At 40.3% G+C, this 142,433-nt stretch overlaps 1 protein-coding gene across 3 annotated transcripts; it reads right to left on the reverse strand.

Moving 5' to 3' along the window:
• Positions 1-1,890: 1,890 nt before the first annotated feature.
• On the reverse strand, positions 1,891-100,506 carry gra (granulito). 3 transcript variants are annotated; one of them, XM_043688109.2, is made up of 7 exons: positions 100,397-100,506; positions 99,757-99,935; positions 77,860-77,957; positions 54,772-54,845; positions 38,803-38,938; positions 18,227-18,339; positions 4,464-4,685 (listed from the first exon to the last, which is right to left on the reverse strand). In XM_043688109.2, the coding sequence occupies exons 2-7, from the start codon at positions 99,786-99,788 to the stop codon at positions 4,602-4,604; spliced, it is 537 nt and encodes a 178-aa protein (XP_043544044.1). In that variant the 5' UTR covers positions 99,789-99,935; positions 100,397-100,506; the 3' UTR covers positions 4,464-4,601. The 3 variants fall into 3 exon arrangements, with proteins under 3 accessions (XP_087842651.1, XP_043544044.1, XP_087842652.1); XM_087986525.1 differs by lacking the exon at positions 18,227-18,339 and having other exon boundaries at positions 1,891-4,685; XM_087986526.1 differs by lacking the exons at positions 4,464-4,685; positions 18,227-18,339 and adding an exon at positions 37,635-37,907.
• Positions 100,507-142,433: the final 41,927 nt, after the last annotated feature.

Below are 142,433 nucleotides of genomic sequence, written 5' to 3' on the forward strand. Positions count from 1 at the left end.
TTAATGGAAGAAAACCAATTTTCTCTTGTTGCAAATTATCTGAAGTACTTGTTTCAAAGGGTAGCTCCTGTTAACACAAGCTTTACATCATGGCTGATACATTTGGAGATTAGTTTCCCCCCTTTAAGTGCTACAATAATGGCAGATTGAGTCCTCAACAGCAGTCTGCACTGCAGTTACCCTCTTACTTTGTTGCATTGCCAGCATGGCATGTGAGCTGTATACTGTCGGGGAAGGGCCATTGTACTCAAAGTCATGGAGTCATAGTCATACAGATGTACAGCTTGGAAACAGATCCTTCAGTCCAACTCAGTCTTGCTGTCCAGATATCCTGGATAAATCTTTCCCATTTGCCAGCATTTGGCCCCATTTCTCCAAATCATTCCTATTCACATTCCCATCCTGCCTTTTAAATGTTGTAATTGTATCAGCCTCTACCACTTCCTCTGGTAGCTCATTGCATAGATACACAACCCTCTGTGTAAAAATGTTGCCTCTTAGATCCCTTTTATATCTTTCCCCTCTCACTTTAAACCTATGCCCTCTAGTTTTGGACTCCCCCATCCCAGGGAAAAGACCTTCTCTATTTACTCTATCCCTCATGATTTTATAAAACTCTATGAGATCACTATTTTAACTGGGGGATTGTCTCATCCATGTGGGTTCATGACATGATTAGGAACCTACTTCTGAGAAATCTGAAGGGAGGCATATTTCGAGAACTGTTGCCTTCAATAACCTGGGAAAATTTCTCCTGAAATGTGTCTGACATGATTGATATGAACCATCCTCTGAAGTGGCATGGATGCGTAGTAGAAATTCTGTGGATAAATTTTGAGGCAGGTTTGAAAATCACAGGTTAATATCATATACAGACTAAGTGAATTAAATAACTAGAAATAAATTTCAATGACCATTGAAGATTAAAATAAATGGAAATATTCTAAACAGCTCCTGTAACACTATTCAGTCGATATTAAGAATGAAAGGGTAAAGTACTTGTGGACCAGTTGAAGTTACAGAGATTGAGGGCAATAAGGAAACATCACAAACAAGAGAAACCTCCACTCAAGCAAGGAAAAGGTAGAACATACCATTAGTGCTAATTTAGATTTAGCACCAGGATAGTATCAGTGTCTGCTGGGTTACCTCCAAGCATAGTACAAGAATGTTGTATGGCAGTCACCTGCAGAACATCATGCATTCAGGTTACCTTCAATAGCATGCACTGAATATGTCAAAATACATTTCAGCAGAATGACCACAATATGAGGAAATAGCTTGAAAATTTGAACCTTGGAGGGCAATCATAAGAATATAATAAGTAGTGGCAAGAATAGGCCATTTGGCCTTGCAGATTTGCTCTGTCATTCAATGCAATTATGGTTTATTTATCCCAACTCCTCCCACACTATCTCCATGCCCCTTAATTTGAACAGAATCCAAAACTATATCAATCCCTGTCTTTAAGTATACTAAATGAATAAATGAGCATCTATACATCTCTTAGGTAAAGATTTCCAGAGACTTCCAGTCTTTTGAATGAAAGGAATTTTTTTCATTTTGGTCCTAAATAGTCAAAGCCTTATTCCAACATTGCAACATATCGTTCTATATTTTGCATTACACTACATAATGTCTTGTCAAGGCTCTCTATATTTGTAACAAGATTTCTCTTGTATTTGCATCTCTTTGTAATAAAGGTTAACATGTCAAATGTTTTTCTAATTGTTTGCTGTAGTTGTATTTTAAATTCCTGTAAATTATGCATCAGATCACATTGATGTTTTTCAATCCTGCACTAAAATGGGTAACTTCACGTTTTCTCACATTGTATAACATGTTATCACTCATTCAACCTGTTCATATAATTTTATAGTTTATTTTCATCCTCTTCACATTTTACACCCCCACCTAACTTTGTATCATTGGCAAACATTATAAGTACACATTACACTCAGTCTCTTTACCAATTTAATTGCTAGAAATTGTAAATAACTGAGGGCCAAGAACTAAACCTTTAATTATGTAACCAAAACAATAGAATCCATGTCAAAAGAATTCAATCAAATAGTATTGTGCACTGAGCGGACCATGCCTTGAATATTCTGTGCAGTTCTGGCCATTGAGAAATGAAGGAGGCATTCAAATGATTGAATAATTTTTGTGATGCAGTGGTAAGCCAGATGGACATGGTGGTCTGACTGCCACAGAGATATATCATAACATGTCCACACAGGTTCATCATTTTTTTTTCCAAAAAGCTGGAAGCACTGCAGAAAAGTCAAAAGGTTAATTCTTAGTCTCAGAATCTGAGATAAATGGAGAACATTGAATTGTAAGCTTGATGAGATGTATTATGAGATCTTACGGAAGGAAAATAAGATGTCAAATAGTATGAAAATGTAAATATAGAAAATTAATTAAAGTAAAATATGAAAGGAAGAGAAAGAGCACACGGTCAAACTAGTTAAAGATAAATTTAGAACTATTTTTTACAAAAATTACAGAAGGTATTGGTCAAAACATGTACTTACACTATTGGATAGAATAATGAAAGTGAGACCTTAAATTCATAGTAACCTAAAGAATGCCACAATGAGGAAACTTAAACCACCTGGATGTTTGAAATAATTATTCTGGGAAAGCAGTTGTGACATATGTGGTAAACATCTGTAATTCAGAGGTATTATTAGTGTTCCTAACAATTTTAGGGGGTGAGATGGGTTACAGAAGTGTAATGAATTTAATCATTATCCACTGTTAGTGGATGCATATTGGATCAATTACTGGTGCAGGAAGCAGACTGAAGAAAATCAAAGGTACATATCAGGATTTATTCAACAGGCCAAAATATAACCAAATGAGTGAACCCTTCATCAAAAGTTTTAAAGTTTTTGCTCCAGTTCCAAAGGCACACTGATGGATCTTAAGCCAATTTCGACAATAGGATTCTACAAAGAACTTATGGAAAACACAGAACGCACAAAACAATTAATTTACCATTCAATTAAGGTCCCACCAGAGAGCATCACAGATTTGTCATCAACCCCTTTTCAGTCCTTTGTTCTATGCAGTGACTGAAGTTTAAAGTTTAAACCTATACTTGCTTTGGTAGCTGGGCTACTAGCTATGATAATTTTGTAGGCAGTTTAATTCTCAATCAAGATTGTTTACACATATGTTTAATACCACATACCTTAAGATCTTAGCCTACATGAGGGATTTTAAGCTGAGTTTAAAATGTAAACTTCTTGAAGCAAAAAATGACCACTTTTCTGCTGCCAGCCAGAAGATTTAAAGAATTCAAAGCTTGTGAATAATACCATCTGACTTGATAATAAAGCTGTAAGCAGTCTGAGTTACCACTGGCTATTATCAACACATTTTCATTCTCCATATGCTCATGAAGTAGAGCACAAAATTAACACTGAATAATAAGAAAATCATAACTTTCTATATGGATATTTTGTACAATAAACTAAAGTACTAAAGTATAACTTACTATTTCTAAATTTGGAAAATTATTTTCGTGGTTCTTAATGCACTTCTGCTAGTTGGCAGTGTGTGGTTCAAATCTTTTAAGCTCAGGGCCACAAGGCAAATTCTAAAGAGACTACGTTGTAAAACATGTACATGTAGTAGCTCTCATTGATATTTACACCTATTATGACCTGCTGTTTAGTCTAATGTTACATATGGGTTGACAGTTGAGATAAGCAGGTCCAATTTCTGGTTACATGCTCATTTACACATAAAAGATGTAGAATGATCTTCCAACTTGGAAGTGTAAAATCCATCCTGTCTCACCTACTCTTAATCCCAATAATGCCAGAAGAGTGGTTGCTGGAAACAACAGTTCGGCAAAAATGATTTTTCTAAAAGCTGAACTGCTCAGAAATCAAAATCTCTATAGCACAGGAAGGATAACATAATATGATTCCGTACTTTCTTAAAAGGAATGTATCTTTGATATCACTCATTGATAACTGGGATAGTCCCAGCCTTGTACATATAAGAGAACATCAAAGAGGAAAATGACTTTGTCAGAGCTATGTAATCTAATCTAGTCGCTTCACTTGTAGGTAATACACATTGCAGGTGAAAAACACAGAACTGAAGACTTTGTTTCGGACAAGGTGTCTAGATTAAAATGTTAAACATAATGATTTTTTAAAAATCTGTCTTTTTATGCTTGGCCTCTGGATATCATGTTGCCTCCAGAATGTGAAATGGTCTCTGTGGTAACTGATCCAATAACTATCCCTCAAAAGAGAGAGCCAGAGTTACAATATTGTCCTTTCTATGTATTTCATTTGCTACATAAAAAAAATTTGTTAACCCATTTTCAATTTATTTCAAGTGCACAAACTCTACCAAAAGTGCTGTTTTACAAATGTGGTACTTCATCTTGATTAATTAGAATCAAAAGAAATTAATCATGAACCTCATCACTGAAAAAAGAAAATCTTCCAGTTGTTGAGTAAAGTTGGATGAGTTCTTCCCATAAAGATCCAAAAGTCCAGTAGATATGTTTAGAAATATTAAACAGAATATAAGCACCTTCCAAGTGAGTTCAGGACTTGATTTGCAACTGTCTATCAGCCAGCAATTCCATGATGATTGGTAGCCATCTTTTGGTAAGCAAAACATAAACCCCGTCCACTTCCATACAACCTCTCTCTCTAGGTGAAAAGACATAGGATTAATCAAATATGTGAGATTACAACATATTAAAATAATCTATGTACGCTGTAATATCTCTTTAATTCATCGTCATGACTTTTTTTTTAATAGCCAAAACATTCTAAATGAACACATTGTTATATTTAGCTGAAAAGGATTAAATATTTCATCACATTTGTGAGAAAATGTATTTCCACAAAGTTTCTCCTAGCAAAGCTATGACAGCACAGCAGGAGCGACCTGAAGGGAATTCAGTTATCTCATGCTTTTATGTCTCATTAAATATTGTAAGTAACATTTAGTGGCCCAGTTTATTATTCCAATTTTATAAATACCGCAAAATGAACTTGTTATTCAAGCATTAAATTAAAAGAATCCTCTGTCATGCGTGAAGCAATATAAATGGCTATTCAGCTGCCAATGCCAACAGTAGATATTTTAAGTGCATGAAGGTAGAAAAGATATTTTGTATTTCATGGTAGCAATATATCTCCCACAGCTTCCATACAAAAATGAATGCAAATTTTCAAACTATCATGTGAGTTTCTGCAGCTCTGACATGCCTCTCAGGCAAGTCTAAAATACCAGTTTCTGCTTTTTGTAACATTTGGAACACATGGGGCTTTTAATCTATTTAATTTAACCATTGCCGAACAGGAAGGGATACCAAAGTTATCATGCCAGCTATAAAACCAAAGAATTTAAAATACTAAGTAAATTTCAGGTATGTAAAATATTTACTTGCATTTGGAAGGGGAGAACTTTGAATGAAATTACTAACCCTAATCTAGCTGCTTCATAAATTGCCTGTGTTATTATATTATATTGTAGCATCCTTCAGTCCAAGGTTACCGAAACTGGAATAGTGATAAACTCCACACTGATGATCTTATTCTGCTGGCCATCTGGCCAAGTGAGCTAATCCAATAAGGTATCTTGTCTAACTTATATGCTATTTATAAAAATGCACTTCACAATCTCAACAAACCTTCCACAATATTACCTCACAAAGCAGTATAGAAAAGAACTGTCAATAGATATTTTAGGTTTGATAATTCTGTCTTCCCATAATCATGTTTAAATAGACTAACATTTTTGCTCACCCTTTGTAAATTGTGCAAATATTCAAAAGCTGGCATTATACTTCTCAGCATCTGAAATTACTTCCCTGATTCCAAGTTGAGTTCAATATATTCTTGAATTTTAGAAGATTTCTGTTTCACTGAGTGCACATTTCCTTTGAGTACAGGGTCTAATTTAAATATTGTTAACATAAAGAATGCTTCAAACATAGATGTACATACAAAACAGTCAGTGGGAAGGGGGGTGTGAGACAAAAGAATAACTAGTAGGGTGAAGAGAAGAATGTAAGGATGAAGGATTGAATGGAAAGAGTGAGCCAAGAAAAAGAATGGATAAAAAATTAAGCATGAGCCCAAAGTGTTTAGAAATGAATCAATGGTGATCAGTAAAAGCATGATAGGGTGTAAGTTTATGGCGTTTTGGAAGGCAGAAGAGCATGCAAAATAAAGCAGGTTGCCAGGCCACTATATTTCCATCTAATTCCAGCCTGTACTCTATACTATGGAGGAGGAAGAGGAGGGAGCATGATCAACACCCCAACAAGTTTCATTATATGGGCTACTGCTTTCTGGTTTTGCTGGGAATATAATTACCTAGGGTGAGACATCCTGCCCTGAGGGGTGCAAGTCTCTCTTTGATCCAGTTAACTGCATATTATTTCTTTGATTTTAATCACTCATGGGAATGTGGGCGCATCTGGCTTAACTAGCATTTATTGGCTATCACTTGGAGCCCTTGAGAAGGTGGTGCTGAACTGCCTTCTTGAATCACTTTAGCCCATTTGGTATAGATACTCCCTAATGGCATTGTAGGCAGTAACTATTTTGACAGAGATTCTGAAGGATCAGCAACAACATATTTCCAAGTGGTGGTGGTTCCATTTACTGTGCTTGTCCTTCAAGATGGTAGCAGTCATGGGTTGATCAGTGCTGTCGAAGGATTAGATTCCCTACAGTATGGAAACAGGCCATTTGGCCAACAAGTCCACACTGACCCTCTGAGGGGCAACCCCCCAGACCCATTCCCCTACACTATATTTACTCCTGACTAATGCAGCTAACACTATAGGAAATTTAGCATGGCCAATTCACCTGATCTGCACATCTTTGGATTGTGGGAGTCTTGTGGAATTTCTAAAGTTCATTTTATGCATGGCACACATCGCTGCTTTTGAGTGCCATGGTAGACGGAGTTTGTGGATACGATGTCAACCAAAAAGGCTGCTTTGTCCTAGATGGTGTTAAGCTTCTTCAGTGTTATTGGAGTTGCACTCATCCAAGCAACTGTAGAGACTCCTATTATTGTCTTGACCTTTGCATTACAGATGGCATATAGGCTTTGGGGAGTCAGGAGGTAAGCTATTTACTGCAGGATTTCTAGTCTCTGACTTGCTCTTGTAGCTACAGTATTGATAGCGTGGTCCAGTTCAGATTGTGGTCGATGACAACATCGATATGTTGACAGAGTGGGATTCAGCAACAGTAATGCCATCGAATGCCAAGGGCAAAAGGTTGCATTATTTCTTGTTGAAGATGGCCATTCCTTGGTACTTACGTGTTCAATAGGTACTTGCCAATTGTCAGCTCAAACCTGGATATTGATCAGGTCTTGCTATTTATGGACATAGACTGCTTTACTATCTGAGGAATCATAAATGACACTGTGCATTGTACAATTTTTAGTAAACATCCCTGTATCTCTCCTTACGATGGAGGATTTGAAGATGTTTGGGCCTAGGACACTATCCCGAGGAACTCCCACAGTGTTGTTCCATGATGGAAGTGATTGACCTCCATCATCTACAACTATCTTCCTTTGTTCTAGGTATTCTACAATCAGTGGACAGCTTTCCCCCTATTTGCCATTTACTTTATTTTTGGTCAGGCTCATTAGTGCCATACTCACTCAAGTACAAACTTGATGTCAAGGGCAGTCACTCTCCTTTCATCGTTGGCATGCAGTCATTTTTTGTTTTCTGTATTTTAACCAAATCTTTAATAAGGTCAGCAGCAGATTGGTGCTGGCAAAACCCAAACTAAACATCAGTGCATAGGTTATTGTTAAGTATTACTGGGTTGGATGTTCTGAGAAGTGGCAATCTCAGGCAGCATGTCACTCCACCTCATTTCTTTTTATGAAATGAGAGGGTTCTGCATTTCTGACAGGCAATAGCTGTCAGGGCTCCTTCAGAAATGTAGGGCCTTACTTCTGTTCTCAGTTCTTCAATGCAGCAGAATTGTCCACAGACAGCAAATCACAATCCCTTTTCACAGCAATCAGGTGCCACATTCTGAAATTTAAAGGTTTAGAATCACAGACATCTACTTTGACAGATAATGTCAAATGGTAAGTACATAAACTATGGGTACTGGGAGGGGAGGGTGCCAGTAAAGTAGGTTACCATGTGGGATAGATTGCCAAATGGGTACAGGGGTTTATGGCAGAGGGTAGTGTGCCAGACGATAGGGTGTCATGTGGATAGAATGACATTGGTAAGTGCCAGGGAAATGGATCCAAGTGGATAGGGCTCAAAGTTGAAAAGGGGCTAGTAAGTCTTTAGGGTAAAGCAGTGTGCATTGGTGATATTGGGTCATACATGGGGCAGGGGAAGGTGAGTGCTCAGTTCCAGGTGGGTGTCAGGTCCCAGGAAGGCAGCAGATCCAGGCCTGGAGTAAGTAGGTGGCAGGATTCCAGTTGAGCAGGGAAGGTGGTCAAGAGTGGAGGAGCGGGTGCTGGGTCTGAAACAAGGGCGGTGATGGCTGGACCTTGGAGTAGTGGGGGTACAGGGCCAGATCACAGCAGCAGGAGAGGGCTGCAGTACAGAGAAAGGGGCTATCAGGTCCTCAGTGGGAAGTTGGATCCAGAGGGAGATATGAAGAAGATGTCAGATCAGCATCTGGGGTTGATGCAGTTGGCATGGGTTAAGTATGGGGTCAGTTGAATAGCTACTCAGGAGTTAGATTATGTATTTAATAGTCTACCTATTTCTGAGCAACTGTTTACTAAATTTCATCAGAATTCTCCAAATTCTTCGATTTAGATGAATACTTCTGGAGGGTTCCAAACATACAGGATTTTGTCCAATGTCATCTTCAATGTTAGAAAGAAGTCATGAAAAATATTTTAACTAAGTTGAAGTTTATAGAGAATAACGATAGAAGTCTTGTCAGAAGAGTTCTAAAACAGTTTATTACCACTTTGTTTTGGATAATGCCAAGTTTCTTCAACATTGTTGAAGACTCCATTGCACTCCTAGATATTTTTAAATCAAAAAACCTGTTCAAACAAGTTATGAAATATCTCTAGAACAAGTGAGACTTGAACTCCGGTCTTCTAGCCCAGAAGTAGGGACACTATCAGTATGTCACAAGACCCCTCCCCAACTATTTATTTTTCCTCCCAGGCTTCTAAAGTTTGTCAAATGATAGTGGACAGATCTTGGGAAGTTAATTGTTGCAGTACTCCCAGATTTTTACTTGTTGTCACAGCTGCATTATTTATATGGATTGTCCAATTAAATCTTCGGTCAATAGCAATCCAATAACACCGATTCAACATCAACAGGTGAATTCACCACGGCAACCCCTCTTTCAATCAGAATGCTCCTGTCATACAGTATTAAAAGTTATTTTCCCCTTAAATTGTTATTCTTTTGAATTGTCCTGATGAGAACATGATGAAAATCTTTGACAAAATACGTCATTTTTCAACAATAATCAAAATGCCATAGCTGGAAGATACAGTTGATACTTTTTAAATCAACTTGTTCAGATGTGTTATTGACAGACCTCTGAAGCAGCTAAGCTTGAAACCAGGCCTTCTGGTTCAGAGGCAGGATCATTATCACTGTGCCACAAGAGCCCATGAAAGAGTTAGCTTTTAATTTAAGCATGCTTAATATTTTTTCCAGAGGTATTTATAGAGGAGGTTGTGCGTAGTTAGTATATCATTGGCCTAGTAATCCAGAGGCCTATGATAGCTAGTGGAATTTAAATTCAATTAGTAAGATTAAAATTGAGATCTAACCTCAGTAATGATTATCATGATACTATCATTGATAGTTGTTGAAACTCATCTGGGTCATTTGTGTCCTTTAGGGAAAACAAAATTCTGCCACACTTACCTATTCTGGCCTCCAGATCCACAGTAATGTGGTTGACTCTTAACCGCCTTCTGAATGGCCTAACAAGCCATTGATGGGTAACAAATGCTGTCCTTGTCAGCGACGGCTACATCCTTTGAAACAATTTTTTAAAATGTCAGAACATGAGGTTGACTGAAGTGCACAACAGCCTGGTTCACCAGCTAGATAAGGATAAGAATAACAGAATGGAATGGTGATTGTGAATGCTTGTTAACAGGCCTCATGTACAGGCCAAATTAAGTTAATGTAGTACTTAAATGGAATGAATGGAAGTATAAGACTAGTTTGGGATCAAAAGCTGGTGTGATGATGAGGAAATACTGAGGCAAGAATATGTACAAGGGTTCAAAAGAAGAATGGCAGCTTGACAACAAAAGGTAGGATATTTAACTCAAAATTTTAGCAAAGAATTAAACATCATATGGAGCATTTTGCAATAAAGTAAATCTTCATAGATCCAAAAGACCTTGTCACCCAGGTAGTCCTCCTTGATAAAGATAATAAAAGTAAGAGACTGTAGGAAGATTCAACATTTAGATTTGGTTATGGAAAAGGACTCTGAAGACTGTAGTCAAACACATCTGAGGGTTCCAGGAAGTTGAGCAGCTTTAAGAACCAAGAAGCAAAGAGAGAAAGGGTGGTCTGAGCAATATCCTGCCTGATCTGGATTACTATTTGTACTCATTACAGTTTTAAGTATTTGCACGATAATGTATATTCCATCTTAAATCTGTTCAGAGATGTTATGACACATCTCTGGAGCAGGTGGGACTTGAACCCAGGGTCTTCTGACCCAAAGATAGGAATACTACCACTATACATCAATCATGTACCACATGAATCCCCTAAATTACTTAAAATACTTATTTTAATCAATCTATTCAGACATGTTGTGACACACATGTTATATGTGTGACTTGAATTCAAGTTCCCTGAATTACTACCACTGCACCACAAAAACCCTCATCTTTAAACTCTTAATTTTGTTTAAACAGAAGCATTATTAAACACTTTTTTAGAGATGTTAGCATACAGCTCTGGAACAGATTGGACTTGAACCCAGGCTCTTGGCTTAGAGGAAGGGATACCATCACCATACTATAAGAGTCCCACATCTTAATCTCTTATTAAAGCTCAAGATATTTATTGCATGTAAATTCCAATTGACTGGTTAATTTTCCATTGATTTTAAACTTAACTCTGACTACCTTCCACGTTTTCAAAGTTCTCAAGTATGCCATCTGCCACTTTGATTTCCAATTGCTTAAACTGTATGTTTTTGTTTTGGATAAGCTATGAGGAATGTGAGCATGTGGGGCAAGTTGAATTGCCCTTCCAAAGAGTTGACATGGAAATCACTTTTCTCTTGTGCTGCAATCATAGGGTAATTCTTTGTTATTTCTTTGCAGTCATGGGGGATTCCTTTAGATTCATTTCATCAAATTCTGCAATCATCCTGATGATTCACTCATCTCTTTATCCTAGCATTGAAAATATGGCACAAGAATTTAAGATGTTATTGTCCTGCCATTTTTGACTTTACCACCAGATAGGTGAAGAATTTTCATTTGATTTGAAATGTCAAAGGAATTTTTATATACTACATATGTCAAGAAATGAAGACTCAGGTGTCACAGGGTCTGTTTCTGAAAACGGAACTAGTCCAGATTGAAACATGCTCCTAGGTTCACTCCCTGGATGTGTATCCTGGTTAGTAATCTAAATAAAGAAGAGATTCATCCTTTTCTAATACAATAGGAGGGTGATCATAATGCTGATCAAACTCTTGGAAAAGCTGAGAACATTCTTCAAAAAATATCATTCAATCTTCTTGATATGGCACTTCAGTCATGGAGAAAGCTGTTGGAAAATTTCACAAAATGTCATTCAATCTTCACACAAATGCTTATGTTCCTGGATAGGCTAAAGCCATCATCCATTTGGAAATCATCTGACAGAAAAGCCTTGTGTCAATTGTAGAAGATATAATTGCACATAAGTCTGCTTATTTAAAAGGGCTTTGGCTGATTCCTTAATACATAAATAACCTCTCTCAAATTTTTATCCATGCAGATAAGTGATACTTCAAACCAACCTTGAGCTGAAAGTTATTGACTCTAGGAGTCTGGATCTTGAAATGCGGTGATCAAATGTGCTGTGTGTAAAGCCTCTTCATTGTAGGTGGCAGGACAATAATGATGATCCCCAATCAAGGAAAAGTCTCTTAAAATTGTTGACATTTAAAATTAATGACAAAAAAAATCATGATTCCAATTGTCAAGTACTCCTCAAGGATGACCTCAATGGATGATAGAAGTGCATAGTTTCCATTACTACTAATTTTTCTACTTGCAGGATTCTCCATCGTTGTCAAGGTGATCTATTTAATTTACTTTGAAAAATAATTTTGCATTGCAACCCAGCTGAAAGAAGCCAAATCTGCCATGCTGAAAGAACTGGACGCCTGATGCTGGGCATTCTTGTAGCTTATGTTGCCTCTTTGAACACCATGTCAATATTTCTTTTTCATCCATTCATCAGATGTGGACACTGCTGGCTAGGCCAGCATTTATCACCCAGACCCCTACGGGCAGCACAGTTGCTCAGTAGTTAGCACTGCTGCCAGATGGCACTAGGAACCCGGGTTCGATTCCCGCCTCGGGTGACCGTCCATCTGTGTCGAGTTTGCACATTCTCCCAGTGTCTGCATGGGTTTCCTCCGTGTGCTCCGGTTTTCTCCCACAATCCAAAAATGTACAGGTTAAGTGACTTGGCCATGCTAAATTGTCCATAGTGTTAGGTGCGTAGTCAAAGTTGAATGGGTTTGGGTGGGTTACTCTTCAGAGGGTCCGTGTGGACTTGTTGTTCGAAGAGCCTGTTTCCATACGGTAGGAAATCTAATCTAATCTAATCCCTGATTGCCTTTGAGGAAGTATGGTGAGTTGCCCTCTTGAATTACTGCAGTCCTTGGAACGTATGGTCACCCATTGTACTATTCACAAGGGAACACCAGGATTTTGGCCTGGCAACGGAAAAACGGTGATACTTCTGAATCAGGATGGTGATTAATTAAGGAGGCCAAAGCTGAAAGTTTAATTAAGGAGATTAAAGCTGAAAGCAATATGTTTTACCAATGATTTATATAATTGCAGGATTTTGACTGGCAACAACAAAGGAACAGTTTTGGATATAGTTCCAGATGAGGATGGCATGTGGCTTGGAAGGGGACTTGCAACTGGTGGTATTCTCTCAAGTATCTGCTGCCCTTATGCTTTTAGGTAGTAAAGTTTGAGTTTGGAAGATGCTGTTGTAAAAGGCTTGGCGAGTTATTGTGACGCAGCTCACAGAGGGTACAGTGTTGAACCTGTGTCAATGGTGAAAGAAGTGTTTGTTAAAAGTGGTAGATGGGGTGCTGGGCAGGCACATTGCCTTGTCCAGGATGATGCCATTTTTCGAGTTATTGAAACATCACACTTAGCTTATGCTTTGTAGATGGTGGAATTTAAATGGCCTTTCCAGATTTTTCTTCAACTGTGGTGCAATTCTTGTTGGACATTTTTGTGTCTGGTGAAGCTACAAGATTGGACTGAACTTCAGATTTGCACTGAAACATATTCTGGTTATGCACTCTTTGCTTGGTCTGCTAGAATGCTGGACCACTTGCTATAATGATAAGTCGTCCTTAGACTGCAAAACCAGAAAGCTTAGTGTTGAGGACTCCAATTACTATTATATCCCATTAACTTATGAATTGGTCAATCAACATAAATTAGTCATAAGAGTCTGCCAATCCCCTGATTGTTGAGATAACTGGTTGAAGTGGACACATTTGACATCGAGGTTGACAAAGTCTGCTAAGATTTCACCTACGGCTTGTCAGATAAGGATGTCATCAGTAATGGGAGAGTCACTGTGTACAAGTACTAACCTGGAGCTGTTGCTGCTTCTAATCGAAACCAGGGATGAATGTATACGTGTGAAACTGTATCTTTCACAACTCTCATTTAAGTGCCTGCATTGGCCTTTCAATGGCATTAAGGGGCTTCAGAAGAGCTAGAGTCTGCGTAGGTGTGAGAAACATACTGCCACTTTGAAACATACCTCACTTTGGATCAGTTTTCAACTGGTTCAACTCACTTAAAAGAACCAGGCAATTCGCTATATTCAGGAAATCTTGTTGATCATTCTTGCCTTGTGATTACTCAGATTCATTTGAGAAAGTGTACTGTTTACCTTAGATTGATATCTCCACACTGCTACTATGTTTCAGTGTGTTCCAGCATGGTCCCTTAGGACTTGATTCAGGCTCAGATGAGACTTCTCAGTAACTCTTAAACTAAGTTTATTGTTGCACTGTACATGTTAAGGCTGTGGAGCAGCATGCTTTGACTTCTTGATATAACAATAACACACACTGAAGCCAGAATGAGATCACCGCTTGCCCCAGAAGCTTATCTATATATTCTTTAAACCGATTTCCACATCTAAGATAGTACCACTATTCATGTCATGAAACTTTATCTTGACCGTCAGACAGATGCATAGTAAACTTGAGTAATACCATGGAAAATATTACTTTATATTTCTCAAATAGACTTACTGAGACAACATCTTGACTATTGTTTCTCTTCTATTTTATCAAGGCATAGATAAGTGAGAGTATCATTATCAACAGATCTGATAAGCATTGATTACATCTAAATTAATCCTGGAAGATGGTGGATGAAGCATAGGTGTCACAGTGTAAATCAGGAGCATGTTTGAAGAAAAGCAAGGGATACTGAATTCAGAAAAGTACTCAACTTCCCATGAAAAGTTGGTGCTGATTTTAAGGTGTATTTTTTAAGATATAAATTATCAAGCTAGAATTCTATTTGTTTACCTGTAGCTAGAACTGATTTATTTACAATAAATAGTTTTTAAGTACAGGAAACCATTCAGTATTTTCTGTTAAATTAAGTTCATCTGACAAGAAAATTGAGGACATGGAGTAATTTTATTGATTCTTTGACTTTTGTGATGACTCTGGGAATAGTGGGGTTTGAAAATTAGTGCACTTTCCTAAGCTATCTAGTGTCAGCAAATCTCTCGCCATGACGAGCTATGGTGAGGATCCATTATGCAATATGGTGCCAGCAGTGGACATTGATTCATCTACCAACTAGATGACAAGTACTGCAGGTCTGAAGAATCTTCAGATAAATCTTCATGCTGCTCACATGATAAATAACAGCCAAAAGAGCTGAACTTTTAAGAACCCTGCAATCATGAAAAAATGGTTTTGATCTGGTAAAAGACATGCTGCAGTGGAAGAGTTAGGAAGTTTTAGAACTGTAGTACTAGTTACTCCAAAGCAGAAGGAGGATGGTTGTCTGTGAGCAGTCCCAAGGTAGAGTTCAGCTGAACTAGGCAAGGGGCAAATGTGTTGTTTTTCATATGCAGTTACAACTGAAAAAATTAGAAGTAATTAATGACCTGAGCAGGACGGGTGTAAGGAAAATTACAATCTTAATATGAAATAAGGCATAAGCTGACAAGATCTAATGAAAGAAAAAAAATGTCAAGAGACTATTGAATTCACAGAAAAGCACAAGATTCATTGATTAATTAAAACCACTTGGTTCAGGAGATAAACCACTGAAGATTAAAAGGTATACTATAACATACTCTTCAACACAGAGGGTGTCAGATAGTAGAGGACATGTATATACTTCACAACCAAGAATTCTCACTTGAGCATCAATTTGCACATTAATCTCAAACATTTTTAAATAAGAGTTAAACTAGTTGAAACCCAGAAGTAGCCAGTAAAGCTGGAAATAATTAATTGAAGCTCACGTTGGAGAAAACAACTCTTAAAATACAGAATTGATACTAAACAAGATACAATAACAAAAGATGAATCAGGAAATGCATTTTTTATATTTGCACCTGATAATGTTATAGCTTGCTGACATGTAAAAGAAAGCAAAAGTTGCTTTTGTCAATTGCTTCAACATCAGAACAAATACAACGCTATTAAATTTTTCTCTTAAGAAGAATTTAGATTAATGACCTCGACAGACTTATGGAATAGTACGACAATGAGGCTTTAAAGTTAGAATTAATAAGATCTTCTGTGGCTTCAGCACCCTTACCTTTATCCCTAATGGGCTAATATGGAGGTAAAGATAATGGGGTATGCAGAAGGTACAATAATTAATTATGAGAACACAGGGTTCAGCAGTAAGTTATCAATTAATTGAAGCATCTGAAGTAATTTTTCTAGATCTTGTTGGTATGGTTAAGTAATGAAATTGTTGGCACTACTGAATAATCTGAGTTGGAAACTGGCAAATATTGTATATGTTCACCGAGTTTGGAAATAAGCACTACACCAAACAATTGAAGACCGTGAAAACTTTATCTGTCAAGTATGTTGTACACACATTGGTTCTTGTCTCAATGTCTTTATTGAGGATATGACACAGTTGCATCACATTCTCATATGGTTGTATGGTATGTACAACATTACTAACACCATGGCAGATTTTTCCTGCTGTCATTATTCTTGCTCAACCATTAGGTGAAGCTCTAAATTAAATATAAATTGTAGATTAATTCTAGTGGTTCAAAGCTTAGTAATAGCAGATTATTGCAAACAACCTGCTGTTTCTACATTTTGTTTGAGAAACTCCACATATTTGATGTGGGAAACTTGATGGGGGGGGAGGGGGGGGTGAAAAACAACTCAGGAATTTCAAATTCTGCTTCAGTACTCATGCCAGCAATAATTCATTAAAAAGCATAAGTAAATCTTCAGTACTTCAGTATTTTATCCAAACATTTACAATCTTGTTAATTTGAATAGATTATTAATTGCTAAGTTATTTCTAGATTGTTACAAAAAGTATTCAGAATTAAACTCCACCACTAATGTAGTAGTGGTGTTCCTATGTAACCGCTGCACTTGGCCTTCCAAATGGAAGTGGTTATGGGTTTAGAAGGTGCTGTCTAAGATGTTTCAGTGAATTTCTGCAGTTCATCTTGTGGATGGTCAAGTCCAAAGAAATCTAGGTAGGTGGATCGGCTATGCTAAAAATTGCCCCATAGTGTCCAGGGAGGTGTAGGTGAGGTGGATTAGCCATGGTAAATGCAGGGCTACAGGGGTAGGGTGGAATGCCCTTTCAGAGGGTTGGTGTAGCCTGAATGAGCTAAATGGCCTCTATCAGTGGATTCACACTGCTGTTTCTGAACATTGGTGGTGTAAGGAGTGGTCGTTTGTAGATATGGTGCCAGTCAAGTGGCTTGCTTTGTCCTCTATGGTGTCAAGCTACTTGAGTGTTTGAACTGTACTCCTCCAGGCAAGCAGGGAATATTCCATCACATTGCTGACTTGTGCCTTTTAGGTACTGGACAGGCTTTGGTGAATTACTCCCTGTCGTATTCACAACCTCTGACCTGCCTTGTAGCCATTATGTTTATACGGCTAATTCAGTTCAGTTCCTTGTCAATGATAAATAACCCTCAGGATGTTAATAATGGAGGATTCCGTAATGGTAACACCACTGAATGTCAAGGTGAGGTGGTTAGATTGTTTGTTTCTTACTGGAAATAATCATTTCTTAGCATTTGTGCGGCATGAATGTTACTTGCTATGTTCCAGCCCCAAATTTTGTCCAGGTCTTGCTGCATTTGGATATGGACTGCTTCAGTATGTGACAAGTCACAAACAATGCTGAATATTGTGCAGACATCAATGAACTTCTGCTTTATGATAGAGGATGATTTGAAGCAGTTGAAGATAGTCGGACTGAGAAACTCACGTAAAGATGTTCTGGCGCTGAGATGACTGACATCGAACAACTGCAAGCACTTCCTTTGTGCCAGGATGACTACAACCAGTTTTCTCACTATTCCCATTTACTCCAGCTTTGCTACATTTCCTTGATACCGCACTCGCTTAAATGCAGTCATGATGTCAAAGGTAGTCACTCTCATCTCGCCTCTGAAAATTAGCTATTTTGGCCATGTTTGAACCAAGGCAGTAATAAACTCAGGAACTGAATGGCCCTGGCAGAACCCAGATGTCAGTGAGCAGGTTATTACCAAGCTGGTGCTGCTTGATAGCACCTTCCATCTCTTTATAATCAAGAATAGACTGGAGCAAAAATTAGATTAGTTGACTTTTTGTTTACAGTAACTGAGCACAGACATTCTTTTAACATTTCTTAGTCTCTTATTTATAAAAAAATCAATTGTGATTATTATTTCAGCACAACTGCAAAGATGCAATTTACCAACAATAATCACAATCTAAAATGTACAACTTACTGGCCTCTCTAATACAACAGGAAGAGATGGCAAAAACTCTGGTTTCTCTTTTGAAATAGGCAGGCTAGCAATTTTCATCAGGAATTCTCTGCTGTAAGTAATCCTCTCTGCATCTGGAATGTAAATGAAAATGGGTAAACCAAATTGGACATTTTATTAATGCAGCAACAGTTTTTTGTTGTTTAGTCCAACTACTCTCTAGAATTATGGGAGTATCAAAGAATCATGTTAACACTGTACACATGTCACTGCATCTTGCTTTTTCTCTACTGTTATTGCCTTAAATTAAGACTTTTTTTGGTTGAACACCTGTGGGAGTTAGTGATCGACTGAGGGTTCTTCTTCACAGACCATTTACGACTAGTGGGTGGACTTTAATTTGAACTTGCAGAATACCAAATATGATATGAGTGGCAGGAAATATTTTGGCATTGAAAATAAAGAATGCTACTACATAATCATCTCATTCCTAGACTTAACATTTTTGATGCACCAATCAAGTTCATTTATAATTTCAGCCTGATAATAGGAATGCTGCAGGAGTACACTCAAATATTTATTAATTCACGAAATGTCCATGTCTTTTGTTGCCTATTTCCTGTGCTCTGGAATTCACTTACTAATGCCTCGTGAAAATCTTACCTCCCATTGTCTATTTAAAGTCTATCTCTTTGACTCTTAACACCTTCAGTAGCTGGAATCCACTTTTTCTTCACTTATAACAATGTATAGGAGCAGGAAAAAACCCAAAGAGCACCATTCAAAACAATCTACAGTACTCCAGGTGTGGTCTCTCAAAACTCCCATATGATCACAGCACATGTTCCTTATTCTTGTATCTCAATTCCTTTACAATAAAGGGGAAACGCAATATTCCTTTCTAATTGTTTACCATGCTTGAATGCTAGCTCTGTGTCTCTTGTACAAGAATACCAAAGTCCACCTGAAAAAGCAACATTTCTAAATTCATGCCTTAAAACTAAATCAGCTTTTCTACTCTTACAGCAAATGCAAATAACTTCAGACTTCTCCACGCTAATCTTGACTGACACTGCAACCCAATCACCTAACTAGAATAATTGTCTATGCAGCCCCTTTCTATCTTTCTCAAAGTTTATGAACCCCTTCAACCGCGGATACATCATTTTTAGTATATTCACTTAATGAATAGATATGGATTGTTAATAGTTGAAACCCCTATACTCATCCTTACAGGATTCGCTAGACCTAGCCTGACAACTTAAATGGTCCTATTTTCCCACTCTTTGTTTCTTGTCTGTTAACCATAAGTCAGTACATTCCTTTACTCCAAGAGCATTATCTTTTCATAAACTTTGTTTGCAGCACCTTTATCAAATTCCATCTTACTCGACTTGTTACTTCCTCAAGACTCTAGATTTGTCAAACACAACTTTGCTTTCATAAAACCATGTTGACTTTGACCACATGATGGTTTCCTCAGTTTATTAGCAATTTTTAATATTGAATTCCAGCATTTCCGTAATGTCAGGGTAAATGGTTTTCATTCCCTGTTTTCCCTCCATTCTGTTGAACTATAACCCAGTGTTGTGATTTTTTAACTTTCTGAATAAAGGTGCTCCATCACCAAATCATAGGGGACCATTTAGTCTGTGATGTCTACACTGGCTCTCTGGATTAGCAATCCAAATAGTACTATTCCTCTTTTTCTTAATGCAATTTATATTCTTTTCAAATAATAACCTAATTCCCTCTTGAATGCGTCAATTGAACCTGCCTCTACAATACTAAGAGGCAGTACATTCCAGATCTTAACCACTCACTGCAGGAAAATATTTATCCATGTCTAGTTTCACTTCTTTTCACAATTATATTTGCTAACATTCAATTGCTTGTATTATGCTAGAATCTATAATTTTGGAAAGTCATAACCAACACATCTACTATCACTGCAATTAAGTCTTTAGAACCCTAGTAATATAGGCTATCATGCCATGGGGATCTGTCAGATTTTATCCCCTTAAACTTTCTCAATACTTTTTCTCTGATGGTAATTACCTTTAAATTTCTCACTCTTGTAAGCTGCTTGGTCACTTCCATCACCCTATCTCCCATTCCCTCAATTTCTGCATGTAATTTCTATCTTTTTACTGTGAAGACAAGAATAAATATTTATTCAACATCTCAGCTATTTTCTTATTCCCAGTGATAATTTGTTGTATCTGCTTCCAAAAAAATGATTCTTTACTTTAGAAATCTCCTTTACTATATACTGGTAAAAGCTCTTGCAATCAATTCCTAAGTTTACTCATAATATTTTTCTCCCATTTTTGACTTCTTAGTGACATTTTTGATAGTTTTTTAAATGCTTCCAATTCTCAGGCTTACTCTTACACTTGGACATATTAAAAGTCTCTTCTTTTAACTTCATACTTCCCTTAGGTTCTCAAGGAAGCCAGAGGTTTTTTTTTTGTTTTGGTGGGTTTTTGCATTTTCATAGATGTATTTTGTGGAGCATTCTGAATAGTTTTATTTTTATGTTTCCAACTTTATTTATCACCAAATCCTTTAATTTATTTACTCAAACAACATTAGTATCGTTTTTGGGACTGGAGTATGTCACTCTCAAACTTAAAATGAAACTGAAATCATCTTATCTTCAATAGCAATTTAGCTGAAATTACTAAAATCATTGCCGAATTTGACAATGAACATCTAAAAATAACTTCACCCCAAGTTGGTTTAACAATATATTGACCCAGGATACTTCTCAAAAGCATTCTCCAAATCAATTTTCTTGATCACCTTTCTCAATTTGATAGATTTGGACGATATGAAGATTGAAATATTCCTACATTATTACATTACCTTGGTAATGATGTTGTAACAAATTATTTTTTGTTTGATACTCTTCCCAAGAGCGTTAGTACACCTGTGCCAGGAATACAAGTTATCCACCTGCATTTTCTCACCACTTGCTGATCTTCTGTGGCAAAATACTTTTAAATTCTTATTCCTAATATGATATCGTCTTTAATTATCAGAGTTACACCTCCTCCATTTCCATTCCTTTTTTTTTGTATCTTTATTTCCCTTAGTCACCTTGTAATTATGTCTCTAATACTGACTAGATCTAAACCATTTACTTTTTATTTCTGCCACTAGTACACTTATCTTATTGGAAATTCTAAGTGTAGAGAAACAGCTTTTAATTTTACTTTTAAACTTTATTTGCATGGATCTTATTCAATGATGTACTATGACAGTTAACCTCTCTATTCTTCCTTGTCCAACCCTGCTGTTAGTTGCTGCACTGTTATATTGTTCCCTTCATCTAAACTCTTGGCCCTGACATTTCTTAGTTTCTCTCTCCACGAAGCAGTCAAAGACCATTTTTGCTGTGATGGCTGTTGCTAGACTTGTCTCAGAATCGGCCCTGGGCAAATAAGGCTTTCCTCTGGATAAAGGGATCATGGTATCTTTGCAAAGTTTCAGGACACTATTGAGCATAGGTAACAATGATTAGTTTTGATCATGCAGAATAACCTTTTTGAGCACTGAATTACAGAAACACCAATTAACAATGTAGCTGCAACAATTCTGAAATTAACCTACAGAATGTCTGGAGAGTTGTTGCATTCTTCTGAATTTCACAGCAACATTATGGAGGTCCTGGAGGACCTCCGATGCTTTTTTTTTTAAAAATCTGAAGACAATCCTGCAAATCAGAACTTGACCTCAATTATAAGCAATCTGTAAAATTATAAATTCAAGATATGTTAGGAAACACCCTGACACACAAGGAGAAAATCAATCAGAAAACTGTGGAAAATTTATCAATTCAGGATCCCACTAGGCACTGAGAGAAGCTGTAATTCCATAGTTTGTCAGTGCTACTATTAATTAGTTCCCTACCTGGAGGTCCAGTCTGATGGACAGGCTGAACCTTGAATTGGGCATAGAACCTCTTAGCGAAGGCTGTAGCAGCAGATAAATTAGAGGAACTTGGGTCATAAGAGCATGGGATTAGGGTTAAGAGTATGTCATATAGCCTTTTCAGCCTACTACACCTTTCTTGACTCCACTTGTTTTCTCTCCAAAAGCTTCAACTTCCTGGCCTGCCAAAATACGAAATTAGTATGGGCAGCATGCTTTATGGGATGAAAGGAATTAATAATTGTGTATGGGGAACAAAGAGGTGGGTAACTAATTAGGTTATTTGGCTTTGCTGCACTTTCCAAGAGGCTACATGGCTGTGGGGCAACTCACAGCTTGAGAGAGAGAGATCAGAGGTCTTTAATTTTGGAGGAGAGACAATTGGACTTTAGAGGCTTTGTGTTGGCTGTGGGAAATGGGGCCTGGAAATGGAAAGGGATCAGAGGCCTTATTCAGAAACTTAGGTGGTATGGCACACTAAAATGTGGCTGTTTGGATACAGAATTGGCTATCCAAATGACGAGAGCAAATGGTAGTGGATGGAAAATATTCCACCTGGAGGTTGGTGACTAGTGGATGTCCCACAGGGATCTGCTCTTGGGCCTCTGCACTTTATAGTTTTTAATAAATGACTTGGATGAAGAAGTGGAAGTTTGGGTTAGTAAGTTTGTCATCAGCAAAGGTCAATGGTGTTGTAGATAATATTGAGGGCTCCTGCAGGCTACAATATGACATTGACAGGATGCAGAGCTGGGCTGAGAAGTGGCAGATGAAGTTTGACCTGGACAAATGCGAAGTGATTCATTTTAGAAGGTCGAATTTGAATGCTGAATACAGGGTTAAAGACAGGAACAGGGAGATCTTGAGGTCCATGTCCATAGGTCCCTCAAAATTGCTACCTAAGTTGATAGGATTGTTAAGAGGGCATATCGTGTTTTGGCTTTCATTAACAGGGTGGGGTTGGTGGTGGTGGGGGTTTTGAGTTTGAGAGCTGCCAGGTTTTGCTGCAGCTCTATAAAACCCTGGTTAGACTACACTTGGAATATTATGTCCAGTTCTGGTAGTCTCATTATAGGATGTAGATGCTTTAGACAGTGCAGAGGAGATTTACCAGGCTGCTGCCTGGATTGGAGGGCTTATCTTATGAAGAGAGGTTGAGTGGGTTTGGCTTTACACACTGGAGAGAAGGAGGAAGAGATGTGACTTGATAGACATGTACAAAGTAATGAAAGGCATAGATAGAATAGATAGCCAGAGACATTTCCCCAGGGCAGAAATGGCTGTCATGAGGGGGGGGGGGGGGGGGGGTCATAATTTTAAGGTGATTGGAGGAAGGTTTAGGGGAGATGTCAGAAGTAGGTTCTTTACGCAGAGAGTGGTGAGTCCATAGAATGAACTGCCAGTGGTAGTAGTAGAGTCAGAGACATTAAGGACATTTAAGCGACTGGTGGACAAGCACATGGATGGCAATAAATTGAGGGGTATGTAGATTAGGTTGATCTTCAATTAAGATAAATGCTCGGCACAGCATAGTGGGCTGAAGAACAGTACAGCACAATGCAGGTGCTCTGTTCCAGAATGGCAGCAAGTAATTTGGTGGGGTTGTCCAATCATAGGGTTTTCTAAGATAAGAACTTGGATGCAGGAGGTAGGTGCAAAGCTATGAGGTGCAATGAGGCTATGAACTTCATTGCTCTTCAGATTTTCAAGTTGAAATCTGGCATCAGGAAACCTGGCAGCTTTAATAGAGGTGAGGACTTTGTGGATTCAGGAGGAGGTAGGTGCAAAGCACCTACCTCCTGAATCCACAAAGTCCTCACCTCTATTAAAGCTGCCAGGTTTCCTGATGCCAGATTTCAACTTGAAAATCTGAAGAGCAATGAAGTTCATAGCCTCATTATTCAAAGTTCCAATCTGCCTCCTTCAGGCAGGTTAGTTGTCCAGTTAATTTCTGACCTCGCGTAAAGCTGTAAATTGCTAAGTTGGAGGCAGGTTTGGACCTGGAAAAAGATTTTTGTAGATTTCAATTGAATATCTGATCCAAACGAACACCCATCCTTTTCTTCTAATGCTAAAATTCTGCCCTTTTTCCTTACTTCTCCAACAATTAATATGGCACTCATGTCCATATCTCCATATGGAAACATCAATGTGCATATAACTTAAATTTTGCAGGTGACTCAAATATAACATTCACACCATTTGCTGTAAGATATTAAGTAATCTTTTACAAGAGTTGTCTTGCATACTAATTCAGTACAATCAAATTCTTAGGCCTAAATTTTCATGGAGTTGTGGAATTCCTACAGCTAGAAAACTAGATTCAAAACTCTAGCCCCATTTCCAACAGATCCAATTTTACTGCTGACAGAATGACTCTCTCATGCAAGAAACCCAAATCCAGCTAAGTCATTTGAATTCAGTACTGAATCCCTTATAGAATATGGCCCTTGCTTCAGTGAAATTGGTGTCCATTTGAGTATTTGAATTTAGTACTAGGCTTCACAGTGCTGGGCTCTAAGTGCAAGGTTTGGCAATTCCAAAAGATTTTTAAAAAGTTTAGCTACCTTGGAAGTAGAATTCTTAATACAATTGTTTCTTTTAGGAGATTTTAATGTTTTGCATGGGCTTTTATGACAGTGCTTTGGTTTGTACAGTGAAGTGCATAATAAGTAGGACTGAGATGAAAAATTGCTTCACCCAAGCAGTGGTGAGCATATGGAATTTTCTGCCACAGAAAATTATTGGGGTCAGAATATTTAATGTTTTCAAGGAATTAGATATTTCTTATGAATAAAGGGTTCAAAGACATGAGTAGAATGACTGGGAACAGTATAACGAGTTGAATGATCAGCCATGAACATATTGAATGGCAGAGCAGTTGTTAAGGGCCAAATTGACTAAACCTGCTCATATTTTTGTTTCAATCATTTCACCATGGCTCCCAAACTTGCCCACTTTGGATAAAGCTTGGGTTAATATTGTGGCTGGTAAGAGCTGAGGATGATGAGCAGAGGCAATGATTGGCAAGGATTGCACTAAATTTGACAAAGGGGCATGACAGCTCTTGGGAATAAGTGGGGTACACAGGTTAACACGGCGGATATAAAGGGAACATTTGAGCTTGTGGAGGGGCATAGATTCACACTAGTTGATGTGGATAGGATGCGAAGAGTGGTTGCAAAGGTGACAGCAAAGAGTGTCCTCTCTCTCTCTCCTTCTAACTTCAACCTGTAAGTGTCTGTTCCATTTTTTGACTTTTTAAGGGGGTTTGCTTATTGGGACTGTGTATATTCGGAACACCATAATTAAGTCTAGTTTGGATAAATTGAGTTCTGTAGAGTCCTTTATTCTGTTCTTTATGTTTCATTGTGTAATTTTGTGAATAAATTTTGTCTGTTTTAAAACTTGGTAGTCAACTTAACTAAGTTACTCCTGGTAATTTTCATTGTACGCTTACCAAAACAAAATTGCAAAGTTATGATCTGGGTTATCTGCTTAAAAATGTTTTGAGTGGTCTGGCCGAATCTATAACAAAACTGTGACAAAGTCCAGACAATGAGGTGAGCTTTTAACCACCCTGCTTTGGAACTCTGTAGCTGGTGTGGCTGCCTCCACTTTGCTCTGGCATCCCCCACCAAGATGAATGCTGGAAAAGTTGGAAAATTTCCCAACTGAGTTTTTTGGGATCCTGACAACCCTTTTTCCCTGTCAGTTAAGCCCAAAATCAACCCGTTTCATACTGCAACACGGGCTGAACGATTGGTCTGTCTGCTTACTAGTATCCATGCAGGCATTATGGCAGGCTGGTCGGAGGGTCTAGACATTAGAGACTACTCCACCTGAGCTAACATCAACAATATACTCTTTGCATATTTTCTAATGCCTTCATCAATGCTTAATGTTCAAAAAGCTGTATGTAATGTGCTGTGCTGTATCTTAATCAGTGCACTACACTTGAACTGTTCCTCTAAATACCTCAGTAAGAATGCTTCTGAGCTGGTACTTGAAATGGGGTTTGTGGGGAGTAGGTGCAGGGGGATTTGATAAGTGTGTAATGCTACGTGCACGCATGACCAAAATATAGTACAGCCTGAAGTACCCTTTCTGGCATATGCGTATAGAAATGGAAATAAAGTTACAATAATGCACTGCTGGGTAACTTTCATACATGGCAAAATACTCAAGTGTTTGCTTTTCTGAGAGTTCATGAATTAGAATAGAAACATTTATTACTAATAGTGAGCTAACAGCAAAACCAACTTTTCCACTTCCAGCACAAGCATTTTTCTAAGATGTTAAGATCTTCGTCCTCATATGGGCTTGAAACTGAGTAGAATGCTTATGCAAGGTTTTCTTAAGTTTTCTTATTTTTTTTTTAAGATCCAGTGTACTCGTGGTCAAAGATGCTTCCGTATTTACTGGTCTTCACACAGCTGCTATTTTTCTTGCAGTAATATTTGCTGCTCGGGTGTTGGTAAAAGGTTGACACAAAAGGCATGTAACATGATAGAATGAGATTAACATAAATCATAATGTAACTTTCACATCAGAAGAGGTGGCACCAATCTACAAAAAAAAAACTGTTTGATTCTCAAATACAGCTCATTACTATAGTGCCTATGTACAGTTTTAAAAAAGAAAATTCAGATTTCTTCGCTGGCTGGACTAGTAAGTATTGCCCATAGCCAGTTGGCCTGAAAGTAGTGGCGAGGAGATATAAGTATGTTATAGTATATAAGGAATTGAAAAACTGTGCTTAGAGCTAAGGAACAAGCAGCATCAGGAACACTGTATGCACAAACGCCCACAGCATGAAATACTCAAGACTGGTATCTCAATGTACAGGTAGAAATAATGGATTGAAGTACAATATAAGGAATAGTGGAAACTGGGGCGGGGAGCCAGTGTCTGAAGTTTAAAAAAAAATTCCAAGGGACAAAGCTCCAATGAGAAAATTCTGAAGGCAGGGCAAAGACATTGGAAGACTTCTATTAATGGGCTGCACATGGAAAGACTAAGGTGTGGGAAATGGAGCTCAAAACATTTCAAAGCTTAGCTACAAACCATCAATGCTCTAGAAAGGAAAAACAGAATTGGAACACTTAAACAGATAAAGTGGAAAGATTATTCTCCCTCCCATAGCCACAGTGATTAAATGAGACTTGAGTTCCTTTGTTCACTGGTGTTATTCAAGTATATGTAAAGGGAACCCCACACTTCCAAAGATACTCCATGGATCAAATTGAATAAGGTTATGGATATACCATTTCCAGGTTTTCCAGGTCTGATATAGTTATCCAGTTACCAGTTTGATTCTACACACTACCTTGTTGTTTTACCAATCACAATTCATTTTATCAATTATCATAACAACATTTCTTTATCCTTATAAAAGTACTAGCTACATTCTGGCAGTATTTCTTAACCCACTTTGTACCAGCTAGACATTTTGTTCCTAACCAGTTTGAGCAGCTTGTATTTGAATGTTTCAAGTTAACAGCACTTTCATCACCTCAACAACAAAAAAAAATCCTGAGAAAAGGAAATTAAATTCAGAGAAATTGAAACCATGTAGCAATAGAAAAGTTCAAGCAGTTGAAATAAAATACAAAAAAGTGAAAACATTCCTAGGTGAGATTAAGGGGAATCCCAGCATGGCCTATCTCAATGTTAGCAGGACTCAAACCAAAATTTATACAAACAGGATGTTGAGTCTTACTTGGAACAGTGGTGAGTTGCCAATTAAGGAGGATTATTACTTGTTTAAAACCCCTGTTCATGGCCTAACTCAATTAACTTTTCAGCTTTCTATCCGTTAGGTACGGAGAAAATGTGACATGGAAATTATAGAGGGTACCTGGTGGATTCAGCTCACCACTTGCTCCAAATAACATCTGTGTGAGACATTGGTCACCAACATTTCAGGCATGCTCCATGAGCATCGGTCACATACACCCCATGTCCATTGTCACTGCTAACCTCTAATAATCCTCATAGCACATCTCAAATCCAAGTAAAGGATGCTTTTGCACATCAATGCTGCAACAGCATAATTATTGTAATGCTGTAGCAAGGATTCTACATGCAGGCACATACTCAGCTCATGAAGTCGATTGAGCTGCATCTCTGGGATTTCCGTTCACTGTTATAACGCACACCCACACAGAGCTTATCCCGATGCTCAGAGTCCCTGTCTTGCCTTTTTGCATTTGCTCTTTCAGCAGATAAAGGTGACTCATTATTTCAGACTTGCCTTGTTGTATAGCTGAAACACAATGGAAGGAAGCTGGTCTAGGCTGTTAGCAGGCCTCCTTCAAATCAAGGGGGATAGCCTGCACTCATGCTGTCCTAGCACCTCTGATACCAATCCAGGGCTTGTAAACAATCCATCAGCTACTTGAGATGTTGAGAGAGTTAGGCTGCACTACATGTAGGGGGCAAGGAGCTGAAAAACAGGCAGCCCAACACATGCCTCAATTCTTTCTGCCTTTTTTCTTTGTGGGTTAGAATGAGAGGAAGGTATTTAGTGAGGGGAATTGAGAGGCACGGCTGTTAATTTTGGTGTAGGTGGAGGTATTCTGAGTGAGTGATTAGGCAGTGCTGAGGGCATGCAGAGTTAGTAGTGTTGGGGGTTTGGATGCATGACAACAAGTGATTATAGAGTCAGAGATGTACAGCATGGAAACTGACCCTTCTGTCCAACCCGTCCATGCCGACCAGATATCCCAACCCAATCTAGTCCCACCTGCCAGTACCTGGCCCATATCCCTCCAAACTCTTCCTATTCATATACCCATCCAAGTGCCTCTTAAATGTTGCAATTGTACCAGCCTCCACCACATCCTCTGGCAGCTCATTCCATACACGTACCACCCTCTGGGTGAAAATGTTGCCCCTTAGGTCTCTTTTATATCTTTCCCCTCTCACCCTAAACCTATGCCCTCTAGTTCTGGACTCCCCCACCCTAAACTTTGTCTATTATTCCTATCCACACCCCTCAATTTTGTAAACCTCTATAAGGTCACCCCTCAGCCTCCAACGCTCCAGGGAAAACAGTCCCAGCCTGTTCAGCCTCTTCCTGTAGCTCAGATCCTCCAACCCTGGCAACATCCTTGTAAATCTTTTCTGAACCCTTTCAAGTTTCACAACATCTTTCCGATAGGAAGGAGACCAGAATTGCACGCAATATTCCAACAGTGGCCTAACCAATGTCCTGTACAGCCGCAACATGACCTCCCAACTCCTGTACTCAATACTCTGACCAATAATGGAAAGCATACCAAACGCCTTCTTCACTATCCTATCTACCTGCGACTCCACTTTCAAGGAGCTATTAACCTGCACTCCAAGGTCTCTTTGTTCAGCAATACTCCCTAGGACCTTACCATTAAGTGTATAAGTCCTGCTAAGATTTGCTTTCCCAAAATGAGGCACCTCACGTTTATCTGAATTAAACTCCATCTGCCACTTCTCAGCCCTTTGGCCTATCTGGTCCAGATCCTGTTGTAATAGGAGGTAACCCTCTTCGCTGTCCACTACACCTCCAATTTTGGTGTTATCTGCAAACTTACAAGCTGTACCTCTTATGTTTGCATCCAAATCATTTATGTAAATGACAAAAAGTAGAGGGCCCAGCACTGATCCTTGTGGCACTCCACTGGTCGCAGGTCTCCAGTTTGAAAAACAACCCTCCGGCACCACCCTCTGTCTTCTACCTTTGAGCCAGTTCTGTATCCAAATGGCTAGTTCTCCTTGTATTCCATGAGATCTAACCTTGCTAATCAGTCTCCCATTGGGAACCTTTGAACATGTTCCAAGCATTAATCAGTTGTAAAGCCTTGGTGGGAGGTGGGTACAATTAGAGATAGAAAGAATGAATGTGAGCTCTCAAGCGTGAGATTGCACTTATGCTGGTGAAGTCAAGAAGATCTTTGAGCTTCATTGTGCAGTGCCAAGCATTCCTCCAGATGGCTGACTGTTCTGACTGTTCTAACCCAGTTGCCAATTAGGCTGGCAAGGTCAGGCATTGTAACCTCCAATCATGGTCATGAGAGAGAACACCATCCCCACCGACTCCCCACAGTACCCATCCAGCTGGAAATTCAGGGTGGTAATTTCCACATTTCCATGCCCAGGTCAAATGTCAGGGACCATATAGGGCAGCTTTAGACTTTAGTGCTTGTCCAGTTACACAATGGGCTTTTAAAACACAAAGCGTTGAGTGCAAAGGTATGCTTGTGAAAAATGGGATAGCCATCGAGTGGCAAGTTGTTCTGGGAACAGCACTCGGCAAGATAGGGGTAGAATCAGGTAGATAATTAATTCAGTGAGTTTGGTACAATGAGAGAAGTTGCTAGACTTCACAGTGAAAACCTTCCAAAATGTTCTATGGAACTCGGACATTGCCAATGTTGAATGTTTTTGGCTATGGACCAAATGAAACACAGGACTGGGTCTCTTAGAAAACAACTGAGTTACAGAATTGCTTCAAAATTAAATAGCCTAAAACTGAACAAGTTCATATGCTTGTGCTAAGTACTTCCTGCAGCAGATAATGTTATAAATCATAAAAATATTAACAAATTTGAAATACTTCTTACTCAAGCCAAGAAATGAATTATAATTAATGAATATGGGATGGTGGCATCTTTTCTGCATCAGATAGTGTTCAGAATAGTGGAACTATTCCAGACATGCAACAAGACAATCACCCTCAGTGCTGAATTCAAGCCAACCAAATCAAGATGTGGAGAAGCCAACATTTCAGATATAACTCTTCAGCCCTGATGCTGCCTGACTTGCTGTCTTCTTCCAGCCTCTTGTTTATCTACTGTGGATTCCACCATTTGCAGTTTTTTGTCTCTAACCAAATCATGATGTCCAGTCAGAACTCCAGGCCATCTCAACCTGAGATTTAGATTTTCAGAGGTGGGAGTAAAGAAATAAGGATAATGGTGATAATAGTGGTACTGAATAGGGAAGGTTTAGAGGGATATGGGCCAAGTGCTGGCAAATGGGACTGGATTAGGTTAGGATATCTGGTTGGAATGGACAAGTTGGACCAGAGGGGTCTGTTTCCTTGCTATTCATATTTCCATCCAGATGCCTTTTTAAATGCTGTAATTGTACCAGCCTCCACTTCCTCTGGGAGCTCATTCCACACACTCACCACCTGCTGCGTGAAAAAGTTGCCCCTTAGGTCCCTTTTATCTTTCCCCTCTTGCCCTAAACCTTTGCCCTCTAGTTCTGGACTTCCCCATCCCAGGGAAAATATTTATTGTCTATTTATCATATCCATGTCCCTCATGATTTTACAAACCTCTATAAAAGATCACTCTCAACTTCTGACACTCCAGGGAAAACAGTCCCAGCCTATTCGGCCTCTCCCTACAACTCAAATCCACCCTGTTGCCAAATCTTGGCAACATCACTGTAAATCTTTCTTTTCTGAACCTTTTCAAGTTTCACAACATCCTTCCAAATTGCATGCAATATTCCCAACCAATGTCCTGTACAGTTGCAACATGACCTCCCAAATCTTATGCTGACCAATAAAGGAAAGCATACCAAATGCCTTCTCTATCCTATCTACCTGCGACTCTACTTTCAAGGAACTATGAACCTGCACTCCAAGGACCCATTGTTCAGCAACTCTCCCCAGGACCTTGCCATTAAGTGTACGTGAGAGTGAGGAGCCGAGGACTGCTAGGAAGGTGAGTAAAACAGTTTAAAAAAAAAAGTACCTCAGGCATCAGGGCCTCCATCTGTCAAGAGGTGAGGGTAAGGAGCAAAGGACTGCTGGTTATATATTTGGGTAGCAGCTGAATCCTGAGACACTACACTTGTAGCGTCTCCCACCCTTCCTTCCTTCCTCTAACCAAAAAAAAAAGGGGACTCTCACGTGTTACTAAGGTAAGGCATTTCAATTTATATTTCTTGTGTATCATGTGATAGATTAAGTGTTTACTATTATTTGCTTAGTTGAATAAGACCATAAAATAAACTAGAAATTTATATAAATTTGAGTTAAATAATTAAGTAGAGATGGCTGGACAGGTGATGTGCTGTAGCTGTATAATGTAGGAGCTGGCTGATCCCATTGTGAACTGCAGTGACCACATCTGCAGCAAGTGTTGGTTGCTGGATGAACTCCGGACCAGAATTGATGATCTGGAATGTGATCTTCAAACACTGCAGCACATTCGGGAGGGGGAAGAGTTACCTGTTTCAGGAGGCAGTCACACCTGGTAGCTTAAGTAATTCAAACTCTGTTAATGATCAGGGACAAGTGTGTGACTGAATGAGGCAGGTAGGGGGATTTTGAGTTCAGGAGTGGAGGAGCCCTTGACTTGTCCAACAGGTATGAGATTTTTGCTCCCTGTATGGATGAGGAAAAGGGCTGTGGATAGTATAGGCTAGCTGGCCACGGCACCATGGTGCAGAAGGCCATTCAAGAGGGAGGAGAAAAAAGACCAGTAGCTGTTATAGGGGAATTCTATAACTAGAGGGACAGATAGTATCCTTTACGAGCTGGATCGGGAGTACCGCATGGTGTGTTTCTGCCTGGTGCCAGGGTGTAGGACATCTCTGACTGGTTTAAAAGGATATTGGAGCGGGAGGGGGAGGATCCAGTTGTTGTGGTCCACATTGGCACTAAACAACATAGGTAAGGCTAGGAAGGAGGACCTGTTTGGGGATTATCGAGCACTAGGAAGGAAATTAAAGAACAGATCCTCGAAGGTCATGATCTCCGGATTACTGCCCGAGCCACTGCTAATTGGCATAGGGATAGGAAAATTAGGGACGTCAACACATGGCTAAGAGATTGGTGTGGGAAAGAGTTATTCCATTTCATGGGACAGTTTTGGAACTGGAGGGATCTGTATCTTGGGATTGTCTTTACCTGAACCGATCTGTTACCAGTGTTCTGGTGAAAAGATAAATAGGGTGGTCACTAGGACTTTAAACTTGAGTTGGGGGGGGGGGGGCAGGGAAAGGGAAAGCAACAGGGAGTATGGAGTCAAGTAGAAAGAAAGTCTCTCAGGTTAGTGTGTGTGCAGGGTTTAAGTTCAAGGCAGGCTAGGAATGAAGCAAATAGGAATGATAACTTAGGACGTATTACTAGAGATGTTGGAAATGATAAGAAAATTAGCTTTAAGGCGCTTTATCTAAATGCTCATAGTATTCGTAACAAAGCAGATGAATTAACAGCATAAATCATCATGAATGATTATGATGTGATAGGCATCACAGAGACGTGGTTTCAGGAGGTTCAAGTCTGGCAGTTAAATATTCAAGGATTTACAATTTATCGAAACGACAGGGAGACTGGCAGAGGGGGCCTTGTTAGTTAAGAATGAGATTAAATGTATGGCACTGAATGACATAGGGTCAGATAATGTGGAGTCTGTGTGGGTGGAGTTGAGGAACCACAAAGGCAAAAAACCATAATGGGAGTTATGTACAGACCTCCCAGCAGTGGTCAGGACCAGGGACGCAAGATGTACCAGAAAATAAATAGGGCATGTCAGAAAGACAAGGTCACAGTGATCATGAGGGACTTCAATATGCAGGTGGACTGGGTGAATAATGCTGCCAGTGAACAATAAATCCAAAGAAAGGGAATTCACTGAATGCTTATAGGATGGCTTTTTGGAACAGCTTGTGATGGTGCCCACAAGGAAACAGGCTATTCTGGACTTAGTGCTATGAAACGAACCAGACTTTATAAAAGATTTTAAAGTAAGGGAACACTTAGGAGGCAGGGACCATAATATGGTGGAGTTCAGTCTGCTGTTTGAAAGAGAGATGGCAAAATCGGATGTAATGGTGTTACACTTAAATAAAGATAATTACAGGGGCATGAGGGGGAAACTGACGAAAATTGACTGGAAGCAGAGCCTATTGGGGAAGACAGTAGAGCAACAATGGCAGGAGTTTCTGGGTGTAATTGAGGACACAGTACAGAAGTTCATCCCAAAGAAAACAAAGATTATCTGGGGAGGGGTTAGACAGACATGGCTGACAGAGGAAGTCAGGAAATGTATCAAACTAAAAGAGAGAGTCTATACAGTGGTCAAGAGCACCGGGAAATTAGAAGATTGGGAAGACTACAAAAACAAACAGAGGATAACAAAGAAAGAAATAAGGAAGGAGAGGATCATATATGAAGGTAAGCTAGCCAGTAATATTAGAAACGATAGTAAAAGTTTATTTCAATACATAAGAAACAAATGAGAGGCAAAGTAGAAATTGGGCCACTCCAAATTAATGCTGGAAGGCTAATGCTGGGAGATAAGGAAATAGCTGAAGAACTTAAGTACTTTGTGTCTGTCTTCACAGTGGAAGACAGGAGTATTATACCAACAATTAAGGAGAGTCGGGGGCAGAGTTGAGTGTGGTAGTCATTATAAAAGAGAAAGTGCTAGAAAAGCTAAAAGTTCTAAAAATTGATAAATCTCCTGGCCCTGATGGGCTACATCCTAGAGTTCTGAGGGACGTGGCTAAGGAAAGAGCTGAGGCACTGACTATGATATTTCAAAAAATCACTGGAGTCAGGAAAAGTCCCACATGATTGGAAAATCGTTGTTGTAACACCCTTGTTCAAGAAAGGATCAAGACAAAAGATGGAAAATTATCGGCCGATTAGCCTAACCTCAGTTGTAGTTAACATTCTAGAATCCATCATTAAGGATGAGATTTCTAAATTCTTAGAAGTGCAGGGTCAGATTAGAACAAGGCAGCATGGATTTAATAAGGGGAGGTCGTGCCTGACAAACCTGTTAGAATTCTTTGAAGAGATTGTTATACCAGGGAAACCCAGTGGATGTTGTCTATCTAGAGTTCCAAACGTCCTTTGATAAAGTGCCTCACAGGAGGCTGCTGAGTAAGGTGAGGGCCCATGGTGTTTGAGGTGAGCTCCTGGCATGGATTGGGGATTGGCTGTCTGACAGATGGCAGAGAGTTGGGATAAAAAGGTTCTTTTTTTTTGGAATGGTAGCTAGTGACAAGTGGGATCCCGCAGGGTTCAATGTTGGGGCCGCAGCTATTCACCTTTATATATTAATGATCTGGATGAAGGGACAGGGGGCATTCTGGCGAAGGTTGCCGATGATACGAAGTTAGGCGGACAGGCAGATAGTACTGAGGAAGTGGGCAGGCTGCAGAAAGATTTAGACAGTTTAGGAGAGTGGTCCAGGAAATGGCTGATGAAATTCAATGTGAGCAAGTGTGAGGTCTTGCACTTTGGAAAAAAAAATACAGGCACGGACTATATTATTTTTTAAACGGTAAGAAAATTCATAAAGCCAAAGTACAAAGGGATCTGGGAGTGCTAGTCCAGGATTCTCTAAAGGTTGATTTGCAGGTTGAGTCCATGATTAAGAAAGCAAATGTAATCTTGTCACTTATCTCAAGAGGGTTGGAGTATAAAAGCAGCGACATGCTTCTTCTGAGACTTTATAAGGCTCTAGTTAGGCCCCATTTAGAATACTGTGCCCAACTTTGGGCCCCATATCTCAGGACAGACATTCACACGGATGATTCCTGGAATGATAGGCCTAACATGATGAACGGCTGAGGATCCTGGGATTGTATTCATTAGAGTTGAGAAGGTTGAGGGGAGATCTAATAACAACTTACAAGAGAATGCATGACTTAGAAAGGTTGGACGCTGGGAAGTTGTTTCTGTTAGGTGAGGAGACTAGGACCCGTGGGCGTCAATTTAGAATGGAAATGAGGAGACATCTTCTTTAGCCAGAGAGTGGTGGGCCTATGGAATTCATTGCCGTGGAGAGCAGTGGAGGCCAGGATGTTGGGTGTCTTCAAGGCAGACATTGATAATTCCTTGGGAGATCAAGAATTTAAGGGCTACAGGGAGTGCGGGTAAGTGGAATTGAAATGCCCATCAACCATGATTAAATGGTCGAGTGGACTAGATGGGCTGAATGGCCTTACTTCCATTCCTGTCTTATGGTCCAAGTCCTACTCTGATTTGCTTTTCCAAAATGCAGCATCTCACATTTATCTAAATTAAACTCCATCTGCCACTCCTCAGCCTATTGGCCCATCGGATCAAGATCCCATTGTACGGAGGTAATCTTCTTCATTGTCCACTACACCTCCAAACTTGGTGTCATCTCCAAACTTACCAACTATATCTCCTATGTTCACATCCAAATCACTTATATAAATGAAGAAAAGTAGTGGACCAAGCACCAATCCTTGTGGCACTGCACTGGTCACAGGCCTCCAGTCTGAAAAACAACCCTCCACCACCCACCCTCTGTCTTCTAACTTTAAACCAGTTCTGTATCCAAATGGCTAGTTCTCCCTGTATTCTATGAGTTCTAACCTTGCTAACTAGTCTCCCATGGGAAACCCTGTTGAACGCCTTACTGAAGTCCACATAGGTCACATCCACTGCTCTGCCTTTATCAATCCTCTTTGTTGCTACTTCAAAAAACTCTATCAAGTTCATGAGACATGATTTCCCATGCACAAAGCCATGTTGATGATCCTTAATCAGGCCTTGCCTTTCCAAATACATGTAAAGTCTGTCTCTGAGGACCCCCCCCCCCCACCCCCCCCCCAAACAATCTGCCCACCACCGATGTCAGGATCACCGGTCTATAGTTCCCTGGTTTTTCCTCACCACCTTTCTTAAAGAGTGGCACCACGTTAGCCAGCCTTCAAGTCTTCCAACACCCCACCTGTGAGTATCGATGATACATATATCCCAACAAAGGGGCCCAGCAATCACTTCCTTAGCTTTCCATAAATTCTAGGGTACACCTGATCAGGTCCTGGGGATTTATCCACTTCTTTGCATTTAGTATCATCTCCTCTATAATATAGACATTTTTTCACAGATGCAAAATACTCATTTAGTATCTCTCCCATCTCCTGCGGCTGCATACAGGCTGCCTTGCTGATCTTTTGAGGGGCCCTATTCTCTCGCTAGTTACTCTTTTGTCCTTAATATATTTATAAAATCTTTTTGGATTATTCTGAGCCCTTTTTGCCAAAGCTATTTCATGTCTTTTTTTTTGCCCACCTGATTTCCCTCTTAATTATACTCCTACTGCCTTTACACTCTTCTAAAGGATTCACTTGATCACTCCTGTCTACACTTGACATATGCTTCCTTCTTTTTCTTAACCAGAACCAGAACCTCTAGTCATCCAGCATTCCCTACACTTACCAGCCTTTCCTTTCACCCTAACAGGAATATACTGTCTCTGGACTCTCGTTATCTTATTTTTGAAGGCTTCCTATTTTCCAGCCATCCTTTACCTGTGAACATCTGCCCCCAGTCAAACTAAGTTGATTATATCTACTTTAAAAAAGCAAAATAAAAAGTCCTATTATATCACTTGATACAATAATTCAAAATGTAATTCATTCATATGTCAATAAATGATTATGGTTCAGGAGCAGGTTACTTTTTGACTTACTGAGAAGACTGAATTAAGCATTCACATATTTTAGAGTAAATGATTTAATAAAACTCAGTTAATTAAACTTAAAGTTTAAATTAGATAAAGTTTAAAGTAAAAAGACTGAGTTACAAAGAATGAGAAAATATTCCAGACAGAGGATGACATGAATGGTACAAAGATCATTAACAGACAGTGGCACCGAATCTTCCAAGGAATGGAAATTCCCCCTTTTTGCGTTTGGAACCAAGCTCTGCATTTCTCACCAGCACTTTCCATCCTGACTCCTTTTTGGAGGAGTGAACCTGAAATCCAACTGGTCCCTTCTGGTGAAGGATACAGGAGGAATCAAATCATGAAGCCTTTTTATTAAAAATAGTAATAGACACAACTGTGTTACTTTTAAATGATCCAAGGCTGTATTAGTATTCATTATCCCATTGCTGATATTTCTTGGTTTAGATGAATATCTACACTTCACCCTGAGAGTGATCAACTAACACTCCCAGTCAAACACCAACAGTAAGCATTCCCTCCAAAACTCATGAAGATGCTCTCTGACCTCCCAGCCCTCTAATCTCCCTTCCCACACTGCCCTTCTTCCCTACCCCTCACATCCCCAAAACAAAACCCTTTCAATGACTTGGCATGCAGGAAGGAGTGAGCTCTTTCTGTGATCTAGAAATTGGTTGGGGAAGGAGTACACAGGTCATGAGGACATGGTACTATCGAGTTGGAGCTCGGTGGTGAGCACTGCGTACTAGATGGAACAGGGTGGCAAATATTGCCATTGGGAACTGAGTGTTACTGGGGATGATGGAGTTAAGTTGATCAGCAGGATTTGAGCAGTTATGAAAACCTGAAGTAAAACCCCATGTAGAAAAATGGATAAGCATAGGGCAAACAGCTTATATCCATACAGTTCTCGCCCGTCACAGAGCAATCTGGGGAAGAGTAAATCCTGCAATTGAAAGCTTATACTTTTCACATAAGTCTGTACCTATGTTTGGATTTCCTCAAAGACCCAAGGCACATCAGAATGGAAGTTGAGGCAAAGGGATCTTTCCATATTGGAAGGTTTGAGGAAATGTGCCTTAGTTTCTTCTCTTTCAGCAGGGATCTGTTCTACTTGAATGCAGATAATTCAGTTTATAATAGATGTTCCTTAACATTATACCTGTATAGATCGCTTCAGTTGTACTATATAAATCATCTATTTACCCTTCTTTGTGCCATCTCCCTGACCAGAATGACGTCTTTCTATTGGTCGTTCCTGTCCTTTAAGATCTTGCTTGCTTCTAAAGGTTGGAACATCACTCCACTTGGTTTCCCGTTGTGCATATCCACTTGAAATGGTCTGCAAAGTTTTTAAACAATGGTTATACATAATATTATTTTCTATCATCTATTTATTTATAGAACAGCTGGAAGAAAAACAAATTTGGAAGGCAGTAAAAAATGAGAGTTATCACACAGAATTTTGTTTTATCTATTTCATTCACTCAGCAACAGGTCCAATTCTTTAGACCCACTCATCTTTGTTAGTTCAAATTTCTTCTCTGCCCCAATATCTAATATTCTTGACCTATTGTTGTATTTGTACTTTTTAACCATAATAAAGTTGGCAAATTGTAGAGTGTGTGCAGCTGTGTGGCTGCATGACTGGTTTAGGAGGGAGGGCTTCAGATATGTGGATCATTGGGATACCTTCTGGGGAAGGTGGGACCTGTACAAGAAGGACACCAATATCTTGGGTGTGAGGTTTACAAGTTCTTTGTGAGGGTTTAAACTAGATTGGCAGGGGAGTAGGAACCTGAGCTACAGATCAGATGATGGAGTAGGTAGTGAACATACAGATACAACGTGCAGAGAGTCTATGCGGAGGGATAGGCACTTGATAGAGAAGAGGTGCAGTCAGTATGATGGGCTGAAGTGTGTCTATTTAAATACAAGTAGTATCAGGAATAAGGATGACTAACTCAGAGCATGGATCAGTACTTGGTACTATGTTCCTGTGGCTATTACAGGAAACCTGGATATCATGGGCAGGAATGACTGTTTAATGTTCCAGGGTTTAGATGTTTCAAAAGGAATGGTGGGGGAGGTGGATGGAAAGAGGTGGAGTGGCGTTGCTAATGTGAGATAGTATTAGAACTGCAGAAAGGGAGATCGTTGAAGAGGGTTTATGTACAGAGTCAGTATGGGTGGAAGTCAGAAATCAGAAAAGAGGAGTCATTTTATTGGGAGTTTTCTGCACCCCCCCCCCCCCCCCCCCAAACAAAGGAGCAAATTGGGAGGCAGATTTTGGAAATGTGTAGAATTAACAAGGTTGTTGTCATGGGTGACTTTAACTTTCCTAATATTGATTAGAACCTAATTAGTTCAAATAGTATGGATGGAGCTGTTTTTGTCAGGTATCCAGGAAGGGTTCCCGATGCAATAGGCCGATAAGAGAGGAGGCCATTGTGGACTTGGTGCTCATCATGCCAGGTTCAGATCTCTTGGTGGGAGAGCATTTTGGTGATTGTAATCACAACTCCATGACATTTACTATAATCACAGAGGGATGGGGCAGACGGTATGGGAAAGTATTTAATTGGGGGAGGGGGAATTACAATGCTCATAGGCAGGAACTGGGGAGCCTAGATGGAGAACAAACATTCTTGGGAAATACACAATAGAAAGGTGGAGGTTGTTTAGGAAGCACCTGCTGGTAGTGCTGGACAGGTTTGTCCCACTGAGGCAAGGAAGGGATGGCTGGTTGAAAGAACCTTGGGTGACAAGGGATGTGAAACACCTAGTTAAGAGGAAGGAAGCTTGCTTAAGGTTGAGAAGGCAAGGATTATACAGAGCTTTAGATGGTTACAAGGTAGCCAGGAATTAACTGAAGATTGGACTTGGGAGAGCTAGAAGGTGCCATGAAAAAGCTATAGCGGGTAGGATTACGGAAAGCCTTAAGGCATTCTACACTTGAGGAACAAGAGGAAAGCCTTAAGGCATTCTACACTTGAGGAACAAGAGGATGGCCAGGATTGGGCTGATTCAGGGACAGTTGAGGGAACTTGTGCCTGGAGTCAGAGGAAGTAGGGGATGTCCTAAATGAATACTTAGGGTCAGCATTCACTACTGAAGGGGACCTTGGTGTTTCTGAGGATAGTGTTTCACACTGACTGACAGATATGCTAGAATGGATTGATGTTAGGAGGAGGATGCACTGAAGATTTTGAAAAACAAGGAAAGAGAAATCACCTGGGCTGGATAGGACATACCCTAGGTTAGTACAAAGTTAAAAATCTCACACAATACCAGGTTATAGTCCAACAGGTTTAATTGGAAGCACACTAGCTTTCGGAGCGACGCTCCTTCACCAGGCGATAGTGGAGGGCTCGATCGTAACACAGAATTTATAGCAAAAATTTACAGTGTGATGTAACTGAAATTATACATTGAAAAATTGATTGTCTGTTAAGCTTTTCATCTGTTAGAATACAGTGATAGTTTCACTTCTTTCATGTGTAAATCACAAAACCTTTTTATTTTAAAGTTGCATTCTCGGGTTAGCTGTTAACAATGGTGATAACTAGACAATATGTTGAAGGCGTTGGCCCCCTGTGTTCTCTGTTTATGCCATGATGTTTAGATTGTTATCTCACTTTTTAGATTAGAATCAGAGTTCTACATGAATGCATGCAGTTTTTGAGCAAGTACAATGTAACTCTGCAAGTACAAATTCCTCCCACAAAATATATGTGTGCATGTGGGTCTTTGTCTGTCTGTGTGTGTGTCTGTCTGTCTGTCTGGGGCAGGGGTTGAGAGTGTGAGAAAGTGTGTGTGCGTGTGTGTGAGAAAGAGTGAGTGAGTGAGTGTGTGTATAGTGAGTGCAGAGTGTCTTAAGTCTGTGATGGTCATCTGATGAAGGAGCGTCGCTCCGAAAGCTAGTGTGCTTCCAATGAAACTTGTTGGACTATAACCTGGTGTTGTGTGATTTTTAACTTTAAGTCTGTAAGGGTGTGTGAGGTTAGTACAGGAAGTGAAGGAAGAGATTGCTGCGCCTTTGGCAATGATCTTTGCATCCTCATAGTCCACTGGAGTAGTGCCAGATGATTGGAGAGTGGAAAATGTTATTCCCATGTTCAAGAAAGGGAATAGGGATAATCCTGGGAATTACTGATCAGTCGGTCTAACGTCAGTGGTCAGCAAAGTTTCGGAAAGGATTCTGAGAGGCATGATTTATGATTAATCAAACTATGGTTTTCCAAGTAGAGATCATCAGTATGGCTTTGTGAGGGGCAGGCCATGCCTCACAAACCTTATTGAATTCATTTGAGGATGTGACAAAACATGTTGATGACGGTAGAGCAATGGATATGGTGTACATGGATACTAGCAAGGCATCTGATAAGATTCACCATGGTAGGCTCATTAAAAGTAGGGAGGCATGGAATACAGGGAATCCTGTGTCTGTCTGGATACAGAATTGGCTGTCCTATAGATGATAGGGTAGTGGTAGATGTAAGGTATTCAGCCTGGAGCTCTGTGACCAATGGTATTCCACAGGGATTGGTTCTGGGACCACTGCTCTTTGGTTTTTATAAATGACTTTGAGGAAGTGGAAGGGTGAATTATTAAGTTTGCTGATAACACCAAGGTTGGTGGAGTTGTGGATAGTGTGGAGGGCTGTTGTAGGTTGCAACGAGACATTGACAGGATGCAAAACTGGGTTGATAAGTGGCAGATGTAGTTCAATCTAGAAAAGTGTAAAGTTATTCATCTTTGGAAGGTCGACTTTGAATGCAGAATACAGGGTTAAAGGTAGGATTCTTGGCAGTGTGGAGGAACAGAAGGATCTTGGGGTCTATGTCCATAGATCCCTCAAGGTTGCCACCCAGGTTGACAGGGTTGTTAAGAAGGCATATGATGAGTTGGCTTTCATTAGCAGGGGGATTGAGTTTAAGAGCTGCCAGGTTTTGCTACACTCTTATAAAACTCTGGTTCGACCACACTTGGAATAGTGTGTTCAGTTCTGGTCACATCATAAGAAAGATGTGGGAGCTTTACTGGGTGCAGAGATTTATCAGGATGCTGCCTGGATTGGAGTGCTTATCTTATGAAGAGAGGTTGAGTGAGCTTGGCCTTTCCACACTGGAGAGAAGGAGGAAGAGATGTGACTTGACAGAGGTGTACAAGATCATGTATTGATACAGTAGATAGCCAGAGACTTTCCCCAAGGCAGAAATGACCGTCACCTTATAATTTTAAGGTGACTGGAGGAAGGTTTAGGGGAGATGTCAGAAGTAGATTCTTTACTACCACTGCTGGCGGTACATTCTATGTATCCACCGCACTGAGTAAAGTCAGATACATTAGGGACCCTTGGGAAGGCACATGGACGTTAGTACAATGAAGGGGAATAGGTTAGTCTGATCTTAGTAGGATAGAAGGCTAGCACAACATAGAGGACCAAAGGGCCTGTGCACTTTTCTATGTTGGGAGATGCTGAAATTACAGGATCAGCCACAATCCTATTAAATGGTGGTGCAGGCTACTGCACCTATTTTCTATGTTTCTATCAGGAACTATATGCATCAATCTGATATAGTTTAGCAATTTCCATGGCTCCAGCATCCTGTTGAAAACTACCTACAATATCTGAAGCCCCAAGATGACTCTGGATGGCTGCTGAATGGTCAAAGATGTGTACTATAACTATGGATCATTATTAAATATACATGTAAAGGAGAGGGACAAGCCAATCCATGCTTTCACCAGTCATCTTTAGCTTCCTCAAATGTGATTATCAAGAAATAATAGATTACTGTAAATTGCAGAACAGTGCTTTACAAACTGAATCTAAACATATAGTTGACAGGTCAAAGAAGAGCAGGGATGAACAAGGGGAGGCGATGGCCTCGTGGTGTTGTTGTTGCTGAATTAATAACCTAGAGATCCAGGTAATGTTCTGGGGACCTGGGTTTGAATTGTACATGGTGAAATTTTGAATCTAATAAAGAATGTGAAAATAAATGTCTAATCAACATCAAAAAGAAAAAAATCTTTAGTGCTGGGAAATGTCATCCTTACCTGGTCTGGCCCATATCAGACTTCAGACCCATAGCAATCTGGTTGAGTCAATTAAATCCACTCAATTAAATTCTTAAAAATTACAAATGTGTTCAGCATTCTTCTGTTTTGTGAAAATGTATGGTGCAAACAGCTTTCTTCTATTCAATTCTACGCTGCAACTAAGTCCTGTTCATATTCATGCATACAAGTCTCTCGTATTCTTTCACAGAATGTGGCAGCACTGACAACAGTTGTCTGTCCCCAAATGCCTTGAAGTGAAGGTTTTGCTCTGCCATTTCAGAGGGCAGTTGAGATCAACCACATTTCTGGGGCCCTGGAATTGTCCAAGACCAGATCTGGTAAGGACAGCAGACTGCCTTCCTTTGAGTATTAGTGGAGCTGAAGGGTTTTTATAATGTGATAATTTCATGATTACCATTACTGAGATTTGTTTCTAATTCCAGGTTTACTTAGTTTAATTTAAATTCCATCCACTGCTGCAGTGGAATTTGACCTCAAGTTTCCAGAGAATTAGCCTGCATTCTGGATTACTAGTCTAGTAACACTACCACAACAATATCACTTTCACCATTTTTGCAATCTTATCAAATTACTTCACAGAATCACAACCATTATGGTGCAGAAGTGAGCTATTCAGCCTAGCATTACTACATTAATTGTATTACCTATTGCCAATCCCTGTCTTTTCTCCATATTCCTGCACATCAATTTTTAAAAATCTGATTTATTTTCATGTACCTAGTTTTGTTTTGTGCTCATTAGACAGATCATATCATACAATGTGCATTAGGGTAATAGAACAGAGCAAAGAATACAATTTTACAACTGCAAAAACAGTGCACAAAGAGCAAGATCAAAATTAAATTTAAAATTTCAGAGCTTCATTTAGAAGTCTTAACAGCAGAGAAGAAGCTGTTCTTGAATCTGTTTGTACATGTGTTCAAGCCTGATGGAAGAGGTTGAAAGAGATTATAACTGGGGTGGGAGGGGTCCTTGATTACATTGACTGCCTCCCTGAGGCAGCAAGTACAGATTGAATCAATGGATGGAATCAATGGCTTGCATAATGGACTGGCTGTATTCACAACTCTTTAGTTTCTTATGGTCCTGGGAAGTGCAGTTGCTAAATATTGAGAGCCTGTATTTAAGAAAGAATGTTCTGCTATTACAGGGGGTCCAGAGGAGATTTATAGGAATTAACCTCAGGATGAGGGGCTTGTTATCTGAGGAGCATTTGAGGTTTCTGCCTATACTTAATGGATTTAGAAGGGTGGCGGGGGGTGGGGGGGGGAGAGAATCTGACTGAAACTTACAGAATACTGACAGGCCTGGATAGAGTGGACGTGGAGAAGACGTGTCCATTAGGAAGCGAGACTAGGATGCAAGGGTACAACCTCAGTGTGAAGTGTTGACACTTTAGAACTGAGGTGAGGAGAAATTTGGAAAATGCATTGATTTCCTTTGGATGTTCTAGTTTCCTCTCAGTTCAAAGATGTGCAGATTAGGAGGACTGGTTGCTCTTTGTTCCAGGGATGTGCAGGCTAGTTGTTCTAGCCATTGAAATGCAGGGTTACAGGGATAGGGTAGGGAGGGTTAGAACATAGAAAAATACAGCGCAGTACAGGCCCTTTGGCCCTCAATGTTGCGCCGATCCAAGCCCACCTAACCTACACTAGCCCACTATCCTCCATATGCCTATCCAATGCCCGTTTAAATGCCCCTAAAGAGGGAGAGTCCACCACTGCTACTGGCAGGGCATTCCATGAACTCACGACTCACAGAGTAAAGAATCTACCCCGAATATCTGTCCTATACCTACCACCCCTTAATTTAAAGCTATGCCCCCTCGTAATAGCTGACTCCATATGTGGAAAAAGGTTCTCATGGTCAACCCTATCTAAACCCCTAATCATCTTGTACACCTCTATCAAGTCACCCCTAAACCTTCTTTTCTCCAATGAAAACAGCCCCATGTGCCTCAGCCTTTCCTCATACGATCTTCCTACCATACCAGGCAACATCCTGGTAAACCTCTTCTGCACCCGTTCCAGTGCCTCCACATCCTTCCTATAGTATGGCGACCAAAACTGCACACAATACTCCAGATGCGGCTGCACCAGAGTCTTATACAACTGCAACATGACCTCAGGGCTCCAGAACTCAATTCCTCTACCAATAAAAGCCAGTATGCCATATGCCTTCTTCACCGCACTATTTACCTGGGTGGCAACTTTCAGAGATCTGTGTACATGGACACCAAGATCCCTCTGCTCATCCACACTACCAAGTATCCGACCATTAGCCCAGTACCCCATCTTTTTGTTACTCTTACCAAAGTGAATCACCTCACACTTACCTACATTGAACTCCATTTGCCACCTTTCTGCCCAGCTCTGCAACTTATCTATATCCCGCTGTAACCTGACACATCCTTCCTCACTGTCAACAATTCCACTGACTGTCGTATCATCCGCAAACTTGCTCACCCAACCTTCTAGCCCCTCCTCCAGGTCATTTATAAAAATGACAAACAGCAATGGTCCCAAAACAGATCCTTGCGGAACACCGCTAGTAACTGCACTCCAAGGTTGGTCATAGTGAAATGTTCTTAGGAGGATCAATGTGGTCTCAATGGGCCAAATGGCCTACTTCCACATTGTAGGGATTCTGTGAATTTCTTCAGCCAGACGGTAATGAATCTGTGGAACGCATTGCTGTAGAGGGCTAAGGAGGCTAAATTATTCTCTGTATTTAAGACAGAGACAGATTGATTCTTGATTAGTAAGGGATCAAGGGTTACAGAGAGAAGGGGATCAAGAAACTTATCAGCCATGATCAAGTGGCAGAACAATGAACTGACTGGCCTAATTCTGCTCCTATATCTTTGTCTTACGGTCTAAATCAAAGTCAAACCTGCATGTTTTGAAACTTAAGCAAAGCTTGGTAATTCTTTCAGTCATCAGTAGCTGATGCACTCTGTGGTAGTGTTTTTAACAATTGCAGTCCCTTTGCCAATTAATCAGCTTCTTCCACCAGACACTGTAAATGCTGTTTGCTTTTGGTAATTAATTAAATGGTAATTTATGCAATTATTCTGGTGAGTGCAAGATGGCAAGTTTCAACTAAACGTGTTGCTTTTCTTAAAATATTGACTTCACAGATTCCTGATGTTGTGAAACTTGAAAGGGTTCAGAAAAGATTTACAAGGATGTTGCCAGCATTGAAGGATTTGAGGGAGAGGTTGAATAGGCTAGGGCTGTTTTTCCTGGAGCGTCAGAGGCTGAGGGGTGACCTTACGGAGGTTTATAAAATCATGAGGAGCATGGATAAGATAAATAGACAAAGTCTTTTCCTAGGGGTGGTGGAACTAGAGGGCACAGCTTTAGGATGAGAGGGGAAAGCTATAAAAGATACCAAAGGGGCAACTTTTTCACTCAGAGGGTGATATGTGTATAGAATGAGCTGCCAGAGGAAGTGGTGGAGGCTAGAAGGCATCTGTATGGGTACATGAATAGGAAAGGTTTGGGGGGATTATGGGCCAGGTGCTGGCAGGTGGGACTAGCTTGGGTTGGGATATCTGGTCGGCATGGATGAGTTAGATTGAAGGGTCTGTTTCCGTGCTGTACTTCTCTATGACTCTGACTCTAAGTGCTTAAGCTCGAAACATCGACTCTCTTGGTCCTTGGATGCTGCCTGACTGGCTGTGCTTTACCAGCACCACACTTTGACTTCACAGATTAGTCCTTCAAATGTGAAAGTGGTCCCAAAATAAACCATGACCAAAGTTTCAGTCATAATCTTAAACTTCACACCCTGGCTCAGAATTTGTCTTCCTTAGCAAAACAGATCTCAATAGCACATTTGGGTGAAGCAAATGCTACGGATAGCCCACGTCTGCAAGTAGTGTTTGGCTTTCAAGGTTTTATTTTGTTCATTCACTCAAGGATGTGGTGTTTCTGGCTGGCCAGCATTTATTGCCCTTGCTGAGCTGCCCTTGAAACGATGATGGTGAGTGGCCTTCCTGAACCAACATGCTGTCGGTTGAACCACAGTGCCCTTAGAGAGGGAATTCCAAGATTTTGATACAGCAAGAGAGTGAAAGAATGGCAATATATTTCCAAGTTAGGATGCTGACTGGTTTGGAGGGGAATGTGTGGATGGTGGTGGTTCCATGTATCTTCTGCCCTTGCCCTTCTAGATGGTTGTGCGTTTGGAAAGTGTTGTCTAAGGATCTTTGAATTTTTGCAGTACATCTTTTGCAGTACATACTGCTGCTACTAAGCATCAGTGGTAGAGAAAATGGATGTAAATGTGGTGCCAATCAAGTGGGCTGCTTTGTCCTGGATGGTGTCAAGTGTCTGGAGTGTTGTTGGAGCTGTACCCATCCAGGTAAGTGTGTGAAATGAGAAAGTTTTAGAAATATTCAGAACAACTTATACTTAACCTAATACTTTGCAGGACCATTTGCAAAGCAAGATTATGCACTGAGCTGTACAATGTGATATTAGAAAGATGACCAAAAGCTTGGACAGAGAGGCATGGCTTTATGGAACACTTTTTTAAAAAAAATAAAAAGTGAAAGGGTTGGAGCACTTTTGGTAGGGAGTTCAATAGTTGAAAATATGGCAACTGATGTTGGAACAATTAAAATCAGGATGGTCAATTAGTCTGGATGAGATGAACATTAAAAACCCTCTAGGATTTCTAGTTCAGTGGAGATTATAGAGATGTGAAAGATGAAGACATTTAAAAACAAGAATTTGAATTTTTCAACTTTGTATTGCTTAGAAAGGAACAAATGTAGGTCACTGAAGAAGTCATAGAGGAAGAGGACTAAGTGCGAGCATGGACATGGGCAACATTTGGATTACGTCAAGTTTATGGAGGATATATTGCAGGAGCCTAGAGTTAACAAACACTTGAGGATTTCAGCAGCAGATGAGCTGACATGTGGGCAATAATAAGTAATTTTACAGGAGGAAACATATGGTCATAAAGAGAGTACAAAATGAACTGTATTTATCTAAATCAAATATAATACTAATATCCTGAACAACCTGGCTTAGAGAATGGAAAGGAAAATGACAGTAGGGGTTTACTATCTAATGGTAGCCAGGATAAGAATGAAACAAAGTACATTCCCGCCCATCTGGAAGATGGTGCAGAGTTGTTGAGGGTTGTCATTACCACAATTTGATTAGGCCCAATTTGGTACTGTGGCAAGACAGGCAGACTTGCATTTAAATTGCACTTTCACAGCTATCAAACATCTCAGTACTATACAAACAATGAAATATTCTTGAACTACAATCACAGATGTAACATAGAAAGAGAAGGACAGCTAATTTATGTACAAGCACTCACAGCATCAATGTGATCCGCAAATAAATTTTGTGATTCTAAAGAATAAATGTTGGTCTGGACGACAAGAATAATTTCCCTATTCATCTTTTGAAATAGTACAATGGGACCTTTTACGTACACACAGAAGGGCAGACAATGCCCCAAAAAAAAAAAAAAAAAAAAATCCAGATTTGCAGCACTAGATTGGAGTATCAGCCTCAACTTTTGTGCTCCGGTCCTGTACAGGAATGTGAACCTGGAATCTTTTGAGCTTCAGCAGCAGCTGGCATCACTGCAGTGCATCCGTGAGGTTGGCAGTTCTTTTTGAGCCCAAATAGAGCATTTATAGTAGAGTGTGGTGCTGGAAAAGCACAGCACGTCAGGCAGCATCTGAGCAGCAGGAGCATTGACATTAGCCCTTAATCAAGAATGAGGCTTGTGGGCCGGGAGGCTAAGAGATAAATGGGGCTGGCGATGGAGGCGGCCCAGGGCCTACGTTTCCTTTTGGGAGGGGGAGTTAATGTTCAGCCACTGGGTGGGGGGTATGGTTAGTGCAGATGTCCCAGAGAGGTCCTCTGAAACAATCTGCAAATTGGTGTCCTGCCTCCCTGATGTAGAGGAGACCGCTTTGGGTGCAACGGACACAGTAGACGACATTTTCTATGGAAGTATAGGTAAATTCCAGTCTGATGTGGAAGGATCCTTTTGAGGCCTTGGATGAAGGTGAGGGGGGGGGGGGGGGGGGGGAGGTGGAGGAGGAGGAGGGAGAGGAGCGGGCGTTGGTTTTGCACTTCTTGTGGTGCAGGGGGAGGTGCCAGGAGTGGAGTGTATGCTGGTCAGGGGGTGCAAATCTGACAAGGGGGTCACGGAAGGAATGGTTTCTCTAAAATGCTGATGGGGTGGGGAGGGAAATATGTCTCTAGTATTGGGGTCTGTTTGTATGCGGCAGAAGTGGCGAAGGATGATGCGATGTATACAGAGGTTGGTGGGGTGGAAGGTGAGGACCGGGGGTTTATGTCCCCATCACATTGGGAGGGATGGGATTTGAGGGGGGAGGTCTGGGAAGTGGAGGAGATACACTGGAGGGAAACTGCAGTCTTTGAAGGAGGCCATCCACACCCCACTCCCGGCACCTTCCCCTGCCAACACAAGAAGTGCAAAAACTGCCCCTCACCTGCCCCCCCCACCCTCCTCACCTCCATCCAAGGCCCCAAAGGATCCTTCCAAATCAGACAGAAATTTACCTATACTTCCACAGGTGTCATCTACTGTATCAGTTGCACCCGAAGTAGTCTCTTCTACATCAGAGAGACAGGACACCAACTTGCAGATCATTTCAGAGAACATTTCTGGGACACCCCCATCAAGCAACCCCACCACTCTATAGCTGAACACTAACTCCCTCTCCCACTCCACCAAGGACATGCAGGACCTGGGCCTCCTCCATTGCCAAAACCTAACCAGCTGGCATCTGGAGGAAGAACGCCTCTCCTCTTCTACCTTGGGACACTGCAACCACATGGGATTGAATGTGTATTTCACCAGTTTCCCTCCCCCACCTTTATCCTAATCCCAACCTTTCAACTCTGTACCACCCTCTTGACCTGTCCTTCTCATCAATCTTCTCCAACCTCTTCTCTGACCTATCCTCTTCCCCCACCTTCACCTACCTATCGCATTCTCAGCTACCTTCACCACCCCACAGCCCCATCCCCTCCCATTTATCTCTCAGCCACCCAGCCCACAAGCCTTATTCCTGATGAAGGGCTTATGCCTGAAACATCGTGGCTCCTGCTCCTCGGATGCTGCCTGACCTGCTGTGCTTTTCCAGCACCACACACTACTCTGATCTCCAGCATCTGCAGTCTTCACTTTTTTTCTTCTTCTCCCTAATCTTGCCCACCAGTGCTTTTTTTATGTCTGCTCTTTGTTCTCTTAATTATTTCCTTAAAATGTATGGGCGGGACAGAGTCCTATGTTCCATTAGGGCCTCAGTTGATTGGCTCCCTCTGACCTGTTATATGCCCCTCTGTTCCTTTTCATACAGTTCTGAATATTCTTTGACATCCCTGGTCTTGTTGCTCCTACATTTCACCCTAAAAGGGAAGACGTTGAGCTTGTACTTTTCCCCAATTCCTTTTAGTATACCTCCCATTTGCTGTGGATTTACCCTCAAGCAGCTGTTCCCAGACTAGGAATCCTGTGACATTCTGCCTTATTTTAATAAAAACTGTCTTCTCTCAATTCAAAACCTTTTTGTTGCTTTGGAAAGGCCATTCCTTTTTCTTCCTTTTCAGAACAAACCCAACTTACTATGTGTAGTCACGATCACTGAAATGCTCTCCCACTGGCACCACAAAATACCTGAACAGGCTTCACTCCCCAGACTCAGGTCTAGCACTACACAGTCCCTTGCAGGTGCATCTATATGTTGACATAAAAAGCTCTCCTAAATACATGTCAAGAAATCTACGATAAGATTTGGCCCAAGTAGACAGAATTAAATACGGTTTCAGAACCATGACGGGCATTCGAGGAGGAAAATAGCAAGCATACCGGGTAAATATCTTCCTGTGAAGACAAACTGTAGGACAAAGACTGGAGAATCCTATGTGTACGAGACATCAAGGTTGGAATTAGGAATAAGAGAGATCGTGGCACATACTGAGGGCTCAAAATGGCAGAGATCCTAAAGGACTTAAAAAAAATGCAGGGGAGAAGTTAAAAAGAAAATTTGGAAAACTAAGACAGCAAGAGGAAATATTGACAGGGAGGAAAAATGAAAACTGTTTTCCTTTTGCTATCTATATATTTTTAAATAGTTAAAGTGTAGAGCCCATTAAGGACCATAGAGGCAAGCTGTGTGTGGACCCAAAAGAAGTGCACACAGTTTTCAATGAATACGTTGCATCAGCCTTCACAATAGAAAAGGATGTCACTGATACAGACATCAAGATGGGGGACTATGGAATGTTAGGAATAATTAATAGAGAGAGAGGGAAGTACTGGCATGTCAACAGAAGTAAAAATGGATAAATCTGTTATGAGAAGTATCCCACATTGTTGAGGGAGGCAAGGGAGGAGATATCAGGGGACTTTTCAAACCCTCTGTGGCCATAGGTGAGGTGACAGAGGACTGGAGGTCTGCAAACAGTGTCCCATTATTTTTTTAAAAAGGGAAAGAAACAGACCAAGAGAAAGTCACAGGCAAGTCTAGATGCAAAAAATCCATGCTGATTATCCCTGATTATTCTAAGGGAAGATTGTGTTTGATAAATTAGATCAATTCTTTGGAGGAGGTAGCCAGGGGCGTTAATGAAGGTAATGCAGTTAATGTGGTCTGCATAGACTTGGCCAAGTTTTTTTCCTAAGCATCGGGTCACGTCATGACGGACAGGTTAAGGAAGTCTGATCCCATGGAATCTAAGGCATGCTAGATTCAAAAGAGGTAGAGGGTGGTGATGGAGAGATGCTTCTATCACTGGAAGTCAGTTTTCAGCAGGATTCTGCATGACTTAGTATTGAGAGGCCATGCTGCTTTTTGGTGTACATTAATGATTTGTACTTAAATGTAGAGGGTTAAAAAATCAAGAAATTTGGAGGAGATGGCACAAAAATAGTGAGGAGAATAGCTTTAAACTGCAGGACGATATCAACTCACTGGTCAGGTGTCTAGAGCAGCAGCTAATGGAATTTAGCCCAAAAAAGTGTGAAGGAATGCTTTTGCAGACAGCTAACAAGGCATGGGATGAAAATATGGATAGTAGAATAAAGAAAAATTGTGAAGATCAAAAGACTTTATTGTGGGTACCAAATGGTTTTGATGTGAGCAAGGTAGGTGGATAAGGTGTTAAGATAACACGTGGAATAGATGAACTTTATTAGTCAAGACACAGGAAGCATTAGCACAGAGATTATACTGGACCTATGTAAAATGCTGGTTCGGCCACAACTGAAATACTAAATGTAGCGATGGTCATGTCATTGGGAAGATTTTGCTCATTAAAGGAGATTTACCAAGATGCTGCCTGAGCTGAATGAGGAATGATTGGATAGGCTGTGATTGAGAACAGACTTTATGGAGGTGTATAAGATTGAGGGATATAGGTAGGCTGGATCAGGAGGCACCTTTCCATAAGAACAGGTGTTAATAATCAGGGAGCATAGATTTAACAGGCAGAAGATAAAGGGGAAGAGAATGTTTGTTTTATTCAGAGGATGATAGCAGTTTGGAACTCGTTGTGTTAAGGGGTGGTTAAAAGGAGATTTAGGTATAGAGGCAAGGTACAGAGCTGAAGTCTTAAATGAATATTTTAGATCTGTCTTTGCCAAGAGAGGATCTGGTTCAAGAGAAGCTCATTCAGATACATGAAGAATTTTAAATGAATCCGGTAAAGGCATTTGATAGGGTGTCTGAATTTGAAGTCTTTAGAGATCAGCTCAAAATGAAATGCATTCAGGATGATCAGGGAAGTGAGAAAGAATGAAATTTGCAGAAGGACTAATCACAATCTTTCAGTCTTCGTTAGACTTAAGAGGTGCAAGAAGCTGAAGAATTAGAAATTTTACCTTTATTTGATGAAGTTGTAAAGATAAGCCCAGCAACTACACATCTGTCAGGTTAACTTTGGCAACCTCTAGGAATAATTGGGGACGAAGTTCTAGTTACCTCAGCAAATGTGTATTAATTAAGCAAAGATACATGCTGTCTAAGACCAGTAAGTTATAAATTGTGTTTAATTAACCTGGAGCTTTTTGGTGAAGAGTGAAAGTTGAAGAGTATAACGTTATTGACATGATACACAATTAATTCTTAAATGTATTTAATACAGTGTCACACAGACTTGTGAGCAAATTTACAACTCAGAAGAAACGAAAGACTCCAAACATTGAGGAGCGGGTGATTATGACAGAATTTTAAAAAGAGGAGATAATCTTTGGAGGAAGAGAAATGTTAACAATGGAACTGGAACAGGAAGTTTTACATTGGGGAGAATAGCATCAGGCAAGCTGTTTGATGGATTTCATAAACAAAGAGAGTGCAGCAGAGTATGAAGGAGCACAGGAGGGATGCTGGAGCAAGACTGAGTCCACGCTGGGCCTGAGAAACCTTAGAAAATTGTAAGGTGAGACAGAACAAAAAAAGCAAGGTGTAAAATAGGATGGAGGACCGGAGAGAATAAGCAATAAACATGTTACCAAGTTATTGGTAAAAAAAACACAAATTTTGGACTTTTGTTAAACTCATCACCACATACCTGAGTTATTTAATCTTTTCTTCCCTCTACCTGATCACAGACCTTTGCTTTTGCTCTTCATCTGTGCTTGCAGTACGATTTTATATTGTCTAGCCACATGTGGTGGCAAATTACTAAACTACTAAACTAATGCCTGCTATATCCTTTTAAGCCCACATATCTTTCTTTTGTGGGATTAGAAATGAGGGCTCTACCAGAGGGAATGGCCGCTGTGAGAGATATTTGATTTTATCGGGGACAACAGCATCAAATGTTGGGAGAGAGGTTTTTTTTGAGGAATCAGTAACAACATAAATGTTGTGGTGACAATCAATTAGTTGAAAATAATAGAACTTGTTATGGTAGAGAAATTAAAGTACGGTCATTCAGTCTCCTTTTCAATAACCCACAAAAGCGCAACACTTCCATCACTTCTCAGTTCTAAAAAGTTAAGCAGACATTAATTAAACTCTTGAGCAAGAAATGGGATCAAAGAAAAGCATCTTACAAATGAAATAGATCATACCCAGTTCTCTTCACTCCATGAAACTTCATTTTGATGTAAAACTGGTGGTAGGTAATCAATACAGACAGCAGAATCTGATGGAAAAGTAAAAATTAACAGGTTACGAATATAAAATTTTCTACACTTTTAATGAATTATCTTATTTCCATGCAAAGTATTAGTTGGAGAATGCAATTACTAAAGAACTGGAAATTAATAGATTTTATTACTTATGGATATGGGCATTGCTGGCTAAGCCACCATTTATTGCTCCTCCCAAATTGTCCTGGAGAGCAGCCTTCTTAAACCGCTATAGTTTTTGGGTGTATGAAAATCCAATGCTGTTTGTTTGGAAGGCAATTTTGAGTTTTTGACCCACCAACTATGAAGGACTGGTCACATAGTTTCAAGTCAGGATCACGTGCGGCTTGAAAGTGGTGGGTTTCCATACATCTGCCTTTGTCCTAAAGAGGTGTTAAAGGTCGCTGGTTTGGAAGACATTGTCAAAGGAGCCTTGGTGAGTTATTGCATTGCATGTTGTAGATGGTGCCCACTGCTACCACTGTGCATCAGTGAAGGGAATGAACCTTAAAACCGGTGGAGGTGATGTCAATTAAATGGGCTGCTTTGTCTTGCATGGCGTTAAGTTTATCAAGTGTTGTTGGAGCTGCACTCCAAGGTGGATGAGAATATTCCAACACACTCCTGATTCATGCCTTGTAGATTATGGACAGGATTTGGGTTGTCAGGTGGTGAATTACTTGCCACAAATTTCCTAGCCTCTGACCTGCTATTACAGACACAGTATTTATGTGGCTCAGTTCCTGGTTAACAGTACCCCCAGATGCTGATAGTGGGAAATTCAATGATGGTAATGTCATTAAATGTCAAGAGATCAAATGGTAAGATTATCTCTTGTTGGAGATGGTCATTGCTTGGCATTTGTGTGGCATGAATGTTACTGGACACTTATCTGGATGTTATCCATATCTCTTACATTTGGACATGCAACACTTCAGATTCTGAAGTAGTGTAAATTGTGCTGAACATTGCACAATCATCAGTGATATCCTGAACTTACGATGGAGGGAAGGTCATTGATGAAGCAGCTGAAGATGGTTGGTCCAAAGACACTACCTTAAGGAGCTCCTGCACTGATGTCCTGGGGCTGCAATGATTGATCTTCAACAACCACAGCCACCTTCTCTTGTGCTAGGAATGAATCCAAACAGCAAAGAGCATTTTCCCAGATTTGCATTTACACTAGTTTTGCTAGGGTTTCTTGATCCCATAGTCAGACTCTGACTTGATGTCCTGCGCAATCACTCTCAAATGTTCTTCTTACTAGAATCGGATTTAACTTCTTTAGCAATCATGCAAGGAATGTCACAAATTTAACAACAGCATAATTAAATATATACATATAATTATAAAGCAATTTGAGTAGGCAGAGGATTTTCAGCAAATTTATAATTTCTTTCAACTGGTTTAGTACTTTCAATTATTGGAAAGAGTAGGCAAGAGCCCAGGCAGTTATGACTCCAGAGGGAAGTCGAAGAGGCCTTACCTTAGATGATAAATAGGTAACCAGCAGTTGAAAGTTCCCAAATATCATTCAGAATTTTTTTAGCTAAAACAGTGCTTATGAAAGCATCAAAGGTCAAGACTATTGCCACATCTCCATATGACAACTGATGAGCTTTGCAAAAGATGCACTGATATGCCTTGTAATGATTACAGTGGAAATGGCTACAAGAGTAGCATGTATATGAGTGTATAACTGTGTAATTGATACATAAAGATTTGCTTGGTAAAGAATAAATTCACAGTGGATGCAAAAATGATACAAGTATCACATACAACTGTATTATATAAACACAGATGAGTGGGTGATCAAATCTAACATTAATCATCAGTTATCATTATCTAAACATAAACTCGGATGTGCTAGTCAAGACAACATTGAAGTATATGTGAAATATTTTACTGAAATGAATTGCAAGAAAATATTAACCTTGGAGAATCAGTATATAATTTGCAAATAGTTTGTGACAAATGAGGTTTTTTTACATTTTGCTTAAAAAATAAAGAGGGCACATATTACTTAAAGTAACAGTCTAAATGGGATAGAAGAGCAATAGGATTGTAAGCACACACAAATCAAAAGTATTGTGAAACTGTGAAATTGTGGTGATTAAAATTCGGATGACCTGAAATACCAGTTGTCAACCACTCCCACTGGCAGAATAGGAAATCTAGCAGTAAAATGCCCGATAAGCTGAAGTTCTGGACTGGCAACTGGAATGAAATGAAATAACGCGTGTTTGCCATGTGGCAGTGACAACCAAATAGAGCAGAATTAGGCTAGTGAGAGTGTAAAAACATGGTAAGCCTTCAGTGAAAGCTGTATAATAGTCTCACCCAAATCCTAATTAAAAAGAACCTCTTGGTTCATACTCAAACAACAGATGAAACCAGACTATCTTAAATTTTGCAGCTGAAATACGTAATGCTGGAAAGCAAAACAAAGAATGTCACTGCTCTTGATTTCATCAGCATGGATGGCACTGAAAAACTGCTGCTTCTTGTGATTTAAAAAGTCCAAGAACCACATTGATTTGCAAATGTCAAGACACTATCCATGCAGTATGAGGCTAATAAGACCCCCTGGGTGACTTCTAGCACTTTTGAGGCATGGATCACGAAAGTGGGCAAAGCGTAGCAATAAGAGAAATAAGACATCTTTCATATAGTTACAGCATCACTTTTTTTTTCTTTAGGCAGTGTGTACTGGCAAATTATGTTACATAGTTGGTTAATCAGCTACCTCAAAGCTCCATTTAACACTTTTGTAAATGATTCTACTTATCACAAACGTACTGTACCATGAAGATTACTAAGCTCCTGAACAATACGGATGCCCACCAACAATTGTGAAGAATTGCCCATGTTATGACCACAAAAAGCAGAAATAAATTAATCTGACCCCATTATCAATCCCATAAAACTACTCTCAATTACTAACAAAAAAATGTAAAGTAACTTTGGCAATGCTTAATACTTAAGCTGCACTAACCAAGAACCTGTTCACCGATACCACTCAGTTCCAAACCTCATTAAATAAAATAAGAACAAAGGCTCATACAATTTTTGTTGTGAGCATTGAGTATTTCATTACAATTTTACAACCCTATTAATTTGAGCAATTATTTGGGAAGAGTTCATGTGAGATGTTCCTGGATTTCCTTGTTCATAAGTCAATATAACCTAATATGCAGCTGCAGAAAGCAATTACGAAGGTAAATAGTATGTTAAATGCAAATACTGCAGGATACATGTGAAAAGAATGTTTCTTCTCATGGAAGAATCTGGAACTATGGGTTTTATTTTTGAAATAAAAGGGTTGCCCATTTGAGAGGTAAAGAGAATTTTTTTTTCTCAGAGGGCTGTAACTCTATGGAATTCACTGCCTCAAAAGCTAAAACGCCAGAGCAGCATTGAATATTTTTAAGACATAAAGATAATCAAAGGAGTAAGTAAAAATAAGGAATAAGTGGAAGTCAGATCAGCCACAGTAATCTACTCTTGCTCCTAATTTGTGTTCACATGCTAGCCTTTGTCATAAGAGGATTTGAGTAAAGGAGCCAGTAAGTCTTGTTTTACATGTATGTAACCAGATCAAATTATAACTGGAGTATGGTGCATTGTCTTAGTCTATTATCTAAGGATATATTTTCCATAATGAGACTGTAGCATATGCTCATCAGATTAATTCCTGGAAAGCTGACACTGTCCTATGAGGAAACTAAGTCTGTAATCTCACTGAAACTCTCTTATTAGAAGGGATAACAGAGTAGATGCAGGAAGAAAGGAGTCCAGAGTCAATGTTGACGACAACCTGGCAAAAGCAGGAAGGAGGCTCCCGATGACCAGGGAGTCCAGAATCAAGAGTCACTGTCTTAGAACTGGCCATTTAGGACTGAGACTAGGAGAAATCTCTTCACTGAGAATGATTTAGCTTATGGAATTCTCCTCCATAGAAAGGGGTTAAGGCCAAAACTTTGAATATTTTTAAAATGACATTAGATACAGTTCTTGGGTCAAAGGGGATCAATGAGAGAAAGCAGGAACAGTCTCCTAATTTGGATGATCAGCCATCATCATACCAAAAGTTGCAGCAGCCTCAGAATACAAAATAACTTGTCATGGCATCTTTAGGAAAGTAAAGGAATAGGTTGATAGAGCAGTTAACAAAACACAGTATCCTAGACTTTACTAACAGGGGGAAAAAAAGCATTAAAGCAGTGAAGTTTTAATCTTATACAGAACACTGATTCAGCTTCAACTAGAGTATTACATCCAGTTCTGGATGTCACACATTCGGAAATGTGTGATGGCAGCGTGCAGAAAATCATTAGAATGTTTCCAGAAATGAGAAACTTAATTATGTGGATATATTGGAGAAGACTGATTTGTATTCCTGGGTTAAGAGAAGGTTGAAAGAGATTTCAAAGGTATTAAAAATCATGAGGGGTCTCAGCAGACCAGAAAGGGAAGAAATGTTCCCTTGAAGGATTGAGAACAAAGTGTCATAAATCTAAGGAAATTGGCAAAAATTAAGGAATTGGGAATGCATTGCCTGAGAGCAAGGTAGAGGCATGTTCAATTGAAGCACATGAGGATATTCATTATCTAAAAGTGCAATGGGTACGTGGGCAAATGACATAAGACAAATAGCTCCTATGGAGAGCTGGCAGACAATAGTTTTGTTTTTGCATTAACAATCTTGGGTGGAGATTAGGTTAGATCTAGTATTGTGCAAGAGTCACAGTTAGTTATAGCAAAAAAAAATCAACTGGGAAATAATGATCATAATACAGAAATTCCACACAATCTGCAAAAGGCAAACTTCAATCACAATTAAAATCATTTATCTAGTTGAGTGTTGAGCTGGCTAGGGTTAATTGGGTGTACAGATAAGAAGGTAGGATGGAAAATAAAGAGTAACATGTTATAAACATTGAAATAATTCAACAAAAAAATACATTGTTGAAAAATAAAAACTCAATGAGAAAGCTACATCCATGGTTTTGTGATCCTCCTGTATTGCTCGCAAGACAAAGCTTTTCACTATGCCTCAGTACACATGACAACAAATTCAATTCAATTGCGAAGGAGATTAAATATGGTGCAGTATTAGATTAAAAGTAGAGGTTTAAATATTCTAAGTAGTAGGTTTGAAGAATGGACGTGTTTTAGATACCAGCAAAATCCACCAGGACACTGAGAAGGGAAAATCCTTTAAAAATCAGGTATGAGGTGAGGGATGCCATCGGCGTCCCTGCCGATTACACTTGCAGGAAGTGCACCCATCTCCAGCTCCTCCAAGACCGTGTTAGGGAACTGGAGCTGGAGTTGGATGAACTTCGGATCATTCGGGAGGCAGAGGGGGTCATAGATCAGAGTTATAGGGAAGTAGTAACTCCAAAGATGGCAGATAGATGGGTGACAGTGAGGGGGACTGGGAGGAAGCAGCCAGTGCAGGGACCTCCTGCGGCCATTCCCCTCAAGAACAAGTATACCGTTTTGGATACTTGTGGGGGGGATGACTTACCAGGGGTAAGTAACGGGGCTCAGGTCTCTGGCACGGAGCCTGTCCCCGTTACTCAGAAGGGAAGGGTGAAGAAGAGCAGAGCAGTAGTAATTGGGGACTCGATAGTTCGTGGCACAGATAGGCGGTTTTGTGGGAACGAGAGAGACTCACGTTTGGTATGTTGCCTCCCAGGTGCAAGGGTACGTGATGTCTCTGATCGTGTTTTCCGGGTCCTGGAGGGGGAGGGGGAGCAACCCGAAGTCGTGGTCCACATTGGCACCAACGACATAGGTAGGAGGAGTGCTGAGGATGTTAGACAGGCTTTCAGGGAGCTAGGTTGGAAGCTTGGAGTTAGAACAAACAGAGTTGTTGTCTCTGATTTGTTACCCGTGCCACGTGATAGAGATTCGAGGAATAGGGAGAGAGAACAATTAAATGCGTGGCTTCAGGGATGGTGCAGGAGGGAGGGGTTCCAGTTTTTGGATAACTGGGGTTCTTTCTGGGGACGGTGGGACCTCTATAAACAGGATGGTCTACACCTGAACCTGAGGGGAACCAGTATCCTTGGGGGGAGGTTTGCTAGTGCTCTTGGGGGGGGTTTAAACTAACTCGGCAGGGGCATGGGAACCCAGATTGTAGCTTCAGGGTGCAGGGCCTGGAGTGTAGGGAGGTGAGGAACATGGCATCAATTTCCAAGGAGGGTGCCTGTAAACAGGGAAGTGGCTTGAAGTGTGTATACTTCAATGCAAGAAGTATACGAAATAAGGTAGGTGAACTTGCAGCGTTGGTTGGTACCTGGGACTTCGATGTTGTGGCTATTACGGAGACATGGCTAGAACAGGGACAGGATTGGCTGTTGCAGGTTCCGGGATTTAAATGTTTTAGTAGGGTCAGAGGTGGGGGTAAAAGAGGGGGAGGTGTGGCATTGCTTGTCAAAGATAGTATTACAGCGGTGGAAAGGACGATGGATGAGGACTTGCCATCTGAGGTAGTTTGGGCTGAGGTTAGGAACAGGAAAGGTGAGGTCACCCTGTTAGGAGTCTTTTACAGGCCTCCTAATAGTCCTAGAATCATTGAAGAAAGGATTGGGAAGGTGATTCAGGAGATGAGTGACAGTAATAGGGTGGTTGTTATGGGGGACTTTAACTTTCCTGATATTGATTGGGAAAGCTATAGCTCAAGTTCGTTAGATGGGTCAGTGTTTGTTCAATGTGTGCAGGAGAGTTTCCTGACACAATATGTAGACAGGCCAACAAGAGGTGAGGCCATACTGGATTTGGTTCTGGGTAACGAACCAGGCCAGGTGTTAGAATTAGAGGTAGGTGAGCACTTTGGGGATAGTGACCATAATTCGGTGATTTTTACACTCGTGATGGAGAGGGATAAGTGTGTACTACAGGGCAAGAATTATAGCTGGGGTAAGGGAAATTATGATGCGGTGAGGCATGACTTAGGATGTGTGGCTTGGAAAAGTAGACTCCAAGGCAAGAGTGTAAATGATATGTGGAACTTGTTCAAGGGGCAACTATTGAGTGTCCTTGATAATTATGTACCTGTCAGGCAGGAAGGAAAGGGTCGTGCGAGGGAGCCGTGGTTTAATAAGGAATTGGAATCCCTTGTTAAATGGAAGAGGGCAGCCTATCTCAAGATGAGACGTGAAGGTTCAATTGGGGCGATTGAGAGTTATAGGGTAGCCAGGAAGGACCTGAAGAGAGAGCTAAAAGCAGCAAGGAGGGGACATGAAAGGTCCTTAGTAGATAGGATTAGGGAAAACCCTAAGGCTTTCTATAGGTATGTTAGGAATAAAAGAATGACTAGGGTAGGAATAGGTCCAGTCAAGGATAGTAGGGGGAAGTTGCGTGTGGAGGCGGAAGAGATTGGGGAGACACTGAATGAATACTTTTCTTCAGTATTCACTCAGGAACAGGGCATTGTTGTCGATGAGAATACTGAGGCACAAATAAGTAGAATGGATGGCTTTGAGGTATGTAGAGAAGAGGTGTTGGAAATCCTGGAAAAGGTGAAAATAGATAAGTCCCCTGGGCCTGATGGCATTTATCCTAGGATTCTCTGGGAAGCAAGGGAGGAGATTGCAGAGCCATTGGCCTTGATTTTTATGTCCTCTTTGTCTACAGGAGTAGTCCCAGAAGACTGGAGGATAGCAAATGTGGTTCCCTTGTTCAAAAAGGGGAGTAGGGATAGCCCTAGTAACTATAGGCCGGTGAGTCTCACTTCTGTTGTGGGCAAAGTCTTAGAGAGAATTGTAAGGGATAGGATTTATGCACATCTAGATAGGAATAATGTGATCAAGGATAGTCAGCATGGTTTTGTGAAGGGCAAGTCGTGCCTCACAAACCTTATTGAATTCTTTGAAAAGGTGACGAAGGAGGTTGATGAGGGGAAAGCGGTAGATGTGGTATATATGGATTTTAGTAAGGCGTTTGATAAGGTTCCCCATGGTAGGCTACTGCAGAAAATACGGAGATATGGCATTGAGGGTGAGTTGGAGGTTTGGATTAGGAATTGGCTGGATGGAAGAAGACAGAGGGTAGTAGTTGATGGCAAAGTTTCTTCATGGAGTGCCGTCACTAGCGGTGTTCCGCAAGGATCTGTTTTGGGACCATTGCTGTTTGTCATTTTTATAAATGACCTGGAAGAGGGGTTAGAAGGTTGGGTGAGCAAGTTTGCGGATGATACGAAAGTCGGAGGAGTTGTTGACAGTGAGGAAGCATGTGGCAGGTTACAGCAGGATATAGAGAAGCTGCAGAGCTGGGCAGAAAGGTGGCAGATGGAATTCAATGTAGCTAAGTGCGAGGTGATTCACTTTGGGAAGAATAACAAAAAGATGGGGTACTGGGCTAATGGTCGGATACTTGGTAGTGTGGATGAGCAGAGGGATCTTGGTGTCCATGTACACAGATCTCTGAAAGTTGCCACCCAGGTAAATAGTGCGGTGAGGAAGGCATATGGCGTACTGGCTTTTATTGGTAGAGGAATTGAGTTCCGGAGTCCTGAGGTCATGATGCAGTTGTATAAGACTCTGGTACGGCCGCATCTGGAATATTGTGTGCAGTTTTGGTCGCCATACTATAGGAAGGATGTGGAGGCATTGGAACGGGTGCAGAGGAGGTTTACCAGGATGTTGCCTGGTATGGAAGGAAAATCGTATGAGGAAAGACTGAGGCACTTGGGGCTGTTTTCACTAGAGAAAAGAAGGTTTAGGGGTGACTTGATTGAGGTGTACAAGATGATTAGGGGGTTAGATAGGGTCGACAGTATGAACCTTTTCCCGCGTATTGAGTCGGGTATTACAAGGGGGCATAGCTTTAAATTAAGGGGGCGTAGATATAGGACTGATGTTAGGGGTAGGTTCTTCACTCAGCGAGTCGTTAGTTCATGGAATGCCCTGCCAGTAACAGTGGTGGACTCTCCCTCTTTATGGGCATTTAAGAGGGCATTGGATAGGTATATGGAGGATAGTGGGTTAGTGTAGTTTAGGTGGGCTTGGATCGGCGCAACATCGAGGGCCCAAGGGCCTGTACTGCGCTGTATTCTTCTATGTTCTATGTTCTATAATACTATCATTCTCAGTCCTACAGGCAGGGGGAAAATCCACCACAGGTGTTGGGAAAAAAAAGTCAGGAAATTTTCCCTGGAGTTCTCAACAAAGAGTCTGCATCCCATGAAGTCTCATAAATTCAGGTCAAACATGGGTGAAGAAACTTCCTACTATTACCTACTACCATCCTCAGCTTACAAACCAGTAATCCTCCATATTGAGCACCAAATGGAAAAAGAAAAGAGGGTGGGAAGAGCATAAGCTTCCTCTAATTGAGGGACTTGAATGGCCATCACCTAGAGTGGCTTGATAACAGCACTGCTGATAGAGTTGGCAGAATTTGAAAGGGGAAAACTACTCAACTGACTCTACAGTAGGTGGTGACAGAACTGGAAAAGGGAAAAACCTACCTGATCCTCAGGCAGATAGATGATCCATCTTGGCCTCCAGCATCATAGATGCCGTTCTTTACTTAAGGGATAAATTGAATTAATTGAGCGAGATGTTTGAAGGTACTAAACACTGTCAATACTACTGAAGACTTGTGTGCCAAAATTAGCCCAAACCAACCTACCTGAATACGTCTACAATATGATAATTTATTCAGCAATATGGAAAACTATCTAGGCTTATCCTGAATGTGATACCGTCAATTCCAATCTGGCTAAACAGCCTGTCTACTCTCTATCAAAGTGATATATGGGTCATTGACAGCGCTCTCAAGTGGCATGATTCCTAGCCTATATCTTGCTCTTACTGCCAATATTTATATTAGCTAGTCCAGTTCAGTTGCCCCCAGAATGTTGATAGCTGGGATTCAATGATAGAACATAAATATTCACAAAGTTCCAACGTCCACTGCACAGACAAAAGACCACCTGAGTTTGACACTGCTGTCAGCAGAATTACCTAAGTCAGAACCTCCTTATCCAATAGGAGATTTCAATGCAAAAGCAGTCATGGACCATAAGCCATAGTCTTTCTGCATTAACCATCAAGGCTAGGGAATGGCAAATGACAATGGATAGACTAAAACTTTATTAATTACACAAAACTTGTGGTACCAGTAATTACTTTCAGAACAAACTATACCACAAGGTGACATTATGGGGAGATTGTGGCAATGTGGTAATTTCCCTAGACTGCTAATACATAGGTAAAAACAATAACTGCAGATGCTGGAAACCAGATTCTGGATTAGTGGTGCTGAAAAAGCACAGCAGTTCAGGCAGCATCCGAGGAGCAGTAAAATCGATGTTTCGGGCAAAAGCCCTTCTTCAGGAATAGAGGCAGAGTGCCTGAAGGGTGGAGAGATAAATGATAGGAGGGTGGGGGTGGGGGTGGGGAGAAAGTAGCATACAGTATAATAGGTGAGTGGGGGTGGGGATGGGGATGAAGGTGATAGGTCAGGGAGGAGGGTGGGGGAAGGTGGCAAAGAGTACAATGGGTGGATGGGGGTGGGATGAAGATCATAGGTCAGAGAGGAGGGTGGAGTGGATAGGTGGAAAAGAAGATAGGCAGGTAGGACTGCTAATACATCCTTACATTAGTGTTCTGGGTATATGGGTTTGAATCCCTCCTTGGTGGATTCAGTAAAAGAATCTAGAACTAAATGCCAACTCAATAGAGGCCATGATTTTGAATAAAAACCCACCAATCCTTACCTATGTTTGACTCATGCCAGTGATTTAGGTTTGATTCCTGCCTCGGGCAACTATCTGTGTGGCGTTTGCACATTTATTCTCCCCACATCCGCGTGGGTTTCCTCCCAGTGCTCCGGTTTCCTTCCACAGTCCAAAGATGTGCAGGTCAGGTGAAATGGCCATGCTAAATTGCCCATAGTGTTACATACATTAGTCAGGGGTAAATGTGAGGAAATGGGTGAGTTACTCTTCAGAGGGTTGATGTGGACTTGTTGGGCCAAATGGCCTGTTTCCACACTGTAGGGAATCTAATCTAATCTAATCTAATCTGTCTGCTGGGCAATAAAAGCTGGGCTAGCCAGTGACAGTCAAAGTCCTGTAAACAAATGGATATTTTCTAATAACCTGTTCAGAGATGTTTTGACACACCTATGGAGCAGGTGGGACTTGAACTCAGACCTCCTGGTTCAGTTATGGATGCTACTGCTATGGCATTACCCCTCTTCTGTGAACAAGCAGCTATGTGTAAGTTCTTTGTTCACAATATACAGTAGCCCTGTGTATAGATGTTTTTAATCAACCTGTTTTCTAACCCAGAGGTAGAAACAGTACCACAATGTCACAAAGGGACCTTCCACGAACAAACAGATATGTTCTAATAAAATTACTCAATGTTATTATACACCTCTTGAGTAAAAGTGGGATTTGAACCCAGGCTTTCTGATTCAGAGGTAGAGACACTACTACTGTGCCACAAGAGCCGTCATAAAGAAATTTGCATTAAATCCATATATTCAGGATTATATTACACACCTCTGGAGTTGCTGCAACTTGACCCTGGGTCTCCTGGCACAGGGGTAAGGAAAATACCTCTGCATCAGAAGTGCCCCAGTGTAGAAATACATAATTTCTAATCAACCATAAATGCCCTACAGTGCAGAAGCAGGCCATTCTGAGGGTCTGCACCGACACTCCAAAGAGCATCCCACCCAGACCCACTTCCCCAACTTATCTTCCTAACCCTGCATTTCCCATGGTTAATCCATCTAGATTGGACACTATGGGCAATTTAGCATGGCCAATCCACCTAACCATTGGACTATGGGAAGAAACTGAAAAAAGTTTAAGCCAACGTGGGGACAAACTCCACACAGTCAGTCATCCAAATAACTGAGCCACTGTGCCACTCCAAAGATTCAAAGATGTTGTGAGACATCTCAAAAGTGGGTGGGACTTGAACCCAGGATTTGAGATCACAGATAGGGACACTATGACTGACTGCATCACATGAGCCTCAACACATTATAAGATAGCCTGGATATCTTCTAATCAACCTGCTCAGATTAGTTATTATACATTTATGGCACAGGTAGGACTCTAATCTGGGTCTGCTGGCTCAGAAATAAGTACTCTACCAAGGGAACAAAGATTGTTTCTCATCAACCTATTCAGAGATGTTATGACACACATCTGGTAGAGGTGGGACTTCAGGTTTCCTGGCTCAGAGGTAACGATGTACCACTATGCTACAAGAGACCACCCCCTGTGAACAAATATATATTTTGCAATCAGCCTGACCAGTAATGCTATTGCACACCTCTGAAAAAGGTGGGACTTGAACCTAGGTCTCTTGGCCCAGAGGTAGGAATACTTGAACCATACCATGAAGCCCTGTTCCATGTGAGAAAATATAGGTGTTTTCTAACCAACCTGTTCAGTGATGCTATTGCATACCTCTGGTGCAGGTAGGACTTCAACCCAAGTATTCTGGCTCAGAGGTACAGATGCACCACTGCACCGCAAGCATCCCCAAATGAAAAAAATATTTTCAAACAACCTGACCAGATGTTATGACAGACCTCTGAAGCATGTAGAACTTCAACCCAGACTTTCTGGCTCAGAGGTAGGGAAACTACCACTGTGCCACAAGCTCTTCTGTGAATGAAGTTTTTTTTTACTTCCAGCCTGTGGTGGAAGAACATATTGGAGATGTGTCAGTGGGTTACAGGTTTTGGGTGTTCAGATATGTTTCAAATCGACCTGTTCAGGACATTATTACGTCCCTCGGGAACAAGTAGGACTTGAACTTGGGCCTCCTGGTGTAGAGATATAGAGACTACTACTGAACCACAAGAGCCCTGCCTGTGAACAAATAAGCATGTTCTAATCAACTTGTCCATGAATATTACTACATACTTCTGGACAAGTTGGTACTTGAACCTGGACCTTCTAGTTCAGAGGTAGGGAGACTAGCACTTCATCATAAGAACCCCTTCTGTGAACAAATAAAAAGAAAGTTAATTAGCAGGATGTGGGTTTGATCATCACCAGCAATAGTTCTGAATAGGCCTCCTTCACTGCCCCCTCATTTTTGATGGTTTGCATTGTCCTTAACAGGCTTTGCACATTAACTAATCAACTGGAAAACACAGGTGATTTATTGCCAGTAGTTAACACTGTTTTGGATGTTCAGATATGTTTCTGGTGTCATTGAAGACATGTAGTCTACTCTAATTAATTACAAGACAGATCTAAGTGAGGAGATTCAATGTACTAAGCAACATTCAAAATCAAGTCCAACAAACTGTTCGGTGGTACACCAATGGCTATAACTTTGCCATAATATCTAGTTGTCCTTTCACAAAGGGAATGCTGGAGACTCATATGAAAGAATTAAAAAATACAACAGGTCTATTTAAAATGTTGTTTTCTTACCTGATAAAGATAGGGGAAAATTCACTAAAAGTAATAGACAGTTGGAAAAATGAACTACTATTTTGTTGAGGTGCCTCCAACTGTGCCTTAGTGGGGACACTGAATGACAGAATCCTTGATAAAGTACAGAGAATTGGAGTTTTTTTTTCTTGGAGAAAGAATATTTAGTAGCATTGCACAAAGTTATGACAGGCTTGAATAAGGTAGACAAACAAAAGCAGTTCCCATTACTAGATCACACAAGGACTGGGCAGACAAGTTTTATAAGTTTCAGGCAAGAGATGCAAGGTAGATTGAGAGAGACTGTTTTTGCAACAATTCGTAATAACGTGGATCTCATTGCCTATGAAGGTTAAGGGGCAGCTGACTAAAAGAAAACTGAATGGTCAGTTATATGGGTCTGCAGCACAGGAAAAGGCTCTTCAGTCCATCGAGTCTGAGCTGGTAAAAACAACCACCTAACAAATTCTAATCCCATTTTCCAGCACTTGTCTCAAAACCTTGTATGCTATAGCTTTGCAAGTACACATCTAAATGTTACTTAAATGTTGAGGATTTCTGCCTCTACCACCTTGCAGTGAGTTCCAGACTCTCACTATCCTCCCTGTGAAGGATTTTATTTTCCCCTCAATCCCCTCTAAACATCCTGCCCCTCACCTTAAATCTACGGCCACTGGTCATTGATCCCTCCATCTGGGGAAAGGTTCCTTCTTGTCTATCCTGTTAATGCCATTTATAGTTTTATACATCTTAATCATGTTTCCCCCCCCCCCACCCCTTGGTCTTCTTTGCTCCAAGGAAGTCTACCCAATCTCTTCATTAGACAATAAGAAACTAGAAGAGGAGTACAGGAGGGACAAGGCTGTTTAAGTCACTCAAGCCTGCTCAGCCATTTAATAAGAGCATGGCTAATCTGACATTCCTCATGTTCATTTCTTATGCCCTTCCTGTAACCCTGGATTCTCCAACTGATCAAGAACGTACCAGCCCCGCAGTTCTCTGTTGCAAGGAGTTTCAAAGACACTCGACTCTGAGAAGAAATTCCTCCTCATCTCAGTCTTAAATTGGTGCCTCTATATTCCGAGACTATGCTCTCTGGTTACAGACTCTCCCTTGAGGGGAAACATCCTGTCAGCATTTACCCTGTCAAGACCCTTAAGAATCCCATATGTCCCAATGAGATCACCTCTCATTCTTCTAAACTGTAGTGAGTAGAGTCCTAAACTGTTTAGCCTTTGCTCAAAAACAATCCCTCCATTTCAGGGATTATCCTCCACTATGAACCTTCTTTGAACTACCTTCAATGAAATATTGTTCCTTAAATAAAAGGGACTAAAATTGTTTTTAATACTCCAGATTATCATAGAACCAGATTAACATAGGATGCAGAGCTGGGCTGAGAGGTGGCAAATGGAGTTTAATGTGGACAAGTGTGAGGTGATACACTTTGGCTGGAGTAATCGGAATGCAAGGTACTGGGCTAATGGTAGGATTCTTGGGAGTCCAGATGAGCAGAGAGATCTCGGTGTCCATGTACACCGATCCCTGAAAGTTGCCACCCAGATTGACAGGGTTGTTAAGAAGGCATACAGTGTTTTGGCCTTTATTAATAGAGGGATTGAGTTCCGGAACCAGGAGGTTATGCTGCAGCTGTACAAAGCTCTGGTACGGCCACACTTGGAGTATTGTGTACAGTTCTGGTCACTGCATTAATAGAAGGATGTGGAAGCTTTGGAAAGAGTGCAGAGGAGATTTACTAGGATGTTGCCTGGTATGGAAGGAATGGCTGAGGGCCTTACGAGGAAAGGCTGAGGGCCTTGAGGCTGTTCTCGTTAGAGAGAAGGTCGAGAGGTGACTTAATAGAGACATATAAGATAATCAGAGGGTTAGATAGGGTGGACAGGGAGAGCCTTTTTCCAAGTATTGGGATGGCAAACGTGAGGGGACACAACTTTAAAGTGAGGGGACATAGGTATAAGACAAATGTCAGACGTAGTTTCTTAACTCAGAGAGTAGTAAGGGTATGGAATGCTTTGCCTGCATCGGTAGTAGATTCACCAAGTTTAAGTGCATTTAAGTCGTCATTGGACAGGCAAATGGACGTACGTGGAATAGTGTAGGTGGGATGGGCTTCAGATTAGTATGACAGGGCGGCGCAACATCGAGGGCCGAAGAGCCTGTACTGCGCTGTAATGTTCTATGTTCTATAACCCCTACAGTGTGAAAACAGACCATTTTGGCCTGACAAATCCACACCAACCCTCCAAAGAGTAACCCACCCAAACCCATTCCCCAACCCAATTACTCTACATTTCTCCTGACTAATGCATCTAACCTGTACATCCCTGAACACTATGGGACAATTTAGCAGAGCCAATTCACCTAACCTGCATATCTTTGGACTGTAGGAGGAAACCGGAGTACCAGAGGAAACCCACGCAGACACTGGGAGAATGTGCCAACTCCACACAGACAGTCGCCCGAGGCTGAAATTGAACCTAGGTCCCAGGCACTTTGAGGCAACAGTGCTAACCACTGAGCCACCATGTTGTGGACTATGTTTTTTTGAATGGGTGTTTTTAATTTTACTCTTTTGCTCTCCCTTCCAAAATGAACTTCATATTTTCTTAAATGTATAGTAAATAGTTGCAGTCCCAGCACTGATCCCTGTGGAACCCCATTGGTCACAGATCGCTAACCCAAAAAAAAAGCATCCCTTATCCACACTCACTGTTTCCTGCCTACTAGCTAATTCTCTATACACGCCATTACCTCAAATACTGAGGGCTTTTATCTGAAAACTGAAATCATTAGTGAGGTACTTTGAGAATGCCTTCTGAAAGTCCAAATACAACACAACTACTGATTCCACTCAATCCACTCTGGTTGAGATATCCTTAAAAACCTCTAATGAATTTGTTAGACATGATTTCCTTTTCATGATGCCATGCTGACTCTGCTTGATTACATTACTCGATCAGATAGCAGTTTAAAAAATCAAAAAGATGGGCTAAAAAAGCTGCCTTAGCCAATGACACTGAATGAATAAAAACAAATACCAGCTACTCAGTAGGACAACCACTCAGCAGGTCATAGTGTTTTAAAGATGTTCTACCAGTGTTTCACTACTCAGATGATACCGTCCTGCAAAGATCGCTGTCCTTGTGCTCATCTCCTGTATTCCTCTACAACTTGCAACTCCAAAGATGTGTGACACTTGAGGACAGTGAAGGTTTTAAGGAAATAGAAAATTGAACAGAAAATTGGTCCTTTTTCACGGTGTCTGTGGGAATAGAATCTTTCTCTTCTCCCTGATAAGCCACCACTATTGGATCCAGGTAAGCATTAATAAAGCAAGCGGGAAGTGGAGGGGGGAAAACCATGCCTCTGACTCCTGTGGCATTTTTTTTCTCTCTGGTATTGTGGAAAGTTTTGATACAATCAATCAATCAATCAATCAATCAGGAGACTTCTCGTTTAGGATAAAACAGCAGCTTCAGGATCACCAAGTTGTGGAATCAAAATCAATCCCACACTTCATCCAGCATGCCTCTATTCCCATTCCCACTGTCTGTAAATGGGCAGGAAACCTATCAATTAAAGACTCACCTCCAAACATTAAAGTTTAACTAATTTCCCAGTCACACCCATCTGCCTATGAGTAATGACTAAATCAATATCACTGCTATAACCTAGGAGGTACATCTGCCTCCTGAATCAAATTGTTCAAACAAGTGATGCTACACAATGTCTCCACCTCAACAGTGTGAGAAGTCCCTTGAGAGAGAAGCATTTACTGCAAATGCGGTAATTTGGAATGGTGATACTCTCCCTAACCCCTCACATACACTTTTGTAACCCTGTTTTCTTGAGCCCATCCACACAATGAACATATTGTCTTGTTACCATTTGACTAACTTTCTAGTAAATCGCTTTCCAATATCTCAGTATACTTCCCAAAGCATGGTCAAACATTAACCACATTTAAAATATTGCGGTCAAACTACTGTCGAAAACTAGTTTGTTATGCTAAACTATTTTTTGTTCTCTATAACTTTAATAATAAAATCAAGAATCCCTCATGTCTCAACAGCTTTCTTTTACAAGATATGGCAGTCCTTTTTGGAATACCTGGACACAGATTTATCTGCCACACTAACAAGGGCTTTTATATAGCCATAACGATTGTGTTTCATGAGTCCAATATCCAGGGAGGAGGAACTGTGAACATGTGAGCATTTTGTTTGGCTGGGCTGAGTTATTACTATTTATTTGTTTGTTGTTGGTTTTTGTTAAATAGCTAGTTCGGGTTTTAAAATTCTATATTTTTCTATATATGTTTATACATTTATACATGAGGGTGGGTTGGGGATTTTTTTAATTATTTGGGTTTTGTTGTACTGTTTTGAATTGCATTGTTTAGTACTTGTTGTAATATTAAGAAATCTCTTTTTTCCTCAATAAAAATATTATAAAAAAGTGTGTCTCTTCCTACGTCAATTTTAAAATGTGCGTCATTTGCATTGTTTTGCTTCTCCACATTCTTCCTATAAAAGTGAATGATTTAACCATGTACTACTTTAAAGCTCATTTGCCATCATTACCAGAGCATTAATTAGATTTGTCATTGCATTTGACTTGTTTGTCTATGAGGGGAAGACGGGAAAATGAAAATGAAATTGAGACCACTGTGTACTAGTGGTTTTAATGGATAAAAATCTAAGAATTTAAGCACCACCTAGGATGATGACAGCATGTGAACTTGAGGGTAGTACAGCTCAGGATCTCAAAAGGAATAACATCCAAGTCTTCCTCGTCTATGCAACAATGTCTATCATATTAATCATGATTTGGAGATGCCGGTTTGTGATTTTTTAAAAACTTTGTACACTCCAGTCCAACAACACCAGGTTATAGTCCAACAGGTGCAATTGGAAGCACTAGCTTTCGGAGCGCCGCTCCTTCATCAGGTGGTTGAGGACACAATTGTAAGACACAGAACTTATAGCAAAAGTTTACAGTGTGACGTAACTGAAATTATACATTGAAAAATACCTTGATTGTTTGTTGAGTCTTTCATCTACTCGAATACCATGATATTTCAATTCTTTCATGTTTAAATCACAAAACCTTCTCAGGTAAACTGTAACAACTGGTGTTAGCCAGATAATGTGTTAGCACCCTGTGTTCTCTGTCTGGGGGCTAGCACAGGAGGCTAACACATTATCTGGCTAACACCAATTGTTACAGTTTACCTGAGAATGTAACGTTTTTTAAAAAAAGGTTTTGTGATTTAAACATGAAAGAAGTGAAACTATCATGGTATTCGAACTGATGAAAGACTCAACAATCAATGTATTTTCCAATGAATAATTTCAGTTATGTCACACTGTAAATTTTTGCCATAAATTCTGTGCCTTACAATTGTGTCCTCCACAACCACCTGATGAAGGAGCGGCACTCCGAAAGCTAGTGCTTCCAATTACACCTGTTGGACTATAACTGGTGTTATGTGATTTTTAACTATCATATCAATGTAACCTCTCGCTCGTTGTTTGTGTATTTAACAGTAAGTAGTTTATTACAAGACTATCACCCACTTACTAGTCTAAGTAGTTGTCCTCTACCACACAAGACCAAGCAGGCCTTTAGGTCCCCATTATTCAAGAGAATGGTGACAGCAAACTGACCAGACAATGAGATAAAGACTGAATTTAGCTGCAGATTCATGTTAAACAGTGGTTCAGATTTGATTTGACTGGTCATATGAAATGGAGAGCAGTGTGGATTTCTACTGCCCTGCACATCCTAGCCGCAATGGAGATCTGAGTGTTTTTTGAGCATCTTCGAACACAGCTTCAAGTTGCCAGTTCATGCAGGAATCTGCAGCATGGAAGAGCTGAACATTTAAGAACATCCCAGAAAAACCCTCAAGGCAAGGTTCAACACAGAAGAAGCTACAGTTCAATAGTAAAATCATTTCACATCTACTAAACTCCTTGGAAAATGAGAATTAGTTTCTCCAAAGCAGACACAAATTCAAATCTCATGGTGGTGGTCTGTAGGAGCAGCACAAAGTACATTTCAACCAGACAGCAAACAGACATCAAAAGCTCCACAAGTTAAAATTCCTGATGGGCAAGGCAGCATATTACAGACTGGTAAAAAGTGACAAGTGAAAACGTATAGTTCAGACCAAGCATCACCACCATACTACATGTACACACAGAAATTCCCATAAGAGAAATTAAGGACAACAAATCAATCTAAACTGAAGTCTCAGACACAGATGTCACAAAACTGGAACTAAAGAGACAAAGGGTCAAACTAGAAGCCTAAGCAGCCTGGTCTGTTGGAAGGAACTAGAGGGGACACAGTCTACAAAGGCCACAGGAAAGGCAGGAGATTATTCAGTTAAAATAACTTAAAAGGTAGGACACATTTACTTAACTTCAAGGAGTAGGAATTGGTGTGATTTCGCCTCCATCAGGTTTTACCTAATATGGTAATGTTAATGATATTCCTCTTAACATAAGAAACTTGGCACAGATAACATTGTATCAAACGGTTCAAGAGACATTTCTTACAATTATATATTCCTCAAACCCAAGTCTGGGCTAAATTAATACAGTGCAGCACTCTTTCAGCAGTGAATCATGCATCAAGTAATCAGAGTTAATATGGAGTATAAGGTATTTGTGCTCAGGTCACATGCTAGAATACAGTTATGATATTGAGCCTGTCAAATAAAGGTATACTGATTGCCATGGGACACAGCCTAACTTTCCTTTTTCTTTCCCCAAATTAAAAGAAAGCCTAAACACTACTCATATATAAATAATACGATTGAACATAGGCACATGTCAATTTGATAAATATACAAACAGGTAAAATAAAGTTTACTGGAGTGGCAATTCAAACTTCATTGCAACTATTTGGACGTCCTACAACTCATCCCGAACTGGAGATTGTATACCCATTTGGAGAGGTACTCATTACTGTCTGTTCACATGTTTGACAATGTGGTTGTCTAGTTGCTGCCATTCAATAACACTGCACAATCAATGGAGTTTTACTCTCTTCATGCACAAATGTTATGCCAAAAGTTGACCTGTGTTGGCCACAGTAATGAGCAATAACGGTGTGTAATCAGACCTGCTTTAGAATATTTTATAAACCTTTGCTTTTCAAATATTTGAAATTATATTTCTAACATGTATAGTATAGTTTTTCATTTCAAATTTCCTCTCTTCAAAGAAGAATGTTCCATGACTCAGAATATTTGGATAAATGATTGCTGAGTAATCTTGTTCACACTTGCTTTTTGAACAAATTGTGCTCAGCAATCTCTTCTCCACTGATATTGTATGAAAGTTTCTTGCTTTGTTTGCTCAGGTTTCATGATCATTGATTTGCTATGTTAGAACCCTTGCTGATTTTTAATTATTTTTATTCTTTTATCAATTTTGGTTTGGAGCTGTGGACTGAAAACCATGAGCTAAAAATTACCTTTGGATTGTGGGCAACAGCTTATGTTAAAACAAAACAGAACAAACAAATTGTGTTTGTTTGATGAGCCAGGTCTAGAAGTTAACGGTAGGTTGGATCCTGATCTAAAGGTTCTATAGATGCTTTAACACTAACAGTATGTTTAAACAGATACCAGATGTTGGTTACGAACGAGGTCAGCACAGGTCCATAATCCTTTACCTAAAATCCAAAAAGCTCCAAAATCTGAAGTTTTTTCTGCACAATAAGGTTGTTTGGCGCATGAACAGGTGACCCAATTCCATACTGTCTCAACCCACGTCACTCAGATGAGACATGGCAGTGTGGCCCAGCACTGGCTGATGTCAAATGTGTCTCAGTGCTCGTACTAGTCACACGTGGGTCTATTTTTCTTTTTTTTCCCACTGTGAAAATGTCATTTATTCTGAAATCTGAAAAATTCCGAAATCCAAAAAAAAAATGGCCCCAAGGGTTTTGGATAAAGGATTATGTCCCCGTACCTAAAATCTAGTTCCAACAACTCTATGAGAGACTTTATACTCAAGCAGATGGCATATGTTGACTAGGGTGACTGGGATCTTGTGGGGAGACAGTCAGTCTGAAAGGGAGAAACCAGAGAATGTGAACTAGGTTTTGGACTGTGTTTTCTGGGAGGAGGAGTTTGGCTGGTGATGCAATTGCCAAAAGATTTGAAAACTACCTGCCTAACCTCCTGCTATGAGCTATTAGAAGTTCAGAGAATAGAAAATAAAAGTTATAAGCAACACTGACTTCCTCTAAGTGAACTGAAAAGATGGCCCTAATTGACATCTTCAGAAAATCAACCAAGGAATAATCATCTATGCCTGTGGAACAAAACATCATGAAAACCACAAACAATTTGGCCAGTTTTGATTTTTTTCTGGTCTGTATTTTGTGGTCATAGGGCTGAAAACAAAGGTTTTTAATGTTTAAACACAGGCATCAATTGTATTTCTTTATTATTTAATTTTGTTTTGCTAAAGTTATTTATTGTTAATAACTTATTAAATCTTCTAAGCTATAAACTGGTGTGAAGAATTGATTTGTTCAGAGTCTGGATTGATTTTTTTAGAAGTCTGGTTAGGAACTATTGGGGTGAATTGAGAACCTTTGAAGATTTTAGTTTTACTGTATTACAAATACAGAGGTAGAAAGGTTGATTTGTTTCAGCTGTCTGTCTTCTTGTTAGAACAAGTAATACATACCATGTGTTCTGTTTGACTACTTGAGTGCTAATAATTGGGTAACAATCTGATATGCATCACTCAGCACAGTACACATCTGGAAGCAATTTGACACTGGACAAATGGTCCATTGTCCAATATCATCCGATCTGGGACACTGAACAAACTGAAGATTATGCTCATCATATCAGTAGCTCGCTATGTCATGAAACAGTGGGAAATTTTAAATACTCTCTATATATGCAAACTTTCCTCTAGTCTAACTAAAACTATTCACTACTACATTACTTCCTCAACCTATGTATCCAACAAATCTCGAATGCCACGAGCTTCAAATTTGCTACAAGGTCTAGTGCATAGCATTTCAAACAATTTCAAAGACTACATGCACAACAATCAGACTATTCATCTATCCTCTCTGTTCCTTGGTCAAACAGTTCAGCCAAATTAGTCAAACATGACTTGCCTTTTACAAATTGATGTAGGTTTTCACATTATTACTTTTTACCAAATGCCAAATGATTCTGTCCCAGGTTATTTTCTCTAAACATTTTCTCAATGTTATGCTAGCATTCTGACTGGCCTATATCTGATGGCATTACTGTCAATTTTTTTTTAAAAGAGTACTCAACATTTGCAATCCTTCAGTTTCATACCTAAAGACGACTGGAAGATTTACAATTAATGAATTATAATCTTCATTCAAAGTATCTCATCAAATTTGAAATCACTATGGTTGGTTTTAGAATAAATCATCAGTTGATCTATTTCATACTTCTGAAAATTACATGAGGAAGTTTATTTACAAATAATTTTGTATAGATTAGTAAAAAAACAAACTGTTAATAATGCTCTACAGATATTATAAACTATGACACATCTTACCTAGTTCAGTAGATAAACGATGTAATGGTCTTGCTGGTTTGAGGGATTTGCGAATTACTGGCACCTTCCTGGTGGTATCCATGATTATTGGAGAGATCCTGTTTACAAAACTTGTAGTTTTTAAACCATGTATTAAAACAATTAGGTCAATCTAATGATTGTGTTACATTTATGATCTGACAGCTGCAATGTATCTGTAACTTGTAGCAAGTCATAAATATTTGAATGTGATTTTAGTGCTGAAGCACTTTAGGACTTCTCTCGATTATCTACGTAAATACACATTCTCTCATCAAAGTATTGAACATTTTAAATTCATACTGAATTCTTCACAGAAATTGTTCATGTTATCTGCAGCATTTTAACTCAAGTCATTAGGGCACAACTTTCACGTGCAAAATAATAGCATCTCAAGTGTTTTAAATGTTTCACGCTATACTTTGTGCCATATTCTTGAGAAACAATTGAAGGTAAACCCTGTAGCATTGCATTTTACTTTTAGAATGTCCTAATCTATTGCATGCCTCCGACGATAGAGCTGGCTTTTCTTTAGTTGATCTGCTATGATAACCGACAGTTAGAAAAGCTCCAAGATTACCAGAGAGTTGTGAATGTGAGTTATGTTTATGATTGCAATGCACTGAGTTTCAAATCCAGCCAAGGATTCCCTTTCTTGGAGAAGGAAAGCTGAATTCACCCATTACCCACATTACCTGCACAAATCGTAAATAGTTACTTTTAGCCAAGCATTTTCACATGAGAATACTATAAATTTGAAGAGAAAAAAGTTAAAATACTATGCTACAGGTGTTGGAAAGTGGATCAGAGAGAGTGGCTAGATTATTCAGCTAGTAGACACAATGGGCCTAATGGCTTCTTTCTGCATTGTAACTTCTCAATGGTTCCACTTTGTGTCAAACTCTTGCTTTCTTAAATCGATCTACAAAACTTCTCAATGCTTTGATTGTGTCATGCAATATGCTTCAGTAGTTTCTCTCAAGAGAAATTTCAGTTTGTTATGGAGCAGCTTTCTACTTGTACATTTAGGGTCAGCATCAAGTATTGGAAACTCAACTCCCATTGAGAACTCTTGTGTGGCAATCCCAAGGACTATCTGGTTCACCATCTTCCATTCTCGTCATCACATGGTACAATAATAATTATTGGCTAATCTTGAACTCAAAGAATTAGACATGAGCCAAAGAAAACCCATCAGTTGTTTAAATGCTACATTTAAAAGGTCATATCTCAAAATACATAATCAGTGTATTCCAAATTACTCTGAAGAGATGTAGTTTGAATTTGAATCAATCAATCAATGCAATCCATGTTGTTCATCTCCCAAAATTGATCAATACAACATAATTGCCATCTACTGAGGAAAGTAGTACTTCTACAGATTAATTTTGTTTTTGCTCACTTTAAGAGTGGGTCACGCCCGCCAGCTGTACTGTTCTGGATGATGAGGAGCAACATCTCACATTCCACATTATTTAAAAATCTTACAATAGCAATCAATTTCAGGTTCTACTGCTTGGATATAGTTTCACTATCTTGCCATGATCTATATTATCTATCTTTTTACACCTAATCACAGCAATCATTTCATCTTCCCTTGCCCATTCTCTTAAAATCAATTTAATTGCTCCTCACACCATCTCTCTTCATCTACCTTTGTGGCTGGTCACTCCGCATCATCCTCATCACATTATAAAGTCCAGTTACCTCGATGATTTATAAACACTGTAGTTAACTCACTATTTTGCCTGTTTGCTAGAGGGCTCCACCACAATCTGGTCCAAAAGCCCATCTCTCATAGACATTCCACAAATTCCTTTTCTTGCAATCATTATCAATCTGATTTTCCCAATCAACCGCCATATTTAAATCCCCCATCACTGTAACATTGCCTTCCCTACCCATCTTTTCTATCCTCTGGTATATCTTGCACTCCAGCTCCTTATTATTGTTTGGAGGCCTGTACATAATTCCAACTATGGTATTTTTACTTTTTGCAGTTGCTCAAGTCTACCCACAAAGATTCTACAACATCTGATCCTATTTTTGTTTCTTACTATTGATTTAATTTCATTTCTTACAAGTAAGGCAATCCCACCCATCTTTTCATTAGGATGTATATCATTGAATATTCAGTTCACAATCCTGATCCCCTTGCAGCCACGTCTCAGTGATGCCCATTATGTCACACCTGCCAATTTTGATCTGAAGTAACACCTTCAATCCTGTATTAACTGCCCCTCTTCTCATTATCATTTGTTTGTCAGTGTGCTTGAAGTTTGATTGCTAACTTTTTCCATACAGTCCTATTTGTCTGTGCTGGAGATTAATAACCTCTCCTGAGTTCTGCACTTACCTCCTCCTTTAAGTTGTGTTTTCTAATTTTTCACTATAACTGAACATCCTCACCCCATGATTAATTGAAAGCTTATGAAATTTTGAGGGTTGAATTTAATAGCGATAAAAATTATGGCTGCACTACTGATCATCTTTCAATATTCTGTAGAATCCAGCTACTGGCTGCAGATCAGGAGATTGTATATGTGACCATTCTATGTAAGAAAGAAGGGAGAGAGAAAATGGGGAACTGTACACCTGTTTGCCTAACAACAGTACTAATAAAAATACTGAATCTATTCCAAATAATGTCATAACTAGACACTTAGAAAATAAATAATTTGATGGTCAGCTGTATGAAAGGAAAATCATGCTTGACAAACCTTATGAGTTTTGAACAAATTACTAACAGGGCTATTAGCTAATTTCCTTTTTATGGAAGAGTCTAGATGCACATAGCCTCAGATTAAGAACTTGTCTATTTAAAACAAATGAAGAGGGCTTTCTTCTGAGGGTAACGAATCTGAAATCCCTTACTGTAAAGCGCTATCAAGGCTGAGTCATTATGTACATTCAACGTTGAGATAGACAGATGGATTTTAATCAGTATGGGAATCAAGAGGTATGAGGAAAAGTCAGGAAAGTGGAGTTGAAGATTACAAATTCAGTCATGAACTTATTGAGTGGCATAACTGGCTTAATGAGCTGAACAGCTTACATCTGTTTTTCCATCTTATGATTTTATAAATAAGGGGGAAGTACTGGATCAGGTATATTTGGATTTCAAAATGTAAGCAAGAAGGCCCATTAAGGGTTTCGTAAACAAAATTAGTGATGGAATACAATAGCATTGATTGAAGTTTGGTTAACGCAAAGAAAACAAAAAGTAAGAATAAATAGATCATTGTTAATTTGCTAAGCTGTAACTAGTAGGGTGCCATCAGGATGAGTGGTTGGATCTAATTATTTAAAATCTATGTCAATGATTTGGATATGGGAGCCAAGGCATGGCCAATAGTTAAGGCAATTAACTTTAACTTTATCGAAGACCACCCATAAAGCTTTGAATCATACTGACCACAACTTTTAACATTCCAATTTTAAGCATATGTCCACATTGCTGAGGTCCAGTGGAATAGAATAAATGGAATAAAAATTAAACACACTATTTCTAACCTTGCAGATTGCACAAAATGAGTTGGGAAGGGGACTTATGAAAGTGATACACAGAAAAATCAAGGATATTTGGACAGGGTAAGTGAGCAAGAACATGGCAGATAGAACATTAGTTGGATAAGTGTGAATATGGAATAAATGTACAGAATATTTATTAGATGGGGAGATATTGGCAAGTGTTGATATACAAAATAATCTCAGTATTTTTATGTATAAGTCTAAAAAATGTAGGTCTTTGGTGGTGGGAGGGGGTTGTGGTCAGGAATCAGATGACACAGTCTCAGTAGAAGAAGAAATAAGCCTTTTAAGACTGAGGAGGAGGAATGTTTTCACAAGGGCATCGAATTTTGACCCCAGAAAGCTGTGGAAGTTCAGTCATTATGTATGGTCAGACTAAAATCAATAGATTTCTACATAGTAGTTACATCAAGGGATAGATTGGGAAAATGATATGGAGGTATATGATAAGCCATTATCCAGAACTATTGGGCAAGATCTGAGGCCTGAATAGCATATACTTGCTCCAATAAATTAACATTTTAAAAATTTGTTTTATTTCGTTTCCCAGACATCTTTTTTTTCTACTGTAAATACTTTACCTATTTCATATCCAATACAAAGCATTTCATAAGCTGCAGCAGTAGAGAGGAATCTTTTCGTGAGGCAGGAGCCCCTCAAAGTTTGTAACTTGGTCATGGGCAAACACAAGGCCTGCCAGGATCATCCTGGCTAATTGGACACCAAGGTCAGCAGTCTGCCTCCAACATAGCAAGTAGCACTGAAGGATTACAAAAATGCAACAGCCACGAACAAATGAAAAATATCATTCATGACTCAGAAAGGCCATTTCAGGTGATCACAGAATGTTTTGTTTTGTATTGTGCATTTGTTCTATTCTCTACAATCTTGAAATGAAGAAAGAACATAAGCAGCAACTACAATTTAACAAAGCAAGAGGAACCATATAATGAGGCTTCACTTGCATTGAAGAGATTCTCCAACGTGGATTCACAATCCAGTTAAAATGCAGGATTCCAGTTGCCCGTATAAAGTGCTCTTCCCATCCATTATTCAATGGAGCAAATAGTAATAACTTCACAACAATTTTTATGCATCAAAATACCAGTGATATAAACTAAGAACTTACCACCCTTGCACATTTATTTAATGCCCATCTTATGGGTGGCCTTACCTGGTTTGGTGCTCCTACAGAGTTACATTAGTGCCTGTACATGTGGGGTGGAAGGCTGACCTACCATGACAGAAACTAAAGATTGCTTTGGAGGATCCCTTTGATTAGGTCTTGTTTTGAGGGCCCAACTTTGAACTGTACCACCTTGGCATGGCTTGGTACTAGCAAGAACACTGGTGGAACACTGGGTGCATGAAAGAGGTTAACAGGTTTGTATTCCAAAGTGTCAAGCTCATTCCTGTGAAGCAGCAACTCAGCGCTCAGCAGCTTAATTATAGAATGTTAAAATGCTGCAACAGCTTGTAAACCCCATTGAGCCTCAATATCTGTATCCATGATGGCAGTTGTGTATGCCTGGATAGTAGCATTCTTATGGATGCCAGCAGTCAGTAACCACATTTTCTCAGCTCAGCTTCTACTATAGCATTGCTGCATCAGTAGAACCTTTTCTGTGTTACAGTTAAAGCTGACATAGTACCTGGTGCTCATAAGTATGTCTGGTGGTGCTGAGCATTTCCTTGGTGGAAAGAGTAAATTTCAAGGTGTATCAGTCAAGTCCAAGACCACCATATTTCTAACCAGCATTTGGATTGAGATTTGATTCGATTAGATTCTCTACAGTGTAGAAACAGGCCCTTCCGCCCAACAAATCCACACCGACCCTCCAAAGAGCAACCCACCCAGACCCATTCCCCCACATTCCCCCACCTAACACTACGGGCAATTTAGCAAGGCCAATTCACCTAACCTGCAATCGTTGGACTGTGGGAGGAAACCCACGCAGACTCGGGGAGAATGTGCAAACTCCACACAAACAGTTGCCAGAGGTGGGAATTGAACTCAGGTCCCTGGCGCTGTGAGGCAGCAGTGCTATACACTGAGCCACCGTGCCACCCCTTTTACCAGGCCTGCAAATGCACAGAGTACTTCAACAAGCATGTTCTCCTTTAATTCCACTGCAAAGCATTCGCTTTACTCTCTTACAGGAGAACTGCTGTGCAATGTTACACACAAACTGACCCATGCGCCTGTGCGAATTACACCCACGCTTGTGGGACCCATCATGTACAGATCCCAACTCTAAGTGAGTAAAGGTGTGCCAGTATGAAATGATAGTTGTGAAAGTTAGATTGAGATGCTGCTTCATCTTGCCCCTCAGTGTTTTGCAAGGGGCTGAACACATGGCAGATGCTGGCTACTTGGATGTGTCACTAAAACTAAGTGGTCTCACCTTACCTTGCAGTGACACAGCTCCTCCGAGAGACCAAAACTAATCATCCTTCAGCCTGCAATGTTATAATCTTCCTAAGGAGTACTTTAATAGACAGAATTTCCTGGAACAGATACTATGTTATGAATTCTACTTAGTGATGCACACTTCGATTATGGATACCAGAATTGAACAATACACCACTAATTTTTGATCAGAAATAAAATGTGTTCTACACGTGTGAATTTCACTCCCTATGCCTTTAAGAAAATGTAAAAAAGGACCAATATTCTCAGCATGTTGTAATAGAGTCATAGAGATATACAGCACGGAAACAGACCCTTTGGTCCAACTTGTCCATGCCGACAAGATATCCTAACCCAATCTAGTCCCACCTACCAGTAACCAGCCTATATCCCTCCAAGCTCTTCCTATTCATATACCCATCCAGATGCCTTTTAAATGTTGCAATTATACTAGCCTTCACTGCTTCCTCTGTCAGCTCATTTCATACATGTACCACCCTCTGCATGAAAGGTTGCCCCTTATGTCTCTTTTATATCTTTTCCCCCTCTCACCCTAAACCTATGCCCTCTAGTTCTGGACGCCATCACCCCAGGGAAAAGACTTTGTCTATTTATCCTATCCATGCTCATGGTTTCATAAATCTCAGCCTCCAATGCTCCAGGGAAAACAGCCCTAGCCTATTCAACCTCTCCCAATAGCTCAAATCCTCCAAAGCTGGCAACATCCTTGTAAACCTTTCCTGAACCCTTTCAAGTTTCACAACACCTTTCCAATAGGAAGGAGACCAGAATTGCACACAATATTCCAAAAGTGGCCGAACCAATGTCCTGTACAGCCGCAACATGACCTCCCAACTCCTGTACTCAATACTCTGACCAATAAAGGAAAGCATACCAAACGCCTTTCTCTCTATCCTATCTACCTGCAATTCCACTTTCAAGGAGCTGTGGGAATTATTTTAGTGAACTGTTGAAGCTTTTCAGGCCTCCATAACATCTACCATGCAAGAGGGACAAAATTAGACAAAGCATTCCAGTTAAGGATCTTGCACAAATACAGAAAATGCTGGAGATATTCATCAGGTCTGACAGCATCCATAAAGAGAAATGAGTCATTGACTCAAAAACCCAGGCCACTAATTCTGTTTTTCTGTTCATAGAAGTACTGTCTGACCAGTTGAGTATATTTGGCATTTTTGTTTTTACATCAGATTTCCAGTATCTGGAATATTTTGCTTTTGTTTTGTACAAGAACACTGCAGGTCTTTTAAGACTGGATCATAATTACACTTCATATCACTTTGGTTTTAATTTCAACAATTCATCCACGTTACACCTAGATTCTTCATTTATTCAAAAGGACATTAATTCTTAACATTTCCAGAAGATACAAACTTCCTGCCTGACTTATGTACAAGGCAATATGTTTATCCACATTAAATAATAAGTGCCGACTACAAACCCACTCCCCTTTGTAAAAATTGCCATCCCTTTTCTCCTAATATCAATATACACATTCACATTGTCCAAAACATTTGTAATAAAAAAATTTGAGAAGGGACAAAAATAAAAGATGACTTTTAAAAGTTGTTTCAAAATTGAAACTATTAATGCTGATGCTCTCTGGGATGTATTGCCCACTACCTCTTCTGCTCAAATTCCTGATCTCAGGCCAGTCCCCATCCCAAATCTGACAAATGTTTCATGTGGTAGTACCTATTGATATTATTAAATACATCCTGATTATAGTGTAAGCATAAATCTGGAGTCACTTTCTTTAAATTAAGCCACTTCCTTCAGCTTCCTGCTCTTCTGTAATCCTGATATTTCAAGATAACATTGGAGTAGGGAGGCTCTATAATTTAGCAGAGCTAAATAGAAGTTAGTATTCTTCTTGAACAGCAACTTAACTGTTTTAACTTTGCATTCAGCTCACTTTTGATTGTTGATACTGAAAATTTGTGACATATTTAAATTCAAAACTGGCTGCAACTTGGCTGAAGGACTCATTAGGAAACTGCAGCCCACTGTCCAAATCAAACAACAGGATTACGTGTCGCAAAAATCTCATGCAAGGTTCAGATAAACATATCCATAGTCATGGTTTGCAACTTTTTTTATTATATCCGATGGATAGAGGTTATCAATAAAAATGAGGCAAACAAATATATCAGTGTCCACACAGTCCCATGGACTAATGGGATAAGTGACAGGTATCAATACCAATTGTTTGTCTAATCTGTGAAAGGGATAGGTATTGCAATTTGTAATGAGATCCTCTGTGTCCTTGATTATTCCAGATCAGCACACCATTGATTGAGCTGTGGCTCTGAACTTGGTGATACTAGCACAGTTTCCCAAAGAAAAGCTGTATGACAAGTTGCTCATCCTCCACTGGTATGTCATATAACTCTAAAATCACATTACTGCAGTTATGATCCCAGCTGAGGTTATTACCAAACAAATCAAATCCCAAACAGGAACCCAGCTTGATAATTTTAGCTTGTTTAGGTTGTAATGTAGTGTTCACTCATGCAATGCTGCAGATTTTGCATTCAGAGTAAAACAGAACTTTATTAAAGGAATGTGGATAAAATAAAATAGTCCAACAATGTACATAATTTTAAAGATTTTAAACAGACAGAAGTATAATCCTATTAATTTTAAAACACTCCTTTGTAGATTGAAAAGAAACAAATTAGCTTTTATATGTAGTACTTAAAACACCAATCCTAGTACAAACAGCACCCAAAACACTCAATACAGATATCATTATCGCTGTACCCATCACCTTGGTAGATGTAAACCACTTGGACTTCAATTTTTAAACTGGAACTGTGATACCTTCTTCCTAGAGCCATAATATATTTGAACTTTACTGTACTTATCTTAAATAACCATTTCCAGGTTTTTAATCCCAACACTTAGTCTTCAACTAATACTTACTTTTCAGTCCAAAAAGGTAATCTAATTCACTTCTCAGGAGCGTTGCTCCATAAGCCATTGTATTCAAAGATCTTCAAAAGGATGAAAACAGTATCCAAAGTTAAAAGTGAATCAAAAAGTTTCTCTCTTTCAGAGGACACCTCCCACAGCCTTAAATAAAGATTCCCGAACACACTAACAAACCTTTTAAGACCCCGATATTTCCCATGTTGGATCCCAAATAATCCACAATAAAAAGTCTATTAGTACACAATAATTCATTCTATAGCCTGATTTCAAAGCCTGTTTTCATTTTAAATAAAATTAAAATCACCATGGTTGCAGAAATACATGTTCATTGTTAACTTCAGATACAAAGGCAAAACAAACTTACAAGCTCAACCCTGGAAATCCAAGCTTACAAGAACTAAAGAAAAAAGTTATACAGTGCATTTAAATCCCAAAGTTTACAACCATATGAAGGAAAATGTGAGATTTCATAGCTAGCCCATTAGGTTACCTGATCCCTCAACTGTTCCTGCCAGATCTGGTTAATACAGTTATGGCTTACTGACCACAGTCAATAACATATGACTTGATTTTGAGAAAAAGAAAGCATCGTGTCTGGTAAGGCTGTTGATTGTTGCAATGGAGAGCGCATCTCCCATCATCTTTCCACAAGCATACACTGGTCACATCAGACAAAGTTAAATCTTTGCAATCTTGGAGACATGCTTGTTGGTGCTTTCTGATCCAGTCAAAACAGAGATCCATTTTTATGGCCTCTTTTAGACCAAGGATGTAATCTAAACTTCTCTCATAAACCCATGTAACTGAGAAAGCCCATTCTCAGTCACGGCAAGCGTTTCTGTTTCTAATAATCATTATACTGCATAATAGTGAAGTCAGTGACATCTATCCAATTGCAAAATCCTATTGCTTTTCCATATGCTTTAATTCATTAATACCATCTTTAATCTCTTTAGTTAAGTGCAAATGGTGGCGGGGGGGGGGGGGGGGGGGGGGGGTGTGTGTGTGTGTGGAGGCGGGATCTCCACTGACATTTTTCTTCCTCTTTAGAATTCATCAATTTGTGTGGTCTGAAACATCCCTTCAAACAACTGTCACTGCATCTCAACTAATCTATCCATTAACCTATTTTGCCAATTTTCTTTATACAATACTGCTTTCATGCTCACCCTTATTTAATTTTAAAAGTACCATCTTAGATCCAATCTTTTCTCTCCCACAAACTGAATGTAAAAGTCAATCATCCTATGGTTGCCAGAACTGTAAGGCTGTTGATTAATCCCATAGTATTAATATCAAATCTAACCTGTTCTCCAGAATGAGCTATTAATAGATAGCACAAGTAGAAATATATTATCAGTTCATCTCTATTTCAAATGCTACATGCATTCAGATTCAAAGCCTTTAGTTTCATTCTTTTATTATTTTTGTGATCTCTAGCCTTATGATTTGCTGTTAGGTACACGCTCTCTATTTGCTCCTGTTACATTCGGTTCATTATTTCCTATATTAAGCTCTTTCCCCCTCTATACTTTGATTCAATATGTCTTCCAAATTGATCTAGTGTCCAAACTATTTAGATTAAAACCCTCTCACAGCCTAATTATGCAACTCATTACAACTTTGGTCTCAGCATGGCTCAGGTTTAAACTATCCCAATAGTGTAGAGCCTTTCCCAGTACTGGTGCCAAAGCCCCACAAATCAAAACTTAATTCTACCACACAAAACCTTTAGCCAAATATTAATTTTATTTGCCCTATGTACACTGTTTATGTAATAATTACCTTCAGGATCCTGCTCCTTACTTTGGTGCCTATCTCTCTCTGCATTAACTGTGCAGAACCTCTTTCCTTATCCTGACAATGTCATTGGTACATACATGGACCACATAACTGGATTCACCTCGCTACATTCCATTCCAGCTCTGAGCAAGTGTCGCAAACACTGGCAGCAAGCAAGCAACTCTGCATCTGGACTCTCAACTCAAACTCTTTTAAACAATATCTAGTGTCTCATTCTTTCCTCCAGGGAACAATGTCACTGTTGCCTTCCCAAATCTCTAGATTTTATCCAACCCTGCCTTAATAATGTTTAATAACTCTACCTCCAATGCTTTCTGGGGAAGAGAATTCCATAACTAAAGAAGGGGGGAGGGCGGGGCGGGGGTTGATTTTTAATTAACTCTCTTGCAAGCAATGCTCACTTACTTACTCTTTCCTTTTCAAAGAAAGTATAGAACCTCTTGCTTATATGTCTTTCTATTTCTTGTTAGCTCCCTTTCATATTCTAACTTCTCCATTTTTAATCTTTTTAACTTTATGGCCCTTTGTTTTCTGTCCAATCATGCCACTTATTCTTGTGGATTTGTTTTTCCAGTTGGACCTTATATTTAAAGTTGCTTAATAAGCCACAAAATCTTCACCCTTCTCTTGGGGACTCTCCTGCTCACAGGAATGCACATTTTCTGAGTATTCCCGAAGTATCTCCTTAAATATCTACCACTTCATTTCTACTCACCTAACCCATGGCCTAATTCCACAATTCATTTTAGCTGCTCAGTCTCATGCCCTTATAAATATCCTTATTTAAGTTTAAACACTAGTCTTTGATCCAATCTTCTCTCCCTCAAACTGAATGTGATATTCTAACATATAATGATCACTACCATGTAGAGATTTGTCATTAATTCACACCATCTCAATACATATTATCAGATTTAGTATTACCTACTCTGATTGGCTCCAGAAGTTGCTCCTCTAAAAAGAGTGTTCCAAAAATACCATATGATCTCATTATCCAGGTTTAACTTTGTCATTTCAATTTGCCAAATATGTTTGTAGATTGAAATTATCCATATTATCACTGTGAGCTAAAATTTTCCTATCAACTGAACAGAGTGGGGAATGGTAACTCATAAGAAAATATGGTGAGGTGGAAAAATAAAATTCTTTAGAGGAAGAATTTAATTTTCCACCCAAGATTTAAACAGCGAGTTGGAAATTTTGCTCATGAAGGGGGAAAGGCCCTTTTTCCAGGTACTTATATATCATTAGTACATAATCTTGCTTAAATATTTCCTATTTTCCCATGCACTTTAAAGAAATTAGATGGCGACAATTCCTGACACAAAGATCAGAGCGGATTCTGGCAGCTCATGATTGCCCCTTGCTTCTCCGGGACCCCATTTGAGCAGCAGTCCCAAACATTTCAGGGCATGTTCCATGGGCAGTGATTCCCTGTAATCTCTATCCACGGAGGTTGCATTAGACATACACTGGCCTCACCACATCAGCACATCAAATCTCCAATCCATTGAGAATACAGTTTTCCAATTCAAAGCTGCACATTGGATCACACCATATCTTGCATTGCATGGGAAGACATTGCACCTTATGCATCAGAACATAATGCATCTGAATGTTCTTTCATTTGCTTTCTTTGTGCACATCACTTCAGACTTGAATGCTCACAGCATTTCTGCTTTGCCTCTTTGCATTTTGCTCCTTCATTCAGAACTTAAAAGACTCTCAGTACTTTTTTGTTGCCTTGCCGTTTAGACAAAAAAGCGAGGCAGCTTTTCAGCAATAATCAATAAGGGAGTGGACATGCTCCTCTACAGCACCACGTTACATCAATATCAGACCGAAAGCAAGTGCCAGCAGTTTACAACTTAAGCACATTGTATATTCTTCAACCAAATGGCTGTGTTTCAGATTCTAAAGGGTATGGTTGTTAGGGGGACGATCTCCAATCAAGAGCATCAGATGATTTCAGCCAAGGGGGTCAGACAGTCAGTCGTTTAGAAAGATCAATGTCAGGATTTGTATCACATTGGCCCACCTCCTGAACCAGAGTCAGTCTTGCAGGTACCACTGCAACCAGTTCAGGGATTTGCAGTAAGTCTGTTGGGGAGCTGCATAGAAATCAGTCAAAGGTGTCCATTTAAGTTGACAATGTCAATCATGGGGGTCTGGTCAATGAAAGTCAAGGGGACTATTAGGGAGCAATGCAGTGGGAGGGAAGTTGGGGAAGTCAATTGTGAGGTTTGGTGGCAGAATGCTTGGCCACAGAAGGGCAATAATTTTGATAGAAGACAACTCAATATATAAACAAGGGAGATGATAGTACAATGGAGGATATGGATATTGCAGGGAAGAGATATTCAACGAAGGTTACAGTGCACTGATAAGCTACAGGGCTAAACTTAGGGAGTAATGTTGGGAGGTGCAGATTTAAATGAAAAAATAGGAACGTGTGGAAACTCAATGCTGATGGAGTTGACAGGCACTGCAAGGGAGAAAGGAGCACGAAGGTTTGCGAGCAGCCTTGATTACCAGGTGGAGCCATTACACATTTTAACAAGCACCACTTGTGCGCCTTCCACCCTCATTCAAATCACAAATGCACAATGGAAATAGAAAACAGTTGCTGCCGCACCCAGAATAGGCAGAGTAAGCGCTTCCCCTCCCTCCCCAATCTGCACATGGAAGCTCTACTTTTAAACGATGAGAGGACCTTCAAGGGTCAATTGCATTAATTAAGCACTTACTTAAGTTGACAGGCTGAAGACAAAAATAAGCACTACTTAAAAGAAAAAAAAAGAATACAGGCTGAAGACATATAAAACCAAAGTTCTGCAGATGCTGTAAATCTGAAATACAAACAGAAAATGCTAGAGAAACTTAGCAGGTCCAACTGCATCTATAGAGACAGAAAGAGTTAATTTGAGAAGGGAGGACTCTTCGTTGGAACTGAAAGGGATTGGAAAGTGATAGTTTATAGTTCACAAATGGAGGGAGGAAGAATGAGTAGAACGGATGGTGACAATGCCAAGAGCAAAAGACAAGGGAGCGCTAATGGTGATGTTGATAGGTAAAAAGTGTGAAAAGAATAATATTTGACCACTCTGTTGATAGCAAAGCTAATAAAGGCACAAACAAAACATCAGTAGAGTTAGAGGAAGGGAACTGTAATTAAGTTTTGACTATAAAATGCAGAGATTTTGATTATAAATCTGGGAAGCAGGTTTTCACTGGCTTCCCTGGGTGCAGGGCATTATAAACTGTACACATCTTGCATTAAGAGCACAATATACTTTAACAGGATGGAAGTCTATTCCTTTAATGTATAAGTCATCTGGGTGATCATCAGTATCACATCTCAGAAGTCTGCACCACGTGCCCGGGAAGCTGCCAAATGTCCAAATATATTTTAGAACCTTTACATTCCTGATTAGAATCATTGGCCAGATCATAAAATGTTCAGTACAGAAAAGGCCCTTCAGCCATCAATTCTGAACTTCCACAACTACACTAAATCTATATGAATCCCACTTTCCAGCACTAGGCCCATATCCTGGACTGTTAGGACATTTCAACTGCTCATCCAAGTACTTTTTAAAGATCATGAAGTTACTTGGCTCAATAATCCTCCCAAGCAGTGTATTCCAGACACCCACCATTGAGTAAAAACATTCTCCTCAAATCGCCTCTGAATCTCCTGCCTTTCACTTTAAAATTATGCTTCCCTATTATTGACCGTTTGATTAAGGAAAACAGCTGCTTCCTATTCACCATGCCCATGCCCCTGAATGTCATGCACTTCTATCCCTCAACCTTCTCTTACTCCAAAGAAAACAAGCTTTAAAAAAAGCTTATCCAGACTCTCCTCATTGCTAAAGTGCTCCATCCCAAGCATTATCCCAATGAATTTCCTCTGCACCCCTTCAGACCAAAAGTGCAAACAATACTCTAGCTGGTGATGTAACAAAACAGCTACAACATAACCTCGCTGCTCGTATAATCTACGCTCGACTGATAAAGACAAGTGTGCCATTCTTAACTACTCTGTTAACTTGCAATGCAACCTTCGGAGATTTATAGACAAACAGCCCAATATCCCTCTGTTCCTTGGTTATTCCTAGTGTCCTGCCATTCATTGAGTTCATCCTTGACTTGTTACTTCTTCCAAAGTGCATTATCTCATACTTATCAGGATTAAGTTACATCTGCCACTGACTTGCACACTGACCATTTCAAATCTCCTGTAACCTAAGACCTCCTTTCTCACTGTCAACCAGCATGCCAATCTTTGCATCAACCACAAATATACTTATCATTCTGCCTAGTTTACATTCTCATTTTCATTGTTTACAATAAGAGATCCAGCACTGATCCATGTTGAATGGCACTGGACACTGGCCTCTAGTCATACAAATAGCTTTCTACTTTTGATCCCTGTCACTAAGCCAATTTTGGAACTTGCCAAGTAGCCCTGGAAATGCTTTCTCCCACAAGGTTGCAACTTGAACTCAGAAGGCAATGGAATTGGGGTCACTGAAAATGTTTAAAACAGAGGTAGACTGGTTTCTTTGCCTAACAGGAATCTAAGATTTTAGAGGGCTAGCTGGAAAGGTGAAATTCAAGACATGAGCAAGTCAAGTATTTGTCTTATTGAATGGCAGAGCAAACTCAAGTGGACAAATGGTAAATTTTACTTCTATTTTGTATGTTGTTTGGTTTTGTCAGTTTCTTCCAACATTTCCCACAACTCTGTTGTTCCTACTTTATTGCCACAATTACATTAAATGGGAAGATTCCTGATGAAGGGGTTATGCCCGAAATGTCGTTTCTCCTGCTCCTTGAATGCTGCCTGACCTGCTGTGCTTTTCCAGCATCACACTCTCGATTCTGATCTCCGGCATATGCAGTCCTTACTTTCTCCAAGTAATCCAGAGACTGAGACTAATGCTTTAGGTTCAAACTCTACTCTGGCAGCTGGTGGAATTAAATTCAATTATTAAAATCTGGAATTGAAAGCTAGTTTCAGTGGAAATCATGAAACGTTCATCAATTGGTGTAAAAGAAATCTGCTGTACTTACCTAGACTAGTCAATGTGTTATCTCAATTTCATAGTTAACTCTTAATTGACTTCTGAAAGAGTCTGGCAAGTCATTCAGTTCAAGACTAATAAAAGGTAACATAGGCTAGCTTTGCCAGTAACACCCACATCTCGTGAAAACGAATAAAGAGGACAAAACATAAGCTCACAGCCTGTCAGAGATCACGGGACATTCTCTAGTGAGGACATTCTCTAGTAGAGAACAGGAAAATTGGTTCAATTCAACACAAAGAACACACTGGTCGACTGGGTGTGTGGGTTGACAGCAAGTTACCTATTTTACCACTTACCTAGGGAAGGGTTGGCATTACGTTCTAAATCAAAGAGTGGCAGATGGTATCACCCAGTGACCAGTGAGGTAGACTTTATCGAGGTTTATAAAATCATGAGGGGGCAAATGGGTAAATAGACAGAGTCTCCAAAACTAGAGATCATAGGTTTAAAGTGAGAGCAGAAAGATTCTAAAGGAACCTAAGGGACAACTTTTTCATGCAAAGGATGGTGCGTGTATGGAATGAGCTGCCAGAGGAAGTAATGGAGGCTGGTACAATTACAACATTTAAATGGCATCTGGATGGATTTATGAATAGGAAAGGTTTAGATGGATAAGGTCTAAATCCTGGCAAATGGGACTAGGATTTATTTAGGATATCTGGGTGAGTTGAACAGAAGTCTGTTTCCATGCTGTACATCTCTATGACCTCTCACCTCTTCTTGACAATGCTAATTAGATACCATTCCTCATTATGTTTCCACAAGTTTTTGTTGATGTTGTGTTGGAAGGTGTGAGATTTTTTATATATTTTACTGTCACTTCCTTTTGAGTTTGGATTTTTTTTAAATGATTCGTGGAAAATGGGTTATGTCTATCTGAAGATGTTAACTGTTAACCCTAATCATTTCTGCATTCATTGCTGTATGATGTCTTTTGAACAACTAGTCTGAATATTTTAGAATTGTTTATGAGCAAACAATGTAGTGTATAAGGTTTTAGTAGAAGATTATGGACTTTTTTGGATGTGGGGAAATACCTAAAGCATGGAAAACAGCAATTTATTTTCATTTTGGGGAGTTTTACAGAGTTCTTAGCTAAAGCTGGCTGTGTAAAGAAGTTGCTCCTGGGATAGGAAGGTAATATAAAGATTCATTATCTCATAGAACATAGAACAATACAGCACAGAACAGGCCCTTCGGCCCACGATGTTGTGCCGAACATTTGTCATAGCTTAAGCACCCATCCATGTACCTATCCAATTGCCGCTTAAAGGTCACCAAAGATTCTGACTCTACCACTCCCACAGGCAGCGCATTCCATGCCCCCACCACTCGCTGGGTAAAGAACCCACCCCTGACATCTCCCCTATACCTTCCACCCTTCACCTTAAATTTATGTCCCCTTGTAACACTCTGTTGCACCCGGGAAAAAAGTTTCTGACTGTCTACTCTATCTATTCCTCTGATCATCTTATAAACCTCTATCAAGTCACCCCTCATTCTTCGCCGTTCCAACGGGAAAAGGCCTAGCACTCTCAACCTATCCTCGTACGACCTATTCTCCATTCCAGGCAACATCCTGGTAAATCTCTGCACCCTCTCCAAAACTTCCACATCTTTCCTAAAGTGAGGCGACCAGAACTGCACACAGTACTCCAAATGTGGCCTAACCAAAGTCCTGTACAGTTGCAACATCACTTCACGACTCTTGAATTCAATCCCTCTGCTAATGAACGCTAATACACCATAGGCCTTCTTACAAGCTCTATCCACCCGAGTGGCAACTTTCAAAAATCTATGAACATAGACCCCAAGATCCCTCTGTTCCTCCACCTCACTAAGAAACCTACCGTTAACCCTGTATTCCGCATTCTTATTTGTCTTTCCAAAATGGACAACCTCACACTTGACAGGGTTGAACTCCATCTGCCACTCCTCAGCCCAGCTCTGCATCATATCTAAGTCTCTTTGCAGCCGACAACAGCCCTCCTCACTATCCACAACTCCACCAATCTTCGTATCATCTGCAAATTTACTGACCCACCCTTCGGCTCCCTCATCCAAGTCATTAATAAAAATTACAAACAGCAGAGGCCCCAGAACTGATCCCTGCGGAACTCCACTTGTAACTGGGCTCCAGGCTGAATATTTGCCATCTACCACCACTCTCTGACTTCGACCGGTTAGCCAGTTTTCTATCCAATTGGCCAAATTTCCCTCTATCCCATGCCTCCTCACTTTCCGCATAAGCCTACCATGGGGAACCTTATCAATTGCCTTACTAAAATCCATATATACTACATCCACTGCTCTACCCTCATCCACATGCTTGGTCACCTCCTCAAAGAATTCAATAAGACTTGTAAGGCAAGACCTACCCTTCACAAATCCATGCTGGCTGTCCCTAATCAAGCAGTGTCTTTCCAGATACTCATAAATCCTATCCCTCAGTACCCTTTCCATTACTTTGCCTACCACCGAAGTAAGACTAACTGGCCTGTAATTCCCGGGGTTATCCCTATTCCCTTTTTTGAACAGGGGCACAACATTCGCCACTCTCCAGTCCCCTGGTACCACCCCGTTGACAGTGAAGATGAAAAGATCATTGCCAACGGTACTGCAATTTCCTCTCTTGCTTCCCACATAATTCTAGGACATATCCCATCAGGCCCGGGGGACTTGTCTATCCTCAAGTTATTCAAAATGTCCAACACAGCTTCCTTCCTAACAAGTATCTCCTCTAGCTTATCAGTCCGTTTCACACTCTCCTCTTCAACAATACTGTCCCTCTCGTTCTTAAATACTGAAGAAAAGTACTCATTCAAGACCTCTCCTATCTCTTCCAACTCAATACACAATCTCCTACTACTGTCCTTGATCGGACCTACCCTCATTCTCGTCATTCTCATGTTTCTCACATACGCATAAAATGCCTTTGGGTTATCCTTGATCCTATCCGCCAAAGATTTTTCATGCCCTCTCTTAGCTCTCCTAATCCCTTTCTTCAGGTCCCTTCTGGCTATCCTGTATCCCTCCACTGCTCTGTCTGAACCCTGTTTCCTCAATCTTATGTAAGCCTCCTTCTTCCTCTTTACAAGACATTCAACCTCCCTCGTCAACCAAGGTTCCCTCACACGACCATTTCTTTCCTGCCTGACAGGTACATACATATCAAGGACACGTCGTATCTGTTCCTTGAAAAAGTTCCACATTTCCACGACATCCTTCCCTGACAGCCTATACTCCCAACTTATGCTCCTCAGATCCTGTCTTACAGCATCGTAATTACCCTTCCCCCAATTGTAAAACCTACCCTGTTGCACGCACCTATCTCTCCCCATAACCAAGGTGAAAGTCACAGAATTGTGGTCACCATCACCAAAATGTTCACCCACTAACAAGCCCATCACTTGTCCCGGTTCATTACCGAGTACCAAATCCAATATGGCCTCCCCTCTGGTCGGACAATCTACATACTGAGTTAGAAAAGCTTCCTGGACACACTGCGCAAACACCGCCCCATCCAATCTACTTGATCTAAAGAGCTTCCAATCAATATTTGGGAAGTTGAAATCGCCCATGACTACTACCCTGTGGCTTCTGCACCTTTCCAAAATCTATTTCCCAATCTGTTTCCCCACATCTCTGCTGCTATTGGGGGGCCTATAGTAAACACCCAACAAGGTGACTGCATCTTTCCTGTTTCTGACTTCAGCCCATACTACCTCCAAAGGCAGATCCCCCTCGAACTGCATTTCTGCAGCCGTTATACCATTTCTAATTAGCAACGCCACCCCCCCCTCCTTTTTTGCCACCCTCCCTAATCTTACTGAAACATCTGTAACCAGGAACCTCCAACAACCATTCCTGTCCCTCTTCTATCCATGTTTCCGTGATGGCCACAACATCGTAGTCCCAGGTACCGATCCACGCCTTAAGTTCACCCACCTTATTTCTGATACTCAGTGTAAGAAGTTTAGTTTAAAATTTTCAGACCAGAAATACTTGATTAAAACTCCAAAGGGATTTGTAAAATAAGAAAGTTTAAACTCAGTTATATGAACAGGTTGGGCTGGAAAGAAAAGACAGATGTTCAACCAAGATTGTATAGAATGGGGGACCAAGCTTGAAAAATAATTTGATCTAATCTTGGTTCTACACATATTCTCAAACCAGAACAGAATCTTAAAATATAAGCCAGACCATCGGGACAGAAATGAAGAACTCTTTCTCCACATAATCTAGACGCATGGAGCCATCCTACCCAGAGGCTATAGATGCTGGATCAATTGAACTGTTCAAGACTAAGGTTGATTGTCCTGAAATATTAGCTTGTTTCAATTTATGAATATGTTCTAATCAATCTATTCAAAGATGTTATTACACCTTTGGAGTAGCTGGGACTTGAACCCAGGACTTCCTGGCTCAGAAGTAGGGCCACTACCACTGCACCAACAAAATCCTTCTCAGTCCATGGATGCTACCTGAAAAATTGAATATTTCCAGGATATTTTATTTATATTTCAGATTTCCAGAACCGGCAGTATTTTATTTGTGTGTTGACATTGTGTTAAGGATATTAATAGATATAAAGTAAAGACAAGTTCACAGAATTGACACAGATTCCGCTATAATCTCACTGAAAAAAAAACATGCTTAAGAAGTTGAATGGTCAAGTTCTGTTCTGATGTAAATAAAAACCTGAAGAACTGTGGATGCTGGAAATCCAAAACAAGAAAAACAGAAATTGCTGGGATAACTCAGCAGGTCTGGCAGCTTTTATGTTTTCAATGAGTTTTCAATGCAATTTGTTTTTGTTTCTGTTCCTATGTATTGCATTCTGAACTCTCTGTTTCTCTGATTTTGGCTTATGATTTTCCCTGCTTTACTCTTAACTGACCATTATACCTTCAATTACCTAAGCATTAACACCTCCCTCTTCACTTTTTAAAGTCAAGATAAATTCACTTCTTAGCCAAAACTTTTTCCTAATATCTCATCGGACTAGCCCTGACTGTATATTTTTTTTAAAATCACATCTTCTTTAAAAAGTCTTAAGAAGTTTCCCTATTTTAAAAACATTACATAAATGCAATTGTAGTTGATTATTCTTAAAAGACTTTGGAATTTTACCTCCAAGTCAATCCTTGTGCAACTCTCCATCCACAATATGATTTCTGGAGGATTTAACTGCTCGTATATTGAATTTTGTTTTCAATGAAGTTGTTCCACATGCTACTTAAGGAGTGAGCAGGAACCGCGGTTAAGAAAAACACACGCAAAAGAAAGTAAAATGATGTCCATGAGAGAAAAATGAAACAACTTCGCCCTAAAGTTCTTCCTTTTCAACACATCTTGTGACACATATATCTCTCCTGATGGCTTAAGGAGGGACTAAATGTGCCACACATTAGAGCGCAGAGGCACCTTAGTACAATCAGCTGAACCTCGGCAAGAAGTGTCTTAGTGCGCAGCAACTGTGTTCTATAATTCAAAATTACATTTTAGTCTAAATGTCTCAGGACAACATTTATGGCTGTAAACTTTCCCATCGGGTCTCAGGAAGATTCCACGGGCGACTGCCTCCTTGCCGCCGGTGGAGGAGTATCAGAGCCGTGAGAATCACTCACCGTTGATTGGGATCAGCCACAGAGCTGAATAGCCGCTTTGACATTTTCTCCCGGCTTTACGCCCGAAGGATGACATACGACAGGTACCTCACCAAGCGAGCGGGAGACAATATCAGCTTTTTTTTTGTTTGGGTGAGGGGGTGGGAGAAACTAACCGAAAAAGGTCACCTCCACCTCTTGATTCTAAACGGCGAGCGGGGGCCATTTGAATTTCAGCCCGGCTCCCCGAAAATCTAACGAATTATCTCTCTCTCTTTGACAGATGCCGAGTAAGGTGACAGCGATCCCTGACAGGCTGCTGTTAAAACCGATCGCCGCTTTGGTTCTCCCCTCAAAAAGAGAATCTAACTCCCTGTTTTCAGGCAGAAAAAAAAAGTATATATAGAGGTGATACGTGTTTATATGTTTTAAAAAGAAACGAGCTGGACTCCGTTCAGATTTGAACGGTCATACTCACCCAGTTTGAGCGACGCCCTTCACCTCCGCCATCCCCCTCCTCGCTCGAGCACCTCCCACGCGACCAGTCGCTCCGCCTCCGCCAGGTGCGGCACGATCCCGCAACAAGAGCTCGAGCTGCTTCGGCCGACCCCCCCTTCGTCAGACCGCACGTGCCCTTCCGTTGGTCTCGAGCTCTTCCTGCGCGGAGAGGGAGCCGAGAGATGTGAGCTCGGGGAGGGAGGGGGGGGAAGAGGAGGAATAAAGGAGGCCGACCCGCACCTGTTGCTGGAGGAGGAAACGGTGAAGGGGGTGGGGGAAGGATGGCGATCACCGAGAAGGGAACGTCCGATTGGGATTTACTAAAAACTGCAGAAATACAGAGGGAATGAATACCATTTCAAAAGAAAAATGAAAAGTCATAATCCTGGCAGAGAATGAAATAAAAAAATCAAGGCGCCGCTCTCAATTTTTAAATCTGGAGTGGGTGGGGAAGTTTAGAATTGAGGGGGTGGTCTTTCAAACGTCGGCGATAAAGAAACTAACGCAAGTTTGAGAAATGTCTCCCCGCAACGGGAAAAACAAGTGTTCGAACGCATGGGGAGTTTAGGAAACACACACTTGGGGAGGGGAAGTGTTCGTTTTCACAATGAAATACTCACAGAAAAGTTGCATTGAGAGGAGGGGGGTTATGAAGCTGGATAACCGACCGGACTGTCACCTGGAACGGTTGCCTTGCCAACCACGACAACAGGTACCGCAGTGACGTGGCGCGTGTCGTCTGTCAGTGTGTCAGCAGCAGCAGCTGCAGCTGTGGGACATCTTTCCAGCGCATTCCCGGCCAGCACTGCACTGGCGGCGCCGCGTAAAACCCTCCGGACTTTTTCGGGCTTGCAGTGCAATCTTCAGTACGTGGTTCCTCCTGCCCGCACTTGAATTCAGAGCAGTCGGTCCAAAGATTTGGCCTCGAGAGAGAGTGGTCTTAAAAAGGAGGGCGGGGAGGTGGGTGATGGCGAAGAGACAGAGAGGCTGAGGGTTGCGCAGTTCCAAAATTTGGTGCCGAGGAATCTCAAACCAAATTGTTGGGAAATCAACATCGTCTCTTGCGTGTGCACTGGGGTCTCAGCTGCAGTCTCCCAGTTGTGTTAGTTCAAAGAGCTACTGTTAGAACGAAGATGTTTCGTAGCCCCAAGTCGGTGTGAAAGTACAAATTATTTCTGCATTCTATTGTTACCAGGCCAATAGTAATGATACAATTAGTCAATTAGTAAACTGTGGAGTACACCATAGATTATAGATGAAATGTGTGGTGCTGGAAAAGCACAGCAGGTTGGGCAGCATCCATGGAGCAGGAGAGTGGACAATTCAAGCATAAGCTCTTCATCAGGAATGTGCCCCCCCCCCCCAGGGGGCTGAGAAATAGATGGGAGGGGGAGGGGGCTGGAGGAAGGTAGCAAGGAATGCAATAGGTGGACGATGGTGGGAGGTGATGGTGATAGGTGAGAATGGAGAGTGGAGCAGGAAGATGGACAGGTAGGACAGTTCAAGAGGACGGTGCCAAGGGTTGGATCAGGGATAAGATAGGGGAGGGGAGATAAGAAAACTGGTGAAATCGACATTGATTCTATTTGGTTAGAGGGTCCCAAGGCAGAAGATGAGGTGTTCTTCCTCAGGTGGCTATGATTTGGCGGTGGAGGCAGCCCAGGACTTTCATGTCCTTGGCAGAGTGAGAGGAAGTGTTGAAGTGATGGGCCACAGGGCGGGGGGGTTGTTTAGTGTATGTGTCCCAGACATGCTACCTGAAATGTTCTGCAAGTTGGTGTCCTGTCTCCCCAATGTAGGCAAGTCCACATTGAGAGCAATGGACACAATCGATGAGGTATTTGGAGGTGCAGGAAAATCTCTGCTGGATGTGGAAGGACACATTGGGGCCTTGGATGGAGATGAGCGGAGAGGTGTGGGTGCAGGTTTCACACCTCTTGCAGTTGGAAGGGAAGATGCCAAGAGTGGAGGTGTGTTGGTGAGGGTTGTGTATCTAATGTGAGAGTCAGGAGGAATGGTCTCTGCGGAATGCTGATAAGGGTGGGGAGAGAAATATATCTGGCGGTGAGGTTTGACTGTAGATGGTGGAAATAGTGGAGGATGATGCATTGTATCCAGAGGTTAGTGGGATGGAAGGTGAGAACTGGCCTTAGGGGGAGGGGGTGTATTCTGTCCTTGTTGCCTTTGATGGGGTGGGGTTCAAGGGTGGAGGTGTGGGAAGTGGAGGAGATGCACTGGAGGGTGTTGTTGACCACATGGGAGGGAAAATTGCAGTCCTTGAAGCAGGAGGCCATCTGGGATATTTTGGAGTGGAATTGATCTTCTTGGGAGCAGATGCGATGCAGCGGAGGAATTGGAAATAAGGGATAGTGTTTTCGTAGAGACAGGCTGTGAGGAGGTGTAGTCCAGGGAGCTCTGGGAATCGGTGGGTTTGAAGTAGATGTCCATGTTGAGTCAGTCGCCAGAAATGGCGATGGAGAGGTCCAGGAAGGGAACAAAGGTGTCCAAGATGGTCCAGGTGAACTTGAGGTCAGTGTGGAAGGTGTTCATAAAGTTGATGAATTTTGTTTTTAAAAAAGACAGGGGATTTTTAGAGATAGCTGTGCTAGAGATAAAGAAACAAAAAACATTGCAAGAGATTATAATGGTATTTGAATGAATGACTAATTTGTTTTTTTTACTTTCTCCTATACGGTAGATTATGTCAATAGAACTAAAACCTTGTAACATGGCTTCGCTGCTATTAACCAGTTGCTTCCATCACAGAATTTAGAACATTAGAAAGTAAACGTATAATATATACTGTATTGCTAAATTTAGACAATGAGACTGAAAACACAAGCAATCATTGCAGTTGTCTCCATATAACTACCACTATATAAGTGTAAGTCGTAACATTGTGAAACATCTCAAAGCACATCGTAGGAACGCACCCAATCAAAATAAAAACCACTCAAGATGTTAGAACAGATAACCAGATGTTTTCTGAGAGCACCTTGAAAAACAGCAAAGTGGAAATGCAACAATGTTTAAAGAGGCAATTCCATAATTTCATATTCAGCTGATAGAAAAACAGTAGAATTTTGAATGACCTGAAGCTTATACAGCGTGGAAGATGGGAAGTTGGCCAGCTGAGTTTTGGAATAATTGAGGCAAGAGTTAATGAAAGAATGAGTGAGGATTTTCAGCAACAAGTGAGTTGAGAGAAGCTACAGAGATGCAAGTGAAGCTGAAAATAGGTGGTCTTTAAGATGGAAGGGATTTGGGGTGAGAAGCAAGGTTCAGCATCAAATGAATACCAAGATATCATGAACTGAAAAATGTGTTGCTGGAAAAGCGCAGCAGGTCAGACAGCATCAAAGGAGCAGGAGAATCGACGTTTTGGGCATAAGCCCTTCTTCAGGCTTGCCCTCCGGTTTCAGGAAGAAGGGCTTATGCCCGAAACGTCGATTCTCCTGCTCCTTTGATGCTGCCTGACCTGCTGCGCTTTTCCAGCAACACATTTTTCAGCTCTGATCTCCAGCATCTGCAGTCCTCACTTTCTCCAAGATATCATGAAGTCCACTTAATCCTGAGATAGTGACCAGGAACAAAGATGGAACCAATAGCTGCATAATGGGGTTTGTTACAACTGCTAAAGGTGGGGGCATGGAATGCGCTGCCTGTGGGAGTGGCAGAGTCAGAATCATTGGCGACCTTTAAGCAGCAATTGGATAGGTACATGGATGGGTGCTTAAGCTAGGACAAATGTTCGGCACAACATCGTAGGCCGAAGGGCCTGTTCTGTGCTGTATTGTTCTATGTTCTACTATGGTGTCATTCATACCAATGTACAGCTGGAAGTAGTGAGATATTGTAGTTAATGGGCGGCACGGTGGCACAGTTGTTAGCACTGCTGCCTCACAGCGCCAGAGACCCGGGTTCAATTCCCACCTCAGGCGACTGACTGTGTGGAGTTTGCACATTCTCCCCGTGTCTGTGTGGGTTTCCTCCGGGTGCTCCGGTTTCCTCCCACCATCCAAAAAGATGTGCAGGGTCAGGTGAATTGGCCACACTAAATTGCCTGTAGTGTTAGGTAAGGGGTAAATGTAGGGGTATGGGTGGGTTTCGCTTCGGCGGGTCGGTGTGGACTTGTTGGGCCGAAGGGCCTGTTTCCACACTGTAATCTAATCTAATCTTAATGAATGTTGCTGAAGGAGCAGTGTTTAAAAAAAATAGGAGATTTATAGGGATGATGGTGCAAGAGATAAAGAAAATTGCAAGAGATTTTAAATGGGATTAGAATGAATGGCTAATTTGTTTTTGTAGCTGACACTGACATAATGGACCGAATAGCCTCTTTCTGTACCACAACTTGTGTATAGTTTTATGTCTATAATCAGAGATCATGATGACATTTGCTTGATGGAGGATAAATAGTTAAGAGAATGGTTGTTCAGGAATGGTGACACTGCAGAAGTGTTGAAAAGGATGAGGAAAGAAATGCACCACAGGATGGTCACAAGAATCTAAGTTATTACTTTAATTAGAGCGGTTTCACTAGTAGCAAGGGCTAGAGACCTCTTTGAAGTTCAATGATGAATTCTAGGCAACATCACTTTTGATGGCATCGCTTTAGGAGAAAAAGGAAATTTGAAAAGGAGCAGAGGAGTCAAAGATCCCTTTTTGAGGTTGAGATCACGGTGGTAGATTTGAACTATGTGAGTAGAGAGCTATATGCAATATCAGCCAGCGTAAGGACAAAAAAAAGGAAACTAAGTTGGCTACTCAGTAAGCTAGAAAGAATAAGGTTAAAAGAACAGGGGTGGAGCCCCTTGAAATCAGAATGGGTATGAGGCTAGGAAGAAAACTAAACAAAAAATTAGGGAAGAAGGTTCTTGTGGAAGATGGTGATAATGTCATTGGATTAAGTAATTAAGTATCCTAGACTAATGTTCTGGGGCTGAGTGATCAAATCCCACTTTGACAGATGGTGAAATTTGAATTTAAAAAAATGTCTAGAATTAAAGTGTATATAAACATTTGATTCATTAATGTCCTTTAGGGAAGGAAATCTGCCATCCTTACCTAGTCTGATTCCCATGTGACTACAAATCCACAATAATTTGTTGACTCTCAACAGCCCTCTGAAATGGCCTAACAAACCACTCAGTTCATGGGTAATAAATGATGGTATAACCAAAGACCCACACTCAATGAATTAATAAAACAAAATCTAATGTTTGTTTCATGGCACTTCCATTGAATTTAGAGGATGTGACAGAGGTGTTGCTGATGGAAGTTCTTTAGTACTTGTGTGCCACTGAAACATAGTTCCGATCCCACAATAATACAGGAGTCGGGTGACAACAATTGCGATGCACTCTAGGAATTTTGTTTACTTGTGAAGGTTTTTGTTTTCATCTGCTTGCTGCTATAACTTGTAGAAACTAGAGCGCACAAGTGATCTGTTGTTGGATCTCTTTGTTAATGGTATTTTTCTGAGATAAATGGCTGCCAAGCTGGTGGATGTCTTCAACAAATTGTAGACTTTCTCTGGTATAGGAGCAGAGTAGGCTATCTGGCCCTTTGAGCCTGCTCCAATATTCATATGATCATGATGGATCTGGTTGTGGTCTCAGCTCCATTTTCCTGTCAAAGTTGCCATAATTCTTGACTGCTTTATCTGTTGAAAATCTCAGCCTTGAACAATTTTAAAGAGCAACCCCCCATTCCTTCATGGGAAATGAATTCCACTTAATAACTCCAGTGTAGGAAAAGAAAATCTTCTCATCTCTATCTTAAAATGAAGATCTCTTGTTCTTAAACTATGTCCTCTAGTTTTAGTCTTACCTACAAGAGGAAACATTGTCCCATTTTCCACCCTATTTAGCCTCATTAAATCTTACATACTGCTATAAGACCACTTTTCATCTTTCTCATCTCCAATAGATGTAGACTCAACCTATTTAAACTATATTTGTAAAGCAAACTCTTCATCTCTTGATAGGTGAAATGTTTCACTGATCAGTTCAGCTGCTATGAGTTTTGTTTCAGCAGCATTCAAGGTCAAGTTTCTTGTAGCAGAATTGAAAGGATTGACCGTGGCATGCAAATCTCTTGCAGAGGAGGTAATGATATTACAGTCATTTGTAACCCATAGATCATATTCATTTAGTGATCAATTTAATTTTGGCACAGAAGTGACTGAGATGAAAGAAATTTTTGCCTAGACAACGTTTAATGCTGACTCAAGAATACAATTGACCTTGAACCAAGTGAATAATCACTGTCAGGTAGATTGAAAATAGTATGGAGGCTGTCACAATCTTGCTCGACCCCTGTCTGGAACTTGAAGGCATCTGTTTAAGATTTCTTATTCAACCTAATTGCAGTCATAACAACACTAATGACATAGCACTGATCTGGGCTACAAATTGTGTCTTGACTGACCAAGTCTGCTGGTGTGGCCTCCTATGGCAGTTAGCTGGAAAAAACTGTTCTCCTCTCCATCAGCCCAGCCACCACAGTGTCCAAATCCCTGTCCAAAAAGCAGGAAGGGAGCCTTCCTTTCATGTCCTGAATGTTGAAGATCAAGCGCTACAGAGTGATGCCCAATTCCTCACTTGCAATATTTGAAGTAGTGTGGAACTGGGCATTAAATATGACACCAAAGTCCTGACAGTGGCAAGTACTTCCACCTTTCCAGCTATGTGATTCCCTGAGGAAAGTACCCAAGGACCCATTGCATAAGTATTGAAGTAAATATTGGAAAATTGCAAGAGAAATATCATTGATCCATGGCAGTCCAGGTGCCAAAAACCTCACTCAGTAAAACACAAAATGAAACTTGGAAAATTGCACCCTTCATGTGTGAGTCTGTGAAATTGTGGCCATATAAATAGTATTGTTAATAAACCTCAAAGCATATGTCTCAAAAAGAACCTGACTTTCTGTGGTATGTGGTACTGGGCAAACATATTTTAAAAAGCTATATAGCATATTAGAGTAGCAGTAAGTGAATATTAAAAATTACTGGTGACAACTAGTATGTAGATGCTAAAGGCTGAGAAAGTGACCAAGTATGGCAGTTATGAAAAAGTCTTCTCCTGTCATCCAATAACCTATCTCAGTTGAGATCTGAAGTTACAAATACAACCAAAACTAAAGTTCTTCAACAAAAAACAAAGGCTATAATTCTGTACTGAAGCACACTAAGTACTCCATCTCTCTCTGTCTCTATCAAAAGAACAACCAGCAGTTTTAAGAGTTTAAAAAAAAAGAACTGCCGATGCTGGCAATCAGAAACATAGTTTAAAAGTGGCAAAATACAGCTTCAATCCAAAAGAAAATGTTTGAATAAAGTACAAAAAACAGAAAAATGTTTTCTATACTAAAAAAGCTTATACTCATCCAGACATCAATCAATTCCACCATTTTCTTTTCATGGGACAGCATAAATCCTACAGTAAATAACTCACCTCCAGACTCCAAAGCCTGTCTGCCAACTACAAGGCACAGTAAGTAATGATAGAAGTCTCCCCACTTGGTTGGATGATTGCAGTTCCAACAAGTCACAGAAAGTTTGACACCATCCAGGACAAAAACAGCCCATTTCATTAGCACCACATCCACCCCCTCCACTGCCAATGCTCAGTTGCAGCTGTGCATATTATTTACAAGATACACTGCAGAAATTTACCAGGGCACCTGAGACAACACTAACCAAATCCAGCAGATATATGGGAACACTACCACCCACAAGTTTCCATCTAAGCCACTCATCACCCTAACTTGGAAAGACATCACCATTCTTCCAGTGTTATTGGGTCACTGAGGAACTCCATCCACAATGGCATTGTAAACCTACCTACAACACATGGACTGCAGTGGTTCAATAAGACAGCTCACCGCCATCTTTTCAAAGGCAACTTGAGAAGGGCAATAAATGCTGGCCCAGCCAGCAATGTTCATATTTCATGGATAAGCTAAAAATGATTAAATATGATGAACAGAAGTTGCAGTAGGGGGTACCATCCATAAGATGCACTGCAACAACTCACCCTTATCTAACAGCCCCTTCCAAATCCATGACCTTTACCTCTACAAGGACTAGGTCAGCATATGGAAGGGAATATCACCTGCTGCAAACACCATCATGTCCTGGAACTATTTTGCCATTCCTTTACTGTCACTGAGTCAAAAAAACCTGGAACTCCCTTCATAACAGCACGGTGGTGAACCTATTCACCATGGTCTGCCAAAGTACAAGAAGGCAGTTCACTGACACCTTCTCAAGGACAATTAGGGATGGACAAAATGCAAAGCTAGCCAGTGACACTCACTTCCTGTGTATAAATTTTAAAAATCCTCAAATCTATCAAACCTCTGTTAGTAATCCTACAAGATAATTAACAGTAAAACAATGCTAGTGCCAAAGCCTAAGCCTGTTATAAAATAAAACCATTGAACCAGACCAAAGGCTTGTTCAGTTTTCAGAAAAGTAGCACTGATCAGCAGAAAAGCATTGTTATGATTAAGCCACTCAATGTTTTCATTTGACAGTTGAAAACGTCATCATTGAAAAGCAGGAAGCAACAAAGCAAAAAGAATGCTGAGCTATAATGTCAAAGTAATAGAGTTTAGATCTGAGTTTATCTTGCAGAAGCTCTGTGGACTCTGGGTAGGTCACACCTGAAATGTTACTTTGAGTTATATTGTGACACGTGTAGATAAATTCCCACAAGATTATTCCCAACTGCAATATGAGGAACAATTTTTATAAAGAGAACTTCCATCTTTAAAAAAAAAATAAGAAAGATCCTCCTTAGGAATACCAACAGGAAAGATTAGACAGAATAATTTGGTTTATGTTCAAGACTCCATTTTACCACAAAGCATTTTTTCCAGAATTTGCTGGTAGCATTCTGGAAAACTTAAGATCAGTCCTAATCTGCAAATCCCTTACAAAGTAGATACCATGTTGTCAAAAAAAATTGTTATTTTCATAATTCTGACATTCTGATCAACCTGGACATTTGGAAACTATATGTGCACTTTTTCTGAATGTATGTAAATAGAGAGTTGGTTCTTCTATGTTGACTTTTCATCTACTTATAATGAGATAAACCAAATGGCACTGAATGTTAGCTGAATGTTAGTAAAGTCATTATAATGCAAGGTTGGGAAGGCCAGTGAGTTAGACTTTTTGTAATTGATCACAGAAAACTGTAACTCAAGGATACAAATCTTACAATCTCCAGATAATCAGTTAAAATACAGAACTACGGAATGTTGGAGATCTGAAACACATAAAGACAGAAACTGCTGGAAGAAGCATGACTGAACTCAAAACATTAAATTTGTTTTCTATCCACATTTGCTGCCAGTTCTGCCGAGTTTCTCCAACAATTTCTGTGTTTTTTTTGTGTTCCAGGTAATCAGAGACTGGTTATACTTCAAAAAGGTGCCCCATGGAGGTCTCTACACACTGAAGACAGCAGACAAATGCCCTACACCATGAACTTCATACAAAAGTCCCCAAATCTCAAATCACAGAACTGTTATAGTGTAGAAGCTCATCATGTCAGTACTGGCTGTTTGTGCATTTTAACTTGATGCCACAAAACCCTGCATATTTTTTCTATTTAAATAATTACCCAATGCCCTCTTCAGTTTCTCAATTGAATATCCACCCATGCTATAAGGCAGTGCATTCTACATACTAATTACTTGCTAAAAGAAACATTCTCACCCCACATTTGTTTCATTTACAAAACACTTTAAAATTGTACGCTCTTACTCTCGAAGTGGAAACAGTTTCTACCTATCCACTCTGTCCAGACCCCTCAATTTTGAAAATTTCTACCAAACCTCCTCTTAGCCTTCTCCTCACCAATGAAAACAATCCCAAACTCTCCAACCAGTTTGTTATAAATTAAGCATCTAATCTCTCGAACCACTCTTATAATGCATCAACATCCTGCCTAAAGTATTACACACAGAACTGTATACCATACTCCAGTTCAGGTCCAACCAGTGTCTTATATTCTTGTCCCTATTCTTGTGCCCTTCTTATGAAGCCTAGAGCACTGTATGTTTTATTAATGCCTATCTTTATTTGTCCTACTATCATTAAAGACTTTTGTACATTTACACCACCTCTCTATATTCCTGCATACCTTTTAGAATTGTACTTGTTTCTCTACTTGCTTTAACTTACAAAAGAAATAGGAGTGGGAACAGGCCAATCAGCTCCTCAAGCCTGCTCTACTGATCATTCAATTAACTGTTCCTGCTTTGTCTTCAAACCCTTTGATCACTTTAGCCCTAAGAACCATATCTAACTCCTTCTAGAAAACATTCAATGTCTAGGCCTCAACCACTTTGTTAGAGAACTTTAAACCTACTTTTGTACTATTAATCAAAACCTGGAGTTTGGTAGAAAGTAGAAATTATTTGCCCTTACTCAAAAATCAACTTCCTTTCTTCTGACTATAAATAATTTGTTTTCCAGTGCTGGTTTAGAAATTTATGGTTTTCAAAATTACTAAAGGTGAAACACAAAATCTAACAGTTAGAACCAATCAACATGCTCCTGTGTTACCATTTAGATTTCTTTTCTTCCCTATGCATTGTCTGATATGGTGTCTGGTCACCCTCTCCCTGTCTCCTGGTCCTCCTCTGCATCTGAATCAGAGTAAGACACTTCAGATGGTTCCGACTTATGTACCTGGATGGTACCCATGAAAGGTCACAGGCATTAAAGACCGCTCTACTTCCTGGGTAACTATAGAATGATTGCCAATCGCTTATAGTGCCCCTACTTCATCACAGTACAGAGAAACTTCGATTATCCAAAGGACACAGGCAGGGAGTATTTTGTTTGGTTAATCGCATTCTGGATAATCAAATGCTGGATAACATAGTTTAGGCAAGCATTGGGACCTTGTGATCTTGCTGGATAATCCAATATTTGGATAATAGAATGCTGGATAATTGAGGTTCCTCTGTATTTGGAAAGGCAAGGACCAATTAGGATAGTCAACATGGTTTTGTGTGTGGTAAATTGTGTCTCACGAACTTAACTGAGTTTTTTGATGAAATAACAAAGTGGATTAATGAAGGAAGTTAGGTGTACATGACTTCAGTAAGGCATTCAACAAGGATCTGCATGGTAGACTGGTTAGCAAAGTTAGATTACATGGAATATAGGGAGAACTAGCTATTTGGATACAGAACTGGCTTGAAGGTAGGAGACAGAGAGTGGTGGTGAAAGGTTGCTTTTCAGACTGGAGTCCTGATTGACGCTGGGTCCTCTGCTCTTTGTCATTTATACACATGATTTGGATGTGAACACAGGAGGTATGATTCGTAAGTTTGCACATGACACCAAACAAGGTGTAGTGGATAGTCAAGGAGGTTACCTCAGAATACAATGGGACCTTGATCAGATGGGCAGATAGGCTGAGGAGTGGCAGATGAAATTTAGTTTAGAAAAACATGAGGTGCTGTATTTTGGAAAGGCAAATCAGGGCAGGACTTAGACACTTAATAGTAAGATCCAGGGGAGTGTTGCTGAACAAAGAGACCTTGGAATGCAGGTTCATAGTTCCTTGAAAGTAGAGTCACAGAATCATAGAGTTATACAGTACAGAAACAGACCCTTCGGTCCAACCCATCCATGACGGCCAGCTATCCTGAATTAAGCTAGTTCCATTTGCCACATTTGGCTCATATCCCTCTAAACCTTTCATATTCATATACCCATTCTGATGCCTTTTAAATGTTGTTTTTGTACCAGCCTCCACCACTCTGCGAAAAAGTTTGCCCTTAGGTCCCTTTCAAATTTTTCTCTTACCTTAAACCTATGCCTTCTAATTTTGGATTCCCCAACCTGTGGAAAAGATTTTGGCTATTCACCCTATCCATACTACTCATTATTTTATAAACCTCTATAAGGTCATCCCTCAGCCTCCAATGCTTTAGAGAAAATAGCCCCAGCCTATTCATCCTCTCCCTATTACTCAAACCTTCCAATCCAGGCAACATCCTTGTAAATCTTTTCTGAACCCTTTTAAGTTTCACAACATTCTTCCTATAGCAAGGAGACCAAAATTGCACACAATATTCCCAAAGTTGCCTAATCAATGTCCTGTACAGCCGCAACATGACCTCCCAACTCAATGCACTGACCAAAAGGTATAAGCATACCAACTGCCTTCTTCATTATCCTATCTACCTGTGACTCCACTTTCAAGGAACTATGAACTTGAACTCCAAGGAATCTTTATTCACCAACACTCCCCAGCCGCAACATGATCTCCCAACTCCACTTTCAAGGAACTATGAACCTGCACTCCAAGTTGTCTTTCTTCAGCAATACTCCCCAGGATCTTACCATTAAGCGGCTAAGTCCTGCCCTGATTTATCTTTCCAAAATGCAGCACTTCACAGTTATCTAAATTAAACTCCATCTCCCACTCCTCAGCCCATTGGCCCACCTGATCAAAATCCCATTGTACTCTGAGATAACCTTCCTCACTGTCCACTACACCTCCAATTTTGGTGTTATCTGCAAACTTACTAACCATACCTTTTATGTTCACATCCAAATCATTTTTCAGGCAGACAGGATAGTAAAGATGGTGTTTGGTATCTTATCATTATTGGTCAGTGCATTGAGTATAGGAATTGGGAGGTTATGTTGTGGATGTATCAGACATTGGGTAGGTTAATTTTGGAATACTGCATTTAGTTCTGGTCTCCCTGCAATAGGAAGGATGTTGAGAAACTTCAAAGGGTTCAGAAAAGATTTACAAGGATGTTGTCAGCTTTGGCGGGTTTGGGCTGTTCGGAGAGGCTGAATAGCTTGGGGCTATTTTCGCGGAGCATCAGAGGCTGAGGGGTGACCTTATAGAGATTTATAAAATCATGAGGGGCATGGATAGGGTAAATAGCCAAGGTCTTTTCCCCAGATTAGCGAACACAATCATCCAGCTTCAGTTTGCGCTCTCATTTGTGCTCAAGTAAAACTCCATTAATACCTTCCCCCTTCATATAAATAAGCAGTACTGATATACATTGAATAGATTCCCTCTTCTTCCTTAAATAAAGAGTTAATATCCACAAGATAATATCCACAAGAGTTAACAAAACTTATAAATTAAATCAAATCTACAATAATTTCCATATTCTACAAAATAAAACATCCCTGCTCTAGGACCTCTGATAATTCTTAATACAATCATTTTGTTTTGCAAAACAATCAGACAGGAGATGACTTACAACCAATTTCACTAAAGTACAAGAATAAAGTAGACAATAAAAAAAACAGAAAGATAAGAACAAAATTGTCAATAAAGGAAAATGACTATCACCAACCTAAAGGGAATAAAAAAAGTGATATTAACAAGTTAGGATAATGATTAGAAAAGCAATGATGGATTGTTAAAATAAATCTTCAAAGAATGTAAGAAACCATATGCCACAGATGCATCAATAACAAAATGAAAATTAATCCAGGAATAGGGTAATTCTAATGTTGTAGATAAAGCTATTGTTCCAATATTTCAGATGTTTGGCCCTTATTTCAACATGCAAAGTGCCCATCAGTTTTCATGTGACTTCATTCTTCACTTTTGACTTCATTCTTTGCTTTTAATTTGCAAATCTTTCGGCATGTGGAACAGAACATGACGTAGTTGTAGTGGTGGCAAGGTGGTCAGTTAGATGAACTTCAGAAAATGGGAGTTCCCTTACAGGAGCTGTTAACCTGGTCCAATCAGGGAACCCTGGCTGACCTCCATAAACAGGAGTGGCAGACATCCTGTTCACTCTGAGAGCTGGCTCGGAGGAAGTTGTATCAGTGTCAAATAAAATGCATATGTAAATAAAGGGTGACAGGATACCGGCCTCTGTGGAGTTACTTCAGTTGTGATGAGAGTAAAAAAAAGAACTCAACAGTTGTCTTTGAGTTGGGTTAAACATTGCTATTTGGGAAGCTTGACCCGTTCAATCTTGCTGTCAAAGACTGGGCCCAGTATGTGGAAAGGATGTATTACTTTTGCTAGGCAAATGACATTGGGGCAGATGAAAAGCATCAAATAATTCTCCTGACAACTTGTGAACCCACAGTTTCTTCACTTATTAGGAGCCTAACATTTACTGAAGTACGAGACACTAAAATCTTTCAAGAATTGATGGATTTAGTTAAGGAATATTACGATCCTGAGCCTCCTCTAATTCTGAGACACTATCAGTTTTACTCAGCAGTTTGAGAACCAAGGGAATCTGTTTCAAGATTGTTGATATGGTTAAGATGATTGGCAGAGGCATGTGACTTTGGTTCAACCCTTAATGAGATGCTGAGAGACAGTTTGGTATGTGGGATTAATGTTATAACCATACTGAAGCCCAGCTGTACTTCAACTGGCATTGTCATTAGGAAATACAGCAATTGGAGCATATCAGTTACAGAGTATAGCGATGGAAGTGGACACTCTCGCCAGGTCAACTGAGCTTGGAGGACACTACTTGAATAAAGGCAATTGCATAGTCTAACTCAGGACATACAGAGGGACTCTAGTCAGCCCATAGCAAAACTTCAAAACAAAGCCAAACCTCTGCCAAACAGTTGAAATTTTCTTCAGGATCGAGGCTGGCAAACCACATTAGTTGCTGCTAGTATGTAGACTCAAGACAGCAAATAAATCTCAATAAGCCTGAATTGAGTAAGAAAACTCATAGGCCGGTATCTTGGAGAGCGCACACCCTGGAAAGCCCATCTACATCGGGCTTGGAACAGTTAAACTACTTAGCAACATCCAAATCAGAATAATTCAAAATAAACATCTGGTTAAACAGTTATCCAATTATAATGGAGTTTGATACCAGTGCGGCTGTATCAGTGATAGCAGAACAAATTTTGCTCTGGACTCCAATCCTTAAGTTTGTATACAATCTCAGCTATACTGAGAACCTATGCCAGGAATTTTTACAGATTAAGGGTACAACTTCGGTTCCAATTGTGTATGGGAAGCATCTGGATCAGTTACCACTGATTGTCGTAAAAGGCCCAAGCCTGAATGTGAAATTGGTAGAGAGAGATTCACCTCAATTAGCTCAACATTTATTTTGATTAGAAAATGTCTGCCTGAGTGAAATCCTAATTTAATACCTGGAAGTCTTTCAGGAAAGTCAAGAGATTATCAAAGGAGCCAAGGCCACCTTACATGTGACCAGGAAGCAATTCCATGATTCTGCAAGGACTGCCCAGTGCCATTTGCCTTAAGTGCAAAAGTAGAGACAGAAATCAGGAAGCTGCAAAGTAAAGGAATCATCAAACCAGTACAGTGAAGCCTGATGGGTCCCTTTGCCTTTGAGGGGATTTTAAACAAATGGTAAACCACTTCTTGCAGCTGGATAAATAACTAATCTCAAGCATAGAGAACTTATACGCAAAGCTGGTGGGAGGGCTGTCCGTCACAAAGCTAGACGTGAGCTCTGCATACTTGTAACTGTGGTTAGATGACGATTTCTAGAAGTATGCTATAATTAATACCCATAAGGGTTTGTACCAATTCACAATATTTCCATTTGGGGGATCATCAGTCTGTGCCCTTTTTCACCAGACAATGGAGAACATTTTACAAGGTCTACCCTATTGCCATTTATCGAAATGATTTGCTAATAATAGGGAAGATCAATAAAAAACACTTAGAGAACTTGGACATAGTCCTTCAAAAAATTTTCTAAGTCAGGCTTAGAAGGGAAGAATGTGTGTTCCAAACACCCCAAATGAACTACTTTCGCTGCAGAGCTGACAAGATTTGGTTGCACCCATTGGAAGATAAAGTGAAGGCGATTAAAGGTTCCCTGGCTCAAACGTCAACTGGCGCTTATGTCTTTCCTTGGATTGATGAATTATTATGCATACTTTATATGTAACATAGTCTCTACCCCGGCACCAATCCATCTGCTATTAAAAAAGGGGCAGCCTTGGAAATTGTCTCGGAGCCATAACATAGCCTTTAGGAAAGTGAAGAAGCAGCTTTAATTGTTAAGGTGTTGACACACTATAATCCCAAGCAAGATGTGTAATTGACGTGTAATGCCTCCCCATATGGATGGGGATAGTATTGGCTCACAGATGGCACATGGAGAGGAATGCCCAATAGCATATGCTTCCTGGACTTTGGCTGATGCAGAGCACAAATACACCCAGATAGAGAAAGAAGGTTTGGTGGTCATCTTTGTCATGAGAAAGTTCCAACAATACTTTTATGGACATAAATTTGTTACAGTAACAGACCGCAAGCTCCTGCTCGAGCTACTCAAAGATGACAAGGCCATGCTACCCATAGCCTCAGCTCAAATTCAATGGATGAGCTCTCATTCTAAATGCATACAATTACAACTATGAACACTGTCTAGGAGGACAAGTAGCAAATGCAGATGCCTTGATCCTGCCTACCCTGCCTACCCCGCCACCTTCCCCCCCCCACCCCCCCCCCCCCCCCCCCCCCCCCCCCACCCCCCCAAACGGTGATACCATCACTGGAAGAGAAGAGAGAGAAGAGTCCATTCTGGTTTTAAACTTTCTGGACACCCTTCTGGTCACTACTGACAATATCAGACCATGGATGCAAAACAATCCGGTCCTGGCAAAACCAAAACAGCTGGTAGTGATGGGGGAAACAAAAGGGCCATCACAACCAGAAATGAAACCTTTCTCAACCTGACAAGACCAGATCACCATGGGGGACAGAATTTTATTGTGGACAGCAAGAATGATTGTCCCGAGAAAAAGTTCCCCACCGACACCCACTGAACCCCACCAGGGTCATTCAGGTATGTCCAAAGTGAAAAAGTTGGTGAAAAGTTATGTCTGGTGGCTAGGATTGGAAGCAGACATAGCAACATTGGTGGGGCAATGCCCAACATGCCAACAAAGACAAAAATTACCATCAGCAGCTCCCTCACATTAATGGGATTGGCCGGGTAAACCTTGGATTCAGTTACACGTTGACTATGCCGGCCCTTTCATAGGCTCAATGTTCTTAGTCATTTTGGACGCCCGTTCAAAGTGGCTGGACCTGCACAGAGTTCATTCGTCAAACATGGGAACAACATTAGACATGTAATGAGACTTGGAGTGCCACATTTACTTCTTTCATCTTCTTTCTCTGCCACAACCTGGGCTTGGGATCTGTAATGGTGAGGATCTCAGCAGCAGGCTGAGATGAACCAACTATCCATGACAATATTGATAAGAGTGACCACCATATAGTACTTATGTGCACAAAACTTTTTCTTTACATTGAGGACACCCTCCATCATGACATTAGCATTATGTTAGGTCTTACAAATTCAAAGTAGAACTATGCCATCAGTTGCACCACAGTTGTACCAGCTGTATCAAAGTGATATTTGAGCACTAACTGCAACGGATCAGTTCAAAGCTCTACGCTCCTACCTTATCCATTCATGAATGAGAGTGGACCCAACAAAGAGACACTCCACAAATATTCCCAAATTTAATGATGGGGGTCCCCTACACCTCAGTGCAAAGAAAAGGCTGAAGCATTTGGAGCCATCTTCAGCCAAAAGTCCTCATTTGATGATTCATTTCAACCTCTTTCTGAAATTTTCACCATCACAGTACCAATCTCCGGCCAATTATATTCACTCCATTTGGTATCAAGGGGCAGAAGGCACATCATAACGACACGAGCTGCAGGGACCAATCTACTAAGAAGTAGATCTAGTAGAAGTAATACTAAGAAGTGTCTCCAGTCTAGATCCTGTTCCAGTAGAGCTATCTGTTTTGGATCTACTGAATAGTGTAGAATGTTGCCCAGGTATGTATCATCCTTAAAAAGCAAAACAATTTGGCCAATTACCACCCAATCAGCATTTCTTGATTGTTAAATCGTGTCAAATATCATTGACAGTGCTATTAAATGTAACTTACACAGGAAAAGTGTTTTTTTGATGCTCAGTTTCAACTCCACCATGGTCACTTATTTCCTCACATCATTATTGTCTTGGTCCAAATATGGATAAAGGAGCAGACTCCAAAGACAGTTAGGTAAAAAGTCACACTACATCTGGTGATAGTATTGCCTGGTGTCGTGTGATTTTTGACCTTGCCCAACCCAGTCCAACGCCAGCACCTCCACATCAAAGATAGTTAGGTGAGAGTAACTGCTCTTCGCACCAAGACAGCATTTGACTGAGGGTGGCATCAATCAAAATTAAAGTCAGTGAGAATTGTGGGGAAACCCCCCTGCTGATTGGAGTCAAATCTAACACAAAGGAAGATGGTTGTGGTTGCAGTTCCTCAAATACTGATGCATTGTGTGATCACCTGTCATAAGACCTAGGCAATGTTTAGGCATGGGCTGATGTGTGACATAAGATTTACTTGCCACTTAAGTGCCAGGCAATGAGCATCCCTAACAAGGCAGAACATTACTAAGCAAAAGCAAAATACTGCTGGTGCTGAAAATCTGAAACAAACACAGAAAATACTGCAGAAACTCAGCAGGCCTGGCGACATTTGCGGAAAGAGAAACAGAGTTAACATTTTGAATCTGATACAACTCCTCTTCAGGTTCTAAAGATGTTGCCAGACTAGTTGAGTTTCTCCAACATTTTCTATCAGAATACAGGTATAAGCATCTCACCATGATATTCAACACCATTCTCAATGATTTCACCACCACTAGCATCCTAAGGCTATCAGAAATTGAACTAGATCAGCAATATAAATACTTTTTTCTGCAAGGGCTGATCAGAGACTGGGAATTCTATAGTGAGCAACTCACCCTCTGTCTCCCCAATAGCAGTCTACTATCTGCTAAAGCACAGGTCAGGATTGCGATGGAATACTCTTCACTTGCAACATGTCACTCACTACCTCTACTCAAGAAGGTCAGAACAAATCAGTCTGCTTGTTCCACACCCCATCCGTCAACTTAAGCATTCACTCTCTCCGCTTCCAAAGTACAACAGTAGCAGTGTGTACTGTATACAATATGCATTGCAGCAACCCAACAAAGTTCCTTTGGAATGACTTGTAATGCCTAGAATGACAAAAGCAGTAGATGCATAGGAACACAATGTCCTACAACCTCTCCTAACCTCAGAGCAAAGTGTCAACAATGGAATGACCTTGCTGTCTTTTCCCTGATTTTTGCTCAAAATCCCACAACTCCCTCCTTAACACAACCACGAGAGTATCTGCATCAAACAGTCAACAGCAATTCGAGATGGCAGCATCCCATCACCTTCTCAAGAGAAATTTGAATGAACAATAAATGCTAGTCTTCCCAGCTACTCTGGCTCAATCAAAATTGCAAAACAGTATGCATGAGTGTCACAAAGCTGGTTCCATTTTTTCTAAAAGCTGTTCCTGTTCTCAAGGATATTCTGTCCTTGTTTTTTTCAGATGGGTCGTAAACGCTCCAGGTGCTTATTAGACTGGTTTGGTACAGAGATTAAAGGGTATTTAGAGGTATTTTTGTTTATTTGTAAACAGATGAGACTTCAGGCCAAAGTCGTCATGTTTTAGAAGTGACCAGTATAATGAAAGGGGAGTGGTCAGTTCTCTAGTTGAGCAGTTCGGTTCAGTCCTGAACTAGTTAAGAGTTCAACAGTGAGTTGTGTTGAAACTCTTTCTCTCTCTCTCTGCCCTTCTAACTTCAACCCGTAAGCATCTGTTCCATTTTTTGACTGTGTTTTTAGGGAGTTTGCTTATTCAAACTATTGTGTATAGTCGGAACAACATTATTAAGTCTATTGCGGATAGGGGTTCTTTATTCTGTTCTTTGTGTTTCATTGTATAATTTTGTGATTAAATTTCTGTCTATTTTAAAACCTAGTAGTCAACCTTGTTAGCTTACTCCGATTAATTCTCACTGTACTCTTACCAAAACAAATTGCAAAGCTATGGTCTAGGTTGCCTGCTCAAGAAAGTTTTGAGTGGTCTGGCCTAGCCCATAACAGACTGGGGGCTGTCTGTGGGATTTTAAACAGCTAGTGGTAGGAGTTTGTGTCTTTATTTCTATAACTCCCTCCTCAACACAACACATGAGAGTATCTGCATCAAATAGGCAGCTGAAATTCGAGATGGCAGCATCCCATCACCTTCTCAAAAGAAATTTGGAATGAACAATAAATGTTAGTCTTGGTTTGGTTGGATGGACAAAACTTAGGATAGAAATAGCTCTTTCAGTCGTCAAAAGTTTTCTGGAAGTGGATACGGTGACTTTGGATGTTTTGAATAAGGCCAAGCTGCAAGAATAGGCAGAGAAGCTGGAATTGGAACTGCCTGTTTCTATGAGGAAAGGAGAGATAATTACAGCAGTAGCTCAACATTTAAACTTGCTGGAGAAACCATCACACTTCTGTAGAGATGGCAAGAATTCAATTGCAAATGAAGCAGCTTGAGTTAGAGGTGGGAGATAAGGAAAGGGCAGCAGAAATGAAAAAGCTTGAGTTACGATTAAAATCAGAAGAGATGGTAAAAGAGAGAGCAGCAGAAGAGAGGGAAAGGAGAGCAGAGAAAGAAAAAGAGAGAGCTTTTGAACTTCAAAAACTGACACTTAAAAAGGAAAGTCAACGTAAAAGGCTAGAGATAAAGGCTGACAGTAGGCTTAGTGAGGAGGAGCAAGCCCCTGGTAGTCAGAGGCCTAGTGAGAAGTACATTCAAGCATTGCCTAAAATTGATGTGAAAGATGTGGAAGGCTTTTCCATCTCATTTGAAAAGCTGGCGAAACAAATGCAGTGGCTAGTGGCAATGTGGGTTTTGTTGATCAAAATTAAACTTGTAGGTAGGCTAGTGAGGTATTTGCATCCCTGTCAGAGGAGGTATCTGGGGAGTATGAAGAGGTGAATAAAGCCATTTTAAGTGTGTATAAGCTTGTACCAGAAGCCTATCGACAATGCTTCAGGAATCTAAGGAGGGGCTCTGGTCAAACCTATATTGAGTTTGAAAGGATCAAACAGAGTAATATCAATAGATGGATAAGAGCTTGAAGAATCAAGCAAATCTATGATGCCCTTAGAGAGGTAATTATTTTGGAGAAGTTCAAACATTTACTGCCTGACATAGTGTGAACTCATGTGGAAGAACAGAGAGTTAAAATGGCATGGTTAGCAGCTGAAGTGACTGATGATTATGAGCTGGTCCATAAATCACGGTTAGGCTTCCAGAATCGATTTCAGTCCATAAGGGATAGAAACTGGGTCAAAAAGAAATCCTCACGTGGAAAGGGAAAGGTAGAACTCAGTGAAGATCATAAGGATAACTTACCACAGGATAAGAAAGAAACCTTTGAGGGGACAAAGGAGTTAAAAAGCTCTGGTTTTTTCATTGTAATAAAGTGGACCGCACAAAATCACAGTGTTGGTGGGCGAGGAGAAAGCCAGATGTAGGAAAACCGGACAAGTAACAAAAAGTATAAGGGAAGTTAGACAACTGCCTCCGAGGATTCAAGGTGATCCTTGATTAAGGAAGAAGTGCCAGATCTGCTTAAAAATATACAAGCAAGGGTAAAGTTTATTCACATAGGCCAGGAGTAGCAGGTAAAGAAGTTACAATATTAATGTAATGCTGAAGGATGAGGACATATGTAGTCCTGAGGGACTATTCCCGGAAAAGGTACTGGTAACATGAATTCATGGTGAGATAAAAGCATTCAATTATGTAAAGTGAGGCTAGAGAGTCCAGAGAAGACTGGAGGATTTGTGGTTGGAGTCCTGGACAAACTCTCAGCTCCAGTAATACAATTTATCCTTGCAAATGATATAGCTGATTCACCGGTGGGCATGCTGCCTACTCTAGTTGAAAAGCCAGTGGAGAACCAGGCAATCTGAAGAAATGAAGAATCTTTATTCAGGAGTTTTCCCTGATTGTGTGGTCACAAGATCATAGAGGCACAAGTTGAAGCAGGAGAGATCAAAAGGCACAGAAAAGAAAGCTGACATAGTTTTATCCGAGACCTTTTTTGATCAGATAAGTGGAACAGAGAAAGTGCAAAGAGGTAAACATGCAAGTATCTTTAGCTCTTTTAAGCTGATCGAATTACAGCAGGAAGAAATTAAAACAGTTTTAGCAAAAGGCATTACAGAAAAGGAAAGTGAATGCATCCCTGTGTGTTATTACTTAACAAATTATGTCTTAATGAGGAAATAGAGACCATCACACATTCAAGCAGATGGGAAATAGGCAGATTCATTAAATTGTTTTGCCAATAGGATATAGAAAGAAGGTGCTGCAAGTGGCGCATGAACGACCACTTGGAAGTCATTTAGGGGTGAGGAAAACACAGGCTAAAATACAAAGACATTTTTACTGGCCTGGACTACACAAGGATGTAGCCGTGTCATAAATGTCAGCTAATCGGAAAACCATAGGCAGTAATAAAGCATGCATCTTTAATACCTATTCCAGCATTTGAGGAACTTTTCACAAGAGTCCTGATTGATTGTGTGGGTCCCTTACCTCAAACAAAAAGTGGGAATAAGTACTTATTAACAATAATGGATGTGTCGACTAGATTTCCAGAGGCAATCCCATTACACAGCATCACAGCTAAAAGGTTGTAGAGACATTACTTAAAGTGTTTACTAGATATGGACTACCAATAGAGATCCAGTCAGATCAAGGGTCAAGCTTCACATCCAAACTATGGATAACTTGGGAATAAAGCCATTCAAATCTACTGTGTACCATCCAGAATGGCAGGCAGTGCTAAAGAGATGGCATCAAACTCTAAAGACCATGTTGGGGGCTTACGGTCAGGATTATCCAGATTATTGGGATAAGGAAGTTCCATTGTACTTTTTGCAATCAGAGATACACTAAATGAATTGACCAAATTCAGTTCATTTGAATTATTTTTTGGGCATGAGGTAAGAAGACCGTTAAAATTGATTGAAGACAAATTAATAAGTCAGAATTCAGAGACCACCCATTTGGACTACATGTCAAATTTTAGAGAATGATTAAATAGAGTTGGTGAGTTGGTTAAACAATATTTAAAAGTATCACAGCATACAATGAACAGGAAGTGGATAAGAAATCACAAATTTGCAATTTTGCAACTGGGAATAAAGTGTTGGTGTTACTTCCAGTAACAGATGAGCCTTTAAAAGTAAGAGTTAGTTTACCATACCAAATCAAGAGGAAATTGAGTGAGGTGAACTACTTGATAAGGACTCCAGACAGGAAGAAATCTCACAGAGTGTGTCATGTGAATATGCTCAAAAGGTATTTTGAGAAGGAAGGAAAGCAAGAGGAGACAGTGTTAAGATTACAGCACAGAAGGAAGAAACAAGTTCAGAGGATTCTGAATTGGCCATTCCTCAAATCAAATTGGACAATGAGGAAGTTGTCAAAAATTAGGATAAAGTATTGAGTTACCTTCCACAAGAAAATCGAAATGACCTGAAAGACTTATTACTATTACATGGGATGATATGTAGAAATAAACTTGCAAGTACTAAAATAATTGTGCATGATGTAGATATAGGAGATGCTGTTCCGATTAAGCACCATCCTTATAGGTGTAACCCTCTAAAGTTGGCACAGGTTCAAATGGAGATAGAGTATATGCTTCGAGATGGCATAATCAAAGTGAGTTACAGTGACTGGAGCTCACCCATATTCATGCTGCCAAAGCCAGATGGTATCCAACAGTTATGTGTGGACTATCGCAAAGTCAACGCCATTACAAAGACTGATGCATATCCAATTCCACAGCTGGAGGATTGGGACAAGCAACTTACATTTCTAAGTTGGGCTTGCTCAGAGGCTACTGGCAAGTCCCTCTGTCAGAGAGAGCAAAGCCAATTTCGGCTTTTGTAACACCAAATGGACTATATCAGTTCAAAGTCATGCCATTTGGTATGAAAATCGCTCCAGCCACATTTAAGAGACTGACTAATAAGGTCATTGCTGGACTACCCAACTGTGTGGCGTATATTGATGACCTGGTGTTTATTTAGTCACTCATGGAAGGACAATTTACAGCATTTATCAGATTTGTTCGCTCAACTTCGGAAGGAAGGCTTGGTGATAAACCTAGCTAAAAGTGCATCTCCCAAAGCCCAAGTCACCTTCTTGGGCCGTGTTATTGGACATGGACAAAAGGCCCCTGGGGATGTGAAAACGAAAGTAATTGGGGAATTTCCCACAAGGTCTACAAAATAAGCAGTACTACGGTTCCTGCGATTGAGTGGATTTTACCAAATATTTGTGCCAAATTTTAGCACTGTGGCTGCTCCACCCACTGCATTGTTAAAAATGGGAAGAAGTTTCAGTGGACAGCGGACTGTCAAAAGGCATTTGACAGCCTATAAACTGTGTTAACCACTGCCCCAGTATTAGCCACACCTGTTTATATGAAGCCTTTCAAAGTGGCTGTCAATGCCAGTGATGTGGGTGTCGGTGCAGTGCTCCTGCAGGAGGATGACGAGAGAATAGAAAGACCATCGGGTATTTTTCCAGGAAGTTGAACGTTCATCAACAGAAATATTCAATGATGGAGAAAGAGACTTTAAGCTTGGTGTTGGCATTACAACATTTCAGAGTTTATATTACTAGCAGTGCATCTGAGACAATTGTATACACTGATCATAGCCCATTGACATTGTCGAAAGATTTAAGGCACAAAAATGCCAGACTGTTTAGATGGAGCTTGTTGTTGTAGCCATTTAATTTTACAATTATGCATGTGGCAGGTCACGGAAATGTGATTGCTGATGCATTATCAAGGCCCAAATGAAATACGGAAGAGTTCGGTGGCAGGTGTACCGCAATCTGAATTTGCATGTGGTTGTGCATGTTTGCATGTGTATAGTTAGTCTAGTATACATGTGTGTTTAGACTACTAACCAGTTTGTTTTTGAAGAGTTTTAAAAATGAAGCCATCGGGTTCATTTGGTATTGATGGTTCTTTGTTTTAAGGCGTGGGATGTCACAAAGCTGGTTCCTTTTTTCTAAAAGCTGTTCCTTTTCTCAAGGATATTATATCCTTGACTTTTCTCAGAGGGGTTGTAAATGCTCTCGGTGCCAATCGGACTGGTTTGGTACAGAGATTAAAGGGTATTGAGAAGCCTTTTTGTTTATATATAAACAGATGAGACTTCAGGTCAAAGTCATCATGTTTTAGAAGTGACCTGTATAATGAAAGGGGAGTGGTCAGCTTTCTAGCTGAGCAGTTCTGAGCTAGTTAAGAGTTCAACAGGGAGTTGTGTGGGAACTCTCTCTCCTTCTGCGCTTCTAACTTCAACCTGTAAGCATCTGTTCCATTTTATGATTGTGTTTTAAGGTGGTTTGCTTAGTGGGACTGTTGTGTATATTCAGAACAGCATAATTAAGTCTAGTTTGGATAGACTGAGTTCTGTAGGGGTTCTTTATTCTGTTTTTTGTGTTTCATTGTGTAATTTTGTGAATACATTTCTGTCTATTTTAAAACCCAGTAGTCAACCTAGCTGGCTTACACCAGATAATACTCACGTACACTTCCCAAAATAAATTGCAAAGTTATGATCTAGGTTACCTGCTCAAGAATGTTTTGAGTGGTCTGGCCTAGCCCATAACAATGAGCAACACCAGTCACATCATAAAATCTGGTGGCAATCTAAAAGGTACAACAGAATTACATAGATACTAAACAGTGAAAGCAGTATGTCATGAAGCTAAGTAGTCCCATAACCAACAAATCAAAGCTTTGGAATCCTGTTACATCAAATTATGAACAATAAAGTCAGCTCCATAAGCATTCTCATGGATGGAAATGGATTAACCACTGAATGCTCTAGCTGAAAGTGGTTGCAAAAGGTTTAGGCTTGTCTTTTACCTCACATGCATGAGGAATGTTGGTACATTGGATGTTGCAAATTGGAATACCTTTAAAACTTGATTATTTCCTGAAACCATTATATTCCATAAGCTGATGTCAAGAGCTATATGGCACCATATATACCCCCTTATCAATGCATTGTTTCATAAAATAAAAGTTTTGTTCCCCCAAAAAATGAAAAGTAACCTTCAGATGAAGATGGACAAGTGAAGAACCAATATCTTGACATCATGAATAAAGTCCCCTGTCCATTGGCTGAAAGGGTTCAAATTATGATTGCCACAGAGTAAACCACCAGCTCCTCGAAATAAAGTACATCATCATGTTCTCAGGGTCAGAGGGCAGTCCTCATCAGGCAGTCGTCAGGAACTGTCCTTTTCAGATGGGAGATGCACCAGAAGAGATTAAGGGAAGACCAGACAAGAATTCCGTGACACTTCAGCTAGAGTGCAGGATACTGCATTCACAACTTCAATGAGATCAACATGCTCTATGTTAACATCTTGTTCATCCTCTGGCATCAGTGAACCATCCTCAATTGTCAGGGTTGTATGCTTTTGTTTTGCTTAATTAACTTATGTATCAAATCTAACTGCAGCTTAACCAACTTAATAAACTACCTGAAAATTCCTTAAGAATTATCAACTGCCTTTATTAGGTAACTGTGCTCACAAACACCCAAAATCTATCAAAGGACTGCATGTTTGATGGGAAGATATAATTCTCCAGAATAAATTGAGGGATTATGCTCTGCTATAAGTGCTGTCTTTCAGATGTTAAAGCAAACTTCATCTGCCTGTTTGTGTGAATGTCAGAAATACCACACCACTATCATGAAGAAGAGCAGGGCTATTATCTCAAACATATTGGCCAATATGTATCCCTCACAAGACAAATTATTTGGTCAGTATCACATTGCTGTGTGCAAACTTGACTGCTGAGTTTTCTATGACAGTGACTACCTTCAAAAGTACTTTACTGCCCGCATAGCATAAGGAAGTGATTTTAAAAACTGCTGGACAAATCTAAACCTTTCCTTTTCACTTTCTCCTGCAGCTTGTTTCTTATATTAGCCTCAAAGCTTGTTGATTATTTATACTGATACTGAATACTGGCTAAACTTATTTTCTCAGATACTGGCCAGCAGCCTCGAAATGCACTTTCACTTGGTATCCTTATTAGTCAGTGAACAGGCAGAGACAACAGAAAATTGTGCCCATGGTTTTCGCATGTCAATTAAAACATAAATTTCCTCGCTATTTTAATGAGAAAAATCATTCCTAATGATTAGTGCAATCTATGTATAGTGAAAGAATTTAAAATTTGTCTGACAGAAATTCTGGAGTTAAATTTTCAACTGTACCTTTGCCCCAAAACTACTTAAATAATCATTGGTCACACGCAAAATATTATAGAAGTAATTGGGAGAATATTTAAAACTACAATTCCAGTCTTTGAGATATACAACACATTGGTATTATGAGTCATTTTTTTCAACCTGAGTTGACATTGTAAAAGTAACTTCCAAAACCAGAACAAAGAAAAACCATAAAGAAGCAAATTCACTGAGAAATGATAAATAGAAAACATCATTTTATATCTGTATTGAAATGTTGAACTCAGATTACAATAAACCTACTTTAGTCCTCTCTATACTGCATCCAGCGTGGTGCAACAAAGGCATTCTGGTATGATGAGCATTTGCTGACTTTGTACAAAATGTTATTTCAATTCACTGAATTGAAATTGTTTTCCAGCTTGCTTTTACAATCATTACTGCTACTACTGCCATCTTCTGGGAAAGACACTTTAAGCAAATTATAATGTTTTCAGCACAATTGTCAAAATGCAAAGATATTATTGTAAACCTCAGAGCTGGCCCATCAGAGCTTACATAGTATTTATCATGTGACCTGTTTCTTGACATATTATACAGATTTTCTAATTGTCCTGTTCGGCTAGCATTTTTGGTTTACAGAGAAATGGAAGCATTCATAATTTTGGATGTCAGTAAACAGGATTTAAACCTGTTCCACAAGTTAAGAAAAATCTGGAGCAGAGATTAATTCCTGATTTCACACTATTACTCTTATGGCAGAAAAAATACTGTCCCAGAGTGATGATCAAAATCAAAATACTGTGTTAGAAGTCATATTTTTAATATCATACACAATTATTACACCTGACGTTTATATCTCCCTTTACCCACAAATTATTTAAGACACTTTCTATGTAAATTTGTATCTATTATTTTGAAGAAAATTATTCATTTAAACACAGATTCTAATCAATCGGGAGATTCTGACCTCATTCATTTGAGATGCACACCATTTCAATGGCTTGGGTCTTACTTCAATTTGATTTCTGGGCTGACCATGTTATAGGGGTGATAATCATCCCTCACACATGCAGACTGGAATTTTCTGTTAGCTGTCTAATGGTATTTTCAGGATGAATGCCCCACTCAAAAGAACACTGCATACAATTGTTATTATATTTTGTTGAAACTGAGAAATAGAACAATGAATAATGAAGTGATGAGCATCTACATTCTCCAAAGCAGCTAAGGAAACATTCATTAAGGAGAAGACCCTATTTAATGGAAAAAAAATTTGCAGGTAAAATTTGCAACTAGCTTGGAATTAAAAATTGTAATGCCTGGATTCATGCCAAACAATATTTAAATTCTTTGACTACTACAGTTTTCCTTATAAATGATGGTTCTTAAAAGAATTGCCAGTAAATAGGCAATAACATTAAAATTTTAAGTAACATGAAAAAATCTGCAGAAAGTATGGAAACATCAGTCAATCATTTCCAATACCAGTTGTACCATATCCAATACCTCCATTGCCTATATAAAACAGAATGGGAAATACAACTTTTTATGTTGCTATTTATTTACATTATACCTGCTCACAGAGGTTTTGTTCTCTGAAGCACTTTATGCTTCTCTCTCTTAATCTGCTTCTCCATCAATCACAGAGAAAGATTTATAGGCAGAAGTAATTCTCACTTAATTATATAAGATGAAAGTTGAGTCAGCTAGTTCAGATTTAATCACTTACAAAAAAGGATGCAGACAGAACAGAGACTAAATGGAACAAAGTATTGCCATTGGTGGGCTCATCAACTTTCCACAAGCAAACACCACCTTCTCAGAGAGGTAACATCATCAATTCAGCCGTTTAGTCCATATAAATGAGATGTTATGATCCGTGTTATGGAACCATATACCTAAATCATCAAATGTTAAAAATTAATCCATGGGATATGGGCATTACTAGCTCAGCCAAAATTTATCACACATTCCCAAATAAAGAAATTACCAACAACATTCCGCTTTTTGCAGCTTTTACTTTGATACAAATCATAACTTATGAAAAGTCCCACAAATGAACAGGAAAATCATTTCTGATATAAAAAGTTATATTTCACTTTACACAGTTAAGGAAACAAAAATACATCACATGCAACCATAAAGGCTCACCAACTGTACAAAATTGGGGCCGTGTGTAGCTCAACCTCTGATAAATAAGGATTTGGTGAGTTGAGGATATATTAATAGCTTTCCAAAAAATGTAAATTTGTTTGTATGTTAAGACTTAAAAGTTACAATTTAACTGAAAGTTATTGCTTAATTTCAGGAGCCAAAGAAGAGCCATGTGAACTGCCCACTGTGGAACAACAGAAGTTCGTCAAAGAAGCTAGTCTGAATTTTTTTTTCTGTAGTTAAAGTTCAGCTAATTCTTCAATTTCAGAACATATAAATACAGCACCTCAGTCCAACTTTGTGCTCAGTGTGGCTTGAATGGATTGCTGAGAGTGTGGTTAGTTCAGAACATTAGGTGAGTAGGGGAAGGAACCTTTTGTTCCTATAGGAATTGGATCCTATTCTTTACCATATATATTCAATTTTTTGATTTAGAAGGAGGAACAGATTGTTAATGGTGAGTAATTCTACTTTCTATTATTTTTGATCTTAAATCTATCCTAAGTTCAAATTAATCTTAAGGCATGTCAGAGCAGCTAACTACATGGAAACTCCTGTGACATACAGGGAGTCATACACACTTCGCGTGATCAAAATGAATATAGGTGCAAACAGTGTCTCCATTTGCAAAAAACGCGTACTCCATTTTTCAGAGCTCAAATGGCAACCGGCATCACTGAGATTTTCACCGACGAGGCAAAAGACTAAGTGAACAATACGTTTCGGGATGTGGTCATATGGCAGGATAGGAACATGTGAGCAGAAGGAAATAGGTGACTGACATGGAGTCCAAGAGAACCAGGAGGATGGTACAGCAACCAGAGATGATTTTGCTCACTCATCAGCTTTGTGTTCAAGATAGTGGTAAAACCAATAGCTCCTCAGAGGTGTACAGCAAGAGCCAAACTAGTGACTTAGGTTGCTCAGTTGTTCAAGGGGGAAAGAAAGAGAGATGACCTGATAGGGGATTCATTAATTAGGTGAACAAATGGACATCACTGCAGCCTTAGATGTGACTCCAAGGTTGTATGTTGTCTCCTTGGTGCAAGGGTCAAAGATATCAGAAAGCAGCTACAAGACATATTTCTGGGGAGGGTGATCAGCCAGAGGTTGTGATCCATTTTGGTACCAATGATATGGGGAGAAACAGTGATATGCTTCTGCAAATAAAACTTAAGGAGTAGGTAGAAATTTAGCAAGCAGGACGTCAAATGCAGTGATGTCAGGATTACTCAGAGTTAAATTCTCGAGTACAGAAATAGGAGACGACTACAGATTAATGCATGGCTGGAAAGCTGGCACAGTAGGGAGGGCTTTAGATTCCCAGAATAGTAGAATTGCCACCTGTACAAATAAATGGGGTGCAACTGAATCCTGTTATCTCTTATAGGATAGTCTACTTTTACTAGTACTACTGGGGAGAATTTAAACTATAAAATGGCAGGGGTGCATAAGTCCGGAGAATATGAGAGAGGAATGCTACAGTGAGCAAAATGCCAGGAGATACAGTTAGCATTAAAATAAAAAATAGTAAGTTAATAGTTGGGAGTCAGAATTAAGAAGAAATTTAAAGATTGTACCCCTGGCCACCCTGTATTGTGGGGCACAAACATACCTTTGTAATTGTTGACTTATTCAGCAAATGGGTGGAGGCTTTGCCTACCCAAACCAACACCATTAAAGTCACGGCAACCATCCAAAACCAGGAAGTTTTCACTAGTTGGGGCTTCCCTTGCAGCATAGAATCAGACCAAGACACTCATCTTACTGCCCCAGTGATGCAAGATGTGATTAAAGAAAAAATAAAATCTGCAAATGCTGGAAATCTAAAAATAAAACAGAAATAGCTGAAGAAACTCACTAGGTCCAGCAGCATCTTTGGAGAGAAAGTACACTCAATGATTTGGGTGACCCTTCTTCAGGACTGTACATAGCTAAGAAAAGGTTGGTCTATGTAGTGAAAGACAAGGAGAGCCCTTAGCCATGAAAAGACAGTCAAAATATTGATGAACAATGCCAAAGCTGCCCAGAAGGCAGTTGCTGTTAGGACGGGTCAGTTAAAGAGACAAAGTAAAGCCAACTTGATGGATATGTCAACCCCACCGAGTTCAAAATAGGACGAGGCAGGTCATGCTTGAGGCCTTCCAGCCAGGAACAATCCTGTGCCCCAGATATTCAGGAACCTCACTCAGAGGTGAGCAAGCCAAGTCCCTCGGTTTATAAGTGCTGGTCAACTCCAGGAAGACCAAATGGGATCACATAAACCAGATGAAAGAAACAGCTCCTAAAACATAAACCCACCATTTTCACATGTCCACGGAAGGATTCACGACAAGGCCTCGCACTTAACTCGATCTCCAGGTGTTGAGGAATTGGTACTCTGTCTGGTACAACTACAACATTGAAAAGTCATCTGGATAGGTACACAAATAGAAGGTCAAATGTTGGCAGATGGGACTAGATTACTTGAGGATATCTTGACATGGATTAGTTGGACCCAAGGTTCTGTTTCCATGCTGTACAACTTCTACAACAGCCAACCTGAGTCCATCAGAAAAGGAAACCATTAGTGGTCTGGCCACACATTAAGGAATTTAAGTGCCACCGGAGCCCACAGAAGTGTCTGATCCGGTGCTCCAATGGGGAAGTCGAGGAAGAGTCGGTCCCCAGCAGCCAGAGCCCACCCACTTAGAGTATGACTCCATCAGAAACATGTGCAACACTGCCTGCAATTGGTTTAGCTTTACGACCCGACAGCCAGCCCAGCAACCGCATTCCTGAGGCAGCTTTAAGACCCGACAGCTAGCCCAGCTACCACATTCCTGAGGCAGCTTTAGGACCCGACAGCTAGCCCAGCTACCACATTCCTGAGGCAGCTTTACGACCCGACAGCCAGCCCAGCAACCGCATTCCTGAGGCAGCTTTAAGACCCGACAGCTAGCCCAGCTACCACATTCCTGAGGCAGCTTTAACACCCGACAGCCAGCCCAGCTACCACATTTCTGAGGCAGCTTTAGGACCCGACAGCTAGACCAGCTACCACATTCATAAGGCAGCTTTGCTTTTTTTTCAGATAGTGTATTTTCACCAATGAAATCTTCTGCCTAATCGGAAGACATTCCATCTATCTCATGTGTTTACAGACCACCTACAATCCACCAACTAAGAGTTGCTCACATAAGCAATCTAGTTGTCTTTTTATTGCTTTTTTTGTCCCATCTCATTTCCATCCCAAGGATCTCTGCAAGCTTCCACAACATTTTTCTTCCAGGTGATCCTTTTTCACAGTCTGAGAATACTCTATAAAGCTAGTGTGCGATCCCGCCACATGTGCATTGAGTTATGTAGCACAGAAACAGACCCTTCGGTCCAATCTATGCTAAACATAAAACTAAACTCGGTCAGGCAGCATCCAAGGAGCAGAAGAATCGACGTTTTGGGCATAAGCCCTTCTTCAGGAAGTGCTTATGCCCGAAACGTTGATTCTCCTGCTCCTTGGATGCTGCCTGACCTGCTGCGCTTTTCCAGCAACACATTTTTCAGCTCTGATCTCCAGCATCTGCAGTTCTCACTTTCTCCGATAAAACTAAACTAGTCCCATCTGCCTGCTCCTGGCTAATATCCCTCCAAACCTTTCTTATTCGTGTGTCCATCCAAATGTCTTTTAAACATTGTAATTGTACCTGCATCCATTACTTCCACAGAACGTTCATTCCACATGTGAACCACCCACTGAGTAAAAAACATTGTTTCATGTCTTTTCCAAATCTCTGTCCTCTCACTTTAAAAATCTGTCCCCTACTCTTGAAATTTCCTATCTTAGGTGAAAGACAAATACCATCAACTATCTATACCTGTCATTATTTTATGAACTTCTATCAAGTCACTTCGCAACCTCCTACACTCCAGTGAAAAACATCCCAGCCTATCCAGCCTTTCTTTATAACTCTTATCTTCCATACCCGGCAACATCCTGGTAAATCTCTTTTGAACCCTCTCCAGCTTAATAATATCCTTCCCATAACTGGGTGACTAAGAACTGGACACAGTATTCCAGAAGAGGCCTCAGCAATGTCCTGTACAGCTTCAACATAACACCTCAACTTCTATACTTAAAGGACTGAGCAATAAAAGCAAGTGTGCCAAACACGTTTTTAACCATCCTGTCTATATCTGACGCAAACTTTAAAGAATTATGTACCTGCACCCTTACGTCCCTCCGTTCTATAACACTACCCAAGACCCTACCGTTAATTGTCTAAGCCCTATCCTTGCTTGTTGTACCAAAATGCAATACCCCGCATTTACCCAGATTGAACTCCATCCATCATTTTTCAGCCCACAGACCCATTTGATTAAGATCCTTTTGTAATCTTAGAAAAACTTCTTTACTGTCTACTATACCACCAATTTTGGTTCATCTGCAAGCTTACTAACCATGCATTCTATATTCTTATCCAAATCATTCCAAAAGAGGGTAATCCAAGATGGAGGACAGGAAAAATTTCTGGCTGTAAGAGCTGCTCCTTTGTTTGAGGTATTTTAGGTGTTGGAGGTGATTTCCTCGAATTCCAGGAGCAGCAACTACTGTTTTATGTGTTGTTGCATTGTTATGGAACATTGGAAAAAAAAAGTCAAAACAACAGCAGTTTAAAAGGGAGAAGAACAGACAAAGGAAGCACATGGTGAGGACAGTGCAGGATAGAGAGAGACAGAGAGAGAACCTGCACAGTTACCGCCTTTGCTGTTTGAATTTGTGTATCGCTGGACATCGGAGTGCATCTGGGAAAATTAACAAACAGTGAAATTCACAACTAATCTTGGAGGAACTGTTGGGCAAAGTTCACAGCACAGAATCAGATAAGTTAATTGTTGTTTTAAGTCTGTCCAAGAGAAAGGCTGTAGTAGTGAGTATAGTGGATTCTTTCTTGATTATATGTTTTTGGAGATAAGTCTCTTGATTAGACTTAAAATAGCTATTAATTTAACTTGGGGCAGTGTTTGGAGAGGAATAAGACGGTGTTATTTTCTGGGTCTGTAGATTGTGAAGGAGCAAAAATGGCCTTTGCAGTGATGTGTACTTCTTGTCAGATGTGGGAGTTTAAAGAGAGTTTAAGGGTAACTGCAGATTATATCTGCCATAAATGCTGTTGAATGCGAATCTCATCAGATCAAGTGGATTGGTTGGAGAGACAGATAGAAGTGACGAGGAATTTGCAACAGCAACAGTATGTGATGGATGGCAATTATAGGAAGGGGGGAAAGTCTCAGATAAAGTCACAGAGATGGGTTAACTCCAGGAAGGGTAAGAGAGGTAGGCAGCTAGTGCAGGAGTCTTTTGTGGAGAAACCCATTTCAAACAGGTATGCTGTTTTGGAAAATGTAGGGGGTGATGGATTCTCAGGGGAATGTAGCACAAACAGCAAGTTTCTGGTGTTGAGACTGGCTCTAATGCAGCGAGGGGTATGTCGGCTTCCAAGAGATCAATTGTGTTAGGGGATTCTGTAGTCAGAGGTACAGACAAACGTTTCTGTGGCCAGCAGAGAAAAAGCAGGATGGTGTGTTGTTTCCCTGGTGCCAGGATCAAGGATGTCTCAGAGAGGGTGCAGAATGTTCTCACAGGGGAGAGGGGCCAGAAGGAGGTCAATGTCCACATTGGAACCAACGACATTGGAAGGGAAAAGATTGAGACTCTGAAGGGAGATTACAGAGAGTTAGGCAGAAATCTAAAAAGGAGGTCCTCAAAGGTAGCAATATCTGGATTACTCCCAGTGCTACGAACTAGTGAGGGCAGGAATAGGAGGATAGAGCAGATGAATGCATGGCTGAGGAGCTAGTGTATGGGAGAAGGATTCACATTTTTGGATCATTGGATCTCTTTTTGGGTAGAAATGACCTGAACAAGAAGGACGGATTGCACCTACATTGGAAGGGGACTAATATATTGGCAGGGAAATTTGCTCGAACTGCTTGGGAGGATTTAAACTAGCAAGATGGGGAGGTGGGACCCAGAAAGAGATCGATCTGAGATGGGTACAGCTAAGAACAGAAGTGAGTCAAACAGTCAGGGTAGGTAGGGACAAGGTAGGACTAACAAATTAAACTGCATTTAGTTCAATGCAAGGGGCCTAACAGGGAAGGTAGATGAACTCAGGGCTTGGTTAGAAACATGGGACTGGGATATCATAGCAATTACGGAAACATGGCTCAGGGATGGGCAGGACTGGCAACTTTATGTTCCAGGATACAAATTCTACAGGAAGGATAGAAAGGGAGGTTAGAGAGGAGGGGGAGTAGCATTTTTGATAAGGGTTAGCATTACAGCTGTGCTGAGGGAGAATATTCCTGGAAATAAATCCAGGGAGGTTATTTGGGTGGATCTGAGAAATAAGAAAGGGATGATCACCTTATTGGGATTGTATTATAGACCCCCCAATAGTCAGAGGGAAATTGAGAAACAAACTTGTAAGGAGATCTCAGCTATCTGTAAGAATAATAGGGTAGTTATGATAGGGGATTTTAACTGTCCAAACATCGACTGGGACTGCCATAGTGTTAAAGGTTTAGATGATAGAGAATTTCCTAAGTGTGTACAAGACAATTTTCTGATTCAGTATGTGGATGTACATACTGGAGAAGGTGCAAATCTTGACCTACTCTTGGGAAATAAGGCAGGGTAGGTGACTGAGGTGTCATTGGGGGAGCACTTTGGGGCCAGCGACCATAATTCTATTTGTTTTAAAATAATGATGGAAAAGGATAGGCCAGATCTAAAAGTTGAAGTTCTAAATGGGAGAAAGGCCAATTTTGACGGTATTAGGCAAGAACTTTCAAAAGCTGATTGGAGGCAGATGTTCGCAGGTAAAGGGACAGCTGGAAAATGGGAAGCCTTCAGAAATGAAATAACAAGAATCCAGAGAAAGTATATTCCTGTCAGGGTGAAAGGGAAGGCTGATAGGTATAGGGAATGTTGGATGACTAAAGAAATTGAGGGTTTGATTAAGAAAAAGAAGGAAATATATGTCAGGTATAGACAGGGTAGATTGAGTGAATCCTTAGAAGAGTATAAAGAAAGTAGGAGTATACTTAAGAGGGAAATCAGGAGGGCAAAATGGGGACATGAGATAGCTTTGGCAAATAGAATTAAGGAGAATCAAAAGGGGTTTTACAAATATATTAAGGACAAAAGGGTAACTGGGGAGAGAATAGGGCCCCTCAAAAATCAGCAAGGCTGCCTTTGTGTGGAGCCACAGAAAATGGGGGAGATATTAAATGAATATTTTGCATTAGTATTTACTGTGGAAAAGGATATGGAAGATATAGACTGTAGGGAAATAGATGGTGACATCTTGCAAAATGTTCAGATTACTGAGGAGGAAGTGCTGGATGTCTCGAAACGGTTAAAGGTGGATAAATCCCCAGGACCTGATCAGGTGTACCCGAGAACTCCGTGGGAAGCTAGAGAAGTGATTGCTGGGCTTCTTGCTGAGTTATTTGTATCATCGATAGTCACAGGTGAGATGCTGGAAGACTGGAGGTTGGCAAACCTGGTGCACTGTTTACAAAGGGCAGTAAAGACAAGCCAGGGAACTATAGACCGATGACCCTGACCTCGGTGGTGGGCAAGTTGTTGGAAAGAATCCTGAGGGACAGGATGTACATGTATTTGGAAAGGCAAGGACTGATTTGGGATAGTCAACATGGCTTTGTGCGTGGGAAATCATGTCTCACAAACTTGATTGAGTTTTTTGAAGAAGTAACAAAGAAGATTGATGAGGGCAGAGCAGTAGATGTGATCTATATGGACTTTAGTAAGGCGTTCGACAAGGTTCCCCATGGGAGACTGATTAACAAGGTAAGATCTCATAGAATAACGGGAGAACTAGCCATTTGGATACAGAACTGACTCAAAGGTAGAAGACAGAGGGTGGTGGTGGAGAGTTGTTTTTCAGACTGGAGGCCTGTGACCAGTGGTGTGCCATAAGGATCGGTGCTGGGCCCTCTGCGTTTTGTCATTTACATAAATGATTTGGATGCGAGCATAAGAGGTACAGTTTGTAAGTTTGCAGATGACACCAAAATTGGAGGTGTAGTGGACAGCAAAGGGGGTTACCTCAGATTACAACAGGATCTGGACCAGATGGGCCAATGTGCTGAGAAGTGGCAGATGGAGTTTAATTCAGATAAATGCAAGGTGCTGCATTTATGGAAAGCAAATCTTAGCAGGACTTATACACTTAATGGTAAGGTCCTAGGGAGTATTGCTGAACAAAGAGACCTTGGAGTGCAGGTTCATAGCTCCTTGAAAATGGAGTCACAGGTAGATAGGATAGTGAAGAAGGCATTTGGTATGCTTTCCTTTATTGGTCAGAGTATTGAGTACAGGAGTTGGGAGGTCATGTTGCGGCTGTACAGGACGTTGGTTAGGCCACTGTTGTAATATTGCATGCAATCCTGGTCTCCTTTCTATTGGAAAGAGGTTGTGAAACTTGAAAGGGTTCAGAAAAGATTTACAAGGATGTTGCCAGGGTTGGAGGATCTGCTACAGGGAGAGGCTGAACAGGCTGGGGCTGTTTTCCCTGGGGCATCGGAGCTGTGGGGTGACCTTATTGAGGGTTACAAAATTATGAGGGGCATGGATAGGATAAATAGACAAAGTCTTTTCCCTGGGGTGGGGGAAGTCCAGACCTAGAGGGCATAGGTGTAAGGTGAGAGGGGAAAGATATAAAAGAGACCTAAGGGGCAACTTTTTCACGCAGAGGGTGGTACATGTATAGATAGAATGAGCTGCCAATGGATGTGGTGGAGGCTGGTACAATTGCAACATTTAAGAGGCATTTGGATGGGTATATGAATAGGAAAGGTTTGGAGGTATATGGGCCGGGTGCTGGCAAGTGGGACTACATTGGGTTGGGATATCTGGTCGGCATGGACGGGTTGGATCGAAGGGTCTGTTTCTATGCTGTACATCTCTATGACTCTAAACCAAATATTCGCCAATAGCAGGTGCACTGATCTAGGGTGCTACAGGCTCAAAAAAAGGATTGGAATAGGAGACAAATTTAAAACTATGCTGAGCAGACAAGAATGAAGAAGACCACACACAGACACAGAGGAATACCTAAAATGTGAGCCGTCTATTTTGCGAATGTCCTGTTTCTGATCACACGTCTACAGACAGTGTATTATTCACCATCACTGCGTTGTTTGTCATTATATTTATTTACTAGTATTTATGCTTGTCTTTTCAATTGCTGTACAGTTTATAACGTTAGACAGTAAAAGCTGTCAATCTACAACCAGGTGCAGTGTGGTGGAAGAGCAAAGTCAGAGCTGTGTGACTTTTTCGCAGGTTTTCATTTGGATCAAGAGGAGGGACAGTAGTCAGATAGCCCAGGGCTTGAATGCTACGCCCAAAACCAGAATGAGCAACCTTTGAGCAGAGAATCCCAAAGGGACTTTCAGGTGCAAAGCATTTGCACAAGATAAAGGCAGGCAAGGACAATCCCAGATTTGCTCTGGAAAATGATGCTGGTTTTTGAACTATTGAGTCATCCAGCACAAAAACAGACTTCAGTCCAACTTGTCCACACTCACCAGACATCCTAATCTGATCTAGTTCCATTTGCCAGCATTTGGTCCATGTTCCTCTAAACCCTTCCTATTCATAATACTGTAATTGTACCCTCCTCCACCACCTCCTCTGGCAATTCGTTCCATACATGCACCATCCGTTGTGTGAAAAGGTTACTCCTCATGTCGTATTTAAATGTTTCCTCTTAACCTTAAATTTCTGCCCCTTAATTTTGGACTCACCTATCCTAGAAAAAAATACCTTGGCTATTCACCCCATCCATGCCCCTCGTGATTTTACAAACCTCTGTAAGGTCATTCTTCAGCCTCCAGCGAAAAAAGCTCCAGCTTATGCAGCCTCTCCCAATAACATTAACCCACCAAGTCCCGCACATCTTTGTAGATCTTTCCTGCAACCTCCCAAGTTTAACATCCTTTCTACAGAAGGGTCACAAGAATTGTATACAATATTTCAAAAGTGGCCTCTCAAATGTCCTGTACAGACACATGACATCCCAACTTCTATGCGCAATGTTCTGACCAATAAGGAGAGAGACAGAAAGACAGAGAGAGGGGGAGACAGAGAGAGAGGGAGAAAGAGAAATGATGTGTGAAGACAACATTCACCCAAGCTCATCAGAGCTGACTACATAGCCTGGTCAAGTTCAACTGCATGGGTAAAACCTAGTCCTAGTCTCGTGACCAGTTGATTAGGATTGCGATGGGCTTAGTGTTGTGGTTGATAGAGTAATTAATGTAAGAAACAGGAGTTTTATTACAAAACAGTAAGCTTTTAGCTAAAAGGCCGCTATGACCAAATATTGCATCCTTAGTGTATTTTGTGAATAAAATTGTGTTGAACTGCAATTCGATTGTGACCCTTTTACTTATCTCAAGTATAGTGCCCGAGTAAAATGAGTTTACATGGGAACTGGTCAAAGTGTCCAAAGCATAACAGACATATGTTGGTGGCATTGATCTAAAACTTACTTCTTATGAAGAAATTTGCTGGTAAGTTAACATTAGAATTATGCTGATTTTACTTTGCCTATTACAATAAAAGCATTAAAAAGTGAAATCTTATTCAAACTCTTCCAATGAGAAATTATTTCCCAAATGACTTAGGTTTTTGCTCTTTAAGGAGACTGTGACACTAAGAGCTTCCTGAATCATGCCTGTATGCTGCACAACCTTGCCAGAGGAAACATTAGCATTTGCAGAAAGCAGAGCAAGAATAAGCAAAAGTGAGGAAACAGGAAAATGAAGGGTGTCTTAATGTCATCAGTACTTAATGTCATGTCATAGCATGCAAGAATTAAGTTAGTGTGTGGTGTGAAGATAACAAATATATATGTCTTAAATTAAAAGGCGAGGTTTTGCAGCATGCCATCAAGATCAAGGGTAGAGAAGTGGAGGAAACAGGTGTTATGATATTTTAAGTTAAAAGCTAAATGCTGGAAATCTGAAATACTCAGCATCTGAGAAAAAGGGAACAGATGTAATGCTTTGGGCTAATGGTCCTCTGACTGCATTGTTGCAATGTGTGTAGTAGTCCTTTGGAACAAGGATGACAGTTGCTCAATGATGAGTAAACCACAGAGTCAGAATGCGGGAGACTTCACTGGAGTGAAACCAAGATAGAATGACAAACTGAAAATTTGATGCAAACTGGGAATTCAACTGGCAAATCTTTTGCAAGTTTGATTTTAATGTAAAAGTCGGAATCAGACTTACAATCAAAAGCATTTCAGGAAGTTGGAATCGCCTAGTTAAAAGGCATCTGCTGGATGGTGGCTGTTTCTATCAAACACCTGAACTTCCTGTCCTAATTTAGGTGCTTACTGTTACGATACAAGGACAGACAGCCAAATCTAATCAGTGTCTCTATCCCTGAATTACAGCAAAAAATTAAAACATTCAATGATCCTTAAAACTGACCCCAATGGTGCCTCACCAGACATTACGAAGAACAACGAATACCAGATTCCAAGTTTATCGCTTAAACAAAACAATTTACAATTATTAATACAGTAGGTTTAACTGAATAAAGTTAAACAAGATGATATAATTCATGTCTACAAATGAAACCCAAACTTCTTTGATTCTCATAAACAGACAGACAGAAGCAGTAAAGGATAAACTAAAAGAAAAAGAGATGTAATGCCCACCTCACTTAAGCAGTTTCTGTTACGCATCCTATGCCACATACATGGAATTTATCTTGCTTGATTAATGAAGACATCAATCAATGCAAATAGCTTCCAGCAGGATTCAAAAATATTCATTTAATTCTTATAACTGAGATTCTATTCTTCAAACTTTTGATAAGTTGACAATAGGAGGAGACGGGTGTTGTGATGTTCTAAATTAAAAGCTGGAAATGCTGGAAATCTGAAATAGTCAGCATCTGAGAAGAATGGAACAGATGTAATGCTTCGGGCCAATGGTCCTCTTGGTTTTCAATTGTCCTTTGGAACAATCAAATCTCTACCCTGTAGCTTTGGCAGCCACAATCCTTCTGACCAAAAACACAGTTCAAAACCAGTTTAAGCTTTGGACTTTGCTCCTTTTTCAACGTTCTCTTTGTTGGACTACTTGGCACAAGCCTTCCTGTTAACATCTGGCAACACGAGCAATAATGCATCTCTGGACCTAAAAACTCCGTCATACTCTTTGAACAAGAATCAATCCGCAATTAGCTTCCAGACCTCCTACAAACAAACTTAAAGGCAGATTGATCAGTTTGTACTCGCCCTCTTTCAAATAAAACACAGCTCATAATTCCAACCAAAAAATGAGGAAAATAATGAAGATCTCAAACGTAGCAGGAAATTAGAAAAAACAAGTGACTCATTATGTTTTGTACATAAGGAGGGGCTTGTTTAAAATGCACAGCCGGAGTAAGCTACACAGTCAGAATGAAGAAGACTTTGCTGAGTGCAGCTAAGCTGGTAATTGAAGACTTGGGGCAAATTAAGAATTTTAGCAGAGGGTATTTAATTAAGGTTTACTGCAAGAAGTAAAGTTTCCACTCAGACGAACAAGGTGAGGAAATAAATTGGGGATTGAGAGGCCTGCCAGCATTGAAACCAACACAAGGGAAAACAATCACACATATGGACATATGTTTCTATACTAATTAATTAATTAATTAATAAGGTGTGAGGTCGTACATTCAGAACATAGAGAGTAAGATGTAAATTAATAGGTAGTACCTCAAAGTTAGTAATCTCAGGATTACTAAATGGTGGCCAAATTAACGAGAGTAGAATAAGATATAGCATATTAACACAATTTGTGTGTGGGGTTGGAGAAATGATGTAAGGAGGGATTCATATTCCTGGGAAGATGATTGAGAGGAAGATGATGAGACTAGTACAAGCTGGACAGATTGCTCTTGTCTGGACCACAACCAGTATCTTCCTTGGGGGTGGTGTTTGCCACTGTTAGTGGAGAGGGATGTAAACCTGAGCAGGTAGACAGAGGAGGGGAAACATAGGGCAAAAGATAGGAGCAGAAATACAAGACAAAAAAAGACATGGGGAAAAAAACAAAAGCAGCATTAGTGCAATATAAAGTTATGACTATAAAGTTAAAAAGACAAGTCATAAAGTTATATAGTACAGAAACAGACCCTTCGATCCAACTCATCCGCACCAACCAGATATCCCAATCTGACAGAGTCCCCATTCGTTCGTATTTGACCCATATCCCTCTCTAAATCTTGTGTATCTTATA

This window comes from Chiloscyllium plagiosum, unplaced genomic scaffold (genome assembly GCF_037043375.1).
Source record: "Chiloscyllium plagiosum isolate Xiang-an unplaced genomic scaffold, Cpla_swu_hap1 HiC_scaffold_4, whole genome shotgun sequence".
In the NCBI taxonomy this organism is placed as follows: domain Eukaryota; kingdom Metazoa; phylum Chordata; class Chondrichthyes; order Orectolobiformes; family Hemiscylliidae; genus Chiloscyllium; species Chiloscyllium plagiosum.

Bases quoted from the DNA above. Each gene is read 5' to 3' on its own strand.
- gra (XM_087986525.1), bottom strand. From the start codon at position 99,788: ATGGCGGAGGTGAAGGGCGTCGCTCAAACTGG. The intron at 77,958-99,756 runs GTGAGTATGACC...TTTTGTAAACAG, and splicing joins AAGGGCGTCGCTCAAACTGG to GATCTCTCCAATAATCATGG. The intron at 54,846-77,859 runs GTAAGATGTGTC...CTTTTCCATCAG, and splicing joins TCGTTTATCTACTGAACTAG to ATTCTGCTGTCTGTATTGAT.